Source organism: Hirundo rustica, chromosome 18, assembly GCF_015227805.2.
Source record: "Hirundo rustica isolate bHirRus1 chromosome 18, bHirRus1.pri.v3, whole genome shotgun sequence".
Lineage (NCBI taxonomy): Eukaryota > Metazoa > Chordata > Aves > Passeriformes > Hirundinidae > Hirundo > Hirundo rustica.
This window is the reverse complement of record NC_053467.1, coordinates 4,471,925-4,597,356: the sequence shown is the minus strand read 5'-3', so window position 1 is coordinate 4,597,356 and position 125,432 is coordinate 4,471,925. Positions and strand designations below refer to the sequence as shown.

The 125,432-nt window shown below is 46.2% G+C and overlaps 4 protein-coding genes and 1 long non-coding RNA gene across 12 annotated transcripts; 4 read left to right on the top strand and 1 right to left on the bottom strand.

Annotated features, from left to right (window-relative positions):
- The first annotated feature begins 30,829 nt into the window (after positions 1–30,829).
- On the top strand, positions 30,830–55,505 carry MYO15B (myosin XVB). Its single transcript, XM_058422935.1, has 42 exons — positions 30,830–30,877; positions 32,402–32,459; positions 33,962–34,092; positions 34,196–34,291; positions 35,865–36,100; positions 36,182–36,360; positions 36,999–37,071; positions 37,501–37,707; positions 37,799–37,878; positions 38,050–38,147; positions 38,330–38,417; positions 39,745–39,855; positions 40,034–40,128; positions 40,683–40,904; positions 41,387–41,483; positions 41,829–42,011; positions 42,260–42,449; positions 42,551–42,641; positions 43,180–43,391; positions 44,834–44,936; positions 45,468–45,527; positions 45,758–45,833; positions 46,339–46,457; positions 46,674–46,792; positions 47,197–47,338; positions 47,474–47,585; positions 47,901–48,061; positions 48,322–48,434; positions 48,541–48,604; positions 48,843–48,915; positions 49,260–49,336; positions 49,711–49,787; positions 50,368–50,498; positions 50,745–50,839; positions 51,097–51,174; positions 51,313–51,421; positions 51,745–51,893; positions 52,251–52,378; positions 53,116–53,249; positions 53,737–53,870; positions 54,279–54,419; positions 54,682–55,505. The coding sequence occupies exons 1-42, from the start codon at positions 30,875–30,877 to the stop codon at positions 54,739–54,741; spliced, it is 4,905 nt and encodes a 1,634-aa protein (XP_058278918.1). The 5' UTR covers positions 30,830–30,874; the 3' UTR covers positions 54,742–55,505.
- Positions 55,506–55,875: 370 nt separating this feature from the next.
- RECQL5 (RecQ like helicase 5) lies at positions 55,876–93,661 on the bottom strand. Of its 5 annotated transcripts, none has more exons than XM_040081988.2 (20): positions 93,494–93,661; positions 92,884–93,014; positions 91,609–91,730; positions 89,392–89,910; positions 88,746–88,851; positions 88,022–88,133; positions 85,686–85,848; positions 85,253–85,335; positions 64,325–64,552; positions 62,806–62,905; positions 62,266–62,302; positions 61,400–61,458; positions 61,200–61,276; positions 60,658–60,751; positions 60,079–60,219; positions 59,001–59,656; positions 58,725–58,803; positions 57,633–57,884; positions 57,092–57,164; positions 55,876–56,992 (listed from the first exon to the last, which is right to left on the bottom strand). In XM_040081988.2, the coding sequence occupies exons 2-20, from the start codon at positions 93,002–93,004 to the stop codon at positions 56,892–56,894; spliced, it is 3,123 nt and encodes a 1,040-aa protein (XP_039937922.1). In that variant the 5' UTR covers positions 93,005–93,014; positions 93,494–93,661; the 3' UTR covers positions 55,876–56,891. The 5 variants fall into 5 exon arrangements, with proteins under 5 accessions (XP_039937922.1, XP_039937923.1, XP_039937919.1 ...); XM_040081989.1 differs by lacking the exon at positions 93,494–93,661 and adding an exon at positions 93,407–93,472; XM_040081985.2 differs by having other exon boundaries at positions 55,877–57,013.
- On the top strand, positions 68,152–79,782 carry SMIM5 (small integral membrane protein 5). Of its 3 annotated transcripts, none has more exons than XM_040081993.2 (5): positions 68,152–68,288; positions 74,173–74,297; positions 74,674–74,809; positions 76,459–76,612; positions 77,988–79,782. In XM_040081993.2, the coding sequence occupies exons 4-5, from the start codon at positions 76,486–76,488 to the stop codon at positions 78,107–78,109; spliced, it is 249 nt and encodes an 82-aa protein (XP_039937927.1). In that variant the 5' UTR covers positions 68,152–68,288; positions 74,173–74,297; positions 74,674–74,809; positions 76,459–76,485; the 3' UTR covers positions 78,110–79,782. The 3 variants fall into 3 exon arrangements, with proteins under 3 accessions (XP_039937927.1, XP_039937928.1, XP_058278940.1); XM_040081994.2 differs by having other exon boundaries at positions 74,173–74,308; positions 77,988–79,754; XM_058422957.1 differs by lacking the exon at positions 68,152–68,288 and adding an exon at positions 72,329–72,347 and having other exon boundaries at positions 77,988–79,754.
- On the top strand, positions 81,464–83,612 carry LOC120761103 (uncharacterized). Its single transcript, XR_005703554.1, has 2 exons — positions 81,464–81,814; positions 83,081–83,612. It is a non-coding gene; the product is annotated as an uncharacterized LOC120761103 (long non-coding RNA).
- An 8-nt stretch (positions 93,662–93,669) lies between the features above and the next one.
- On the top strand, positions 93,670–123,445 carry SAP30BP (SAP30 binding protein). Of its 2 annotated transcripts, XM_040081990.2 has the most exons (11): positions 93,670–93,829; positions 93,989–94,098; positions 96,950–96,997; positions 109,864–109,906; positions 116,355–116,443; positions 118,826–118,917; positions 119,370–119,430; positions 119,965–120,016; positions 120,412–120,470; positions 121,646–121,730; positions 122,358–123,445. In XM_040081990.2, the coding sequence occupies exons 1-11, from the start codon at positions 93,715–93,717 to the stop codon at positions 122,537–122,539; spliced, it is 936 nt and encodes a 311-aa protein (XP_039937924.1). In that variant the 5' UTR covers positions 93,670–93,714; the 3' UTR covers positions 122,540–123,445. The 2 variants fall into 2 exon arrangements, with proteins under 2 accessions (XP_039937924.1, XP_039937925.1); XM_040081991.1 differs by lacking the exon at positions 96,950–96,997 and having other exon boundaries at positions 93,672–93,829.
- The last annotated feature ends 1,987 nt before the right edge of the window (positions 123,446–125,432 follow it).

Below are 125,432 nucleotides of genomic sequence, written 5' to 3'. Positions count from 1 at the left end.
GCTGGTTTGTCCTGAAGTAACCTGGGTGATGACACTGAGGGGAGACAGGATTGATCTGGCAGTGCTGCTGTGCTGTCTGCCAGTGGATTTGGAATTGAAGCTGGTGAAACTCTGCAGAGAGCAGTTTGCTCCTCTTTAAAATTTCCTTCCTTTATATCCCTCACCTAACAATACTATTTTTTCCAGCTTAAAAGAAAAAAAAAGAACAAAGTATCCTGAAATTTCTCTACTACTGTAACTTGCTTGTAGCACTGTCACAGCCAGTGAGGAAGAACTAAATCCTCCTGGAATGGTGCTGCATTGCTGTCCTTGGCACGCTTTGGAAACCTCTCCTTGGAAGCCCTTTTGTTTTAGGCTCTGTCTTCATCTTCCCCAGCAAAGCTGAGGGATCCTTTCTTACCCACAGCACTCGGATGGCACATTCTGTTCAGCAGGAAAAATGCTTGTAGAGCTGCTCAGCTGGTGCTTCAGGCATCCTTCCTTCTAAAAGTATTAATACCTCCTTTGACACCTAATTTTTTCCTAGTGAGGTTTTAGAGAGTCTTCTCTTTCAGTTTCCATTTCCAAAGTAGTTTTCCCTTCCTTATTTCTGTTTGCTTCATTATTTCCTTGTCTCTTGCTGCAGGACTGAAGCTGGCAGGGAGGTGTCCTGCTGTTTCCATCTCTTGTGCCAGGCATTGATGCTGCACATTTACAGGAAATTATGGTTTAATCAGCAGCTTCTGAGCTGGTGTGACCCTGAGCGTCATCCTGGTGCACCCAGCTGCTTCTTTCTACTCCACACAGATGGACTGAGTCTAAAGCCTTTTCTATTTATTTAATAATAAAACAATTATTTTTGAACAATTTATTTGTTGGCAGGCTTAGGGGAAGGGATGTGACAGTCCTACTGAGAAAGGGCAGAAGCAATTTATTATCTCCCTGTTTTCACCCACATAACCTGAAAAATCCAGTAGGTCCACTGGAAGAGTGAGAGTCACAAAAATGCTACCATGTTTTGTCAACCCTAAAGTGCATTTAGATTCAAAACCAACAGAAAAAAAAATTAATCCAGGCTTCTTCTTTTCCTCAAAGCACAAGCCAGACTAAAAATGGGATTGAGTAGTTTAGGATATGTGCTGAGATACGGGAGATTTTCTTTTCTAGCAGAGTTTTGGAACTGAAGGATTCACTGGAATGAGACCCTTGGCTTGTGGGCAGAGACATTAAGACCCCTTTTAGAGCTCCTGTGCCTAAAATACAGGAGAAATTGCAAAGGGATGAAGCAGGGCAAGACTGAAACTCATGAACTGTGCTTTCAGTTGTGTTCTGAGTTGAGCAGGAAGGGATGGAAAGGCGTGTGATGGAATTAGGGTGTACTTTTTGTGCTGTCAGAAAACGAGCAGCAAGTAAAATCGGTGATGGGGTGAGATGATCGTGAAGGGTGGAGCCTTCAGTGAATGAATGTAAGTAGCTTTTGAATGTAGTGGGGGGAAAAAAATCCCTCTTCATCTCTCCCTTTCAGGAACTGCCTTCTGAGCCTTGTGGTTACTCTTAGCCTGCCCCTCAGCTGACACTAAAAATAATGGCCTGCTTCTGATCAGAGCATTCAGCTGCTGCCAAACCCCTCGAATTTTGTGCCTACCTCTCCTTTTCACTTGAACTCCTTGTCTGGGATCTGATGGAAGTTCGCTGGCCCTCTCCAAGAGCTAATGCTTTAATGCTTGGAAGCACTCAGAGGGCTCATTGGCCCTTATTAAGGTTATTGCCAGTCAGGCTTTGGCAGTGCTTCCCCTTTCTCCTGCTTTATGCAGCCTCACAGGGCTCTGGCACTGGGAGGTGTCCCTTGGCTGCAGCACCAGAGTTGCTGTTAACACTGTCTTGAAAAAATCCTTCCAGCAATGCTGGCACAATGTTCCCTGACCCCCACAGACCTGCTGCTCTGCAGAGGGGACGGTCTTGGATCACAACTAAAGAACAAATTTTCCACATCTGAGTACACATATTGGGTCCCTAATATGGGATGCTGTTTTATAGTGGCCTGAGTTTTAGGTCAAATGCTTTCTGGTAACATGAGCTCTTTTATAGGGTGGTGTGTTTGCTGCCAAAATTCTCTACTCCTAGAAAAGCTTGGCCTGGAGCTCTTTTTTTTTTTTTTTTTCTCCCACTTTTCAATAGTAATACAAGCTTTCCTCAGATGTTTAACAATCGAATATTTGCAGAATTTGTCTAACAGTTCTATTAGAAGAACATAATGTTGGAAGGAAAAGTACTTTTCATCTTTGTCAGGAAGCCCGAGGCCTGTCTGGTTAGTGAGAGAATGAATTTTTTTTACAGCCTAATTGGTCTTTTTCTTAGAATATGGTTTGTGTCTATGGCAGCTCAAACAATTTCATGCCTGGACTGTGGTCCTGAATTCAGCCTCCAAACCACTGCCTATGTGTTCTCATGGATTGGGCTGTCTAATTGGAGCAGGAATTGGTATGGCTGAAAGATGAGACAGACTTTAGTGGAAATTTGCTTCTAAAACCCAGCAGGTCTTGCTAAGCCAAGTTAGACTTTATCTCTTTCAAGCAAAGACCAAGGTTGTGTTGCAGCTGTAGCTGATACCCTGGGGTAAACCAGGTGGAAAAATTCCTTCAATATCTGCCACAAGCCTTTGGTCACACAGAACTCAATGTCACTTACAGCCACAAACCTCAAGTGCTTGGGTTATTTCCATGCTGCACCTCAACCTCTTTCTCCAATGTGATGATGATGAGGTGTCTGACAAGTTTTTTAGGTTGAGTGCAGCTTCCCAGAGGACCTGCAGATCCCTGTGTGAAAAGGCTGCTGTAGCAGTAGGATGGTTCTTGAGATCATGCTGGTGTTGGTTAATTTGTCCCAGCTGTTGCTCAGGTAGGAATGGCCTCTCCTAAGTGTGATTTGCTTGGAATGGAACTGTTGTATGGCCAAACTCCTCATTTCCTTCTTGCCTCTCGTGCCTTTTATGTATGGTGGCTGCTCCGTGGGGCTGGGAGGGATGAGTTTGCTGGGAACACAAGCAAGACAGGAGAGCTCAAAGGCTCCTTGAACTTGTGGCCTGTTTCAGTAGAGGAAAACAGATGAAAAGGTACTTTGAGGCTCTTCCCTCTGCTCATCTCCCAGCTAAATCAGTAGAAACTGATCTCTCCAGCTCTTTGTGGCACAGCTCTTGTATGCAGAGCTGAGTTATATTTTGAGAGAGCTTTTTGGCAAGGGAGCCCTCTTTAGGATGACAGCATCAGGCAGAGTCACCCGAGGTTGGAAGGACCTGTACCTCCAAGGGCAGAGCCCAGGCTGGCCCTGACTCCTGTCCTTCAAAGGACAAGGATCTCTTCCTCCTGTTTGCTCCTCCCAGATGAGTCTGTGCATTGTGTGCTTATTCCTACAGACTGCATGTTGTTGATTTGTTTAAAGCCAATCTCCTCTGCTTATGCTTAAGGCAGGGACTTCAAAAAATGGAGCTTGGATTCTGCTCACGCTTTCCTTCCTTAAAGGGAACTTACCTGTATCAGAGTGCTGGGCTGAGCTCTTGACAGGCAGACTGAGCTCCTAAAAACCCCCAAATTGGTGACACAAGGACCTCTCTGAGCTGCTGAACATCACCCCAAGAGTCAAATATTGCAACTCAAGCTCTGATGGGGTAAGAGTCCGAGGAAGCAGAGAATATGGCAGGATCAAGAAAAGGCTTGGTGTTATTTCTTAGGCACTATATTGAGGCAAGAGTGGCTTCAGCGATAGCGGGGAGAGCTTTATTCCAAACTGCAAGTTAGCCACAGGAGTGGAATCTGGGAGAGGTGTTTTTCAAGGCTGTGATTGTTCTGCAGACAAACACATCCTCCTGACTTTATTCTGACACAGATAAGAGCAGATGAAATGCAGGCTGTGACCAAAGGAGGTGTCATCACAATCCTAATCAGTTTGATTACCTGTGATCTTGTCAGTGCTGTGACAGTTTGCTCACAGTTCAGACCTGGTGAAATTTGCCTGTACTTTCATTACAGGGAGATGTTTTGAATGTAAATTAAGAATAATGAGGAGGTAAAAAAAAAAAAAATCTGTCTCAAGGAAATTCAGTTCTGTCAAGGTAGGTCCGTGAGGCAGTTTCTGGAAATAATAAAATTTAAGGATTAAGATAGTTACTATGGATTTAACCTTTAAAAAAGACTGGTTTAATTTTATACTTAACTTACTGGAGCTCCAGAGCGGGTGGCAATTCCTCAACCCTAAAGGCTCCTGAAGCCCTTTGCTAAGAGCAGTGTCAGTCCAGGCACTGGGATTTCTCTTGTGCAGCATCCAGGGTCCATCCTTAAAACACCCTGGTTTGAAACTGTGGTAAGTGATACACGGGAATTTCAAAGTGAAATAATATCATGTCATCTCTCTGAAGTGCTTTGCCCTTTTAAAGCCTCAGACCTTGGACTGGATGGAAACCACTCCTGCTCCAATTAGTCTCTGTTAACTGATGTTGCACAGGCAGATTCCTCCTGACAGTTCTCTGTGCCCATTCAGCTGTTCCTTAAGGGGTTCGTTCAAACCATTAAAAAATCCTGTTTGAGGGTAAGATCTTCAACTAGTAATTTTTAGTGCACAAGAAAAATGCTCATTTCTCAGTAACTCAATTCACAGGCATGAATTAATGTATCAGAGCTCCATGTGCCTCATTAATTAATAACATGGGGTGTATAGGTACCATTAACCTGGTAGATTTTCTTTGAGGAGAAGGAATACAAAGCAAGCTGTGATTGCTTCTTGTTTCCTAAGACTGACCAGGCTTGATTCTGGACCTGCTTATGCACAGAAAGAACTTTCCATTTGAATGTATCCGGCATGGAAGTGGCTCAAATTCTATAAACCTTGTCACAGTGATATCTGGTGAGAGAGATTTATGTGAGGATCTCTCCTGTGCACAGGGAGGGGTGAGACCTCTCATAAAACGAAGAGGGATCTATCTACAGAAGATTAAGGGAGTAAAATATCTGCAGCGGAACAGAGCATGAGATACAGGGTAGTTAATATTAAATGAGATAAAATGTTTGTCATCCTATAAAATAAATGTCAAGGTTTGGAAACAATCCCCTTGAGAAAAGTCTTTGAGTGTCTTCAAATGCCTGGCTCAGCAAGCAACTCCCAGTCTGTTTCAGACCTTCAGTAGCAAAGCATAGTAACAGTACCTGTGTGTCAAATCTGTAAAGACAAAACTGTAAAGGCAGCATAAAAAACAGTGAGTGGCCCAATATCTCATGAAAGTTTGTTATTCCACTGTAGGATTATCTGCTTTTGACAGAGTCTTCGTCCAAGGTTCCAAGCCAAACTTCCTTCCAGGTACAGTGACCTTCCTGTAGCCTCCTCCTCATTGCCTCCCAGAGTTCAGGAGCTCCAAAAGTTTCACCTTTGTGGCTAAGGTCTCTTCTGCCCTCCTGTGTTGTTTGTTCCTCCCTTTCTTCTCTTGGTGCACATTTGTGCTTTTTAATGTAATTTTTAGGTAACTAATGCCTTATGACCTGGAATAAGGGAATAACCAGCAAGAGCAGTTCCAGGCAAGCAGGCCACTCATTTCGAAGGAAGCTCAGCATTAGGTCAGCTTACCTGTAAAATCAAATTGCTCTGATGTGACCACCAGCACTGGTGCAGAGGAAACAGCTGGGGAATATAGAAGACCCTGGAAGGAAGGAGTGCCCCCATAAAATCAGTTTGGCTGTAATATGAGCCCTCACCCTTAGCTGCATGATTCCTTCTACCTTTATCTCTACGAGCTTGTTAGAATCTTCTGGGGATTTTCAAGTACCTGGGTGTAATCATTTCAGTCTGCACAATCTGACATTCCACTCTGAGCCTTTGATTTGTGCTTCAGGGGCTGGGCTGCTTTCTGCAGAGCGCTCCTTTTCCACAGAACAGCCCCGGGGGCTGTAGCCCACCCCCCACCATTTAAAAACCTCTTGCTTTCATGTATAATTGGGTTGAAACACGGTTTAAATCCAGGAGATTTCACTGACTCAAAGGAATTCTCTGTCAAACCCATGGTTCCCAGCCATGCAGAAACAGAGAAGGAGAGCAAGGGCAGCTCATTTGAGGCCACCCGGGTTCCTTGGTGTGTGCAGTAAAAACACAGTCCAAACATCCCATCCCAGCACAGGACCCAGCAGCAGCGAGGGAGCAGTGCCATGACCAACCCCTGCCCCTGTTCCTTGCTGCTGGCACCACCAGGGCAGTTTGGACTTTAAAACCCTCTGGTGTTACCGAACTGGTGCTACTAAATCAGGACTGAATTTAGTGGAGGCTCGGCATTGCCTCCTGGGTTTGCTCCTTTTAGACACAGAGGTCGCTCAGGGAACAGAAGGGAGAGGTCTGAGCCGTGTCTGAGTGCAGGGCAGAGTCCTTCAGCTCCCCCAGACCGGGTCCATCCCTGCCCAGAGCCCGGGGCTGTCTCTGACCCCTGGGATGGGAGTACAGGACCCTGCCTTGCAGTGAAACAGGATCATCCAGCCCTGCTGAGCGACACAATTGGGCAACAAAGTGCTCCTGAAATATTTAACGGGGCTGTTTCCAAACCTGTGTAACTTAATTGTTTTGGTTTCTCCTTGCAATTGTGAATATTTTATGTGGCTTTCTCGGGTTATGGCTGGGGAAGAGGCCCTTGGAGACCTTTTGGCTCGTCTTAAAATAGCTGGAAGAAGGCAGCAGAGCCCTTACCAGTTTGAGGTCAGGAATGAGAGGTCAGGAATTCTCCCTCAGTAGCCTGGGGTACAGGCTCAAAGGAGAATATTTTCTGTCAATATGAGGCAGCATATGATATGGAAGCAAGGGTGAAGATATTTTATATTAATGCAGTAGGGGGTGGGGGAAGGAAGGGAGATACATAAAAAAGATATATTTATAAACAGGCTTTACAGGCTTCAGGGTCCTGACTGGATTGTCAATTCTATTTGCTGTGGAGGCAAACCAAGATGAGACCCTACTTATACATTTAGTGAGTTTAATCTTAAAAACAAATGATCCTTAGAATAGCTTTGACCAATCTCTTTACCTGAGCTATTACCAAGCAAACAAGGGAATTTATGTAAAACGTAATTTCTCTAATCAATCACAGGCAGTTTCTACTCTTTTATTTGTGTGATTTAGTAATTTTTAAAAATGGGGTTACCTTTTCATGTCTCTTTTATGCAATAGCATCAAAAGCTTTTATTTTATGTAATTGACTTCAGAATTTGCAGTGAAAAGGTGATTCTCATGCTTTATCGCTCACTAATTACTTTCTAACATCATAGTGGCCGAATTCTGGCTGAAAGGACCTGGTATTTTGCATAAATGAAGAAATCTTTAGGAAACTCCACTATCCAGTTTCCTCAGGAATCTGGAGCTGAAACCTGGGAGGGTTTCATCTTTCCTGTTGCTTATCTCCCCCTCCCTTAACGAGATATGAACCAACTGCCAGCATCTTGCCAGAAGCACTTTAAAAGGCAAACAAATGTGTTCAGTCTGTGCAGAGAATTCAGGTTAGAGGTGCTGGGACAGCCAGGCTGGAGGCTGGGCTGGGGAGGGAGCAGCTGCACAGTTTAGCCTTTCTCATCTCAGGTAGCTCAGAGCAGACAGGAGTCTGAAGGGAGTGCCATCAGTGGCTTCATCTCAGCCATCCCAGGGTGAACCCCAAATATCTGAGGCTTCTGACAAATCACAGAAATCAAAGCAGCAGCTCCGGTGCTGCCCAGGCTATGCAGAGCCTTGAAGAGTCTCCAGCTGAGGCTGATGGAGTTTGTTAGAGCCATTTCGTCCTCAAGAGTTGAATTTTTCGGAGCAACTTCTCCTCCCTGCCACACATGCACATTAGAAGCTTAGAGCTGAGAGCCTCAGGGTTTTTCTCCAAGATTTGTTAAGGAATTAATGATCCAGATGCCATCAGTCATTCTGGGCTTTACAGGAGAGATTTCCCTTTTCTGCAGAGAGGGACAGAGGGTTATTTGTGGCTAGTTAATAAAAGAATGTGATGAAATAATTAATTACACTGTTGCTCTACAGCCTCATTCTTGTGAACTAAGAGAAGTGGAGCATCCAGGGACAGAAAGCTCAGGTAAAATGTTTCTTGAGTTCTCCAGCTCAACCCCCAGTTTTTATCTTTGCTTCTTAATGGAGAAGTCCTCAAGGTACAGAACATAACAGCCAGGAGCTCTTGGAAGGAGATGGACAAATAGATCCCACCCAAACGAATGCTGCAAAGCATCTAAAATCTTATCACATTTTGTGTTTGGGTCACTTGTTCTGTTGGCTGGCCAGACCTGAGTTCATTTATTTTAATCTCCAGCTCCTCTGGAAAGGCTTTTGGGAGGGGCAGGAAACCTTACAGAGCCAGGGACATCCTCAGAACAGGTAAATCCTGCTCTCCCTGCTCTGTCCCTCTTCAGCCTGGGCAGAGCAGGTGGAAGCTACATGGACAGCTCACACTGAGCATTTGTGCCTGCTCTGTTACCTGATTTCTTGAGAACAACCCAAACCCATCCCTGAATTAAACAGAGTTTCATGGACATAAGCACTGGCAGTGAGTAACCTCAGCCTGTCTGCAAGAGGAGAACGATTTTATTTGGAAATCCAAGTTGAAAGGAGATTTAGTAATTCTGCTTGATTTGGACGGAGATTTAGGCATAATGAGGGCAAAAATGGTGCCAGTTTTGCTGTCTTTTCAGTGCTGAGCTGGAAACTGCTTTCCTGTTTCAGCAGAGAGCTTGGTATTGGCAAGGAGAGAGCAGAGGCTGAGCTATCCGTGCTTGGCTCCCTGGAATAAAACTCCAGGGCTGCAGAAGAAAGGGGCCTATGATTTAATTCTTTTCACTAGCCTAAGGGTTTTTTTAGGTAGTTTTCACTGTGCCTTGTCTGGTAGCCTCTAGCATTATAGCAGATGTCTTTTGGTTTTGGAATTGACCCTTTCAGTCTTCCTTTGGGGGTGCACCTAATCATACCACATCTGACCCTGACCTAGGTGAAATCCCACCTCTTCTTTTATCCCAAACTCTGCAAGCCAGCTGCTGATATCGCTGGTTGAAAAGTTCAAAAGGTACCATGAGAAAGCTTGAATTATTGATGCCACTTTCCTTCCATATACGTGTAATTATCTGCTCTTGAGGCAGAGCCCGGCCAGAATCCCTGTTGGACTCCACAGCTGGGCAGGCTTGCAAGAACTCTGGAACAGCCCTGGGCTGCATGGGAACAAGGCATGGGAGAGGGAATCTGTTACCATTGCGTGGATGTGACCTGTGATCCAGGTACGGGGCAGCTTGCTGGGATCAGTGTAGGTGAGTTACAAAAAGTTACCGCGCAGAGTGATAAAAGGAGTGGTCTGAGAAATTTGTACAGTGAATGAAAATAGAAACTAAAGAATTAAGTTCCAGGCAGGGCCCTTTAATATTAACGATTGTACTTTCCCCTGTATGAGTTGGGAGAATCCAGTGTGCTCAGGGAAGACAGATAATTCCCTATGGGTCTTAAAATAGCAGCGTGAGCTTTCTGCTCTTCTTTTTATCTGTAGGTTCACTCTGTGGTTCTTGACAGCACTGAGGATCTCCTTTCTCTGATGTGAGTTATTCTCATTTCTTCTAAAAAGGGAGAATGTCATTGAATTATTCTTTTTCCTGTAGTGATTTAGGTGGAGTTGGTGTGGTGAGGGGAGCTGGAAAACTGATGAGCAGCATCTTTCACCTGCTGCAGCGTGTCCAGCAGGCAGATGGTTCAGGGCAGTTAATCAGAGCAGGTCTGATGTCAAAGGAATTGTTTATATAAGCAGTGATTCATCCTGCTATTCCCAGTAATAACAGTGGTGTTACCAATCAATCTGCTCTAAAACCCTGTCTCTGAAGAATTGTGAACTCCAGTTTTTCACTTCCTAACCCATATTCAGTCTGGGGTCCTGTCTTTACAGTGAGTCAAACCAAACTCCTCCTGTGTTGAAGCTCCCTGCAAATTTGGGCAGTGTTCCTGACCTCCCTCCTCATCCAAGAATTTCAGAATTTTTGTTTTGTGGAAGCATTTAGCTCTGCAGACACATGACTATCTAGCAACAGCACATAAAAGCAGACTTTTATTTATTATTTTCTCCTGCATTTGGCACTGTAGAGAAGCTGAATCAACTTTAAAGCCCCCAGAAGGACAGAATATTAACAAATATTCTGTACTAAGGATTTAGAGTCTAATTCAGCTCCCATTAATCTCGGTAACAAAAGTCTTGTAGCAGGATTTAGAGATCTGGGCCAGGAGTATTGGTGTATTAAGTGGGGAGGGGGGGCTGCAATGAGGTGACCAGACACCTACGTACGACAGTCGTGTTCAGAGAGAGGAAGGGAAGAGGGCTGGTGTTAAGAGATGAACTCTGCGCCCTGCAGAGTGCCCAGGAGGGTTTGAACAGAGTCAACTCTAGACCAGAATGAAAAAAGCAAGTTTGGAGGTAACCCTAAGGACACATTGTTGGGGAACCCTTAATTGTGTGTAACTGCTTTCAGGGCAGCACCTTTCTGCTTCAGTATCAGAGCTGCAGCTGGGGGAAAGGTAGATGTTGCTTTTCTCCATTGCAGTTTGTTCTGTGGTGCAGGACAGCACAAAATAGGTGGTACAGAAAAGGAACTAACATTTGCAATAAATCCCTGTGCTTTATACACACCAAATGTGCTTTTCTTATAGCATCATCCTTCCTGAGCTGAGGAAATCTCAAATGTGATTTTGCTGCCCTCCTTGGAGTGACTGAGGTGAGACAAACTTTTTGATTCACTGAGTGGTTCCTTACAGAGTTACTCCAAGAATACTGGAATGTACTTTTTAATGGCCTTTTTCCAAAATTTATTTTAATGACTTGTAAATACACTTGGATAAGTTTCAGTCTGCAATCAGGTCATAAGATATTATAGAGAGTGGCTGAATTCCCATCTTTCTTGAGGCACTAAGTGCTAAAAACTTTCATTCCTTCTCCGACTTTATAGCAGCTGTAAAAGTTTAAAGCTTTTAAAGCTAGCTGAATTGCAATCTTGACTGTGTGCTTTTCCCCCATCCCCTTCCCTGGGGCAATGCCTGTGGATGGAAGTTCCAGGAAACCTTGGCCAAAACTCTTTTGGGCTTGTAGCCTGTGTACAGACATTGCACCCACAGCCACTGGGGTGCAGGGTGAGAGTGTTAGACAGGTAAATATATTCATCCCATAATAGTCTAACAAGTGACTGGAGGCTTCCAGATGCTGGATTTCAGCCTTTGAATAAGTTAACACTTGGTGGAGTTAGGAGGAATCAGTAACAAAATCTTGACTGCTCCATCCTCTGTTACACACTGAGAGAATTTGTAAACCTGTGATGGCTGGAAGTTTCTCCTCTGCCTATGGAGAAACCACAGAATTGGCTGAAAAACAATGAGGAAAAAAAAGGAGAAAATGGAGAGAAGAATTTAACAGAGAAAGAGATGAGAATACAAAATATACAATGGGATTTCCCTGTCCCATGGGCTGGTTTGTTCCCTGCCAACACTGGGTAATGTAATTCCCAAGATAGTCCCAAATAGCCCCATCAAGAGCCTTTTTATCTTTTTTTTCTTTGGGAAGATGTTGCAGACTGATGGGTTTCCTTGCTGTAAGATTTTTTCCTTAGTCCCATTCTCCTCATCCACTCACCTCCAAGTTTTCCTTTCTCTGATCCATCATTTCCTTTCAGTTGTGCTCGTACTGTTTTGTGGTTTGGAACCTTTCCTTGCAGTGTTTGGTGCTGGGGACCCAAACCCAGGCTCTGCCATCAGCACTTCACTCACTCACAGGGGCCTCAGTGGGATATCTGAAGCAGCAAAATGTTGACTAATAAAATAAAGGGTCTGGATAGCTGGAGAGGATGGAAATGATATTTTGCATCAGCCTGAAAGGTCAGGACCAATCCTTTGGGCGCTTTTACATCCTTTATTCCAAGCATATGATTAGAGGGAAGATAAAGAGAGAAAGAGGTTAACACTTGGGTTACTGAACACTTCCCACACTGCCAGGGAATGACAGTACACTCAGGGGTAGTTGAGTGGAGATGTTAGGGACACACTGGCGTTGTGTTTGCTTCTGATATTTATTTCACGTAGATCATCAGATGTGTTCTTCTCTTCTTCAGCACAAAGAAGGATATTGGAGAAGCAGAAACTGAAATAAAACTATGTTGAACTACATTCTGTCTTGAACTACAGCGTGTCCAAACCTTTGTCAGCTGTAGAAAATCAGGGACACATGATCTAATGATGGGATTGATGGGGTGTCCTGTGCAGGCCCAAGAGTCAGACTTGAATGATCCTGATGGGTCCCTTCTAAATCATCATATTCTATGAGGATATGATTCTAATAAAAGAAGAAAATCAGGATGATCTGTGACAAAATAAGCCAGAGATTAACCTGGAACAGGGCAGTCAGTTTGGCACTGCACAGGCAAGGCTCTGCAAACATTTATTTGGTTCCACAAAAATGAGGCAAATTAGTGCTCAGGAGCATCTGGCTTCCCTTTGTAGCTTATTTCACAGCAAAATACACAATGTTTCCTTTCACAGGTGAGTGGAGATAAGCCCTCACATTACCCTGAACACTGAGGAAATGCCTCCTTCCCGATCCAAGACTGGGCAGAAAAAGGCTGGAAAAGAGAAGGTGTTCAATTGTGAGAAAAGCTCTGCAGGAGACTCAAAGATCCGCTGTGGGAAGCAGAGGGAAGGAAAGAGCAGAGAGCAAGTGAAGGACAGAGAGTCTCTGCTTGGACAGGGTGACAGCCTTGGAGAAGAGCCCTTAAAAATCCAGAGGCTGGGGAGGTCTCAGGAAAGCAAAGAAAATGACCACAAGAAGTTATTCCGAAGAAAAAAAGCCTGTAGGAGAAATGATAAAAGTGAATCTGGTCTGGGGAGAAAACACCGAGTGGCCAGGTTGGAGGAGAAAAAAGGAAAGGCCTGCAAGCAATGGGAAATGACATCAGGGCAGGAGAGTGAGGACAGCAGTGACAAGGAGGGAAAAACCATCACAGACAGAAAGAAATGGAATTTTAGAAAGAGGAGTGCAAAGAGACTTGGTGTTGGTGAAACAGGCACTGAGCTGGGGGCTGTAAAGGCCATCACAGAGCAAGGCGCTGAAGGTTCTTTTCACGAACAGAACTCGGCAGAAAAGGCACAGAACCCCAGGGGAAGGCACAGAGGGAATCAGGATTTCAAGGAGGTTTCTGAGCAGCAATCAGGTTCTCAATCCCAAGGCAGTACAGCACAGAAAAAAGGTGAGAGGACAGGGGGAAAGCACGCTGAAACTCTTACCAGGATTGTCATCACTGAAAGTGGGGATGAAAATATTCTGGAAACCCCAAGTAACTCCTGCTCTGACTCCAGCAGTGAAGGCCATGGAACCCACAAAACGGGTACAAAGGAGGCTGGGGTGGGCAGCACTTCCTGCAGTGAAGACAAGAGCAGCTCTTCTGAAGAGAAGAGCAGCTCTTCGGAGGAAGATGGCAACAGTGAGAAAGCAGTTGTGCTTGAAGATCCTCCTGTGAGCAAAGGAAAAGGCTACAAGGAACTGGCTGATGCAAGCAAGTACACATCTATTGAATCTGAAAAGGAGCAGGTGACCACAGGCAGAAGGATTGAATCTGAGGCTGACGGCGCTGAATTTGCAGGATTGGAAGCAGAGGAGAAGATGAGGAAGCCAGACAAGATGCTGAGACAACCAGAATGTGCTCCTGCTGAGAGCAGTGAGGCAGATGATCAGCCAAGCACTTCAGGACTCCAAGTGAAAAGTGTTAAGAACAGGGAAAATATTGAAGTAGACAAGGAAAATATACTAGAAAATGACAGAGTTGAAGATATGTCAAAAGATGGACGCGTGAATTGTGACAGCAGTGGGGAAAGCAGCACTTCAGAGAACATTGATGAAGCAAAAGAAAACAAACCAGAACCACTCCCAACTGCTGTGAAAGCAAAACTCCATGTTCACCTTAGCAAATATGAACAGGAAGAGAAGGTGAATGATGAAGGCAAAGAGCTAGAAGATGGCTCCTTCCTCTCCAAGCAGCAGAGGACATTGAAGGAGAAACCTGGGAAGTGCGAGATCCCCGAACAAGGTGAAGAAGCTGGACATAGACACAGGGACAGTTCAGACTGCGGCAGGCAGGACCTACCAGCACTGATGCTTACAAAGAGATGTTCTTCTAGATCCCAAATCCCCCTCCGTCTGGAAAATCAGCATAAAAACACTGAGACCAAACTGTCACCAAGCCAGAAACCAAACCCTGCCCAGATGGCTTTGGGAGCCAGCTCAGACCTGAACAATGTTGAAAGCATCTGTTCAAAACCCATGACTCTAGAAACTCCCAGTAAACAAAAAGAACCCAACACAGCTCAGAGTTTTGGAGAGAAAAGAATAAATACTTCAAGCTGCTCCACAATTACAAAAAAATCATCTGATAAGCAGCTCCTTGGAAAGAAGAAGAAAATTGGAAAAGTTATTGGAGAAGTTAAACATAGTTCAGGCCAGTCTACAAAGGCAAAAAAAGAGAAAGCAGAAGAAGCAGTTGCAGAGGCACCTTCTGAAACAGAACCTGTGCACGGTGGGGAAGGATCCAATCACTTGCACACACGTTCTTCTTTTAGAAAAGTCACCAGCTGGCTTGGCCAAAAACCTGCCAAGAAAACAAGGCTGAAAGCTCGACTGCTGAGTGTGGCACGTGCAATTGGTATCTCCAGATGGCTCTTGAAGAAATTTGGGAAGAAGAAGAGGAGCAGCAAACATTTTGGGCTCAGAAGCAGAATGGCAATCCGGATTCTGAGCACTGCTGGGTGGGCTGGTCGGTCTGGCAAAGCCTTCCCTGGAGCAGCTGGACAGCTGGAGAGAGCTGAGCCGAGGGACAAAGACTCTTCTGCTTCATTAGTGGAGGGGAAAGGGGGTCCTCAAATGGCAGAGGAATTGGAACACACTGATTTGCCTCCTGGTGATCCCCCTCTTCATGGAGCAAGTTCCTTTCCATGCTCGGAGGAGAAGAACAGCGCTACTGATGCCAAGTTTGCTGTAGTGTTCCCCAGAGTCCACAGCTTGGTTAAGGCTAAGAACTCCTTGTCCAAGGGCTCTGGCAATGGTTATTCCCTACAGAAACTGAAATCTCCATCAGAGAGAAAATCTGTCACTCTTGTGCAACAGGGTTGCAGATTCAAATGTGACATTCCCAGGTCTCTGATGGATCCAAGCCAGAGAAACAGTGAGCAGGGCTTCCTCCCACATCGAGAAGAGCCAATTTCTACATCAGATTATTGCAGCGAGGTAGATATCAAGGAAGGTCCAGGTGTCCTCCAGCCTGCAGGATCCATGGTCCCTCCTAATGTGCACTGGTCCCGGCAGCAGGGACAGGGATGTGACCCTGCAGCATGGCTGAACTCCGAGCTGCTGCTGCCACGGCCAGCCATGGAGAACCTGAGCAAATGGGTCATCTCCAAGGACCCCCAGCTGTCCAGCAGCCATGTGAGAGTCTGCAAGGACCAGTGGGAGGCAGAAGATGTTGCTGACAATGTGCTGGAGATGGAGTTCTTGCAGAAACAGGTACAGGTGTTGTCCCCAGTACGGGAATGGAACTGAACATCCCTGATCTTCAGTCATGTATCTGTGCTTTTCAGGTGTACCTGTGTGAAGAGCACTGTGCAGAAGTTGAGGAGATTGAAGATCTAGCCAGACTGGAGTAGGTGTCCTCAGTGTCTGCAGCTCATTCAGGTCACAGGGGCTTGTTCATTATCCTGCAAAGGTGGCTCAACAGTAGAAAACACATTATAGATCCATAGCTAGATAGGAGAAAAAAATTTTTTTCCTCTGTGGGAGCAAATAGAATTGACTGGATGCATACTCACAGCTGAGTAACTGATGCTCTGCTGAAAAGCTAAATAAAAGACTGAGTTTTAGTATTTAAGGTATGGACCTAAACTAAACCACTGGGGAGGAGCAGCGGTGCTGAGGGAATTCCTGATTGTAACTTAGAGCGTGTCCCCAGGCTCTGCTGCACGGAGAGGGCATGTTGAACCTCTGCAGTCACACCCCAGAGCCAGCAGCTCAGCCTGGCTAACAGACTTCTGTACAGCTGCATCCCTGGAATTCTGTCTCTCTTGTTAAATGGTTCCCAGTCCTGAAATGGGTTCTAAAAAAAAAAAAAACCCCAAAATACTTAATGGGTAGGGAAAATTAGGTTTAGAGGCTGATGTGACTTCTGTGATGCAGCAGAAGGACAGAAATGTGAATTTAACACACCTTTGTTACTGTAGGAAGTGAAAGGTAAGAAAGGACAAGTTGTTGGATGAAAAGAACATTTCCATGTTCTTTGCCTACTGACATTGGCATGTGTGGCTTTAGTGACTCCTGTTGCCTTCAGCTGTGAAAAATTCAGGTCCTACATCTTTAAGGGCTGTTAAACCCTTGGCTCACTGCTGTTGTTGAAGGATAAGCCCCTGCCACTGCTCCTCACACATCCTCCCCTCCTGTCATCCTGTTGAGATAAACACCTGTAGAGGCTGTGCAAGGAGCTGTGATCACACAGAGGAAGTTCTGAGCTTTGAATGCTCCATCTTCTGATGTGTTTAATCCTGGAGATGTTGGAATCACGTGAAGGCAGTGAAGAGTTTCAGTCCCAGCTCCCCACAAAGTCTTCGATCCCCGTATGGACCATTCACTTAAGAGCTGGACTCCATGATCCTTGTGGAGGATCCCTTCCAACTCTGAATCTTCTGTGATCCTTGGGAGGGCAGAAAGGTTAATATTTAATATTAACTCTTGCAGGTGAAGCTTATGGCTGATGAGTCCTTTCCTCTGTTTGTAGGGAAGTCTGTGAGAGCTCAGTCCTGCTGTGCCTGAAAAGAAGGTTCCATCGCAATCTCATTTATGTATGGTTTGGTTTTCTTCAGTGCTTATTCACTCTGAACAATGAGCTTTAAGAGAAAATAATTTATATTATGCCATCAAGTTTAATAATGCACCAAGTATCTCACTCATTACTGGGAACAATGGTAAAAAGTATACTCACACAGATTTCCCTCAGGAATCAGGTAGAATGAAATATTTGGGGTAAAATCGGAAAGTTCCAGAGTTTCACTTAATTTTGGTATTCATTGCCAACCTGTGAGCATACTTGGGCTCCTCAGCTGTTCCTAGTGGGAATCTCCTATTTTAGCAGAGAAGTTCTGAATTAAAATTTGTGGCTCTTGAGAAGAAACCTCAGAGTTTCTGCAAACGTTTCACAGTGTTGCGGTCCAGATCTGGTTGTGGATGGTTAATTGCTCTCTTTTCCATTTACTGGCTCGAGTGTTTAAACCTGTGCCTGTAATTTCATGTGGAGCTTGGAGAATAGATAGTGGCCAGAGAAGACCACAGACCAGTGAGTGCTCACTTATCCCAAATTATTAATGCCAGAGATTTGAAAATGACCACTGAAAAGCTGTGTTCTCGATAATTTGGCAGGATAGTCAGAATAAATACTACTCCTTTAAAGGGCATTTGTATATTTGTTTTAATATATGCATTAAGCTGCATTCCTCATTCAGAAAATTCTAAGAAGCCACCAGATTTTTTTTTTCCCCCTTTCTTATTTTTGTCCTAGACTTACATTGGGCAAATTTTGATTTCTGTGAATCCTTTCAAAGACCTCAGTATCTACTCCGAAGATGTGGCTACCGAGTACAAGCAAGGGACTCTCTCAAAAAACGCCCCGTATGTTTTTGTTTCTCAAATAACTCTCTAAACCCTGTTCTGTTTGTGCTCCAGAAAGTATTTCATTTTCCTCCAGTTCTCTGGTGGAGCGGGATGAATGTCACAGGAAATGAACGGCCCATTTGGCAAAGCTGTAGTTGCTTGGGCCTAAAATTCTACAGAGCTAAAGTTCATCCCTGGAAGTGTCCAAGGCCAGGCTGGACAGGGCTTGGAAAAATCAGGTCTTAGTGGAAGTTGTCCCTGTCCATGGCAGAGGAATGAGCTGGTCTTTAAGGTCCCTCCAACCCAAATTATTCCATGATTTTTAGGCCAAGTTTCTTTGATCAAGACACTGGCCCACCTTTAATGCAGATCCCTGATGAGGAACCCTTCGGTGCTGCACTTGTGAGGTGGAAACGTGGGGTCAGTTATTACCCTGGTTTTTCTGAGTTTTTTAAGGCCTTTTTGAATTTCATAAAGGGAGTCAGATCTTTCAGTTATTGTACAATATTAAGAGCAGTTCTACCTTTTTCCCACAGATGTAACATAAACAAATCCCTTGGTTTTCATTCTCTGTCCTTTGTTTGCATATTTCTAACCTGAAAACAATTGCAACTGACAATTGGTCTGGCCTCTGAGGCTGAGGGGTGGAAACCCCAAAAAGCCAATCTTCTGCTAGACCCACAAATGTATAAAAAGTAAGAAATAAACAAAGGGGTCTCTTCTCTCTGCTCTCTCAGCTGGGAGCTGGAATCGGAAGGACCTCTGCGAACATCTCTTGTGTGCGTGTGACTGCTCTGTGCGTCTCGGTGACAGTCAGTTAACGAGGTTCCCTTCTGTCCACGCAGACACATCTTTGCCATAGCAGAGATGGCCTACACGCTGTCCCAGTCGTCAGGGCAGCAGCAGTGTGTCATCATCAGGTAGGAGCTGAAGGGCTTTGTTGGAGGCCCTTTAATTACTTTATGTTAAAATCCCACTTTGGTGTTTCACTGCCTTTAAGTTCGATCCTCCTGGCTCTTATGTGAGGGCTGCCTGTGGAGAACCTGAATGAAGTGGATTTTTACTTCACTCTGGGCAAATACAGTTTGAATTTAGTTTCACTTCAGTTCAGAGGAGTGAGAGAGGAGTCTGATATTCCCCAGTGGAATCCTATTTGGGCTCTTTTTGTCAGCTTGTCTCAATGTTTCAAACCATGGGTCTTCAGCTGTAAAGCAGCACAACCCCTCTGATTTCCTGTAGCAGGGCCTCTGGTGTGCCCAGACCAGGTCCCTCTGTTTTGATGCCAACTTCTCCACCTCTTGCTCCTGCAGTGGGCACAGTGGATCAGGTAAAACAGAAGCTGCCAAAGCCATTGTGCAATACCTGACCATGCTGTACCAGGGATCTGACGGCCACAGGATCAGACAGGTAACAGGCAAGTGAGCTTGGCTTGGGCAGGGAAAAGAAGCCAAAGGCAGGGCAGAGAGGCCATGCTGCTGATATTATTCCTTTGGCTGGATTTGGGGGGGGGTTGTGGCCTAAGGTGAAACTCCCATAAAGACTTGAGGACAGCTGGTGTATTTGTAGTCCTGTATTTTAGTACCTGGGAGATGTGATGCTGTGAAAAGTGCTGTGTGTGTTTGAACAGAGAGCTGGTAACTGCCATGGAGAGCTTTTAGCAGAGTCTGGGAGGTGAATCTGAACAAACACAGAGCAGAAGTGAAAGATTATAGCAGTGAGGATAAAGAGCTCACTGAGCAACTCACCACTGGCTAGAGATAAGAATACCAGGGTACATTTAAAAAGACATCTTTTACCCATGTGAGAATTATATCAGTGAAGTTCCCTTGTTTTGTTTTGTTTTAATATTTTTAAACTGACAGGTACGTAAACCCTTTCGAGTTTAAAAACCTGTGATTGCTACTGAAGTGTTCCCTCCCTCTTTTCTTTACAGCCCTGCAATGTCCTACCCATCCTGGAGAGTTTTGGAAATGCAAGAACCATCCTCAATGACAACTCCAGCCGTTTTGGAAAGCTGCTGAACGTCCACCTACGACAGTGAGTTGAAGAATCTCCTCGGGTCCCTCCAGCTGCCAAGGGGTGTTTGGGTGAGACCAGGTGGAGCAGTGCTGACAGTTCACACAATAACCCTCCCTCCCCTTCACTCTCGTTATCATCAGGGTAGGAAGAGGGTGAATTTACACCCCTATTTTGCCTTTTTTGTGTGTGTGTGTTTCCTCCAAAAAAGAACAGATCTTAGTTCTCAAGGTGAGTGTTAAATTACAAACATAAAAATGGCTGAACTGGTTTACACCAAGGACCCATCTGATACCTAGCTGTGTCCTCAGCACTGACCTCAACAACTGCCTGAGGCAAGGACAGCTCAAATATGCAATGCTTTTCCCTAATACCCCTTGAGCTCTTTAACACTGCAGCAGCTCAGGAGTTTTCCTCAGTCTCCAGAGGTTTTGCAGTTCCCTCTTGGACTCATACAAGCTTGATGCCTCTGCAATAGCCTTCAATAAGGGTTCCACAGGTCTAACCAGTTCTGTGAAAAACACCTCTCTGTTTTGAGCCTGCCTCCTTTCTAACTTCTGGGTTTGGTTGGTTTGTTTGGGTTTTTTTTCTGACTGTTGCCAAGCACTGAGCGGATTCTTTCATGGAATTATCTATCAAAACCCTCAGGTTTCAGACCTAAGGAGCAATGGTTAAATTGGAGCCTATCTGTTTATATGTGAAGCTGACTCTGTACCCATCACTTCACATTTATCTACCGTGGGTTTCATGTGCCAGTTTCTTGTTCACTCGCTCTGCACTGTAAGGTCTGTCTGCATTTACTCACAGTTGGTTCTCATCCTCACTATCCTGAATAATTTCATACCGGCAGGAAGCTTTGTCCCATTGCTGTTCAGCTCCTCTTCTAGTCCCTTATCAAACCCTCAGCTGCACTCACAGGTCAGGCACAGACCCTTTGTGGAACTCTGATGGTTGTTTCAGACCTTTATTCCTACCCATGTTAGGACTTTTCTTCTTCTTCTGTGTTTGCTTCATTTCCTCTGAAAGTCCCACAGTTTTGTCAAAATATTTTGGGAATTCATGTAGACTATGTCCCTAAGATCATTCTTATCTGCAGAGACACAAGTCTGCAGAAAACCTGTCCCTAGCTTCTGACAGGATCTCTTGTTTTATGCTCAGTGGCATCGTGGTGGGAACATCCATCTCCCAGTACCTGCTGGAGAAGTCTCGTGTGGTGTTTCAGGTGAGGACCACTGGCCCCTCTCTCCCTTATTGACATTTAATCTTACATTTACTGTTAAATAACAGGGGTGGGAATTAATATGAGAATTGCTTTCCATTTCTTTTACTAGCAAGAACGGTCCCCTCCACGTAGCACAGGGTGATCACTTTATTTGAATAAAATAGATTTTTCTGTCTCCAACAGGTTGAATTAAGCCACTTATTAGGGACTACTGAAAGTTGAATCTCCCCTCAATTAGTTTTTCTTAATGTCTAGAGTGTGGAAATGGTCAAATACTAGAGCTGTGTGAAAAGGACTTCTCTCAGATGGAATGTTCTTAAGGTGTCAGCGGGAAACCCTGGAAACTTTTCAAATTAAGTGGTTCTGACTTTGTCCTGCTGACCCCAGAATCTGTGTCCTGCTCTGTGAGTGTGTTCTGGAGGGATTTGGAGCTGGATAGGGATCAACTCCATGAATGTGTCCCATCAGGCCCAAGGTGAGAGGAACTACCACGTGTTTTACGAGCTGCTGGCAGGGCTGCCCGTGGAGCAGAAAGAGGAGATGTACTTGCAGGAGGCAGAGTCCTACTTTTACCTGAACCAGGTGAGTGAGCTGAGGGTGCTCTCCAGCAGCTGGCAGAGAAATGGCTCAGGCATCTCTTCTGTTTGGTCAGAGAGGCACCAAATCACTTTGCTCCTCTGCAAAGGACTCTCAGGACTGTGCTAAAGTCAGCTCTGCTCCTTCTCACACTGTTCTAAGAATCAACATCTTGGTCTCTTTCGTGATAATTTTCTCAACTTTCAGGCCCCTTCTGCTCTGAAAGGAGGGACTTTAACGAGGAGGCGTTGTGCAGACTCATGGCTCCATCGTGTGGTGTAAAACCCCTCTTCTCACTGCCTTTCCTTGCATTTGCGATTTACTATGGGACTGCAAAAAGCAGAGAGGATTTCTTTCTACCTTTTGCAAAACGCTTTATTGACTAAGTCAATGCGTGCAGGTTTTAAACCACTGAAATATACTGCTGATTTCAATTGTTTAAATTGAATTTGTTTGTCAGACTTACATAAAGTCACAATCTTGGAACGCCTTTTGTTGTTGTTTTGGGTTTTGGTTGTTTGTGTTTGTTTTGTTTTGTGGGTGTGGGCTTTGTTTTGTTTGAGTTTTTTAAAGATTGTTTTCCATAATCAAGGAGGTCACAACAATAGCAAGAGATTTTTCCTATTTCAGCGTGAGTCAGCTTTCCCAGGTGGCAAATTCAAATTCTCCACAGCAGCTGCGGTCCGGAGGAATCCTCGAGAGTGATTGCTATCACCTCGCCTTCAGGCCAGGAATGGACAAGTACCATTAATGACTCAGGCATGGAGAACAATTAAGGGCTCAGCCCTTAATGGGTGATTAATGGTTCCTGGCTGGCAAAGCATTGTAAAGCAAAGTCTTCAAGGTGATAATTAACAGGAATATCCCAGCCTGCTGCAGAGAAGGAAAGGGAGAAAGATCAGATTATACACAAAAGAGTTAGCAGAGACTGAGAAAATCTACCTCGGATCTTGGCAAGAAGGAGCCCAAGGGCTGCCTGGACCCCATCCTTGTCTCACCAAAATCTGCTCAGAGCTGGGAACTATGGTCGGAGAACTCCCTTGAGCACAAGCAGGTTCTGCAGAACCCCCTGACCCAGGATTTCTGCGACCTTTAGGGTCACAGGCACAGCTAGGACTGTCCTCCTGTAGAGAAAGAAAGAAGCAGAGGAGTGATAAGCCCATGCTGTAGTGAAGCTCCGTGGCTGAGATGAGACTGGTTGTAACCCTGGGTGGCTCCCTGGGCGCACAGAACCCCCTCTGGTACCATTGGGGGAGCAACTCTGCCATGATTTACCTGGGAGTCCGTTCAGGCTCCACTTCTCTCAAGTTCTGCCCCAGCAAGGGGGCAGGGGGATCCTGGGGAGCTTGTACTGGAATTCCAACAGAAACTTGGCATGTGTGGGCAAGACAGATCTTAATCTCAAAACTCCAGAGGGTAAAGAGGCTGCCCCCTCACAAATGCTGAGTTTCCACTAGTGGTGTCTTTCACCTCTTCAGATTCCTCCAGTCCTCGAGAAACATGAGAAACATCGAACTGAAGATTCCTGATGGTGGCTTGATCCCTGCCTGAGGCAGAAGGGGCTAATCACAATTATCTGTCCCTTTTCTTGCAGGGCAGAGCATGTGACATCCTGGGGAAAGAGGACAGTCAGGATTTTCTGGTCTTGGTGAAAGCTCTGGAGGGAATCAGCCTCTCAGATGATCAGCTGAGCTCCACCTGGGCTGTTCTGGCTGCCATTCTGCAGCTAGGGAACATCTGCTTTACCTCCTACGAGGTACAGTAACGCCAACAGCTTGGGAACGGGATATTTGCACTGAATGTTGCTGTTGTCCCGTGTGGTGGAACAGAGGATGTGATTCCTGAGTAAGGATGACATCCTTTGAAGACCTTCCTGTCCTTTCAGTTTTGGGCTCAAGACTGATCTAGGCAGGGACAGAAGATGGGAGGCAATCAAAGGTCATTAGAGCTTGGGTGGCTTTTTAAGGAGCCAAAATGAGCCTGATGTTCTGCCCAGGCTGTGACCAGGTCTGTGCAGCTGAGGTGCTATTGAGAGTATTAATACAAGAGGGAGCTTGTAGGCTACCCATTGTTCCTATCTATAATATATATTACTATGTATATATATATAGTAATATATAGAGAGAGTAATATATAATAAAGAACACTCTGTTATTTAGAAAGAATCCCATGAACATGCAGCCATCGCCAGTGACACTGAGATTCAGATTGTGGCCAATCTGTTGTGTGTCTCAGCAGAACTCTTGCAGAGCGCTGTCACTCACCGTGTCACTGTGAGTACCTTTCTGGTGATTTCTCATTCCTCCTGAGGCACAGAATGTCCTGCCCCACTCTCCTAAACTTAGAATGCTCAACATCTGGGAGGTAACAACAGGAATAAAATGGTTGGGATGGCCTGAACCCCTCAAGGCAGCTCCATAAAAATGGCAGAACTCACATCTAGGAGGGCTCCTTTCTGATATGAGTGGCTTCAGGTTAATCACTTTGGCCAGTTGACTGGCAGCAAAATTCTGGGTTTAGTTTTTCTTTTGACATCTGGGTAAATGCTCAGCCAAATTAAAAAAAAAAAAAAAATCCATTTATTTGCTGGGCTGACTTCCTTGTGGATTAAAAAAAAAAAAAAAAAAAGAAAAATGTGTTTTTGTGAGATAATAAGAGTAAATTCTGTCTCTTAATGTCTCTAGGTTACATCTTATGATCGGATCTTCACCCCTCTGTCTGTAGAAGGAGCCATTGATGCCAGGTGACTTCTGCTGATGTCTGGGGGGGTAAGATGCACCCAGAGGTGCAGTCTTTGCAGTAACTGGTTCTTCTCCCCTCTCCCACTCAGGGACTCCATTGCCAAGGCTCTGTACTACTTGCTCTTTGAGTGGCTGCTGCTGAGGATCAATGAGTGGTTGGCTCCCTGGGAGTCTGACAGTGCCGTGGGCATTGTGGACATCCATGGGTTTGAGGTCATTTATCATGTTCTTTTGCTTTGGCCTGGGCAGTGAGGGCATGTGCCCACCAAGGCTTTGGAGTGCTTTACTTAGGGCTTCTGTTAAATCCTGTGTCCCAATGAATGCTGAAAACAATGGAATACAGAGGTGGCGCTGTGCATCCGAGAGCAGATCTTTTCTTCTTTATGCTCCTTCACAGCTTGTCTCACCTCTGGCTGTCCAGTCTAGACAATAAGCCAGGCTGAGAGCTTGCAAACCAGACAGAAGATGGTTTGAACTTTGCTGGGGTTCATTCACACCGGCCAGAACCAGCAGCTCAGCTCAGCTTGTGCGGCATTTACAGGGAGCCACAGCTCCCTGGGCCTTGGAAGGGATGATCCCTTTTTGTCTTTGCAGGATCTGGGGGTGAACAGCTTGGAGCAGCTCTGCATCAACTTTGCCAATGAGCACCTCCAGTGGTTCTTCAGCCAGACTGTCATTGCCCAGGAAGAGGTAAGTGGAACTCAGTGGAATTCACACTTAAGGCAGCACACATGGACTCAGCTGAAGCATCCTCAGAGAATCCCTCAGCAGGGAACAGGAAACTGAATGGTCTTCTTAAGCAATACCCATGGAATCCTAGTCCAAAGAGCTCCCTATTTAATGCCTTTTATTAATTTGACAGTAAATTAAGGGAAGGAGATTTTGTCAGCACCATGCTCCCTTTTCCAGATTTTATACGTGAGTTGGTCGGGGTCAAAGAGCCCAGACCTCAGTGAGTATTTTCAAAGCCTAACTGACTTCTTTGTAGCGTTTTCTGTACCATTTATGTCCTGGGGATGAAAGTATATTTATCAGACTTGTTGCCTTCTACAGTTCACTTTATCACTCAGCTTAGCAGCCTTCCTCTCTCAAATCAGGAAAATCATTAGTGGCTTTAGAAGAAGTTTCATGAGACAAAACCAGACAATCTTAGGCAAGTTCCTAACAGCAGTGAAACGCTAACTTCCTGATAAACAACCCAAATCTCTCTGTTAATTCTGTCCATTTGTCCTTGTTTGCATGGCTGGATTTGGCCTTTAACATGCAGGAGGAATACAGCCAGGAGCAGTTGGCTTGGATTCCTATTTCCAAGATGTACAGCAAGTCGTGCCTGGATTTCCTGACTGTAAAGCCCCATGGCATCCTGTGCATCCTGGATGACCAGACATCCCTGACTCAGGTGAGGAGCTCTCAGCCTCTCATGGGATCCCTTTCGAAGGATGGTTAAGGTGAGGCTGTTTTCCAGAATGATTGCACAAGTATTCAATGATCTTACCTTCAGGTTAACAGTGACTTTTCAGCCTACTGAGTGTGTTGCAGCATCAGGAAATCTCTTTTACAGGCCACAGACCACACTTTCCTCCAGAAGTGTCATTACCACCACGGAAACAGCCCTTGGTACACCAAGCCCAAGCTGCCTTTGCCAGAGTTCACTGTGCAGCACTATGCTGGCCCTGTCACCTACCAGGTGAGCTGGCAGGGGCTCAGAGGGCTGGAGAAATAACCCATCCTGGGGACAAACTGTGGGTGTCCTGATGGACCAGCTCTGTGATCAAAGCTCTCCCCTTGTGACTGCACATCCCTCTAGAGCATCAGTTTATCAGATGAGAGGAGGTTGTTATTAAGACAGCCAACTAAGCTGCCTCTGGGCAGAAGCAAAATAGGGATTGCCCTCAGTGACCCAAGAGCCTCAGAGCCCTGGAAATGCAGGAAAGCTCTTGCTGCTGAAAAAAAAAAAGAAAAGGAAAAAAGGTGAAAGCCTGCTGGGTGATGTGAAGGAGAAAAGGAGCAATCCCTTCTCAAAGCAGATTTCATTGTCTTCTCTACCCTGGTAGCAGCAGGAAGAAGCAGTTTCATTCTCCAGGGCTTTCCCCTTGCTCCACCCCTCCACCTGCCCGTCCCCAGTCCCAGTGTGTGTAACAGGAGCGTTTGCCTGTCTGAGTGGTCTGAATGGTGCTTTAAATCAGACTTTGCCTCTGCAGGTCCACAAGTTTCTCAATAAAAACCGTGACCAGCTGCGGCCTGAGGTGCTGGATATCTTCTCCCAGAGCCGCCTCAAGGTACAGCAGTGGTCAGGAGGAAGATCTCTATTGCAGACACTCAATGATTCACTCATTGTCTTTATGTGAGAAGCAGAAAGCTGCTGATCAGGTGTCAGGAGAACCTGGAGAAGCCATGAGTTTTATTTTACTGAATTTCCTTGGGAACTGAGCAAATTGTCTTTGCTCGCAATTGATGCACTTTTATATATAAAACACCCAGACTGCCTAAGGGTGCAGGTGCATTCCTGACACTGCCAGGGGCAAGGGAAAATGGCCCCCTTAGCTTTCAGGTAGAAGAGATTCTTCTTTCCACATAGCACAGTGAGTTTTGGTAATTTCTTTGTTTTTGCAGGTGGTGTCTCACATTTTCCAGAGGGCTAAAGCTGCCTATGGCCAGCGAAGGGAGCCGGAGGTCAGGAGAAAAGGGCTCAGGCCTCAGGCTTCCACACTGGTGTCCAAATTCCAGCAGTCTTTGCAGGATCTCACAGCCAAGCTGAGAGGGTGAGAGACGCTGTTGGCACACAGAAGTGTGAAGTCTTCCAGCATCAGCACAGAGAGGAGGGTGATCCAAGGTTCTTCCTTCTGTTTTCCAGGAGCCATGCCTTCTTTATCCGGTGCATCACCCCTAATCCCAGGAAGGTAGAGCAGCACCCTGAGCTCCTTGTGGAGTCCCTCAGTTCCTTCATTCTCCAACAGCTCTCCTTTCACAGCGGGAATTTAAACTTTGTTTCATTCGATAGCTTGAGACTTTTCTTCCCCCCTTCTGCGTCCCACCCTGCCCTATGGCCCTGTGAGTCAATCCTGTGCTGCAGGAGCAGAAGCCAGGGTCAGTTGGACACCAAAGTATTCCTTGGGCTTTGTGTTCTATGGCCCACAGGCCACGGCAAGATCCAATCCAAGGACAGTACAAGAGAAGGAGACCCCTCCTAAACTCCCTGCCTTCAGTCTCCCTTCTTTAATTTTTCTTTATTTCTTGTTTTTCATTTTTTTCTTCTGCTTTATCTTCGCAGCTGTCAAATATCTTTGATGTGGAGTATGTCAACTGTCAGCTGCGGCATTCCGGGATACTGGAGGCCATCCACATTCGAAAGGAGGGATACCCAGTCCGTCTGCCATTCCAGGCCTTCCTGGCCAGGTACAGGGGTGTCTTGGCTCGGGATCCCCCAGCCCTGGATGATTTGTTCTCTGAGGGCTCCCCGAGCAGCCCTGGTGTTTGTCACACCCGCTGGCCCTGTCCCAGGTACGGGCTCCTGGCTGGGAGCAGGCCCAGCGGCCTGGAGCAGAGAGAAGGCTGTGCAGCAGTGCTGGCTCACGTAGTGGGGAACCCCTCGGATCTCTATCAGATTGGAGTGACAAAGGTGATGCCTACAGAGAATGCCATCTGGATTGCACTGCCACACCCACATTCCCAGGCTGCCAAAGCAGGGAGAGGAGCTCAGCCTCTGCCCAAAGAGGGAGGGCCTTGCACACCTTTCCCTCTCACCTTTGCCTCTTGTCTCAAGTACTAAGGAGGCATTTTTTGCACTTCAGATTAACAAGAGACTTCAGCTCCAGGCTGTTGTAGCAAGGCGAGGGCTTTCTTTACCCAGCATTCCTGGGCTTCTCCTTTTGCCACCTTCATCACTCCCAGATTCCTTGTCCACTACAAATGCATCTTTGTCATCCGCACCTGTGCCTCCCGCCCTCCCCAGTTTCCTTAGCAAGAGCCCTTAAGGGCTACGAAGGGATAAACCAGCGGTTTTTATTATTGACCACCTCTGTGGGTCAGCAGCTGCTGCCTTTGCCCAGGTGTTTCTGAAGGAGAAGGCCAGGCAGCTGCTGGAGAGACGATGGCTGCAGAGGCAGAGCTGGGCTATTGTGACTCTGCAGAGGAAATTCCGACGCCTCCTTCACCACCGGCGCCTCCGTGTCCTCCAGGAGAAAGCCACGGTCATCCAGGCTCACTTCCGAGGGTACCAGGCAAGGTCAGGGGTGAAAGGCCAGCCAAGGGACAGCCAGGTGGGCATGTCCAGGACCCTCCTCGTGTTGGCTCCTGGCTTGCCCCACGTGTGTCTTTGTGGCTGATGCATCCCTCGTTAGACAATTCTTTTCTCATCCTCTAGGAAGCGTTACAGGAGGCTGAAGAAGACTTTAGTGCAATTTAAAACCATGATTTTAATCTCCAGACCTTTGATTCAAAGGAGGAAGCGCTGCCAGGTAACAATAGTCCTGTCAGAGCAAGGTGTACAGGAGAGGCTGTTTCTGCTCTAAGCGGTGAGCTGGGGACTGGGTGAGGCCAGGGCAGGGATGGCTTTGGAAGGTTTGTTGGGAATGAGCCAGTGAGGTGTCCTTTACCCTCTGTCTGACATAAATATAGTCAAATGAAGGAACCACAGAGGCTGGAGCCTTCTCTCTCTAAATGACATTCAGAATTGGCACAGGTATTGCAAACACAGCTGATTCATGGGTCTGACTGTGTGAACCAGGCTGGGAATGATGCCTTAAGGTTTAGGTTTTCTGTATTTCAGATCCTGTACTGCATTCGTGTATAACTCCATATAGAGTGTTACTAAGCTCTTTTCACATTTTGGTCAGACAAAACAATCCTTCCAGGCCTGAGAACCAGGGTCACATTCACTGCCTCAGGCCCCATGAAGTATAAACAAAAGAGAATTGAGGGAAGCAAACGGGGGAAATGTGACTTCATTACCTGAAGCTGTAATTGGAGAATTAACCCCTGATAAGCAAATAGACCAGACTTATTTCTGTCTGAAAAACTCATGACCATTGTCCATTGTGTAGCCTCTGTGAGGCTTTTGCACTGCCCAAGGTGCATCTATTGAAGGCCTTTAATAAATACCTGCTTTATTCTCTTAACTCTGTCTAGCCTCTGTTCTAGGCAGCCTCTCCAGGCATCACTCCAGGCTGCCCTACATGAGACAAGAGCTAGTTCCATCTGTGGTTTTCAGAGCTGTTGTTCTGCTCAAGCTGTAAGGAGTCATTCATCCTGCTTTTTTGTTGCCCAGTTCAATTTTTGATGGTGACTGAAATGCAAGATTCCTTCAGTCCATGATGATCCTCCCCTGATCCCTTACAGCTGCCTCAGGCAGCCCAAGCCCTTGGCCTCTTGGAAATCATCTGGGTTGAGAACAGGATGGCAGGTTTTGGAGAAGATGGAAAATAGTGTACAGGAGAGAGCCATGGTTCAGTCAAATGGGTTTAATGTATTCTGCACAAAATATTAGAATAAAATTGGAAAGAAGAAATCAGATCACCCATGCTTAGAGTAGCAACAAACATCTCATAGCTGTCAGCTTTACAAGGGAAGGACTCAGCACAGCTCCTGGCATGGCTGAGAGCATGGTGGGGCAGAGGGGTAAGGACAGTGGTGTTGATACAAACCTGCAGAGGTGCCTCCTCTCCTGCCATGTCCAGCACCGTGTGAGTTTCTGTTCTGTTTCTTGCCCTTCCCACTTGGACAGGATCCAGCTTTTCTTTCTTCCAGGTAACCACAACAGTGCAGCTCTTTTGAATCTGTTTCTGTTCCTTCAGTGTTTGTTTGCTGAGGTTCTCTGTACATGCAGTAGCAGCAGCAAAAGTCTCAAAGTTCACCTGCTGCAAAGTTCCTCCTTTCCCCCACCCCACAGCTCTGCCCTTTGGACTTTAGCATGTCATTGTCTTCCTCAGCCCAGCCCTCATAACCTCCCATGTAGTCACACTGCTGTGCACCACTGACAGGCAGGAGAGAGACAGAGACAGAAAGAGAGACAGAAACAGAAAGAGAGACCCTCCTTCCCCATCTGCGAGTAGGAGTCAGGTGAGTGATGAGGCTGGGGAACAATAGAATGGAGGGGAAAGGGCAGAGCTGGGAGGGAGTTTAGCTTTTGGTATCCCTCCCACCTTTCCAAAGGGTTTCCTCTCCGTGGATGAGCTCACCTCTCCGTGTTCAGGCTGTTAGCATGTGCTTGGATGCTGAAGGAGAGGGGTGAATATTCCTGGCAGCTGCTGGGTGTTTTTGTCCTGAGCCACATCAAATGCTCAGCAAGGGAAGGTGTGGCAGGATGCTGGGCAGGTGCTGGAGCTCTTGCTGTTGAGTTGTGTCATGAAGGGCAGGAGGTGTTTCAGCAAAGCTCAGGTCTTTGCCTGGGCAGCCCCTTCTCAATACATCGTGTTGGTGTCCCAAGAAGGCTCTGTAGCTGTTCTGTCATTTTTTTCTATTAGAGCAGGACACCCTCCTGCCCACCCACAGCTTCTGCCCCCAGAATAGCTGGAACTGACTTCATATACATATTTTCCCACCCTCCATCCCCTTTTCATCTCCTAACAGCAGGAGTTAGAGAAAAGGAAACAAAGAAGGAGCTCCCTGGCCTGTGGTGACACAGAGAATAGTCCCAGCCAAGGAATGGTGAGTTGTCAAATGGTCTGGGAGGGTCTGAGATCAAAAAAATCAGGTTCTCCAGGTGTTCTCCCTCCTTTGTGCCTCCTCAGCCCAGGTTTGCTGGGGAACAGCAGAACATCTGGAGGGGGCACACCTCCCTAGTGTGTGGAACTTAGTACAGAATGCAGGTTAGATGGTATAAAGGGCCTTCTAATACAGAAATATCTCATAAGCTCAGTGTTTCCCAAACTCTGGGCAGAGCCAGGCATCGTAAATCAGTCCTGAGTCAGAGCACTGTGTTTGTTCACAGCACTGAACCTGGTCATCAGAGGCGGAGGGAAGGTGATTTTCAGTGATCATCTTCTATTGTGAGGGGTGGGAATTAGACACTTCTGCATAAATACATTAACAGAAGCTGATGTAGAGGAAGGGATGTATTAAAAGCTTCATAACATATTTAGTCTGTACCAACGCTTCTAACTAATGCCATTATTTGTATGTCTAGACTGAACACATATTTGCTGCAGTGTCTGCATTAAGGGAATCTGAATTGATATTATCCCCAATTCTGTATAGTTGTGTCAGTAACAACAAGAATAATTAGCCCTGGGTGCTTCCTCAGGTGTGGATCCAGAACTGTGAAATTTCACAGTCCACTTCCTGAATACAACATTGAAAAGCCAGACTTGAAGTCACATATCTTCTCATGAGCAAAAATCAAACTGATCAAAAATGCTGTGATTATATCTTTAAGTTTTATGTAGAGAGAAATTTCAGAATAATGTGCTGGTGACAGGAGGCTTTACTATGCAGATCTTAAAAAAACAAAACAAAAACAAAACCAAGAAACTAAAAAAACCCCACAAAGCTCCAGTTTTGTGACTTTGGCTTGGTTTTATAGCACCTTAATCTGGGTAGTTCTGTCTGAAATGCCCTGAGCTGAGCCTACATGCAGTGATGCTGACACACTGTGTTGTACTGGCCCATTTGCTTCCTACCCTGCAGCAGTGCAAGGTGCAAACCAGTGAAAAATCAAGACTCATTGGCCAGATCCTCATCTGGATTACCCAGGTAGAGATCTGAGCTTTCTCAGGAACCTCCAACATATATCAAAGATCAGAATCAGGTCTCATTTTATGCTGTAGCACTTTTGGATACTGAAAAAGCAAAAGAAAAATGTCAGGAAGGTGCAGGAGGAAATGACCATTGTCCTTCAGGCTCAATCTCGACAGTGCAATACGCCAGACTTGATAAGAATGAGGGATGAGTCAAAGAAAGCCAACTTCTCTGTCATTCCTCTTGTGGTAGTTGAATTTTTATTTAGGAATTGCTCCCCTTTCCCTCCTCTGCTGACCCATGTCACACAGCTGTGTTCGCACCTCCCTGTTTGCAATGGTTCTGAATGTTGTGGAGGCAGAAGTCATTGCTTTGGCTCAGATGCTCCATCCCTGTCCTGGCAGCTTGTCCAAGGCAGCTTCACCCAGCCTCAGCTCAGGGTTTTCATGTGCTTTCTCTGCTGGCAGGCAGTGACTGATTTGTTTCTCTCTCCAGGATGTGGGGCTGCTGGAGATCCCTGCAGAGCTCGCAGCCCTCCTGCACTTTGCTGAAGGTGAGAAATCCTCCTCCTTCCCTCCCTTTCCTGCACAGTTTCACTGAGTATTTATATCAGAGTATGTGTTTGTTCTCCCTGCTGCTTGTTACTGGGCTGGATTTGATTTATTATCATTGCAGTGTAAATATGATAAACCCAAATGGTACCATGGATGTTGTTTCCTGGCACGGTAGAGAGGAAAAGCAACTCGGGCCAGGGAGCAGAACACCAGCTTGAAAATCAGCATCTTTGTTAACTTTTCAGCTCTTCTTTTGAACTGGACAGGTAGAACTGATGGCACGGGTGGTGGCAAAACTCTTTGGTCAAAGTTATATGACAGCAAAGAGCTGAATGAACCTAGAGATGAGTATCTGGGGTGGAAGATCTTAAACCCATCTTTTATCTACTCTAAAATCTTTAAGGAAAATGAAGGGGGAAGAAAATGACAGTTTTGACAATTTCAAAGAAATAGTTTTAGGTTTTATTAAAATTCACTTCCTCAAAAGGAAGTGTAAAATAGAAGGAAGGAGAAATAGGGTAACGACTTGATTGTGGAACAGTGTAATAACAATTTATCATTCCAAGGATATAACAAAATAATAAGGCTGTAACAATGTAACGAGTTGAGCATGTGTTAATTTATCAATTTAGGGACACAGCAATTGGTTTTCAAATCACCACAATACCACTAACTGCAATAATTTCACAAGCTGTTGATCTGACCTTGAGCGTTATGTGCAGTTGTTTCCTCTGTAGCTCTCTGTACCATGTGAATATTGCAAATAGGTTGAGGCAGGATTTGCCTCTCTCTGTCTGTGTGGTGTCAAAGCCAAAGCCAGCTGTGCCTGTGGCCTTCTCTGGGGACAGTAAGAGAGACGATCAGGAGAAGAGTCTTGGAATTGGAGCAGAGAGTGCTGGATTACCAAATACCTCACATTTCATGGCAGAGCCCTCCAGGGACTATCAGCTGGTCTAGTGAGCAATGTAAGCCAGAGGAGCTCAGGGAACAGTGAAACTGCTGGAGATGAAAGCTGATGGGATGTGAACAGGGAGGATGGGAGAGCATCAGGGAACACGGCTGGGGATACAGGAATGCGCAGGAGCTGTGCTGCATTGAGAAATCCCTTCATTTAGTGATGTTTGCTCCTCTCTTAGCCATGACAAATCCCTCATTACAAAGACCTCTCATTTCCTTGTGGGCTGGGCAGTTGTCAGCAGTATCTCTGTATGGGCTCAGCATTTCCTGCCTGTAAATGCTGCAGAGCAGACTCCTGGTGTGCCCTGGGGAGATGAGTCTGAAAGATCAGAGCTGTAAAATCCCCCTCCTGAAGAGAGTCCTTGTGGTCTCAGGGAGGTGAGGCTGTGCCTGCTGCGGGGTCTGAGGCAGCAGGGCTGGGCTGGGTGTCCCTGCAGCTGGGGGCTGGTTCAGAGGCTCGGGCAGGGTGAGGTGCAGGGCAGCCAGGAGCTGCTGTGTGAATTGTTTGTGTCCTGCCACCACACCACACCTCCTTCCCTTGCAGGTCGACACCGAGCACAGGCCAACCAGATAACTGAGACACAGCCCCCAGAAGTCAAGGTGAAGGATGACCTTTCCCTCCCACCCAACATCAACAGCTATCCTTTCTCCTCCTTCGTCAAATCACACTTCCAGGTGGGAACCCTTTTTATCTCTTCACTGCTTCCCCAGTGGGCAGACACACTGGTTTCAGCAACACCAGGAGCAAATATTTCTATCCTTTTTTGTTTCTGTGTAGAAGCCAGATTTCCCTGCCCCTGGTCAGCCTCTGCAGCACCCCTTAACTCACCTGGATGCTGAACGCCAGGAGAGTGCACTTGAGATAAACAAACTGGTAAGAGACGTCCTTCTTGACCTTGCTGAAGAACAGGTGGGCACAGACAATGTTTTGATGCCTTTATACAACAAGTTTTTGGTGGTGGATACTGTTCTTACAATACATGGAGGGCTGGAAAAGCAGAATAAATTGCTCCTTCTAGGCCCTGGAGCAGCCTGACAGAGATCACACACAGCCCCTTAGAGCTGCTGTGTTTTTGGGGAGGCACAGACCAGCCACAGACTGCTGGGATCAAAGTGAATTGCCTGGTGATAGAATCTCAGAATTTGGCAGGACATAAAGGAATAGGACTGCTAACCTTAATATCCCAATATTCCAAACTCAGTAGCAATGATAAGTCTGTCTTCTCAACCACTTACCCATCTATCAGTCATAAAAAAAGTTTCATTTATCCCAGATCTTTTCCATGACGTTGTTTATAGCAAACATCTCGATTGCACCTCAGGCTCACAGATATGTCAGTACCCAACAGGGGACAGTGAACTGTTGTTTAAAGGCTGGAAAAGGGCAGGGACTTTGTCATCAGGAAAAGTACACCTGGAGCCACACCCTCACTCTGTAGTGTTTGTGTGGAGGGGATAGTGCTATTTCATCTCTGTGGATGGGAAACATATATTTCTTTATATTTCTTTAAAAAGGGTTGAAAATAGAATGAAACTCCAGACACTTTCTAAGTAAATCTTGTAATCTTTTTTGGGAATTACATAGAATTAAAATAAGCCCATTAAGAAAGTTAATGCCTAAAAACAGTCTCTTGTTTTGTCCTCGTGATCCCAATTATAGAAGAGCATATGCTTCAATAAAATCTCGTGAATAGGATTGTGTTTAAGCAGAATACTATTATTTTTCTAAAGATCAAAGGCAGTTTTTCTCCCTTGCTAATGAAGTAGGGATTTTCTACAAAGGATTCCATGAGAACTAAACAACTACCATCCCCTGTTTTTCTCAGTTAATCTCTGACATTCTTGGTACCATTAAGTGTTTTTGAAAGTGTTGTTATTCTTAAATGTTCTTTCCAAAGCTATCCACTTCAGAAAAAAAAAATAATTTGTGACATATTGAATTGTAGAGGATGAAAGAAATCATTTTGTACCTAAGGGTGAGAAATACAAACTAAAGCACTGAAGATGTCAATATGCATAGCCAAGAAGCTGAATAATTTCTTCAGTGAGTGTGTTGTGATATCACATCCCATAGTACTTGGTATAACATTAACTGTACCAAAGGCTTTTAAACAATCAGTGGGCTCAGTAGAAAGAATCCTGTGGTAATTTACTTGTGTGTCTGAGCCCTGCCCAAGGGGAAATATTTTCCCCCAGACCAAATTCTGAGTCATACCTCAGAAGAGACTGAAGTCACTCTGACTTGTAGTCAGGATCCCATCTCTATAAACGTTGCCTCCCAAATTGCCCAGCACTTTGGTGGTGCACAAAAACCGGAGGACAGACCCCAATCTGAGTGTTGGCTGCTCAGGCTCACAAACATCCTGGTGCCTATAACTCCTTACACCACACTTTGAGACAGTGGGTTACAGCTCCAGTTCTCTCTTTCTCGCCGTGGACGCTTCCAGATTTTGCGGTTCATTGGTGACAAGAGCCTCCGTGGCTGGCAGGAGGTCCTGCTGGGCAACTACATTGCTGGGAGAGGTTTGAGTGATGCTGCTCTGCGCAACGAAATCTTCAGCCAGGTGTTTGCCCAGACCTGGAGGAACCCAGACACGGAGCACAGCCAGCGAGGCTGGGTCCTGATGGCGACTCTGCTGAGCTGCTTTGGCCCCTCACCAGCACTGGAGAAGCCGCTGCTGAAGTAAGAGGAGAAAAGACCAAGCCAGGCTTACAGAGGGGTTGAGAGGGATGAGCAGTGCTACATGCAGTTGCCTTCTCCTAGGTTTGTGTCAGACTATGGCATGGAGGGCTACAACGCTGTTTGCCAGCGCAAGATCCTGATGGTAGCTCAGCACACAGAGACAGAGCCTGCACGCTCTCGGGCTTACCCTCCCACCCAGCTGGAGTGGACAGCAAACCAGAGGAGAGGGAAGATGGTGCTGGATGTTCATACCTTTAATGGTAACCCAGTTTTCTGCCCTCCTGCTGTCTTTTGGTCTCTAAGGACTTTTACAGTGCAGAAATCAGCATTTGGGAAGTAATTCCTTCAACTAAGCAGATCAGAACACTGTTTGCTGGTCCAACCATGGGGGAAACAAGCATCTGAATTTAGACCCAAAACTTGCAAAGTCTGGGTTTGGTGGGACCTGCTTCTCAGGCTGAGGGATGAGCTTGTCCTGGGTTTGGGCCCTGCTCAGCAGGCTGTGCATCTCTACAGGGCTGCTATCCATTACAGCACAGCCCATGCAGCAGTATTTTGTTACGGGGACTTTCTGCCCTTCTCCCTTCTCAAAAGTACCTGAAGCTGCCTCTTGAGCAACCAGCAGCTCTGTGAATTGAACACAGAACACCCCTACCTGGGCTCCTTGTGGGTGGAATGATCCCCAAGCAAACCAAATGCCAACCTGTGCCATCAGACAGATATTTTGGATATGAATGTGTCCATGTGGAGCCTTCCATGAGCTTTCAGTCCTCCTATGGCCCTGCTCAGGAGTGTGTGAGACTTTCCAGCTGGGCTCTGCCTGTGTCCCGTGGAATGTGGGTGTTGCTTTGGGTCCTGCCAGGGAGGCTGTGGGTACTGACTTTGCTCTCTGTGCCAGAGGAGAAGTTCTCAGCTGAGGTGGAGTCCTGGATGACTGGGGAGCAGTATGCAGCCTCGATCCTGAGTGCAAGGTACTGTCAGAGGGCAGGAAAAGGTCTGGGGGCATGAGAGGCTGTCACCAGCTCTAAGGTTCAGACTGGTTTGGTCTGCAGGCTGGGATTGATGTGGTCACATGTAGAATACTCCCTTCTTGCCCACTCCAGCCTGTGCTCCCCTCTTCACCCTTAACATAACCCTCAACCATAAACAATGGGCCTCTTTAAGAACAGGAGAACCACTGGTATGATCTGTGAGAGCAGCTTCAGAGAAAAAAAATAAAAATGAAAGGACAAATCTTGAATTATTCTAGTTTTTTTTTCTAATCATGGGCACTTAATAGTTGATTCACAGCCTAAATCTAAAGGACTTAAGCCAGGATAGACAAGGCAAGAAGAAACTTAATGTAATGTTTTCTTTCCTCTCCCTTTCCCTTGCCTGCCTGGACACCTTTCCTCTCCCAGGGGCTGTGACAAGAAGACTCGAGGGTGGTCTGTCTCCATGTTCACTGGCAACACATGGCAGGACCTTCTGGGCTGTGACTTTGTGCTGGACCTCATTGGAGAGATGGAGGAGACCAGCAACTTCAGCAGCTCCTCCCAGGCCCCCACTGAGTACCCCATCGCTCCAGAAAGGGACAGGAGCATCCTCCAGTCCTCTGAACAGGACATGTGAGCCACCTATTCCTCTTGCCCCACCACTTGTGACCCCATCACCCATCTTTCAGCACCCTGGTCCTCATCTCATTTTCTTCTTCAACAGGATCCCTCCTGCTCCAGGTATCCAGGCCCCTGCCTATCCCCCACCCAGCCTGCCTCCAGAATTTCTTGGTCTCCATCCAGGTGAGCTTTAGCCCAGGACTGTGGCCAGATGGGCCCAGCCAGGGCATCAGGGCAGAGGGGGACTCAGGTGATCCTTGCTGTAGAACTCTGCTCTGAAACATGACTAGTAGGGACTGGAGGCAGGGGAATGTTTCTTACCTGCTTCATCACCAGACTTCTCTCTGCTTCCAGATCCAAAGTTTAGAGATGATCTGAGGACCCCTGTAGGCTTGGATCACTATGTGGATGATCTCTTCAGCCCCGTGCTGCATCAGGGCTCCAGAGTATCTGTAAGTCCCCTGATGTTCCTCCTGCCTTCTCTCTGCAGCTCTCCTGTCCCTGTGAGTCCTTCAAGCTTTTTCCTGCCTGTTCACTGCCCCTGCTCAGCTCAGACATGCCTTTGGACGTCTTTCCCTCTGGGAAGTCTGTCCCTCTGAGCTCAGATAGCTGTTTTGGGTTTATTTTGATGCAGGACTTGGAGAACAGGGAGATTCTCACCAGACGCATGAAAGGAGGTGGGAAGATTGGACCCACACAGAGAGGAACCCTTCCTTCTACAGGTCTGTAAGGGCATGGGGACAGCTGGGAACACCTGGGACCACATGACCTTCAGTGAGCACAAGTCAGGGAGCCCCTTAAATGCTCATTATTGCATGTTCAGCTGGTTCATGCAGAGCACTGGACTTTAGCACAAGCTGCACTCCTCACTCCCAGTTGAGACAGATGCTTTGGGGAAGGTGTTAGATAAGGGAATGGCTTTTGCACTTTTAATTTCTCTTTCAAGCTGGTCTTGGGGTCAAGGCAGCAGGTAGCTTGTTTCTGACCCAGGCCACCTCTTCCCTAGACAAATACTTCTAGGTCATGGATTCACCTTCTATTCACCCCGTGCTTTCACAGAGCAGTTGGTGCCTTTATCGGGGGTGGTTTTAACCTATCTTATTACCTCCTTACAGAGCTTCCCATCATCTGTAGCTATTCCTTGGGTTAGTAAGTCTGAACTCTGAAGAGGTTCTGGTTTGTGTGCTTGGTTTCTTTACTTTTCCTCATTTCTGTGGAGCTAAGACTCTGGCATTTGCAGCAGGGTGGAGCCAAACATCAATTTATTAGTGGCACTGACAAATCTGCATGGGTAGGAACACACCCAGCAGTCTCAGAAAGGTGGGGAATGTCCAGTTCAGTCATTCCTGAGATGAGGACTACTTCTGGCTACTGGAGAGGCTTTGAGACATGACAAGCCCTATTACAGATCACTGGCCTGAGGCCAGCTTGTCACTTACATGGCTTTAGATGAGTGAGGTATGTGATGATCTCCCCATGGCATCCCAGGGCCATTCTCACTGGCGAGGAGTCATGATTCAGTAGATTTGTGCTGTGTGCTGACTCCTCCCAGCTGAGTCTGGCCCCCACACCCCTTGCTGTGCTGGCTTCACACTCAGTGGGGTTTGCTTGTGACCCCATATGGGACTTGACTGCTGAGAGCAGAGGAATTCCTTTCACAGCTCCTCCCCATGACACACAATGCTCGTCGTTCATCCAGCCTTGCCACTCACTGCAACGAGACCAGTGTGGATGTGACAGTCCTAGCTCCAGAGATCTTTGCCCAGCCCTCAAGAGAAACCCCCTGTAATCACACACAGCAATTATTTATAAGCTTAATCATGAAGAATGGTGATGTCCTAAGCTAGGCTGCACAAACAGAGTCTGGATACTGCTATTTAAAATCTGGCAGGCCACACATTTTTCTTAGTTTTCCTTTTTCCACCTGAGTTTTGCTGTGTCCTGCTGTGGTTGGTGCACGTGGAGAGCGCAAGAAGTGCTCTCTGGGGTTGCTCAGGATATTCTCATTTGGGATTCTCCGAAGCACTGTGGATTTGGATTTGCCTCTAGGCTTCTCTGGAACGATTCAAACACCAGTTTACCAGCCCATGCCCTCCATGGTGGGGATGCCAGCAGCCATGCCCATGATGCCAGCGGCTGGTGGGGTCGCACCTATGCCAGGTAATAGCAGTGTTTCTGTAACTGCAGAGGGGGAGGAGGTGGAAGGGGGCTGTCAGCGGAGCCTGTGCATTTCAGTGTCAGGTGAAGGGCCCAGTGAACACTCCAGGCTGACGCTCAGGGGCTCTGTGGGGAACATTCACCTGTAGGATTTTGAAGATGTGTATGTTGTCTTCCACAGCCATGGTGATGCCCCAGCCCATGGTTCCAGCTGTAGATCCCAGCCAGCTGGCAGCACAGCAGCAGGCCTTTATCAACCAGCAAGCCATGCTCATGGTGAGTGGAAGGGGCCCAGGAACTGGGGAAGAGTCACACATTGGTGTTTGTGCCTTGGAGGGGGAGCCCAGCTCTTCTCCTCTTTGGACCTGCTCTGTATCACTCTGTGCTCATGTGCTGGTGTAAACTCTATAAAGTGGGCATTATTTAAAACTGTAAAAACTGGAACCCTTTTTTTGCCCCTTTGCCCCTGAAGCACCATCAATGAGTGAGGAGCAGGCCGTGAGAAGATTCAGCTGTAATTCCCATGGGGTTTTAACCTGGGATTTGCTACAGATGCAGGTCTGCAGTGTTCTGCTTTCTGTGCAAAGCCCTGTGAGTGCATGGCAGTCCCAGGCTGGTAGCTGAGCCTTTAGGGGCTGTTAGGAGCTCTGCACCCTTGGCCAGGTGGGAGAAGACTCCCTGGGCATGCCCTGTCCACACACTGGGAAATTTGCCATGCACTATGTGGATGGTTTGGGGTTGATTAACAGTGAAAAAGCAGGACACAGCCTGTGACTGATGGCTAGGTTTGTGTAGCCTAGAGCTCATGGACTTTGCCATTCCTTCCCCAGGCCCAGCAGATGACCCTTCAAGCCATGAGCATTTCCCAGCAGCAGCAGCAGCAGGAGCTGCAGAAGCGGCAAAAGTCTCTTGAGAACTCAAGGCCAAGAGTCTCAAGCCCAGAACAAGCCTCAGCCCCAGCCACTCTCCCAAAACCCAAGATGCCTTCCAGCAACCAGGCTGCTGCGACACCATCGAGGTCTCCAGAGCCACCAGCTAAGGCAAAAGAACCGGTATGAGAAACAAACAGCCGTGGTGGATTTGGGTTGAATTTCGTGTTTGGTGTTTGCTCTGTGTCCATCCGTGTGTTTGATAGAGAGGAGTGCAGAGATTTGTGCCTAATGATGATACTGAGAGCTTTCAAACTCTGCTTGCTGAATCTTTAAGGCTCAAACCTTAGTGGCTTTTGCTCTGTGGAGGTTTGGCTGCAGGGTTGGCCTATTCATTTTCCAGTTAAGCTGAATTTTTCCACAGGAGAATTAATTACTCTGAGTTCTTTAATCTTCCAGCAAGGTGTATTGGGCCTCTAACACAATCCCCCTCCTCTGTGCTTGGATGAGGGTTTTTTGTGTTAGAAACTGACTTATTGGGACATTCCTGGACGTGGAGATGTTCTAGGTCAAAACTTTTTGAGACAAAATCACCCCTGAGCTGAAGCGAACTGCAGAGGAACTGCTGGCTGGTGCCAACTAAACAAGTTGTGCACTGTCTGCAGGATTACAACTACATAGAAGAGGAGTTCTCCAGCAATGAGGATGATGACTTTCCTCGGGAAACCTTCCAGCAGAAGAGAGAGTACTTCCAGAAGATGGGTGAGCATCTGCCACTTTGGGAATTTCACTCATTACAACACCTTGCTCTTCAGCCTTCCTGTCATGCCCCGGTGTTCTCGTCTCCCTGTCTGGAATCCAGCTAATCCCTGCAGGAGCTACTGATGATGTGTGTACAGGAGTTTGGGGTTCCTGCTCAGCTAGCTACAATTCAGACTGTGAGCTGTTGTGGGGCCAGTTTTCTAGAAATCTTTGGCCTTGTGACTGCCACATTCTCCCTCACTCCAGAAAAGAGGTTTTTGCTGACTGAGGAAGAGTGGGAACGTTGCTATCAGTGCCAGGCTTTCGGTGTGGGTTTGACCAGCTCAAGTCCCCCTTTCTGTGCAGGAGAGCAGCCCATCCGAGTAAAGAAAGTCAGACCTAGCAAAACATGGACTCCTCCAGCAAAACCCCAGCCAAAGGAGGAAGAGGAGGAGGAGGAGAAGGAGAAAAGAGAGGAGCTGGAGAAGAGGAAAAAAGAGGAGCTGGAGAAGAGGAAAGAAGTGAAGCCTGTCCCTAAACCAGAGCCAGGTAAGATGTGCAGTGGATACCCAAGCAGGCTGACAAGGAATAACTTTCCAGGAATATTAGGCCAGGATTTAGGCAGAGGACGAAAGGATCTATCTCTTCTGGGAATCTGCATCTTGACAGGAGAGGAAAGAGGAATATCAGGCCATTGCCACTCAGCATCAGAGGGAAAGAAAGGGAAGGTCAAATGACATAAAGGGATTTCTCCTGTGTCTTTGCTGGTCTGTTGATTAAAGCCATCATCCCAATAGCTCCTGCTTCCCCTCTGCCACCTCCTGAGCCAAAGCCAAAAAAGGAGACACCAAAACCAAAGAAGCAGCCACCTGTAGTGAAGCCTTCAGGCCCTGAGTCACGTCCTGCACCCAGCCATGAAATTGGGAACATCATCAAAATGTACCAGAGCAGACCAGCCCCTGAGCCCCAGCCCATCGAGCCCAGCAGGTGAGAGTGTGGGAGAGGGAGATGGGAGTTCTCCATCTCAGCTCTGCCACGTGGCTCCATTGTGCCCAAACCCCACACTGCTGTTCCCTGTTCCCTTGCAGGAGAGTATCCAAACCGTTTATAAAGAAGAAGGACCCCAAAAATGAGGCTCTGGCCAAGCTGGGAATGATGAACCCCTCACCTCAGCCATCAGTGAGTCCTTTGCTCTCTGGTTACTTCAGGAGCTCAGCAGAGAGAGCCTGTCCATCCCATTTCCAGCAGGCTGGGATCTCCCCGGTGCTGCAGAAGCAGCCAGGTGATTTCTGGGGGTTGTGAGATAGCTGGGATCTCACACCATGGTCCTGCCCACCCTAGACTGGGTTCCAGTCTGTAAACTCATCTGAGATCCTGAAGAAAAGGCTCTGGAGCAGCAAGTCCTACTGTGAGATGTTTAAGGCTGATCTGGAAGCAAGCAACTCATGTTCTCCAGATTTGACACCAAGGCTTTGACTTGTTAACATCATTTTTTCCTTTCCAAACTGGAGGCTTTGATCTCAAATACTTGGTCCTCTGGGTTTGGTTGAACACCTCTTTGTAGATTTTGTGTTGATCTAAAGGCAGTGGTGGGCTGTTCACACAGATCTTGCTCCAGGGGTGTGCTGCTGCCCCAGGATGATGTAGAGCAGCAGTGTCAGGACAGAGCCCAGGAATGCAGGGAAAGGCTGACTCAAATGGTTTTGCTGTCTCGCAGCCGACTCCTGTGCCACAGGAGAAGAAAACACCTCCACCTGTCAAGCCCAAGCCAGGCCCAGCTTCCAGCTCTATCAAGGAAAAGCAGTTGCCTCTCTTGTCCATCTTCAGACCAGAGGGTGCCCCACCAGCTTCCCAGACCCCTCCTGCTCCCCCTCTTCCCCCACCAACGCCTGAGGACCAAGGCAGGCAGGAATCCACAGGGAAGGGTGAGTACTGATTTCCCCCATGTGGGATTTAGCAGCAGGGGATGGGGCTGGAATCAGCCCAGGAGAGTCGTGGCCCTGGCATGATCCTTGGTCCTGGCATCAGCCAGGGGCCAGGGACTGAGGGAGCTGTGTGAGACCAGGGAGATGGTGCAACCTGATCTGTGAGCAATCAGAGAGATGTCACAGTTCCAGCCCGGCCCAGCAATCAGCAGGGCTCTCCCCAGCTCTTAACTCTTCCCTTCTGAAAAATGAGGCTAAAAATAGAAAGGTCCTTTGGGCTACACCTTTATCAAGGTCCAGCCCCCGATACTTTTATTGTTTACCTGCAGCATGATTATCAAAGTGACAATTAGTGGGTGGACTTTAGACCAGGGAGGAATGGGAAACCAGGTCTTTCACCTTACAAACCTCTGGATGGATCTTAGATACAGGCTGAGGAATGAGGGAGTGTTTCTCAGAGGGAGCCTGAGCCTGGGAGACCTTGGACACTTAAAGAGTGTTTGGATGTTGCCCACTTAAAAAAAAAGTAGAGCTAATGCTTACTAGCAGTAGTTTGGAAGTGTTATTCAGTCTTAGTTCTGCCTCTGAATTTCAGTGTGAGCCTGAATTAATTTTATACATTGGATACCTGTACCAATGTATTTCAAGCTGTTTAAAATTCTCAGCATCGCATTTCATAACCCAAAAGGAACAGTCAGTCAAACACATTACTGAAGGACTCCATCCTGCAGCAACTTCCCTGGTATAAAAGCATTTCCCTGTTAGCTCCTCCTCCCTTAAAAAAACGATTCATTAGGAAGTCCTGTGAAAGTAAATCAAAGTAACTGGACTAGCCTGAAAAATTCCTTCATGCTTTGGAAAAGGGTTTTAGAAACAGCTGAAGTATGAAAATTACTACATTATTTGTCTATGAACTCTGAACTTTTGAAAGTTTGAAGTGCTTAAATGAAGATATTCCTGCCTCATTAAGTAACAACTTTGAACGGTTGCCTTCAGACTGAGCCTGTCTTTTTAACACACCTGCAGAGAGACAACCCAGTGCAAGTTTTGGGTGCCCTGTACCAGAACCTTGCAGCCTCCAAGCTCAGGGGAGAACTTTTATGTCCCTTTGGAGCCTTTAGCAGCCTGTTTATAATGACACAAAGTAAAACCTGTGTCTTCAACCTTAAGCACTGGGGGTGTATTTTGTGTGCCTGCAGCATTTCTGTTCTTAGCAATGAACGTTGTGGCTAATACAGGCAGTGTAAATGCTACCAGAAATTCTGGGAATGACTGGTTTGTGCTCACATGAGCTGGTCACTGACCTTCAGGAAATTCTCTGACAGGAACATTCCACCAGAAACTGTCCCCTTTCTCCTTTGGGAGATCTTGGTGGGTAGAAAGGACCTTGTAACCCTCACAGCACATCTTCACTGCTTCATCTCCCCACACAGACTCTGCTGTGAGCGTGGCAGGTGACGATGGGATCAAGACCCAGCTGTACAAGCTCACCGCCAGTGTCAGCTTTTCCTATGTCGACCCTGCTTGGAAAATTTTTCTGCGCAAAGAGGTTCAGTTCCTGAGCTGAGGACTGGCTGTGGGGGGTTATCTTTGGTTAAAATGGGTTATTTTGGTCATAGGCACTCAATGGAAAATAAGAGGACAAAGGTAATTCTGGGATCACAGACACAGGTGTTGGAGGCAGGGGATCATGTCATGGGGAATCTGGGTCTTGCTCTGCCTTACTGACACTTGTGTCTCAGTTTCTCTACCTATCTTTTCCTTCCTCTGTAGACCACTGAGAAATTTAAAACTGAATTTGTTGTTGCCTGGTGCTTTCCTGCTAAAATAGTACAAATATGTTTAAATCAAGCATTGGAGAATGTGCTAAACTCACCAGGGTTCATCCCTTGGTCTGATCTCTCAGGTTTTGCTCCTTCCCCCCTGGTCCTTTTTCTTACATTCACAGTACATTCTCCTCCCTGCCTGTCCCTGGAGATGAACTCACTCCTCCCTGGCAGCAGGGCATATGGATTGCAAAACATCCCTGGGGAGCTACTTCTGCAATATCTGTAACGCCACTATTACCCTCCTCTTGCAGGTGTTTTACCCCAAAGAAAATTTCAGCCACCCTTATTGTCTGAACTTGCTGTGTGAACAGGTAAGCACTGGAGTGTGGCTCAAGGCAAGTTGTCTCTTTGGGGACAAAATATTCCATATTTGCATTGCAGAAGTTACCTTCACTTCTCCATCCCGAGCAGTGCAAGTCTCTTCTCCAGATCCATCCAGTCCAGTCCCTGTTCTCTCCTCTCTGAGACTCAGTTTAACAGCCTCAGATGCTCCAACACAGCCAGGTGTGGCCTTTGGAGTCACTCCCTGTTCCCTCTGCAGATCATCCGTGACACCTTCTCTGAGTCCAGCTTTCGGATCTCCAGGGAGGAGAAGCGCAAGATGAAAGACCTGCTGAGTAATTAACAGCCCCATCACCCCTTCCCCTCCATGCCCATCCCAGCTTCTGGTCTGGAATGAGAAACTGGCCTCCAAGCCTTTCAGTCAGTACTTAGGGCAGAGGAGAAATGTTTGGCACTGCAGCAGGAAAGCACATTAGTAGAGTGCAGTGTAGCAATGTTCGTTTATTCCAAATGGCCCTGAAATTTCTGTGAGCCAGAAAATTTTAGTTCTGGAATGTTTATTGTGGGGAGAGGAAACTGAAGCCCAAGGACAGGATTTTGATTTGTTTCAAATTCCAACTGTCATCCCTGACATGAACTTCCTATCACCTCTGACATGTTCTTCATGTAGAAAGGGATGGAAACCAGTAGTAGACTGGTATGTGCCGGTGTCCTCTTCCCTCTGCACGGGGTTTGCTGTGCTGTGAACACAGAGGGACTGCTGGGAATGAGTCCCTGGGAAGAGGGAGACTTGGCCACCTTTGTCTTTCTGAGCAAGGAACTGTTTTGTAACCCTGCTAGTGGAGTTCCAAGTTGGAAACAATGCCCAGTCCATTCAGGAGGATGGGATTAAGAAGAGGATTGTAGTGGCTGCTCGGGACAACTGGGCCAACTATTTCTCTCGCCTTTTCCCAGTTCAAGTGAGTCTTCATTCTCTCACCAGACCCTGGGCTTGCTTGCTTTAGCTGTGGCTCCAGTTCACTCTTTCTGCCCCCCTGCCTGGCCGCACTGCAGTGATTCTGCACCTTTCATACCTTGCAGGGTCTCACACCTCTTGTGTGGCATCTCCTTTCCCTGGTGCCACCTGCACAGATGGGATGGAGCCTCAGATTCTCTGTGCTGCACTTCCCTTACAGGGTGAAAAGGGAAGTGATGTGCAGATCCTGGGTGTTTCTCACCGGGGCATGAGGCTGCTGAAGGTGGAGAAAGCAGCTGGATACCATCCTGAGCACCTCAAGATCCTGCGCAGCTACTGGTGAGCAAAAGGGCCCTGGCTGCTGCAGGAGGACAGTTTGTGTCTGGCAGGGTGTTAGAGACAAACTGAATAGGGGAGCTGAAAATTCCCGGTTGTGCTGTGCTCTCTAGGATTGTCCTAGGCCAGCTGTGACTCGCTGACTCTCCTTTTAATGAGTCTGGCTTCTCCTTTTCCTTCCTACCTTGAGCTTTGCTTACAAGAAGTGAGTGCTGGGGGTGAATCAGCTCAGTGTGTCATCACAGGGAGCTCCTCTGGGTGAAAGCCATGAGCAGCTGGTGGAAGGCTAACATGGAGAATGTTGAGGCATGTCTCCATTCCCAGTCCTTGGAACGGGCTCCCATCCCCATGTTCTGCACCCCAAGCCCTGGCAGAAGGAGCCTGAGCACGCTGGCTTGTGTTCCCAGCTTTGCAGATGTGCTGTCAGTGGAGATGAAAGGCAGCAATTCCCTGGAGTTCTCCCTGAAGACAGAGCAGCTCATCCTGCACTCTCCAAAGGCTCCGTGCATCAAGACCATGGTGGAACTCTTCATACAGGAGCTGAGGCAGGTGAGGCAGCAGCTGGAGTGCAGTAGGGAATGAAGGTGGTTTCCAGATGAACCTGAGAGCGTCCATGGGATGACATGATCTGAGCCCTTCACATCCTTGGGACGAGCGCTGACCTGGCCATGGCCTTTTCCCCAGGACACCAACTATGTCGTGGCTCTGCGCAGCTACATCGTGGATGACAAGAGCCTGCTCAGCTTCAAAAAGGGCGACCTCATCGAGCTGCTGCCCATGCAGGGCGTGGAGCCAGGTGAGGGGGTGTGTTGGGATTGGCAGGACCAGGATCAAGGGCCTGCTGGATCCATGGTGCCCAGAAGCAGAGGAATACAGGGCGGGCTGGCATCGTCAGCCTCCAGCTCTGCCAGACAAGCCTTGTCCCAGATTGCTCACTGACAGCAATATTTGTTATATATATACACTTCCTTAGGATGCAGGAAAACCCGGTGAGTCTGATGCTCTCCTTTGCCTCAGTTTGTCCCAGTTGCCCCCTCTCAGCAGAAAGCTTCAGTGCCCACTCTCTTGGCAGCTGCCCTGGCTCCTGACCCTTTCTCTGTTGCTTTTCCAGGGTGGCAGTTCGGCTCCACCGGCGGCCGCTGTGGTCTCTTCCCCACCAGCCTGGTGCAGCTGGCTCCTGCCCCTGACTACCTCAGCACCAGCATGGACAGACGGGGGGAGCAGCGGAGGGGCGCCAAAGCTCCCCCTGAGAGCAGGAACACCAGCAGGGAGGTGAGCAGCCCGTGGGGAGGAACACCAACGGGACACGGCTGGGCTCTGGGGGAGCTGCCAGGGTGGGCCCACGGCTCTGGTAGTGTCTGAGCTCCGAGGGCACAGGGACGATGACGAGTGCTAAGTCTTTGCAGATGAGACACTCAAATCCATCAGTGTTGGAGGGGAGGCACCACACGCAGAGGAGGCCTGGCAGCTGAGAATACACACTGCAGTTCCTCAGCTGATGTTTTAGGGCAGGTTTGGTGGTGTTCCTGCAGAGTTCTGTCCTCAGCCTGACACCAGAAGCCACGAGCACCATGTTAGTCCCCGCTGGTGACCATTACACCATGATTGACTTTGCCACCACCTACTTCCGAGAGGCTCAGTCCATGTGAGTAGGCCGTGCTCCTTCCCAAACAGGACCTGGCTAGCCTGACCCACACCAGGCCATTTCTGGGGGTGTTTCTTGGACTGCATGTTCCCTCTCCTCTCTCTAGGCAGGGCATGAAGGGAACATCTGCTGAGAAGAGGAGCGTCGCTGACCTGGTGCGGCACACCAAGGTGAGCTCAGCCTCTCCCCCTGGCCACAGCCAGAATCCCAGCTCCAGCACTGCCTCTGGCTTTGTCCCCAAATGACCAAAGAACAGACCCTTGGCTGCAGTCTCTGGACAAGTGTAGGTGTCCCCTACTCTTTGTTCTGCCTGTGGGATCCTGGGAGCTCAAGTCTCTGGTGAAGCCTGCAGAGCACAGCTCCGTGTGATCCACAGCCGTGGTTTATCCCTGTGTTCTGGCCCTGTAGGTCCCAATCCAGGCATCTCTGCTCTGGTACTCTGACAGCGAGCTGAATGAGGCGGCTACAAAGAACTTCCAGAGTAAGGACCTCCCTGGGACACAGCACTGCAGAGGGGGGAGTGAGGTGGTCAGGGTGGGTACACACAGACATTGTGTGCTCAGTGGGACTGGAAACTGGGTGAGGAGGGCCCCTTCCAAGACAACTCTGCAGTTTCTGAGTGCTTGCTGAGAGCTTCCAGCAAAAGGGACTTTGCCTTGAGTGCAAAGTATCCCAGAACACTCTGCCTGGGCTTTGAGCTGACTCCACATGTCCAGTGCAAGCCTTGTAACAAGCAGAGAAGTTTTCAGGACATTCCCTTGTCCACTGCCAGCCCCATGGCAGAGCCACCCCTGCTCAGACTAAAGGTCAGGCTTTGCCTTGCAGCGCTGATGCGGTTCATGGGAGATCAGCCGAAACACAAGCACCAGACTGAGGTCCAGTGCATCTATGAAATCCTTCAGGTTTGTCAGCTTCCACTGGGAAAAGTGCTGAAGCACCAACGGGATTGGAGGGCCAAGACCTTTCTGGGGAGGAAAAGAGCAGGGAGAGCCATAATGGCACCTCCTACATGAGGAAGAGAGCTGAAACAGACTGTGGGGAGTGGTTGCATGTAAACGGTTTCCCTGGATATCAGTCTGGATGGGAGCACAACCTGCCTCTCCTCTCCCCTTCTTTAAGCCTAAATAGCACTAGAGACCAGAGGCTGCAAAGCCCAAACTTTAAGCCAAACAGGCAGAGCTCTGAAGCTGGGAGAGGAAGGGCACAGAGATGACCTGGGAATGTCTCTGATGCTCTCATCCCCTCTCTGATGCTGTTTTCTTCTCTCTGGATGCAGCTGTGCAAGGAGAAGGAGAATTTGCACGATGAGATCTACTGCCAGGTCATCAAACAGGTCACCCACAACCCTCAGCAGTGAGTACCAGCACTGCCAGCTCCTGTGTGTGCAGAGCTGGAGAGGAACCATCTTCTGCAGGGACACCAGGGCCAGGGGAGGGGGTGTCCCCTCATGATGGGTTATCCCCAGCTGCTCCAGTGCTGAAGCTCCTGCTGAGCACTCAGGACATTTTGCCAGCCACTGGGTCTGGCATTTTCACTTTAGTGGATATTTTTCCTTGTATTTTTGGTGGCTGACCTATCTGGGCACCAGTAAAAATTCCTGGTGGCTCCTGGTCGTGGTGCTGCTCAGAGCCCTGATCTGCTCCTCCCAGCCTTGGGGAACTGATAAACACCAGTCAAGGACCGGCTTGGCCTCACGCTGCCCTGTGAGGTGGCAGCAGTGGCATGGGAGTGGATTTGATTCTTCCCTTTCTTTGCTTGCTGTTGAAATAACTGAATCAATCTCTTGCTCAGCACAAGAAACCTCTGACCAAGGGCTGACACCTCCTTTTCTGCCAGCTGCCAGAGGTGTTCAGAAGGGCACAAGCTCACTTTGAGCTGCTCAGAACAGGAGTAGTCTTGTCCCAAGGTGCCCACGGTCCTTTCTGATCCACAGGGAGAGCGAGCTGCGGGGCTGGCTGCTCCTCAACTTGCTCACTGGGTACTTCCTGCCTTCCAAAATCCTGATGCCCTATGCCACCAAGTTCCTGCAGCTGGCCAGCAGTGATCCATCCAGCACCCACCACGGTAAGACTGTGTCCTGTAAAGCAAATACTCCAGATCTATTCCCCCCATCCTGTCATTCCTCTGTCCTGGACACTGTCATGGTTTGGATGTGTCCCGGCAGGGTGGGAGGTGAGGTCGAGTCCTTTGCTCTCCTAGCAAAGTGACCAGGGGTTAAATTCAACCCAGGCAGCATGACCCAACACCGCAGGACACGATGTTTAGCTCTCTGTTTGCCTCAGCACATGGAGCTTCTTCCTTTTCCTGCAGATATAGCCAAGATCTGCCAGAGCAACCTGCGCAAAAACTTCCTGTACGGGGGCCGTCGGCACCTCCCCTTCCCCGTGGAGATGGAGGCACTGCTGGTACGGAGAGTAGGGATGTGGGAGAGGAGAGGGCTTTGTTGGAGGTGCCACATGCAGTGTGACAGGGGTAGTTCAGGAGAGGAGATGGAGCGTGTGGATGGAAGGAGCTTGGGAGGTGCAGCGCTGTGGAGTGGGCAGGGAAGGGGCAGGTGCTGTGGGCAAGCAGTGGAAGGCAGGGATGAGGAAGGAGAGGGAGGAACACGAGTGGGGCTGATGGGACCCTGCATGTCCTGCTGCCTGCACGTTGTCCTTTGCAGAAGGGACACGGTGCCCGCAGGCTGGTGGTGCTGATGTCTGGAGGCAAGGAGTACCTCACCAGGATCAGGACTTTCACTGTGAGTTTCCAGCTGTGAATTCCGTCATTGGTCTGGACTCTGAGCCACAGCAGTGAAATCTCTTATCTGACAAGGAATAATGTGTCTACCTTGGGCTTGCCTGGTCATGGTATTAATTTGCTTCTCTCCTTGCTTCAGGTGGCCAAGGAGCTCTTGCAGGAGATCTGTGAGCAGATGGGAATCGGGGAACAGCAAGAGATACAGGACTTTGTTCTCTTTGCTGTCAGGAATGACAACAAAAATCTTGGCAAGTAGAGACCAGTATGGAGCTTCTCTCTTCCAGCAGCCTCTGCAACAGGGAGCATCACAGCTCCTGCTTGGAATAGTTCCTCCACCCTTGCTGGTTCCTGGGAGGGTCCTCTTAAGCAGTTTCCCTCTGTATCAAGGTGAAGGATTGATCCTTCTCAGGGGCTGTGTTGCTTGTTCCTGAAAGCAGTGTGTGTCTCCTTGTCCCTTTGGAATGGCTGACGGCTGGAGTCTCAGGGCAGGGTGGAACTGAGCTGTGCAGAAGGCTCCTGTGCCAGCCTCTCCACCAAGAGGGATGGATGACCCTCCTTCTGTGTCATGTAGGTAAAATGGTGAGGCCAATAAAACTGGAGGAGTATCTCCATGATTACCTGCTGGAGGACAATCTGGTCACCCTGACCTTACGCAGGCTCATCTGGAGGACACCTCTGCACTTTGACAACCAAATTTACACAGATGTCCATTATGGACAGGTAAGCAAGAGCAGGACCCCCCTAGCAGGGACAGATGTAGTGTCCTGGTCAACAGGAACTTCCCAAGGGGGCTGAAGAAGCAGGAGGGCTTTGGCTGATAGACTTTGTGTGCTGTTTCTGGGAGTGACTAAACCCTGAAGCTGTGGGTGCCAGGAAGGCTCTGTGCTCGTGACCTTAGCCTGGAGCAGTGCTGTTCCACACATTGTGCAGCTCCCCAGGCTCTTCCTGAGCTCAGAGAGCCTTTGTTTGGCATTATCAGCAAGGCAGGATGTGTGTCTGTGCAGCCTGGCACTGCCCAGACTTGCCTGTACCCTCTGGCAGGTTTAACAAAGGCCTTTTTGTTGTGCTGTCCCTCAGGTGCTGTGGGATTACCTGAATGGGAGGATCCTGCTGAGTCAAAGTGAAGAAATGGAGATGCAGGTGGGCCTTTTGGCAGTGCTCCAGCACTGGGCCAAAGTGGAGCCGCAGAACTCTATTCCCTCCAGGTATGTCTGTGGTAGAGGGGCTCTCTGTGATGGCCATGGGCACCACAGGGGTTAGGGGCAGGTACCTGGAAGTCCCCTCTGAATAATTAAGAAATGTCCAGTTCTGGAGAACAGAGAGGGCCACGAGGGTGCCATGGTCATTTCATTTGTTTGCCATGGATTTGTAACACCAAGAAGGAAGGGCACGAGCTCATGGTTTAGGTGAATCCTCTTGTTCTCTCTCACAAGTGCCAGAGGTTTCAACCCTGGACATCTGAAACCTGTAGAGAGATGCTCAATGGGAACAAAATTGTTCCTGGATATTGGAAACCTTCAGTCCTGCAGTTCCAGGCTGTACTTTGCCACTCCTTCCTTGCCTTATGCACTTTGACTTGATGTTGAGATAATGCCTCCCCCAGATCCCCTTAAAGCACCAGCTGCAAGAAAATGGCATTGCCCTGCTGGTCACTGAAGAGCTCCTGGTGTCTCCAGAAAGGAGGGATTTCTCTCCATGCACTGGGCAGTGAATTCAGCTGAATTCTCTGTGGACAAGGGTGCTCTCACTGCCTCTGATGGTTCCTTCCACCTCACCCAATGCAGGCATCACCTGTTGTGCTCTTCCTCTCCCCCTTCACCCTTGTTCCCAGATGTGCAATGGAAAATTGTTGCCCCATCCCCTCCTTCCTCTTAATCCCCTGGCTGATGTTTGATTTCAGCTGGGCGAGGTGGGGTGAATTAGAATCTGTTTTTTGGCACAGGGAAGAGCTGAAGGAATACATTCCAAAGACCCTGCAGCCCTCCATCAGCCCCAAGGCTCTGCACAACCACGTGGCCACACTGCTGAGAACAAGGCAGCCCCTCCAGCCATCGGATGCAAAAATCCAGTTCATAGGTGAGGAAACATCCAGAACTCCTTCAGTTTCTGTGCTGTCTCAGTTTCTGGAAACTGCTCTGAATGCACTTTTGGGGCAATTCATGAGGTTGTTGATGATTCTTGAAGCCTGGAATGGGCCATGAGAATGGAATTCCCTGACAGCTCCTCACTGTGGATTAGATCTTGTTCCCAAGCATGGTGATCATAGTGGAAGTTCCATCTCTTGTAGGAAGGAGTCTGCAATGGATTTTCAGAGCTCTGTACAAGCTGTGTTTTAATTGATAGTCTGGCTGCATATCTGTTTTCAGGTCAGAAAAGGACAGGACATCCACTCAGGCTGCTGAGAATTGAGTCTTAGAAGCCAGGGAGGGAGGCAGGAATTGTCAATATTACTTTTTAATGTAGGAAATCTTGGGAACACTGGCAGCTTTGACCATCCCAGGCTGGTGCAGTAAATTGCTGGCTGAAAGCTGCTGCCCTCAGGCCACTTTTTGCTCTCTTCCAGAGCACGTGATGAAATTGCCTTTCTTTGGCTACATCATCTTCGTCGTGGAGAGAATCAGCGATGACATGGTCCCTGTGCCCTGTTTCTTTGGTGTGAACAAGGAGGAGATCATTGTGGTGGATGGCACCACCCAGGTATGCCAGACAATTCCCCCTGATGTCTGTCAGATACTGACTGTGACTTTAGAAGAACTTGTGCAGGAAGAGGTTGGACTTCCCTGCATCACAGCCACTCTGGCAACAGCACTGGCCCAAAGCAAGAGTGTAGAACAGGCATGCCATGGGCTCTTCTGTAAGAGCTGTGTTCATGCTCACAAGCACAGTCCACAGTAAAACTCAATGCAGAACACATTCCTGTTTGTCCCAGTCCTGTGGGAGTTCCAGGGCTGTGCTGGGCAGCCGGAGCCTTCCCTGCATCCTGCACACCCCACCCTGTGCCCCAAACCTACCCTCAGCTTTCAACAGGCTCTGGAGGTGACCTGTGGTGGGAATCAGATGGTTTCCCTTGGAGGGGCTTCTCCTGGTGGCTTCTCCCTTTCGCAGGTGGTGTCCCGGGTCATTCCCCTGAAGGAGCTGCAGAAGATGCGCACCCTGAGGCCCATCTCCGACGGGGGCCTTCCCGGCCTGGAGCTCAGCTATGGCTCCCCCAGCAACCCCAGGGCCATGTGGGTGGAACTGTCACAGGTGAGATCAGCCTGGACCTGCAGCTTCCTCCTGGCACCTCCCAAATTGCCCTTCCTTGCCCAGCTGAGCCTCTGCCAAGGGATGGTGCTGCTGCTTCTCTCTCCTGTCCCAAAGGAGGAGGAGCATTTCCAGGCTCCAAAGTGCAGCTTGGTCCCAGCACGTGGCTGATATTTAATGATGGGAAGTGATTTATGGGGATATTTAATTAGGGGAAGCAGCTCTTGCAGGGGCAAAGAGTGATTGATGCTGTTTGTTTTGACAGGCCAAAGAACTGTACCACACGATTGTTGTCATCCTGGATAAAACAGAGCTGCACTCCTAGAGCCTAAAAGGAGGAGAATGGCCAAGGAAAACAGCACTATTTCCCTTTCTCTGAACTTGATCAGTGCTCCCTGACCTGTCTTTGGGAGAGAACTCTTCCAGAACACACCCGTGACCTCAGCCAGCTGCTTTCTAAGAATGCCACCGCAGTGTTTGTCGATGGAGTGACCATAACCCTCGTGACCTGCCATTCAATCCCCCAAGCACTTCCTTGAAACAATCCAGGCTGTGGCTAAACAAACCCCAAGGGCCTCTCCACACCACAGCCCGTTCCAACAAAGAGCAGCTGACCCAAAGCAAGCACTTGCCTTCGAGCTTTGCACCGTGCAACTCCTCCTTTCTGTTTTGAATTAATTACCATGAGCAAAGCCTGGTGCTTGCTAGAGATTTGTGTATCCCAGTGCCCAGCTGAGGCAGTGCAGTGCCTGCATGGGCTGCTCCTGGTTTCCAGGAGCCAGACTGGTCTCTGAATTGATATGCAGAGGTCCTGTAACAGGATTGGTGAAGCATGAGTTTGTAGAAAGCATCCTAATTGAAAAGCAGATGTGTTAATCATACAATTAACACATATGCTGCGGCACAGATTGAGCTGCAATGGTAAGGAAGTTTATTGTTAATTAATTTCTCACAGACATAATTATATGCATATGCTTTCCTCTACTATAAAGAAGTCAGTCATGGCCATGCAGCTGTCAGACTTCAATGATGGCTCCATGCCCATGGAGGAAGCATCTTCAAACAGAACTTGTATTATACTGAAGTGTGTTGGGTTGTACAAAAATATTTATTTTTTATTGCCACAGGTCTCCTAATGACCCGAGGAATAACTGCCCCTTAGGAAATTGCAATAAAATAATCGGTATGATTTGACAGTGTGATATGCTAGATCTTACATAGAACCTGGGAAAACTTAACTGCATGTAATGGGCAAAGCTTGAGGAAAATGTTGTCGGTGTTAGCAGGAAAGAGGGCTAGATCTGAGCGTGCCCTGATGCACAGTTAGACTTTTGCTGGTGAGCTGATGCAAGTGGGAACTATCTTCCCTGTCAGGTGCTTCCCTTTGAGTGCTGCTTAACGTACCTCTGACCAGTCTCTGTGACTGAGTGGTAAGAAAAAGCTTCCAGGAACAATCCACAGCAGTTGTAACATTGCTTTATTGTTAGTTCTGCATATACCCTTCAGAACATCTAAAAAAATACGTCTGTGGAATACAGTGATCCAAACCCCTGGGCAGCCTCTGAGGCCACCAGCCCCTGTAGGTATGGAATAGAGGCAGAACTCAATAAAAATCCAACAGGAAGGACTTGTGCCAGGGAATCAGGTTCAGGTTCCATATAAACATAGCAGCAGAGGTACCACAGTGTCGATTTGAGGGTCACAGCAGAGCCCTGCCCAGCTATAACAGCAGCAGTGCCCCCTGTACTGCAGATTTTCTGTGAGGCACAGGGAGCAAATATGGCTTTAGGGATTACAAGCAAAGGCTGGAGGTGTTGCAGAGGTTAATACTGAAAGAGTATCACCACTTAAATTAAAGGGCAGACAGAACTGGACAAAGTTAAAGAAGTTCACGTTAAAAAAAAAAGAATCTGAGTTTCTCCTCCTTTAGAAAGCAAGCACTGCCTCCATGGCAATTACAAAACGCTCTTCCCCTGCCCTTCAAACGAAAATATTCCATCCAGGAACTGTGTTTGTTACTGGCAGCCCTGAGCAAAGCATGAGAACTTGTAGCATAAGGCTTCTACTGGTGACACTGAAATAAGAGAGGGGGAGGAAGGGGAGGAGCCATTTAGAAAGCAAGGTGCCACATCAAAGCAGAGTCTCAGCTGGAAAGTTTGAGCCCTGCCCAGATTGCTGCAGGTAGTAGAGATTGGAGACAGTGCAGAACATCCAAGGCAGCAGCCCTGAACAAACACAGCAGGTTCATCTTCACCCCTCTTGGTCCTTGAGGGTTTCAGCACCCACTTACTGGGAAAATTCACCACGAGTTCACAAAAACTGGTTCCCTGGGAATGTCTGTCACTAAGGACAGAAGTGAGCAAAAACAAAAAGAAAAATCTCATTTCTGCAGTCTCACAAACACTCCATGGCTGAGTTCTTCCACATCCCCTGGTGGTGCTGCTGCAGGAAGGAAGAGGCAACAAGCAGCAGGGATCAGCTCTCCGAGCTCTGCAGCTCCTCCCAGTCCATCTCACTCTCACACCTGAGCCTTGTTTTGAAAAACTCCTTGATGAGTCTCTGTGCTTCCTCTTTCACTGCAAGAGAAGAAACACCATCTTTTGAGTTGATACTTAAGACATCTGCCCCCTCTGAAGCCACGAACCCATCTGGCATTGAAATAACCCCAGACACACCTGTCCTGCGGGCAGGGCTCTGCTCCTGGGTCAGTAAGTGAGACAGGTGCCTGGCAAAGCCCTTGAAGAGATCCTGCAGCATCGAGGAAGACAAAGAGCAGAAAGCAGGCAGCAGTTACCTCACCAGTCTGTTTCCATGTTTGTCTTGCCCTTAGCACAAACCACTCCTACACTGAACACACAGAGCCGGCCCTGCAGTGCTGGAGAAGCCCAGGCACACACACCCTGCCTTGCAGGGCACAGCAAGGAAACTACACCAGCACTCAACCTGAGCTGCTGCTACTCCACAGGTGGGAGTTAAAAACGTGCCAGGGTTTAAGGTGAAAATATGAACAATCAGAAGGAAGTGTGGAACCAACACGCACCAACCCTTTTGTGGGAGAGGGGAGTTACTGCGCCTGGAGTCACTAAAACAGCACATACCAAAACATAATATGGAAATAAAAAGCAGGATCCAGATCATCTCCCCCTTCTCAGAGCCCCAGATCCTTAGAGAGATGAATTCTCCTTCTGCTAAAGAGGGCCTTGAGCTATACCCTACCTTGGAAGCAAATTTTCCCCCCTTGTAGAACGGGGTCAAATACTTGACAACGATGTCTGCAGTCTCTTTGAGGGACATGCCTTTGGTCACTGGCTGTATGGTCTTGCTGCTTCCTTCTTTATCACACTGTGCTAAGTTTGAGTCAAAAGTCACCTTCTTCTTTGTTGGACCAACACTTTTGCCCTCTGGCTGGGTCAGAATTGAAGATTTTGCCACTGTCCGGGGCCGCTTTTTCGCAGGACTTTCCATATCCTGGAGAGGGGGGACAGAAGAAAATCAAAACTCCCAATTCCTGTGGCAGCATTGCCCTTCCAAGCAGCCACCACCTTCCAAGAAGACAAATCTTTGCAGCATCCAGCAGCATCTCCCTCCAGTGAATACCAAATAGGAATCTCTATAACTCCTTTTAGTGCAGACACCATTTACCATACAATGGGACTTAGAAAAAAAACCTTTAAAGAACACCACATTTAGAACTTCCCTGTGCTCCTACTGGGGCAGCTAATTGCTAGACCCTGTCCCACAGAGGAAAACTGACTGGAAAGGATCTCTCAGGATATCTGCTGAGAATACAGCCCTCAGGAAGGATCAGCCCCATCAGGAGAGCCACACTCCTGCTCAGCGTGAAAGAGAAAAGAGACTGCAGTGCTGCAGACAGCTGCCAGGCAGTCTCAGCTGCCAAATGCAGAAGCAGAGACTGAATGGCAAGGCAGGGCTCACTTCCCAATGGTCCCATAAGTCTGTGGTTGTGCCCTTGCCTTGAGAAAGCAGCTCCCTAATTATAGTCAGTGACAGATCTCAGGGGGTGCAGACACTCATTCCAGGCAAGTCACCAGCAAGGACACAGTCACATGAGTTGCACAGAGGAGGGCCAAAGCTCCCCACTGCAGCCCAAGGTGCTGGCACAGCCCAGAGGGCAGCAGTGAAACACCAGGAATGCAACACAACTGGGGTTCTCCTTTCTGCTGCAACTGCAGCTGTGCCCTCCCCTAATAAATGACACTCTTAGATCAGGAGTGTCACTCCCAGAGAGAAATCTGGCACAAGATGAGCAGAAGAAATAGAGGAAATCAGCATTCATTGAAGTCTTACCTCATCTGATCCTGGCCGCTTCCCGCTGTCACCTTCCCCAACAACAGGTAGCTCAGTTTCTGCAAGATTTTCAGCAACACTGGTGGAGAAAGTGGAGAGAAGGCCAATTGTAATCATTCCACAGTGAAAACGTTTCTGCATTCACCTGTCAGTGGCCATGAGACTGCATGGTAAAGCAAGAGTCCCCCTCACTCACCCAGAGATCTCATACAGATTTCCAGGACAAGGCTGGTGGGGCTCTGGACAACACAGGGAGCAAAGAACTAGGGATTTTACCTGTACTTCACATTCATTTCTTCCTCAGGGAATTCAGGTTCAGCAGCCTGCTGGGTCTTAGAATTCTCCCCTCTCTCAGTCAGTGTTACTTCTGTTTCTCTCAGTTCTTTGTTCTCTGCCTGGAACTGCCCAGTCAGATCTCCAGAGCCATCTTTGTTTTCCTGAGGTGTTGGTTTCTCTTGACACATGTTTTGTGGAGAAACCTGAGGTAGTGTGCTTGCAGAACAGCCATCTCCCTTTGCTATGCTGCAGCTTTGGGCTTTAGAGGCAGCTTTGGGGAGGGAGAAGAATTTGGAAATATCCTGTGATTCCTTTTTAGCTGCTTCCGCGAGCATTTGCTGCTTCTTGCTACGTTTGGACTTCTTAGCAGGGCTCTCCCCAAGGGCAGTTTTTGTGTCTGGACTGGGTTGCTTCTTTTCTGGGTGTAGTTCTACCCCTGCACTCTCACCCACTGCTTTGGTTGCAGTTTCTTCCCTCTGGAGAGCAGGGTTTCTGGTGTCCAGGTCCAGGCTGTAGCTGCTGTTGTCTTGCCCCCTTGGACAGTCGTCTTTGACAGGCTTTGCATCACTCTCCTCCTGGATCTTCAGCAGTTCTGAAGCTGTCTGGAACAAGCTGGACTTCTTTGGAAATCCTGCTCCCACACGCTTTGGTTTGAACTGGGGACACAGGAAGAAGAAGAAATTTCGGATATGAGACCTCTGTGTGCAGCACCATGAAAGCAGCTAAGTTTTCACATATAATACACCAGTCAGGGCAGCTGTCAGCTGGGGGAGGCTCTAAATCTCACTGATCATCACACCCAGCAACAGAGACATGAGGGAAATGGATCAGGTGGAAGTCCTGGGTCAGCAATAAGAAAACAAGGCAGCATGCTTGGATAGAGCAAGATGAGAAAGGACTTATTGAAGCTGTGGCCTGCACACAGATTATACACACCAATAACAACGTGACAGACAGGAAAAAGCAATTACAATAGAAATAATGCAGTTGTGGTCACAGAAAGAATGCAAAACAAATTTATAAAAAGGCAGACAGACAAAACACACCATTCCCTCCTGTCTATCCCACCAGTACCCACCGAGGGAACCTGGGATGCAGGGACAAAGTCCTCTTCTGCTGGAGACACAGATTTTGTCTCCAAACTGCTGTTACCACCCGTTCCAGACCTGATGACTGAGAACAATTCTCCTTGTTTGGAGGCTTTATTGATTTCTGCCACCTGAAAAGAGAACAGAAATATCCTCTAATGGCCAAAAATCTTTATGTATTCCTGCCCTTGTATACACTAAAAGTCATAGTAACAAAACAAATATCTGCCCTGGAGAGGCAGCTGCCTCAAGAACAGAAACATCTCCAGAGAGAATGATGGCAGGCAGATAACCTAAACCAGCCTGAGGAATTCCCAAATCCCTGTATTGTTAGAACATAACTGGATAAGCTTGCACTGCTATGTAGGTTTTCAGAGCCTGTAAAGCCAACAAAGATGTGAACCCGAGGTGATTCTGAGCCCTCCTGGAAACAAAATCAAGAAGAAAGATTTGTAAGACACCCAAGGCAAAACAGAGCTTGTCCTTCGCCTTTCCCACACAAACTCTGCTCTATTTGCCCTGGAGCTCTCAGGTGCCAGGGAGCAGCAGATGTAGATGTTTGTCCCTACCTTCTTTAGCACAGCTGCCTTGTAGGAATTTGCCATTTTGCTGGTCCGGAAAGCTTCATATTCCATTTCCACTGCACAGGTACCAGGGTCTGACCTGAAACACAGGCTGGGGTGATTCCTGGCAAGACACACTTCTGCATCTGCAAAGGGAACACTAATGCTTAAGTATCTCCCAGAAAGCACAAAATCCACTCCCTTGGGTGCAAGAATAAGCGATAACTTCCACTTAAATCCCAAGGGACGTAGTGGTGAGTTGATGGAGATGAAAACGGTTTTAAATCAAGACTCTTGCCCCCTGCTCCGTTTCAGAAGTACACTATCCCCATCTTGTGGGACAGGGAAGAACTGCAGCTCCTGGAAGCTGATAACAGCGATCAGCCACAGGAATCCTCAGGTCTGACCTTCAACATCACTGCCAGAAGTGAAACTACCTCCTTGAACAAAATAACTTAAAAAAAGCATTCCCTGAGAATGGTAACTGTGCTCTGGGAGGAGCAGGCCTTGTGTTAAGGGACACAGTATGCACCCCTTTTTCCTCATACCATTTTCCTTCTGCTGCTGGAGTCTTTTGGTTGTTGCTCAAAGCTTCTTCCAGCATCTTCAAGCAGTGTTCCCGGCCCTAGGAAACATGGGATACTCAGACATGCTCTGCAGAAGTCTCAGTGCCCCTTGGACTTCCAGCCCTGAAAGAGTAAAGGACAGGCCAGGCGGAAGCTTTGCTGTTCTTTGCAACATCACTTACCTTCACAGTGAGCTTGGAGATCCTCCTGCTGGCAGCATCCTTCAGGGGACAGTCTGCACCTGCAACAGGAGAGGAATTTGGGAAAGGAGCCATGGCAGGGCTAAGCTGATGGAGAACATCTCAGCTGTCACGGGGAGGTGCAGCTCCAGAACTGCCCGGCTTTCTCCTCCCTGCATTGTCACCCCAAGGAACACTGTGGTCACCCTTTCTACCTGGAGAAGCCACACACTCCAAAAGAGTAGGCAGAAACCAAAGTGAGAATGTTTTCTCTGACTGAGAACATCTACTTTGGATTTTAGGACTAACAGCTTCCCAAAATCTTCCCACCTCAGAAAATGTTTCTTTAAGGCTCTTAGGACTAAAACTCAAATCTTTTCTCTTCCCCACAACATCAACCAAAAAAATCAAGCTGGATAGAGTAACTTGACCTGTCAAGTGCTCTTTTGCAATAGGGCCAGACAATCACACACTTACAAACAGCAAAGGTGTTCAGCAGTTTCCTATTATTATTATTATTATTATTATTATTATTATTATTATTATTATTATTACTGCTGCTGCTGCTGCATAACCACTGCAGAAATAGCCAACACTACAAAGTCAGGTTAGACAGAGTTTTCCTTCTCTCTTGCTTATTTGGAAATGTTTTTCAGAAAGATGCATTCCATATCTTCACCCCAACCAAAGCTAAACTGTGCTCCATCTCCTCCAGCCAAGTTTTCACAGCCAGAAGTTTTCACACTTTGACCTCTGCGCCTAGGGATTGATACCTCCAGTGGTGATGCTGTACAAATTGCATGCAGCTGCAAAATACAAGACTTTCTTCTCCCAAAGAAAACCCATTATAAATCAAAGAAGATATTTACTTGGAGGAACAAAATCTTCCTTTTCTGGTTCTTTGCCCTGGAAGAAAACAAAGATCAGTCAAACATTTCCATTCCTACTACACACATGGAGATCTAGAAGCACAAAAGACATGTTTTATATCCCTGCTCCAGGGAAAATTAAAGCTGAAGTTATAAAGGCATTGAATAAGCGCCAAAACAGGGCCAAGAAAACAAAGAACGAGAATCAAAGCCAAAAGTTCACCTCTGCTATAGGAATATTTAAGAGAAGCTGAATTGTAAAATGTGTTTTTACTAATACCATGGGCATTAAAACCAACAGGCTCCTCTTGCTTAGCACTGCAGAGAAACCAGCACAAGAATAAGCTGCATTTCTTCCTATTATGGGACTGGCCCAGAATATGGAGAACACAGCAAAAGCAGAGGTACAAGAAGTGAAAGATAACAAGCAACACCAAGATGAAATAACTTAGCGTCATCAGTACCAGGAAGCCTTTATGGCTATCAGACAAGCTCACAGCAAACCCTCTGTGCATCCCTTAAAACCTGACCCCAACTCACTTTGCGCAGACTCATCTGTTTCTTGTAGAAATTGTCCCACTCCCGTTTCCGACGCTCCTCGTTGTCTTCATCCCAATTCCCACTGCCCTCTTCATCATACCTGGACAAGGCAGGAAAGCAAGAGGAACAAACATTTCTGTAGCTGCAGCATTAACTGGGGGACAAGTTTGAGAAGCCACGCCAGTGATGCATCCCACATCCTTTCTGAACACGTCTTCACTTTGAGTTTCTCCACCATTTCCAAACCAGGACAGCAGTGAGTGTCCTCCAAAAATTCATAGCATTTGTTAATCCCATAAACTGGTAGGCAGTGGCATGAACTAAAAGCATGTACTTAGTGCCCTGAGAATGGAGGGCTCCATTTCAGAAGCTCTGCCAGATCCATGTCATGTACCCCATCTGTCAGTCCCTCCTGCCCTAGGAGCAGAGATGGCAGAAAGGGCACAACATCCCTTCCTCAGCCTCACTTGTTCACAAGCTGCTGCAATAAATGAAATCCCCATCTCTAACACACTGAAATGCAGCAGCTGATCCTCACCAGATGTAGCCCAGTTCACTGCCTCCCATAGCTGCCAAATCACAACAGGTATCACAACTCTGAGCTTTAGAGCTGCTGACTATTGAAACTTCCAAGGCAAAACTACAATCAGATTATGGAAAGGCTCAATAAATCAAGTGGAAAACACTGTTCTGTACAACAGCATTGGCTGTGGCTTCCCAGGTACTGAGACCAAACACAGGCTTAGGTCACAAGTCCTGGCTTCACTCAGCTGGACTTGGCCAAAGAACAAAGGCATCAATCTCAAGCTTTTTAAGGTAAAGCAGAGGGCCAGGCCAGCCTACAGCACTGTGTATCCTGGCACAGCTTCATGGGCAGTGCCAGCAGCGAAACTTCATCCTGACACAGCTGCACAGTCACTGCAACTCTGCCAGGGAACAAGGGGAAAGACAAGTTGTCATCTACACACTGCCAAGCATTTTACAGAATTCATCATGTTTCCCACTGCACATCTTCCTTTTGCTGTCAGCCTGATAGGAAAACGCAGCAACCTGCAGAAGAATCTGACACTGGCACTTCATAACATCCTCTGTGGCGACTAAGTGCTGTCAGTGGCCCCTGGCTGACAGGCCCACAGACAGTTGTGTTAAATCAGGAATGAACTCTGGACCGTGTCATCTTGGTCTCAATTTTAAACATTTTTGATCCTTGTAACTATGAACAGGCTGAGCCCACTTGCTGCTTCCAAAAATTTCGGGCTAGTTTCTTGAGCCAGTTACATTGTGCAGGGCAATTCTTAGCTTTGTCAAAACAGCTTTTGGTTCTCTGGGATATGAATGCGAACGAGGCTGCCAAAGCGTGTGGAAAATGAAATTCCAGCTGCTGCTGCCAGAAAGTTACAGGAAAATACCATCCACACAGAAACATGTGCTGAAAATAGGAGTGTCTGGGCCTGCAGCTGGTGGATGCTCTTTTCTCTGATGGCTCCTATGAGATGAGTGTAACCTCTCTGGTACAGACCTGCTGAAGCCTCTGCAGCCTCTTCTCCCGCCTTCGTACAGCTCTGGGTCGTATTTATCCCAGGAGGATCCCGTGGGCCCGATGCAGGTTTTGCTCCAGCTGTTGCTGCAGCATTCCAGTGCCTCCAGCTGCCTTTTCACTGCCCCTGGGTTCTTGCAGAAGTCACAGCATTTATTGCAAGGTGGGGTGACATCACCGAAGTACTTCGCTATGGCAGCGTGGCGACAGCTTGAAAACACAAGGCAAAATCATCTGGTCATTGCTTCTGTCCACAAAAACTGCACCCTCCAAATGCAGGGTGTCTTTAGATAAAGATTTGAGTCTTGTCTTTTCACAAAGAATGTCTATTCCAGCAGGAATCACTGGGTTTAATCCATGGAGAAGAATTCGGGCTCTGTTCCTGGCACTTTGCTTAAAGTCCCTCTGCCTCCACTTCCCCATATGTAAAAAAACATCAATGCTAATCTCTTCTGCTAAACCCTTTCAGATCTTTCAAATCTTTGAGATCTGCAAAAGGAGCCATTGAAATATACAGTTATTAATTCTGTATCATTGGCTAAATATATTCCATACCCTATCAGGATGGCTGTAGGTAAAGGGGCCCCATTGATCACTACACCTCTGAGTATACCTATATATCTCACAGTGAAGAGCTTCTAGGTTTATTATTTGTGATTTGAAGGTGAAGAAATATATATCTGAAGACACAGGAATGTAAAGCAAGTCCCAGAAATAGAGTCCAGAGTGAGGTCACAAGGGAGCCACATTCAGATAACACAGCCTGGATCTTGGTGGGCTCACGCATGCCCCACATCAGCACCCAAAGTTTGGGTAGAGTCCTACATGCATGAAAACCAGTCCATTCGCTCACACAGGATTGCACAACCAGTTTACCAGGATTAGCAAACCAGCCATGTGAAGATGATTAGACTCTTCCAGAAATTTTCAAAGTATTTTTGGCAGTCATCAGTGTTTTGGGGTACAAAAAAAAGAATTTGGTGACAATATGCTCACCAGCAATACAGGCAGGAAGTAATTTGTTTTCTAAAACACTCCCTAACTTAAACTGATTTTGCCAAGGAATGATCAGGCAGTTACTTTCCCCCCTTCTTTTAAGAAAGCAGAATTTAGAGGAGCTTTTTAAAACTAAAGTTTCACAGCAGAGGTGGCTGGTTGTGTGTTAATCAAAATGCTGATAATAAATATATGAAAACATTCACTTCATTGGGCATTTAGAGATCAAATCCTGCAGCCAAGTGGGAACAAAAGTTATTTTAGAGAATATTTTACTACAAGGAAGAACAAGGTGGAAATTTTTCTCCTCTACCAAGGTGTGCCCTAGCGGGCTTACCAACTTCATCTACAAAAAGGGACTCACAGAGGAGAAAACTAAGAGAGTGAGCACCTCATTTACTCTTTATTCTAAACCCTTTAAGGCACGTCAGAACTTGCCAGAGATCTAACAAACACAGTTTGATGTTCTTGAGTCTGTGTGTGTCTGGGGGAACACAAACTGCATGCTACCAAAGCATCACAAACAAACCCCTCGAGGAGCTGCAGTGGCTCACTCCTTCCCACGGCCTGGGAGGTGGATCTGGAAGGCAGCACAGCAGCAGGGCACGGGTTCCTGTCCCCCAGCAGTGACCTGACTGTGCTGAAGTGCCAGGGAGCTGGCAGCGCTCAGGTAAGGGGCTGCAGCAGGGCACCAAAGGCGGGAGAGGGCTCCGACAAAGCTGCCTTTATATCCCCCTGCAGAGCCACACTGACTCGCTCTGCTCCTGCACTCAAAGAGCTCCTTTCACACGGAGGGGAAGGGTGGGGGGACTGGGATGGGGGCAACACATTCGGTCCCCTTGTCCTGCCTTTCCAAAAGAGCTACTGGTGCTGCCTGGCTTGCCAATGCAACGTGACTATAGAAATGTCAGCGAGCTGCAAGTCAGCTTTTTGTTTCCCCAAAAGAAAACAGGCAGGCATTCTCATTAGTCCGTGTCTCTTCCCCTGGCACGCACTGATCTGTATTAGAGTTAACCGAGGCATTCAGAGAGGGACAAGCCCTCTCCCCACTCCCAGGCTTATGCTGGGGGGGGACAGCCACACACACACCTCTGTCCTTTAGATGCCCCAGGGGAGGGCTTTGGTGGAAGCAGAGATCAGCTGTGAGCTCACTGGAATTTAGAGATCCAGTTTCTAACCCATCAGGCTTGTAAAGCCAAGCCCTTCCCACCCAGCCTCCTGTAACGGCCTTTTTCTTCCTGAAGAATCACCCAGATTGGGGCCACAGCCCCACTTTAGCCAAGGGTGTTCAGGAGTTGGGCCATAACGGAAATTCTGTTGCACAACTAAAACTGCAAGCCCATCATTAAGGTCAAAAGTAAAAAACCAAAATTACCAACAGAGATGCTGGGGTTAATCACTGGATTAATGCTTAACACAAAAGTTCCTGAAAAATAGTTGGTTATGCATTAACATGTGAGGGGAAAGCTTCCCCAGTCACAGCAGTACCTGACTAATACCCACGAGATGGAGATGATTTACATAAATTAATGGTAGTTTGTATTATTACACATGTCCTAAAATGATTTCATCTTTTAAATATGCAACTGTATTATCTGTCTCTGCTCACCCTTCAAAAAGAGTATGTATGAGCTGACCATTGGTCTCTAAAATGTCTAAACAAAATCATTACGTCATTTCGGACATGCCCCCCTCCCCCCATTTGACATTATGGAATGGGATGAATAACAATGAGGTTTATTAACACATTTTTGTCTATGGCAATACATTTCAGGAAAGCGCTAAACTGACCACAAAGCTGCCTGCACCTGCGTCGTTTTGGTAGTCCTTGTTTTTATACACCACATAAAACAGGAGCCCTATTCCTGCAATTAGGAGAAGCAGATGGACAGCCAGAGAAGAAGCAAAGTCACATATCCCAAAAGAAGCTCTGCCTCTCCCAAAAACACCGGAAGAAAAGCATTCCTTTGTATAAGCCAAAGGGTAGAGATCCTCATCAGAAATGCTCCCTGAAATAAACAACTCAGCAAGTCTTGGAATAATGTGAAGTGAAAGGGTTAAAAAGATACAAGTCATATGAGGCAAATTAGTTATGCAATTGTCAAGCGAAAGCCACTTAATGAGCTTTATCAAATAGAAGAGCAAGTCATAAGGTTGATTAGAACTTCTAATTTTGCACCTCTCTGAAGGACCGTGTCCTCTCAGCATCACCTGAGCTTCACCCTCTGAGACAAGCCAGTGACAGTCAGCTGTCCCCAGAACACAAGAAGCGAAAAGCTCAGCATCAAGAGAGTAAATTACTTGGCCAAGGGCACGGAGCAAATTCACCATCCCAGCATCAGATTCACGGCCCCAGCATTGTCCCTGCTGCCCTGTCCGTGGCAGGTCTCCCTTACAGTGCTGCACTGTCCTTGTGAGTACTAGCTGTACCCCTTCAATGAACACAAGAGAAAAGCTCCTTCCCCTGGGAGCCGGAAGGAAACCGGGCAGCATAAAGGAAAGTTATTTGCTTTAACATTGCCCCAACTATCGCAGGCAGTGAATCGATTCAAGTCTCACGCCAGAAAAAGCCGTCATTACAAGGTAAAGAAGAAACTCCTCTCTCGGAGGAGATGCACAGTGGAAGCCAGCAACAAGTGCCGGCCCTTGGGCGCCCCGGGGAGCTGGCACCGGCTCGGGCTCAGCCCGCGGCGGCTCCTCTCCCTCCCTCTTTGGCACACATGTAACACGAAACTTCGCATCTCCAGGACAACCAGCAACAAAAAAAAAAAAAAAAAAAAAAAAAAAAAAAAAAAAAAAAAAAAAAAGGCAGAGACAACAGCTGGCTGTCAGCAGCGGAGCAGAGAGGAGCCGAGCGAGCAGCGAGCCGCAAGCCAGGATGAAGGGAGAGATGACGTGAAAGTTTCAGAAGACGGAAAGAAAAACAAGAGGAGAAGAGCTCGCGGTCGGGGTAAGGCTGAGCTATCGCTGCCGTTCGGTCAAGCGCGGCTTAGCGAGGGGCTGGAGCCTGGGGAGCTCCCCCTGCTCGGTCAGCCATGGACAGAGCTTGGGAGGCTGAATTTGCTTGCCGGGGACACCGAGGAGCGAAGGTGGCAGGAGAAAAGCTTTTAATGGGATTGCGGAGAGCTGCGCCGCAGCCGCCCTGTAACAAAAGAGCTCCGAGCCCGAGCGGGACTCTGCAACTGCTCTGCCGGTGACAAAGGCCGGCTGCTCGCGTTTCTGTGCTCTTACGGAATGTATGTCCTGATAAGCTGGTGACCTGATACAGAAATAGTCGGTGTGGACAAGGCAGCTGGGTCCGGGGCTGTGCGTGCCTTTAGCGAGGAGCTGGCAGCACAGGCAGGCGTGTATGAAACCCGACGGGTGCCAGCCACAGCTTTTCCCCGGAGCTCCTCCCAGCTGCAGCTAAGTTTTATCCCCCAAATCCTGAAGCAGAGAGCTTAGAAAACAAACCCTGGTCGGGGAACTAGCACACTGTGCACGTTAAGCATCTGTGTCCAACAGAAATAAACGGAAAGATTTTACACAGTTGCTAATGAGAACATTTCAAAAAGAAGAATTCAGCCAGTGTATTAGGCACAGATGCTGGTGTAGTGTTCAGAGCAGCGTGAGAACCCACTGCTCTGAGAGGCACGTTCATGGCTCATGGTTTACAGTAACCAGACCGTCAAGTTTGAATGCAGTGAGAAGGGAAGGGAGAGGAAAAGGATCACCTAAATACATGAAATTATACAACATAGAATCATTTAGGTTGAAAAAGACATTTTAGGCCATTGTGTCCAAGCTTAGGTTTTACAGAGGTGTCCCACCACCTGTGCTCCCATCTCTGTTTTGCTGTTGGGTATGGGAAGAGGGGCTGGTAATAGAAATTAAATAATTTATTATTTATATAAACAAACAAACAAATAAATAATTACTATAAATTCCCATTTTCTGCCATCTGAAGCTGACTTCTCTGTTTGGGAGCTGCTGCAGCTCCCAGCACTGAGCTGGGACCCCTCTGCCTCTGCCAGGAGGCGCATGGGCAGTCAGCTGTTTACAGACAGGAGCAGAAAGCAAATTCTCACAGAAAGAGGTTTTCCCAATCCTACATGTGCCTGTAGGGAGGAATGTTAAGGATCAGGTATTTCCACTCCTCTCCATTTCCATTAACTAGGAATGGAGGGCAGGTCTTTCTGACCTATGTGTTGTACAAACATGGAATTGGAACTGCTGGAGTGAGATGTAGTAGTTCAGACCCACACGCCTCCAGCCTAGCCCTAAGGCTCAAGGGGATGCAGGGAAGTTTCCACCCAGCTAATGGAGTGTCTCTGTAGGTTGGTTGTTGCAGTTAAGATAGTTTCTTAAATAAAGCATGTGAAAAGACCAAAGTTTAGGGAAACAACAAGGAAAAAAAAAAAAAAAAAAAAAGAGGGAGGAGTGAGGAGAGAAGGGCAGGGGAGGGAAGGAGATAGAAAAACAGGCCAAGTTTTCCTGGCCAAAAGAAAATCTTAATGGGTTTGGCTGGGGGCTCGTTCAGCTGCAGCCATGCTGTTCATGTGTGGGGGGAGAGGCACAGCAACGTGAAACATATGTCTGGATAAAAGCAGCAGGACATGGGTTGTGTTACAGCTGTCACAGTGCACGGGCCTCAGCCTGACTGCAACCAACAGTGGTTGTGGGAATGAAGGTACAAAATAACCCAAGTTAGACAGAGCAGTTCCTCTCTATAAGACAACCCCTGATCACAGAGGCACCCACTGGACAGCAGGGAGTGTGAGGGGCTGGGAGACAGCTGGGGGCAGGGAGCAGCACCCACCCCACACCTCCATGCAGGCTCTCCCACTACCCCATGCAGCCACAGCTGATGAGGTTCCAAACAATTCCTTCTGAAGCAGCAGCTGCTGCAGATTTTGGGTTTGAGTTCCTACACCCCAGTGGTACCTGTACTGTGATTAGTCCAGGATAAAAAAACTCAAAAATGCATGTAATTTATGAGACTTGGTAGATGTGAGATCAAGGACAGGGCAGAGAGGTAGCTGCTAAAAGGTGGAGGAGTTCCCAGTGCTCTCAGGACCTCCAGATGCTGGATATCAAACATCAACTAGTGATAGATCCCATTATGTTTGTGAAGTCACTAAAAGGCTTTCACAGGGACACAGCTACCTCTCAGTCAGCTTCCTGGGAAATGGACATTTTGCTAATATTAGAAGAGACTTTCAGGCTAGATTCAAGCATCACCAACCCTAAAAAAAGGTCCCTTGTAGACGAGCTGCAGGTTTATTTTTAAAACTGACCTTTTCCTTTCATTGGATGGCTCAGTGTTTTGGTTTCCCCACTTCAAAAATTTCTAGTAGTGAGGAATTATCTCACAGGGTTTGTGGACGTGTTTGTGGGATGGACTGGAGAAAACCAAGGTGCTCTGCAGAGGTGTAAAGGCTCCCAGCTCGGTGCCCCAGTGCATACCTCTACTACTGAAACTTATAATTCAGTGTCTTTTTACATTAATGTAATATTAGGTTGTAGGGAAGAGAAGGCACATTTACAGTGCTGCCTCAAAACCCATCTCCAAACAGTGAGTGGTGGAGATGACAGGGTATTCCAGCCAAAGGGTGACCCAGGCAGGGCAGCTTTAAAATCTCAGGAATGTGTGGCCTTCTGTTCCAAACCAACCAACCAAGTCCCAGCTTTTCTCCCATGGCATTGAGCTACAATTTACCAATTTGGGTGTGTGCTGTTAAAGGGCTGAATTCTCTTGATACTGGAAACTATTTTCATCTGCTTGGGAATGAATTATAGGTCTGTCTGGCTCTGTGCACTCCTGTTTTAGGAAAAATGGGCTTGTCTGAACTATAGTTAAGGTTCTCATGGCTGGTCAACTACAGTCATGGCAGCAAACTGCACTAACAATGATGAGGGAAAACCATGCACTGGTAATGCAACTGCATTTCTATGGCCCTTTTCATTTCAGCAGTACACTAAAAGCTTAGAACAATAAACAATCATGCAGGAATTGTGACATGTTATGCCAAAATGCATCCACACTGTAGGCACACCTAGCAACCCAGCATTGTTTGAGAACAGGAAGTACTGCAGCCCTTATCCATATAAAATCAGAAGGATATTTCAGGGACCAAGAACAAAGCTGGTACGTTTTGAAACTGGCCAAGCCTTCATGTTCTTTAGAATGTGGCCAAGTACAGTCAGAGCTTATTTTAGAGTTTTAGACCAGAATAAAAAGCATCCCCTCCCCTTTGGCTGCTCAGCACCCTCCTTCCATGAGGTTGGGCTTGTCCTGTAAGATTTCCTACCAGATAAGCCCCCACAACCCATACAGGCTTTCCATCCCTGTACAGGTCCAATTTCCACCAACTTATTAGACTTGTCTGAGTAAGAACAACACAACATTTGCGTCTTGAGAGCCACAGTCTTAAGGAAGAGCCAAGGTTGTAATGAGAATATTGCCGTGGTATTCTACTTGATGGGAACATCAGGAAGGTTCTACTTTGTAAGGTCTCTGGAGCACTCTTGCTGTGGGCAGTGGAGGAGAGCCAACTCATCACCACTGGGATTTGCTGCATTACGACTAGAGCCATTGGCAGCTTCTTGTTCCCCCCCAAATTCCCCCCTCCAAAGCTTTATCTCCACTTTTAGGTTACTAAAGCAACAAACCCATGCAAGCACAGTAAAATCAATGGATCAGGATCATGGTAAGAACAGCATGAGGAGCAAACAAGAGTGGAAACCACTTTTTCATCTACATCCATCCTAAACAGGCTCAGTGAACAAAGTGTAAAGAAATACCGAGCAAAACAATGACCAGTTCAGTTTGTAACTGCAGCAAAACCAGAGACCTGTTGCCTTTCTATCTAAAGATTCCCAAGCATGCTGGAAACTTGGACACACAACAATTAACAAACAGAGCTCTGATGTGGTTCCATGATGTGGCTGTCTTGCAGAGATGAAGTCACTCGACAGTGGGATGTGATGACCTACCCAATGTCACACAACCAGGGAGCATCACTGGCAGGTTTATTTACTAACTTTATTTACTCAGTTTCAATCCTGGGGCTAAACCACAAACTTAAATTTGTGCCTTTTGCACTAAAAAAGGCTGCTCAAATACCTCCAAGGCTATGCATAAACAAGTGTCTCATTCTCAGCAGTAAATTTCAGCTCACCCACTCCCTACAGTTCACCTTTGGATGCTGTGTTCACACAGAGATCAGGACGGACCAAAAAACCCTGATCAATGTACAGCAATTCCAAAAGGCTCACAAGCAGACATAGGGATGTCAGACCCCACTGTACATGGTCACTCCAAAGCTCTTTTTCTTGGAAAAAGAAGCTTCCATATGCAGCTAAGTTCACAGCAAAAAGGAACCTTGATGGAGGCTTTTCTCTTGAATGTCTAGATTGAGGCTCTTTAATGGCTTTATTCTCCAAAGGACTGAGCAGCCAACTTCTTTGAGTGCATCAGCATGGCACGAGTCCATTAAAACAACTCAGAAAGATAATTTCAGTGCTATTATGGCAATTTTCACAGCTTTCTTCAGTGAGCACAGCAAGATGAATCTGCATTAGTGCTTTCTGGGAATCTAAATCTATGTAAGTCCTAAATACAGGACATGTACTTTGGTTTTACAGGGTCACGTAATCCTTGCAGCTGAGCAGCACACCTGCAGCTGTTTGCCATTCCCCTGCATCATTTCTGTGCTCTGTCCTTTCAACCAAGGCTAATAACTCATGGCACACGGCAGAATGGGCCTTTTCTCATCAAAACCAAATAAACCCAAATTAAACGATTTGTTTTATTCCCTCCCCCCTGCTGGGCCTTGCAACATTAGAGGAGTGCAGAAAGGTTTGATGATCTCATTCCACTGGCATCACTGATTAGATGAGTTATTTCTTAAGTCAAAACCATGAATTTCAGGCTGCCACCCCATCCCACCAGGATGTCACAAACTGCCTGTCAAAAAACGTGTTACTTTCTTTTCTATGTGAGATTCTCATCTTGCCTCTCCTTGTCTGATTTTCACTTCATGTGAGCTCTAACTACAGCCAAGGAGCAGAATTTACTGACATCAGTCTGACAATGTGTTATGAAGACCACATTGCACTGTGGTCATTCAGGATTTTTTCCATAACATGGATGAGTTCCATCAGCTCTGCTGCCCTATAGCCACGTCTCTTCTGCTCTGGAGGGTTCTCATCTTCAGTGGGTGAAGTTTTGAGGAAGGATGATGAGCAAGAAGAAATTCCCAATTGAGAAAAACGCTGGCAGACCGTTATGTTTGCTCCAAATCCCTGAGAATCTCTGAGGTACTAACTTGAGTGGCTCTTCGAGGCTCTAAAACAGCACTCCAGGTCTAGAAAGTAAACTGTCAGTTAAGGCCTACAACCTTAAGTTTCAAACCTCTTAAGACTTCCCTGTTTTAATAATAATCATCACAGTTACTGCTTCACTTGAATATCCTGCCCCACCTGGCCTTTACTACTTTTGGTGACTGGAAGCTTATTTGAACACAATATAATAAAAGGAATTAATTCTCACAGCTCCGCTCTGTTATTCTAATTAATGTCATCACCTTTGTGTTTTAAATGAGGCAGATGCATAAGACAACTGGGTTAAATCGCATTATCCATACCCTTGTGCTAATCTCAAGGGTAAAATCTTGGATTCCACTGAAATCAATTAAAAAAGGTCACATCAAAACTAGTCCCAAACAAAGATTTTACATCGCAAGTAGAATGGAACATACAAAAGTCCATTAATGTAACTGGCTTTCTTGGGGGAATTTTACATTTTTTCTTTAAGAATTATTTTATTCTTCACCCTTTTGCCTTGCTTGCAGAAACAGAAATCCCAAAGCAGAGAGCAGAAAAGTGCAGTCAAGCAGAAAAACATTTGCTTCCTCACGGGTAGGCTGGAGACTGCACCACCACCAGCATCAAACTTTGTCCCTGATGTAATTCCAAGGTAAGACCAAGGTAAACAAGCAACATTCCTTGCAAGTTCTAGATTAAAAACCCCTTCACTTAGCTTCAGATCAGGTACCATGGGTAGAGAGGAATGTCCATTACAGAGACAGGCTTTATAATTTTCAATTAAGCACTTTGCTAATCAACATGGAGTTTTACAATACTTATCAGTAATTTTACCCTGTATATCCAAACTTCACAAGCCCGGCTCTTATACCTGTTGCTTTTGGTGCAACTCAAAGCATGGCATGGAAGTTTACAGCAAATTCCCTATGAGGAGAGCTTCTGGACAGGCAGAAACACCTCCAAAAGGAACAAACATTTTCACAATGTTAGAGCCAGAAATTTTAATTTTGTGAATTTTTTTCTTCTAGAGCCAAGAACAGAAAACACAAATCACCTCTGCCTCCTCCACCATCTCTTGGAATGGAAACAAAATTGAAAACCTGCTGACACAGAATCCTGCAGCACTAAGGATAAAGCAGCCATTTCTGGACCACCTCACTTGGGGTATGCAATCATCTGGAAAGAAGTATTTAAACCTAGTCTCAAAAAAGTGACCTTTTCAGGTCAAAAGACCACAGCTCTGCCTCCTTCCTAAGCTGCACAGCGATATTTCTGTGGATGTAGATTTTTCCATCCACCCCCATTTCTAAGAAACCAGCTGGTTCCGATTTTTATTCCTTAGCTTGGATTTAAAAGAACAAAGAAAACCCTTTTTGAATTGCATAAACATACAAAACTAATTTAACTTGGCACTGTAGTACTTAAGCCCAGCATGCAAAGAAACAGCCAAGGTCTCTCTGTCCTCAGTGTGTTTAGAAAAACTGAACTCCGAGCATCCATTTGTTTGAGAACCAAGCCAGATGTGCAATAAGGAATTAGCTGGTTTGTTCTGGAAGTGCTGTCTTGGTCACTTGGCTTTGTGTTATCACCAAGATCAAGATATTAAATTGCAATGTTCGAGTCCCAAAACCCAGTGTTGACTGTTACAACACACACAAATCAGTACATTTTGATATAGTAATGAAATGAGTTATAATCCATCCAAGTGTTGACCTGTCCAAACACTTGTTTTAGGTGGAACTGTGGATATTTCTCAAAAATATGCAATTCCATTTCCTGACTGAAGCAAAATCTGAAGATCCATAGGTCTCATGCCAGCTAGTTTGTTGCAATGCCTCCCAAAACCTTGCTCATGGGGTAAAAGAACAGCAAGTATTGGTGACAAAACTGAGGCACTTAACTGTAGCTAGACTAATAATATTTTCAGTAACACGAGCTCCTGATGATCACTCTGAGAATAAAGAAGGCCTAAGATTATTGAGCAGGGCAGGAGGGATTAGCTCCACAAGGGAGATATCTCCCTGAGAGATCCAGGGGTTTTTGCTTTGCTCATCATCAGCAGCGCTGGGTCGAATCCACTGTTCAATTTATACATTGCTCTGTGGCTTAAAAGAAAAAAAAAAACCACCCTAAATTTAGCTTTCTTTATAAAACTGCATTCATCTGTAAGAATTTGCAAAGCATCCAGCTGTCCCTAGTGAATGCAGACTTGAACTTTTAGTATCACATACAGTAAAACTGGTTAATAAAACATTTTCAATGCTATTGTACTGAGGTGCTGAGGTAAATGCCTTTGTTTTTGAAGGGAGGGTCTGTAGCTCAAAGTGCAAGAAGCTTTCAAGGGACAGCAGCCACAAGTCTACTTTGTGTTACACAGTAAGAAAGAACTGAAGACTATGTACAGTGGAGTTCAGCATTCAGAATTCAGGTTGGGTTAGAATTTCATTTGTTTCTGGAAGGACAAGTTAGCACAACAAAAAAAAAAAAAAAAGTACTTTGATTGGGTGAGAGCCAAGGGCAGGCACTGTCCAGTCTAACTCAGTGCCTGCTAGAAAAAGTGTCCTTGTAGAAGAAACACCGTTTGGACTTTGCTTAACAGTGCAGTTGACAAAAACACCCTTGAAGCTGGATTTTGAAACAAAAACAGTGCCAGAACACGTAGACAATTAATAGTCCTCCACCTTAGCTACTGGGAACAAGGACTGAGACCAGATAAACTTGTTTTCCTTGTGATCACCAGCTGTATAAGAAGGCTGGCAGCTCCCTAGCATTAGTCAGTGAAAAGGTTTATTCTCTGTTTGGTTCTCCCGCAGCATAAAGCCTGGAGAGGTTGTGACAGAATGTCTTCTGAAGGCTTTCTGAAGGAAGTTCAAGACATTGGTGAGAAGTTTCTCCTTAAGCTCCAGAAACTGCCCAAGGCTGAGCCAGTGGAGATTGTCAGCTTTTCTGTGGTTCTTCTGTTTATTGGTGAGTTTATGGGTGGAGGCAAAGGGGTGTCAGAATTTCTCTCCTCTCCTCTGGGGGCAACTTGCTCCACAGGCTGTGTAGGTGGGTTGGTGGTGTTGGCTGTTGTTTTCTACGCTGTGCTCTAAAGCCCAGGTTCATTCCTGGGTAATTTATAACACTCAACATGTACCCCTACATGATTGCAGGGCATGACAGGCAACAGTACCACCTTCCCCAAAGCTCCCATTTTAAACATTAGTTAAATCAGCAATGTTTTAACCAACCCAGAGCCGCTGTAATGTTTTGATGCATAGGAGATAGTTTATGATAAACGGTATTAGAGCATCTCCCTGCGACAGAAGACACTTATGAGAGACTCTGAGTGTCGTTCCTGTATTGGGTCAGTGGAAGCCAATATGCTTCAGATGAGCCTATTTATTCTCCTCTGGTAATGGCAAGATCCCTCCTGCTGCTCTGTGTGAGGATGACAAGGAAGGAATAACAGAACTGCTGGATCAAGGGGGATGAAGCTTGTTTACACAATGGGAAAACAAGCAGGAAGGAAGACAGGCCCTGCTCCTCAAAGACAGGGCTTGCTCCCGGCCAAAAGGAAGGGTGTGTATCCAGCTGGACACTCCTCCCTGGGCTGGAATTCATAAAGTCACACCTGCTGCTTTATTTAGTTCATCCCTACATCTGGTTCCCTACAGGTCTGGTTACCTGGCAGCCCAGGTCCAGGCTTTAAAGGAACACATGCACACAAAGAGGCATGCTCACACTCTTACAAGTTCTGCAGGATGGAACATGTCATCCTTTTCTACTCCAGATAAACGAATACATTCCTGCCAACACCAACCATCCTGGCTAGAGTAGAGGACAGTAAGTTCACTGTTCTGTGAAACAAACCCCTGCATTTGAAGTATCTTATTTTTTCAAGTTAAATATAGAAGAGTAAAGCCAACCAGTCATGAGTCTCTATGCTTAAAGAGTGTGCTGAACTCACTCTTCAGAAATACTCCTCAAACTCCTTCGAGTTTGGTTACTCAAAAATCCAAAGCTGGATTTTCATCCTTTCCAGGCACACAGCTGTGCTTAGGTACTGCATGTCAGCTCCCAAACAACAGCCCATTAAGTGGGTAAAGAAACCCTCACAGGGTTTGGAATGTAGCTCTTAAGGTCTTGAAATGCCCAGTAACGACTGTCCAGATTAAATGGAAAACCAATAAAAAGGAGCAGGGACTTAGGACAAGGAAGATGGGGATATAGGGCAAAAAAAATTCTCAAGAAACCAGGCTTTGCTCACTTTACTGCTCACCAAACAACTTGGAGAAGACAGGATTACTCTGCAGGGATTATTCCTATGCTATGAAGCAATATCCTTTGTTTCTCTTCCCAGTTACTGTGCTGGTGCTCACGATCATTGCCTGCAGTTGCTGCTGCTACAGCTGCTGTAGCTGTGATGGACGCCCTGACCCCAGACACAGGAAGAGCCAAGTCGGCCCAGCTGCCCATTCATGAGGTGACACAACCTGCTATCGAGGACATGCATGGACATCATGATTCAGTGCTATGGGAATGACTTTCCACACTAGCCCACTGAAAATGGCAATAACAATATTAATTAACATGACTCAAAGGACCAGAAATCACAGCGTGGAATTCCTTCTCTCTGTGACTGCCACTGCTGTGACCAGAAGGGTAAAGCTCCTTTACCATCACTGTCTCCCTCTTCTGGGCTGGGATGGGGTGGGAGGGCATGGACACACATGGCTGAGAAAAGAGACAGCTTTCCTAAAGACAGCCCTGCAGCTGGGCCAGCTGAGGATCCCCTGTGGGACATGGAGCCACAGGGCAAAGCAGAGGCCACGCACACAGCCACACGTGAAGCACTGCCTGTTCTCCTCACCAGAAGGAACCTGGTACTGGGCATTAGCAAAACACACCGACACCACTGGGACGTACAATTGCTCAGGTCATCGTGGATCACGGCCAAACCTGCTGCAGGAGACGTGTTTAGCTGAGATATCTGCTGAAAACAACAAATGGTGGACCTTCTGATCCAGATGTGCCAGCTGAGGCTCTGGGTACAGCTGGTAACAAGTGCCCTCAGTGTCATTTCATTGGTGATACAATGATGGGAAATTGCCAAAGAAAAAAACAGATCATGTGGAAACAGAATCTTTGTAAACAGAAAGATGAAGGCAAAAAGGAAAACCTCACCAATCCTAAGGCTTATTTTAATCATTCTCTGCTCAACCTGCTCCCTCTCCATCCCCTGTGGTTCTACTCTTCTGCATATTGCAGATGAATGGTTCTTGCAGAGCATGGGAGCTCCAAGAGATGAACAAAGCCCATTCCTTACTTGAGGGATCTGTGTGCCTGACTCCCTGCACTGTGTGCAGTTTATTTCAGTAGACATGAACATGATGCCAGGGTTGTGTTTATGAGCATGCACAGAGGCATTTCAGAGGACTGACACGTGATGGGAGCCACCACTTCAGGGTATGCGTGCAGCAGCGGGCACAGTGACAGAGCAGAGCCAAGAACGGGCTGCTGGGCTGGAGTTAACAAGTGCAAATAAATCCCTTTTCCATGCTGCAGCCACTGTGTATGTTTGGTTTACACTCCAGTGAACTTCCGAAAGGGATTTATGGACGTACAAGGCTGCGGCACAGGCCACGACTTCCACAACTGGCACAGCACAAGGAGGCCACAATTGTGCACTAAACTCTGAACCAGTGGCGTTTCCCAGATGGGAGAGCAACCACCTTTGTGAGAAGGTATAAAAAATTACATGCATATAGAGAAGTCATCTTCTGTCTGTGTCCCAACTAAGTGTATGTACCAAAGTCAGCATCTAGCTAGGGACAACAGAATCATCAAGTTTTTAACAGTGGGCTTTAAAATACTCTTTACACTTCAGAAGGTACAGAAAATAAAGAAAACTCTGTAAAGAAATGTATTTTCTCTGTTGCCTGCACCCATATTAGTAAAAGGCTTCTTATGTATTTAATGCACTTTATTTTTTGCCAACAAACCAGATCTAGGTATTTGGTATTTTTGTACTGCTGCACATTGGAATATATCTGCAGCCAGAGACATAGTGAATAGTCTACGAATGATAAGAAAAATAAAATTCCTGAAACTACCAGTGTTACTTTTAAATTAATAAAAAGAAAAACTTTCCAGTAGAAAATGAGGATGTTCTTTACAAATAAATATTTGAGACACAACAACTGCCACAATCAGACTGCACTAGCATGAGCTACTGCATGCAAAGTTACACTGAGACTAACAAAGTGTAAAAAAAAAAAATAAAGAAAATATTAGGCTGTCCCAAAGCTTTCACTGCCAACCAACATGTTAGGGGTAAACAATCTCAAGCCCAGCATCAATTTAAACATTCAGAGGTGCATCACACCAGCCTCCTGTCACATAAGTCTTTGCTCACATCACTCACAAACGAGTGGTGATCAATGTGACATCAGGAGCTTCAGAACCTCCTTTGCACAGACGGACTCAACAGATGTTTTTGTATCTAGATTAAGTCACGAGACCCAGGGAAGAACAGAGCTCACTTTCTTTCCAGGCTTGTGCTAGACAGTGCCAGCTGCAGACATTAACAGCATCCCATTGAGGGCTGTTGCAGCAGCACGGAGCCAGTCTGTGCTAAGACAGGGGGAAGCTTGGCAGGCTGGACATACACCAAGGGCTGACAGGTTGCTGTCACTGGGAACAAGCTGCCAGGCCTTATCTCAACAGGAAAAGCCACAAATGCATGTTTCCCAGTGATGGTACAAGTTAAACCACTGACAGATACCAGGCAGAGGAACAAGAGAAATGGCTCCTGTCTTATCTCAGCCACTGCGAGTTCCTGAATTAGAAACAGATAAACACAGCACTGTCAAAGAAAGAGAAGGAAAGAAAAATAGGCAATCCTTTAAAGGATTCAGGTGGCTTTCTGGAGCAGAGGATCAGCCACCATGTAGAGGGGGCCAATTTCTACGCACTTGTCTGGACCTCACGGGCCTAACGTTCTGCTTTGGACTATATTGTACTATTGCACTCAGCTGGACTATTCCTACAGCTGGGATTCAGACATGCCAGTAGTTTTGCCTGATCTGCTGCTTCCTTGCATACATTCAGGATAGCCTGAAAGATGCCAGCAAGTGCCCAGTGTCCTGCAGCTCTTCAACTTCTGCTGACTACAAACCTGCTAGTCCCTGGGTCCCTACTCAGCATTCACACAAGCTTTTGTGTCTTGGCTTCAGTCAGTACTCAAATACAGGCACCTATAGAGAGCAGCAGTGAGGGTGGATCCTCTAGTTTCAGCTTGCAGAGGGAGGTTCAGAAAAGCACAGAATAACGTAAGCCTGCTTCTAACACAGCTACTGCCATTCATATTGTGAGAGCCTAGGAGGAACTGCACTGTTACTTCAGTCGTGATGATAAAAGTGTTGAAATAGTTTCTTTCCCTGAGGAAATTCAAAGAGCCAGCCCCTCCAGCAGAAGTGGTTGAAGTTCTACTGATGACTTAATGGAATAGCTTATGTTCTGTAACATTATCCCTCTGGTTTGCTTGACTTGTGAAAAGTATGTTTCCTTTTCCATACAGGCAGTCTCACACACCACACTCATCCTTCTCCTCTCCCTCCTCTTTCCAGCACCATCCCTCTGGTCTTCTCCAGACAGGAAAGTGATAGAGAGTTTTATTGCAGCTCATAGCAGTGAGAGGCTCTGGAATGGGTTTATTCACCTAAACTGTCAGGATGAATTTTGGACTACAGGGCAGCCCTGTTGACAGTCTCACTCCAGTCTCCTACTGGAGCTTGCAACACAGATCCAGTCAGGATGCAGCAAACACAGCCCTCTTCTCTCCACCACATCCTGCAGCTTGCCCCAGACAGAGGCCACAGTGGGCCTTTACAAGCACTGCAACAGCTGTAGGAGTGGATAAAGCCATGAAGAGGAAGAAATGTCTGAGGAACAATTGAATTAAGACTTTTTAGTTGGGTTCAAGGGCTTTGATTTGATTAGATTAGCCACACCTTTGCAGAAAAATCAGCTGTTAATCATTTACTGCAGCCCAAAGAGGCAACTTCCAGGCTACCTCTACAAGTCTCCAGGTCCAGCAAGGGGACCCTCACCACAGGCCAAGATCTCTTGGAGGGGTGAAGAGGAGACAACAGAGGAAGAACCTACTGCAAACCACAACAGCTTCAGGTATTTATAAAATGTCATAGAGCTCTCCTATTCTGGGAGGTGAACTGCAGTTAACAAAAGAGACAGGATCTTCCTGGGGTGTGCAGTCCTACAGGATTTCTGCCTTTGGGTCTGTGAAACTTATATCTAGGCTGCCTCCTTTTTGAAGACAAAGGAATCCAGAACAGCTTCAATGTCCCATGTGCTGGCTGGTTAAAGACTGTGCACAGTGATCTACCACCTATCCAGAAAACAAATAATGAACTGAATAAATCTGGCTGTTGAGAAAGAAACAAAAACTTCAGCAAGTGTGAGCTTGTGCTTCCAGTAAAATCCAGCTTGCTGAGAATGAAGCAAACTGGAGTTACAGGAGTAATTCTTTTTCTTTGAGTATTCAGGATACAGACATAAGAGGCAGCAAGTCAAGCAAATTTTCAAAAATAATCAATATCTCTTCCTGTATTACATCTGCATAGTCACATTTGCAAGAAAGTGTGAGAAATGTTCCATTCTTTCCCTTGAGAATCAAGGAAGCTTTAGTAAAACCACAAGATGCTCACGAAGAGATGCTGAATGTTCTTTAGAAAGCTGACAGCCAAGTCATTATTTAAAGTATCAGTGAAAGAGCAAGTGTGTAGAACTCACTGAGGTCCCAGTTTAAATTACTACTGGACCTCCTTGTGGGAGGAAAATTTATGCTTCTATTGCAGAGTAACAGAAACCATTACTAAAGCAAACTCCATTAGCAGGACACCCTTTTTAAGGTAATTGGACTATTCTAAGCCCCATGGGAGAAACAAGTTGTACATGATCTTCACTTATTATTGGTGGGGTTTTTTGCTTGTTTGTCTTTAAGTAAGTGTTAATTTAATCTCCATTGTGTCCTCAGAGTTTAAGCCCCCAACTCTCCCTTTCAGAGACCTTTCCAATGGTATCAAGGAATTTCTCCCACTGAATACTTGTCTTTCATGGATAGGCTGTACAGCTGACAAAGGGCTCATATTGAACACGCTGGAGAGACACTGCATTATTTAAAATATTGATAAGCTGTGATTAAAATAAATCTCAAGTGCCAAAATGCTATAGAGCAAGCCGCTTTTCCTCTTTACATCTCCATAGGTCTGACTGTTAAACCAGTCTCAGCTGTATTTCCTCTGGTTTATGCTCCCATTTCTGTGAAGAGTGACCCTCCTTTTGGAGGGGGATGCATACCTGCACTGGTTTTGGGGGTATGGCTGAGGGCACGGAGAGAATACAACACCTGACCCTGTTGTTGTCTGGCCCCAGCAGGGTGGAAGCCAGCATGTCACTAGAGCAAGAGGCACCCTCAGTTCTGGAAGACCTAACGAAACTCATTTCAACAAGTGACTGGGCTCTTGGAGGACTGGTGGTGATTGGCATCTTCTGTCTTGTTTTTATTGCTCTCATTTTATTTGCTGCAATCTTTGGGTGCTGCACATCTCCAAGGTACAAACGGGGCGGCTCATAAACCGCAAAGCAGGGACACAAGAGTTGGTACAGCTGAGCAAGAACCAGCCTGGGTACAGCTTGATGGTGTTGTTCACAGAAAACTTTCATCTCGCTCCCTGGCTGGTTATTTCTCTCCTGCATCAAGAGCAATGTCCCAATGCCAGCAAGTTGTTCTGCAGGCTACAGCAAGCTCAATAAATGAAGCTGTCTGGATTCAAGAACTGCAACATTCACCAAATACCAACGTAAACTCGTCTCTGATTTTCATCTTTCAAGCAAAACCACCAGCTAGAGGTGGCAAATGGTCAGCCACCACCTAAAGCTGATAAAGATATGTTCTACTTCTGCAGCTATGTGGGTTGGGTTTTTTCTCACCTTGCAAAAGAGGAACAGAAAACTCTGGCCATTGAAAGCTTTGTCTGAACCCACTCTCTAAAAGCAGTTTAGACCATTGTTCCCCTGTCACACTCGAGCCCAAATACACTATGCAAAAACTCGCTTGCCAGTACACAGTCTGTCTTTATTTGTTCTTATTTATAACCTTGCAAGGTCAGACTTTGAGGTTTGCCTTCACTGTTTGGATAGTGAGTAGAACTGTATTCATTCAGTATGTAAAAAATAAATGCAACGTGGCTTTGCTTTGCTTTCCACAGCACCTCAGTTTCCTGTAGAGTTATGAGCAGGGAAGCCAGGCAGGGGTGCTGCAATCCCATGATATACAGCTGGAAGAATGGATCAAGCTGAGTAAGGGAAGAAAAAGTCTGGGAGGGGTGATTTCAAATTAGGTCAGTGATTTCTAATTAGGTCAGTGATATTCCCTTACTCAGATTCTTACTTTGAGGGTGGTGAGATACTGGCAGAGGTTGCCCAGAGAAGTTATGGATGCCTCATCCCTTGGAAGGGATGGGTTGGATGGGGCTTGGAGTAACCTGGCCTAGGGGGAAGTGTCCCTTGGCAGGGATTGAACTAGGTAAACTTTAAGGTCTCTTCCAACCCAAACCATTCCATGATTATATAAAACCCAGCCACAACAGCCATCTGTGAGCTGGGAACACACCCTAGAAGGAGCAGAGCTCCTCAGACAAGTGGATCAAATTCTTAGAAGAAGCCTCCCAGCAGCTACCTCCCAACATCACCTTGACTTTGGGTAAAAAAGCGCCCCTTCAAGTGCCCCAGGGCTTGGTGTTGTGCCACACTTCAGTACGAGCAAGACTATCCCATAAACCCAGGATCTGTTTGCCAAACAAACGTTTGACAAGGAGAGAACACTCTCACCAAGGCACCAGAAAAGCAGCACGGGTTACATTCATGCTGAAAAAGCTGTCCTAGACCCACATGTGAAAAATGAAACAAAATGAAGAACTTGTAAGCATGACACACAATTCCATTTTCAGTTAGTGAACATACAGTGCTCTCTTCCTGGCAAAATTAGAGCTTTGATGTTTTAACCAGCATAGAACAGCAATTAGTACAATTACAGCATACAAGGCATGAACTAAACCTGAACAAGGCATGTTGTGGTTGCTAGTCTGCATTTAGATTGGGCACATCCATAATTTGAGCCTGTTTCTGAAACATTCTAAGCACCATCAGGTCCTTCTAAGGTCAGTGAGAATCACAGACACTTTGCAGAGTGGAGACACTGAGATTTAGAGAAACATTAAATCTAAATGCTTCCATCCCATATCTTTCTGTTTACCCCCTTAAGGAGAGGGGTGTTTTAATGAAGGAGAAGAGTCAAAACAAAAGCAAATGCAACTAAATCAACACATCATCGAAGATAGACTATTGTAAAATGCATCACCAGAGAAGTTAAACATCCCCCTGAGTTGGTCAGACTCCAAGACCAACATCTCAGTTAACTCAGAGGTGGGAGTGACGAGAGATTTCTCAGGGACACATGCAGGATCTCAGCCATAACAGTTTCTTGGAAGAACAGGGGATATTTTCCCCAGATTTAACAGTGGTGTTTGAAAGAAATGCACTCACCCCAGCTCCTCGCAGAAGTTCACAATGGCATCAAAAGCTGTCATCACAGCTTTGTCAGATTCTTTTAAGGTGCCTTTTTTTTCCTGAAAGTTGATGGGACAAAGAACTGTAGTCTTCAATTTAAATATACACAAATAGAGTAACTCTGGCAATGATCAAATCCAAGCCTTCTGAGCTACATGGCAAACAGCTACAAACACCTCCCTGTCTCAGGTCCAGCTTCTGCTCACCCATTCCTCTCAAACAGAGCTGGCTCTGGCAGCCTTTTCCTTCCCTGCTTCCCTTCCTTCTGTTGTCCCTTGAAATGGGGCTCCACACAGTTCCACACTCAGAAAACTTAATTTCATCTTTTCATATTCAGAGGTTACTGCAGGCAAACCAGACCAGAGCCAAGGTGTATCCAGGCAGGTGGGTGCTGTTCTGCAGCTCTCACCTGGATGTTAGAGAGCTCCTTCTTGATCAGGAAGCTGACTTGATCCCGGTCATTCCTGGAGTAATAGAGGCGGCAGCAGGATGGTTTTCCATCTCTCCCAGCTCTGCCAGACTCCTGGTAATATCCAGCCATTGACTTGGCAATATTCCAGTGGGCAACAAATCTGCATGTGGTAAAATAGGGAGCATGAGACTGCAGATTTCTCAGAGCACTGCACACACCAGTGTGGTGTCTGTTGACATCAACAACAGCAAAAAACCAGGGCAGCAAAACATAAAAGAGGATGGAGCACAGCAAGAGAATTTGCACACTGAAGTTTTAGTCCTGTTAACACACAAGACATGGAAAGCAACAGAGCTGTATGAAAACAAATGCACCTGGACAGCATGTGAGCAGGATGCCACTCCAAATGGATGGAAAAGAATGAGCACGTGAGTATCCCAAACATGCATACAACTGTGCAGCAATGAAGACTGAGAATAAAGACACTGAATTAAGGAGTTTGGGAGGTTTTACCATAAAATACAGCACTAATAAAAAAGTTGTATTTATTTTGTGGGACACAACTGCAGCATTACAAAACACATTTTTAAATACTTTACTTTAAAAAGACACGTAACCAAAATCTCCATGGGAAATTCAACCTCACCGTGCTTCTCAAATGAAGGCAACATTCCTAACCAGCAAATATGACTATAGAATCATTACTAAATTTTATGTAATCTCTGCAGGAAGGTTTTCAACACAGCACTGCAAGACTGCTTTAAACCTGCTTGTACCTGACTATTCAGCAATTCCACTTATACCTGTTTTGAGAATTGGACAGCACAGTAATGCTGCCAATGTTTTCAAATCTTCCTCAAAGCCAGCAAGACCCAAGGGCAGGTATGATGCATATGGGTGTAGCTAAAGATTAAATGAGAATAACAAGCAAATGTGTTTCTTCAAACACAAACAGACCAGGAACAGGCCAAGCAGGAAGCATCAGAGCCCTGCTGGTTTAAACCCCATCAGGAAGTTTGCTGAAGAAATTGATAAATTATTTTAAGCAGAACTGAATTAACAATGAAGAGAGAGGAGCAGATTCCATCAGAAAAAAAGTGTGACAGTACGTCTGTTTTCCCTTTTGTCCACTTCCAGAGTCACCTCCAGAAGTTGTCAGACCTGATCTTATTTGATAACATATGCATGAATACTCAGAAATCTACCAAAACAGAGCGAAGGCTAAGCAGTAGTGCCTCATTAACTAGCCTTGGGTATAATGTTCTTTAAGTTATTTTTTAAAAAATCCTGTAAAGAGTAATTCTAACTCCATTCATTGTAAACTAACCAGATTACAAGCATATTTCAGCTATATTTCACTTTCAGTCAGCCCTATGCATTTCAGTTACTCTTTGCCTTTTTTAATGGCCACTGGACAGGGCAGAGTGGCTTCAGCAGATCATTAATTCATGCCCTAGGAGACTCCTCACTTCTCCGTTTGGAAAGATGCATCAAGGAGTAAAATTGTCACTGCTATGGGATCCTGTTTCCTGGCAGCACAGTGACACAGGCAGAGGGATGGCACAGCTGTGAACTGATGGGATTGGCTCAGTGATATCCTGCCCTTCTCTCACAGTATTCAGAGCAACTTCTGTACGTGGATTTTAAGGATCAGGTCTGTTGTGGGTGTTGTCTGAGCTGTACCTGAATCATCCCTCTCGTAAGTGATCACAATAATAACTCAGCACAGCCATATAGCAGGGCAGGAATTCTAACACACAGCGCTTATGGGAACAGCAGTCTCAGAGGAGCAGGAATGGAAACCATGTGCAAAGTTCCTGTCCTTGGACTGGAGCTATATTTTTATATGGTTATTGCCATTTGTGAAGGGCTATTTTTTCTCCATTGCATTGCAAGAGATCTCCAAAAACAGCTGGCTCTGACTATTTTAATAGAGGGTGGATGAATTATTTTAGGTACAGATTTTCTTTCCACTGCTTTTAAACAACAGCTATTGCACTAAGAGGAGTGAAAGAGACAGCTGTGATTGCACTGAGGTGGATTTCTGAAACCCTGGAGGGTGTGGCAGAAAAGCATTCCTCCAATTTTCTTGATTTTGAGGATGACTGGCAAAGAGAAGCTCTGCTGCCTTGTGTTTAACGTTTTTACAAAGCCCTCCGAGGTTTGGTTTTGCTGTTTCTCAGAAAAAAATCTTCCAGCACTGGTTTTGTTGGTTTAAGCAAGTGTTTATCAGGCAGTGGAGTCAGGTGTATTAGGTAACAGAGCGGGAGACTTTTCCCTCCCCCTGCTCAGGTTTCAGTCTCTGATGGTGCACAATACCCAGCCTCACACACCTGACGTTTGCTTTGTCTACTCCCATTCCAAAACTGATGGTTGCAACAATGACAGGGATCTTCTCCTCCATCCATTCATTCTGGACAGAAGTCCTGTCAGCTGCCTTGAGCCCTGGGAAAGAAAAGAAAGTAAACAACACCACAAAAACACAAAACAAACAAACCCCAACCCCCACCCAAAAAAAAGAAAAAAAAGCACAGCCAGAAAAATCTCACAAACAAACAAAAAACCCCAACCAACCAAAAAAACCCAAACAACCCCAAAACCAACCAAACAAACCAAACAAAAACACAACCATGAAACCACAAACAAAAAAAAACCCCAAAAAAGCAAGAAGGAAAGAAACAAGAGGGTTTTCTTTCTCATCCATTCCCCCGTGGCAGGCCAATTCCCTCACTAAAACTGACTGATGTACACACGCCTCTCTTCCCAGTGTTTAAACAAGCAGAAGTCAGCAACATCTGTTTTTATTCCAAAGGAAAAGATCTAGCTCCCCACCTGGGATAAAAGCAGTTGTTATATTCAGGCCATGAAAGATCCTACAAAACCAACATTTCTGGAGGGAATGCCATTGCGGTGAAGGGCCTGCACTTACCTCACAGACCCGATGTGTGAGCATCACACAGAGTGCAGAGCATGCCTAGAAAGCTCTTTTCTAGGTAGCCCCAACCCAGGTGGCAGAGTTCAGTTCTCCCAGCTAGTGAGAGATGCAGACTCCAGTACCTGCATGGTAGGCCTTGGCTTTCAGCCCTCGGTAGCTCAGCTCAATGGCCAGCTGGTCACACACATCCCTCATCCTGCAGTACACAATGCCACAGCCGGAGTACACCTGGGAGCCAGGAGACAAAGGCCAGGACACTGCCTGAAGTCAAACAAAGCTGCAAACACAGCCCCTCATCCTCCTGGTAGACACAGGGCAAGAAGCATCTCACAAACACAGCCGGGTGCAGAGGTTATAGCCGAGATGCAGAGAGTTTTGAGAATTAGCGTTAGAGCAGGAAATTCAACACTTCAAATGCTTCTGCTCACCCTCACCACACTAGAAGAGCAGAACACAAACACACAGTGGTCACGGAGGATGTGACAAACCAAGTGGAAATGCTTGCTCTGTATTCCTAATCAATTTTTTAGACTAACCCCCTTCTGAGGACACCTCTGACAGGAACACAGCCTTTACATTCTACCTGCTTTGGAGGAACTAAAAAAAATATGTGTGCACTTTTAGAGGACTTAGAAAATACACACGAGCACTTTCCTTCCTGGGACCTCCTCCTTTCCTGCCACAGACCCCACTAAGCCCTAGAAGGTTAGGGACCATTAAGGAAGATTTTTTTCCAATTTACTTTTCTTCCCTAAAGGTAAAACCTACCCCAGTGGCGCCCTTCACTTCAAGTGCCTTCAGACAGAAATCCTTCAAGTTGGCGTACGGATCGGTCAGGAGCTCTTTGAACTGCACATCATAGAACAAGTTAGATCTGAAACAAGGAGTCTTAAAGGTGGAAAGCGGCTGCTTGAGCTTCAGCGCTGCCACCACGTCCTCCTGGACCTGCTTGGTGGCAGTGGCAGTCAGGGCAACGCAGGGGGTGTGGGGGATGCGGGCGCGCAGCGAGCCCAGGCGCAGGTAGTCGGGGCGGAAGTCGTGTCCCCACTGGGACACGCAGTGAGCTTCATCAATGACCAGGTAGGACAGGAGGTTTCTGGACACCAGGGAGTTCAGTGTTGGCTGGAAGGAAGAGGCAGCTGCCATCTCCGGGGTGATGTACAGGAGCTTTACTTGAGGCTTCTCACTTGCCAAGTCAGCCAGGATGGTTTTCTTCTCCTGGGCAGTCAGTTTGGAGTTCAGAGAGCAGGCTTTGATCTTCAAAGCCAGGAGGTGATCCACTTGATCCTAAAGTAAATACAAAACAGAAATGAAAATCAAATGGGAATAAAGAAAGTCACCAGCACCAAGAAAGATTACTACAGAGACTCAGGCCCCAGCTTCCACCTCCTGGATCAAATTCCAGGACAACACATAGATACAGTCCTGTTAATTACAACCTCAGTTCTAGATGTCTTTTTCTTCACCTGTGAGCTCCATCCAGCTCTTACATTCAACTGCATTTTTGTGCATCCATTCACTTTAAGACAGTCTTTTTGCTTCTAGGGAACACTAGCAGGGATCTGTGCAAAACAACTCATCACAGGCACTGTGACCTGAACATGCCGAGTATTTACACTATGGAGTTGTCACAGATGGAAAATGAACACTCCTACCCTGCAAGAACAGGGAGCAGTTCACGCCAAAATAACTGAAGGATGTCCTAACACAACTGAGACAGGACAAAGTACAAGGATCAAGCAAATCACCACTGCATGGATGAGAATTGTGTCATGAAAACCAAGCAGAAAACGTGGCATCAAATCCAGATGAACACTGGCCATACAAATTCATTTCCGGTCCCCTGCTCACTTGCATTTGACTAGCACCTGGCATTTCAGGAAATGAAGAGTCCTGAAAAACAGGTATCTCATTATTTTACTCAATATCTGGTTTCAGTCATTGATTTAATGTCTGTTTCTGTTTATGGTTCACAGTCACCCCTCAGCCTTCCCTACAATGAACTGCACAAGCTGAACTCTTGAAATTTGGCAACACTAAAATACATCATTATCATTTCAGGCACAGCAACCCCTTCTCAGGGCTTGGTGGGAAGATTCTGGATCTTTACTCCAGCTCTTTCCCCTAAGACTCATCGGGCCCATCTCAACCTATTTGTGACTCTCTTATCAATGCTGTATCTTAACCTCCATTTCACTAATGCTGCCCATGCTGGAGTTAAATCAGTAATCCTCACACTTGGAACAAATTCACTCTTTATAGTATCTTTCTGAGAAGTATCACCGAGCCTGCTATGATTCTTAACATGTATTACAGTGAGACTGTAAAGGAGTTAAAATAATCCCACAAATAACAAATCCCAAACCAGCAGCTTGCAGCACCAGATGTCGCTCAGTGCTAATGGTCTACACAAGTCTAGGCAATGCTACAGCTGCTTTTACAGGGAATTGTTGCTCCCAACACATGATGAAACAGTAGAAAAGGCAAACTAGAGGAAAAAAAGTCTCACGTATGAAAGTGCTCATGGAGCAGCTCTGCTAAACCAGCTTCTTCCCATCATAGATTGACTGCAACAAAAAGACATTTTGATGCCTTCAGAGGCAACTTCATAATTCCTGGAGTTATTACTTTATAGGTAAAGTGTAAGGGTTTTTTCTGGGGAAAGACGTGTCTTTTGGTGCATTTGAGTTACTCTGCTTTGATGCTTATGTCTAGAGAAAATGGAGAAGGGCCCAGTTATAAAAACCACATTATTATTAAAGGCAAAACCATCCTTTTAGAGAAATGCGAACTATCATACCAGAGATACTCTGCTGTCTTCACCTATCCCAGGGTAAGGAAAGCACACTGAGACATCAAGAGAATCCAGAGGCAGGTCAGCAGCAGAGATTCATGGGCAGAAAGACAAGAGGGCAGCTGCTGTGCCTCCAGAGTCTCCCAACCCATTCCCTGACTGCTACTCCCCAGCTAACAGGAGACAGTTACCTGAATCAATGCAATCAGAGGTGAAATGACAATGGTGATGCCCACTGCCAGAACTGCAGGAAGCTGGTAGCACAAGGATTTCCCTGCCCCTGTGGGCATGCACACAAAGACATCCTTCTCTCCTGCAAAAACAACAGAAGAAATCTCAAGGCCTCTGAGTGGTGTTGAGTTCCTGGGGCTCGGGCTGGAGGGGTGGGCAGACACAGCACATGTGTGCATGTACCAGGTGGTGTAGCAACAAAACACTCCAGTTTAGTTCTAAAAGCACAGCAATGCTTTGCATGCCAGCAGTGGTTTCCTCCAAAGAACCTCAGATTGCTTTGTAAACATTTAGAGGCAGCTGTACAAAAGTACCAGAAGATACACAGAAACCAAGATAAAGAGAAGTTATTCATGCTGAATCTCCTCCAGAAAAGCTGCTTTCACTCATTTTACAGACCTCCACTTACCACATTACCAGACCCATGACAGAACTTCACCACATCCTCTTAAAGTTTATCCCAGAAAGGCCCCTCACATGAAACAGGAGCTGGAAATCTCAACCACAGTGGTAATACCCTACAGTGAGTGACTGCTCCTGCACTAACCAGGATTCAGTTCAAGCCAGGAAGGTGCCAGTGACACCAGGTTAATAGGTTGCACACAGAATCCCACTTCTGACAGGTCTGTTGTCAACCGTGAATGGTGATAGATGGAAACTGAACTGGGCACTGTTCTGATTCACACTGAGAGAGCTGCTGGGGGAGCTGGCAGCTTGTTTGTGGGAGCTGCCTATTCACCCCCAGCTGGCTGTTGGGGCATGTGTCAACACCAGCACAGAAATGTTTCTGATAATGGCCCCATGATTCTGAGGATCTCAGCTATGCCAAGGAATCAAGTCCTCTACTGGTATTGTCTTTAACATAAGGACAGTTTTACTCTGAAAATGTTAACAGGTTTGATGTCATCTGACCGTGAACACGCTGGCAGGTTGAGGAGGCAACTAGAAAAGACACCAACAATTCCACACTTTCCCATTTCCCATTTCTGTGGATGATGCAAAAATGGTGTTACAAAACAAATGACAGGAGAAGATGCAGAGCTCGTGTGCAGCATGTGCTCCTGGGCCTGGGCCACCAAAACCATCTCAGAGCAGAGGAGGGTGTGGAGGGCTGGGCACTCACAGAGCAGGTGAGGTCTGCTCACAGCAGACACAACAGCAGCTCCTGCGGTATCACCCCCACACGGGGATGGACACCCAGCCGTGTTCCACACGTCTCCCACGCCGAGCCTCACCTCTCGCCACAGCCATGGTCGCACTTTCCTGCAGGGAAGTCTTGAAGGACTCGAACCCGAAGACCTTCTGCAGTGTTTTCTGGACCCTGCCCTCCAGGCCCGGGGGAGCCTTCCCGCTCATCCTAAGGATGCTGCGAACGGCACGGGAACCGGAGCTAGACACAGACGCTGCCACCCTCCTCTGCCCGAGGCCTGCCCCGACCCCTGCCACCTGCACCACCTCCTCCAGGGCTTCCCCGCCACAACCCTCCTTTCTTCGGGTCTCTCAGGGATGCTCATCCAGACCCCCTCACTGGAGAGGGCCACAACGTGTTAACTCTGGGTTAGCCCCCTCCCCACGGGGCACAGCAGAGAGAGCTCGTAGCGGGGGGGGGCTCAGTGCCCACCAAACCCCCCGCACCCCACATGGACGGGGGATGTGGGGGCAGGCGGCTCCTTCTCACCCACCCCCTTCCTTCCCAAGAGCCCGTGTCCTTGCACCCCCCGTGTCCCCTGTCCAACCCCCGCCTGTCCCGGCCCCCACCCTCCGCGCTCGCTCCAGACCCGGCAGGTGCTGTCGCGGCGCCACAAAATGACGTCAAAAGTTCAATTAAAGGGCCAGCCCGCGCACTTTTCATCCCCTCTCCTCCTCCGAGACGCTCCGCTCCGCCTCGCTGAGGGTTTTCCCCTCCGGCCGTAAGCTCCCCGAGCAGTTTCTCCCCTGGCTGTGAGGGCGGGATTCCCCCGGAGCGTCGTTGGCCCGCTGAGGGCGGAAGAAGGGCGGCGTTGCCATGGTGACAGCGCCGGCGCGTCATCCCCGCGCGCCGGAAGTGCGCCTGGCGGAGGCGGAAGATGGCGGCGGCGAAGCGCAGCGTTCTCTCCTCGCTGGCGGTTTATGCCGAAGACTCGGACCCGGAGTCGGACAGCGAGGCCGGCACGGCGGGGAGCGATGGGGGAGCGCCCACGGGTGAGGGCGGGCAGGGGGCCGGGACAGGCGGCGGGCTGGGTCGCCAGGGTTCCCCTGCGCTGCCCGCGCCGGCCTGGCGCTTTCCCCTATGTGAAGGGAAGGCCCCGCACGCTGCCACCCCGACTTTCCTCATCGTTTTCCTTTTCTCTTCCTCTTTAGGAGAGAAAGGAGGCCTGGTCTCAGTTGGGTACGGAGAAGATGACTTTACCCGGCTGGATGGGGACGAGGAAGGGTACGAAGAGGAGGACGATGAGAACAGCAGGCAGTCAGTAAGTACCTCCCTGCTCCGGGAGCTTGTCTTGACCCCTTGCACAGATTGTAGAGGCTTTTCTCTTTCAAATAAAAACCCCGTGATGGAACCCGGAATATCTGACTCTTGGTGTGGGTTTCAGCACTTTCCACCTACTCGTTTCCACTTTGTTTTCAAGTAGAAAGCATTTGCCCTGAAACCCATCAGCAGCTTGGCGCAGCTCGTGTTGCTCGTTACTGTGTTGGTGTCGTTGGGCTCTTTTATGGGAAAAAGGCTGTTACAGCTGCTCCAAATAAAAGCTATTCTTTAAACAGAATTGACATATAAGAACCTTGTTAGAGTACCACACCGTCAGCTGGTGGATTAAAAAGAATAAAATTCTGTCCTGTCTTAAATTATTCTTTTGTGTGTAGCTCAATCCACTCGCTGCATCAGGTCACCTTGATGTAACAGTGTCCTGTCTACATGTGGGTGGCTTTTGTCTGTCAGGTCCATGGCACACGTCTGATGTCACCTGAATTCTGAGATAACAGCAGTGTGGGGGGACAGGGCACGGAGCTCACAGTGTGTGAATGCAGGTGCATCACACAGAAGGATGTGTTGATCTGCCCTGGGTCTGAGGTAGTGAAATAATAAGTTTGGAGGGGAAAAGGGAAAGTTCTCATCTTCTTTCTTACCATTACTCTTTTTCTTACCACTGTCTTATCTTCTCCCTGTTCCAGTCCTTTCTTCTACAACATAGCCAAAAAACCAGGGGTACTCGTGTAACTTTTCCTCACTGAAATCTGCTTTGTGTGTTAAGTCAGTCTCTTAGGAGACACTGTTTTCTGCCATCTGTCTGCCCAAGTAGCAGCCAAGAAATTTCTCAGTCTCTTGTTTTTGCTTTAAGTTCTGTTCTGTTGCCCCTGGTGTCTCCCTTAGCAAAGCAGCGAAGCTTTTTTACTGCTTCAGTGATTCTTCTTTTTATATCCAGCTCTTCTAGACTCTGTTTCAGTGAGGTCTCTCTAGTTCAAAGGAAGCCCTGTGTGTGATCCAGGTGCTTGCCAAGGTCACCTGTGTTTAGTTAGCATTGTAAGGGGGTTGTAAATCAAGTGGCTTTGTTGCATACACAGCTTTTGGTGCAGCTGTCCATCATCAGCTGCTGTTCAGGAAATGACAATCAGTCAATCACTCTGGTGTCAGCCAGTGGATCTTGCACAGGTTTGTGGTTACAGTGCACGTTGCACAAGTTACTTCTTTTTTTTTTTTTAATTTTCCCATTAAATATAGTCTGAGCAGACTTGAAAACTTCCTTGGCATTGCTTGTGCTGGTAGCTCATGGGGGTTATGAGTTGTTTTGAGAAAGCAGGATGAGGTGGGCTCAGGCTATCCTGTGCTTTGCTCTGTACAACCCAGTGGGTGTTTTAACTACTGTTAACAGTGACTGAAAAGCCTCTGTCTTTATTCAAAGCCAGTTCTCAGTAATGCTGCTTTGCTAATGTTGTTACTCCCTGCTAGGTCAAAAGTTTTTGAGAGCTGTTTTAGTTATTGTCTGCGACATGGATAATTCAACTCACTATTGCTTTGATGAAAATCACTTTTACCTATATAATAAATAGAAGGGAGAGCAATCTCATTTGTGGTAAATACTAAGTTAGTTGGTTCTTTTCTAGTTACAAACTCACTGTAATTAACTTTTGACAGTCTGGACTGAATTACTGTCATATGTGCATCTTTCAGAAAGGGAAGCTGGAAGTGAAGGAGTTTTTGTCTCACATCTGTAAGAGAGGCATCTTAATTCAGTCAATTAAAACTTAATGACATTACTGTGTGGTCAGTCTCTAGCTTGCCTTGTCAGAACTGGCTCATGTGCCAATACTTTGAGGTGGGCAATTCTTTGTAAACTCTTCCTCTCAGTTGCACCTTTCATTTTGCTTTTTCTTTTGTTTCCCTTTTTGAAGTTGAAACACCAAGTTCATGTTTTGGGGCCGACATTGAAAATTGTGGGAAAGTTTGGAAGAAAAACCATTTTGCAGAGTTATGTGAGCATGAAAAACACTTTCTGCTCCTCAAACTTGTTTTAAGCCCAGAGTATGTGTTTATGTCTACAAACATGGGTACCTGAAGGATACCCAGTGAGGGGACAGCAGGTTGGCTGCCAGTGGGGACCAAACCAGAGCTTCCAGCTCACCTGGTGTGGATTTTCACACAATGCTGTGCTCAGTATTTTGAGTTCTCACAGGGCAGAAGTTCCCCCAGTTCTTTGGTTTATTTCTGGTTCATAAAATACATTTTTAAAAAATGGAGACTGTTACCTGAAATTTGTCAGTGTTCCCTTTTGTGGAGGTTCACAGCACCTGCGAGGAAGTTGTGTCTGCTGGATCCCTGGAACTTGGTGCTAGGCCAGACCCTGTCCAAGCCTGCATGTTTGGTTTGGTGCCAGGCCAGCTGTGTGTCCTGTGTATGTTGCTGATGCTTGGGACTCTCACAGGTCTTGCAAAGGCTGCTTTTTCTGTGGGTACTGTTGAACAGAGGCTCTTCAATCACCACCTGCCAACTGGAGGGGACAGAATTATCAAAGGACAAATGCTTTTTTTCTCCCCAGTTCTGCTGCTTCTTGTTGTCTAATTCTGAGTATTCCAGAGCTGCATGAGTTTTGTAGGGACAGCTGCTACTGAGTGATGCTTTTGCCTACAAAAACCCCAGAACTAAACAAACACTTCTTCCCCTGACTGTAGGATTTGTTTTCTGGTTGAGTGGGTGGGGCAAAACTACCCTCCATGGAAAGTGTTTTGGACTACTGCTGGGCTGCTGAATGCCCTTTGCTGTTAAGTTCAGTTACTTGCCAGGCCTGCTCTTTAAGCTTAATCCTGTAAATTCTTGTCTTGTAGGAAGATGACGATTCAGAGACTGAAAAACCTGAGGCTGGTGACCTAAAGGTATTTGAAAGTGTGGTCTGGTGGTGGTGGGGGAGCTCAGTACAAGAGGAGTAAGTCTTAACAGCATGGCTTGGTGTTCATTTGTGATCTGTAGTTAGTTCCACACCTTGTGTAGCTTTAACCTGTGTTTCTGACTTTAGTTCTGGCTTCTGCCAAAGGTGGTTAACAGATCACAGGCTGAGTCACAGTGAGGGTCAGCCTTCATGAATTTGGTCACGTTGTGCATTAGATGTGAAGTTTGCTGACAGCATCTCACCTGTTTTGCAGTGATGTGGGAGGGGCAGCATCCAGTACAGAATTCTGTATGACCGGTGTTAGTTGGAATAATTTCTTTATTTAGAGCAACTTAATGAATAAATTATCCTGTGCTCTTAGAAACCATGGAAGACCAAAATCAATTCAGTTCTCTCCAGCTCTGTTCTTCTGAATGAAGTAGTTTTGTAAAGGTCATAGATAAATTTTAAAAGTGAAATAAGATGCCCAGATAATAGCTATTATCATAAGTAGTTGAAATAATCTTTATCTTGGGATTTCACCTTGTTTCTGCTGAACAGCAGGTGTTCAACAGCACACAAGACATGGATCAGGCTAAAAGCTGGAGGACAAAAGACCAAATCCATTTGAAACTCTAGACAGCTGTGTTTAAATTTTTTACGTTAGGTTCAGTAGAAGCAGTCCTGTTTGTCGGGGTGCCAAGTGATGAACAATTGCAAGGGCATTTATTTTATCCAGCAGTTTAATGGTTTCACATTCACCAAAATTCTGTTTGCCAAATTTAGTGTTCCTCTTCAACTAAAAACCAAACTGTGTTAACCCATGAAAAGCAGCTTCCTAAAGGATGGAGACAGTCCTTAAACTCTGCTATGAAAACCAGAGGACTGTGCTGCAGAGCAAAATTCCGTAGAGAATTCGATTTACCACCGGGCTTTGATAGGCTAAGATGAAGGCAAATGGATGTGTTTAGCTATTTTATTCTATTTGAATTAGTTTTATAGCAGCACCTTCTTCTAGGTCCCACAGTATTCTTATATTATACACAGCTGGAAATCTTGGCAGCTGCACTGCAGCTGGTAAAATCTTAGTGTGTGAAATGGCTCCCAGGCACTTGGAAATGGAATGTATTGTCTCCTTTCCTTGTTGCAAGAAAGAAGTTGGGTTGTTGTTTTTTTTTTTTTGTTTTTTTTTTTTTTTTTTTTTTTTTTAAAGGAAGGAAAAAAGGAAAAGGGAGTATTTCACTTTTATTCTTTTTCTCCTTCTGCATTTTTGCCCTGGTAAACATGCTAGCAAGATATTTCTGTAAAAACTGCTGGATTCAAAAGTGTACTATGAAATAAAAATATGGGATTTCCTTAGAAGATAAATGTGGTGTAAATCAAGTTTTTGAAGTTGTGTAGTAAGGTCCTGTTGCATTTCTCTCTTCTCTGAAAGGGGGTTCTAGGACTTCAGGGCAGTGGAGAATAGATCTGGCAGTGAGAACAGAATTAGACTGTAGTTGCTCTTATCTGAGTAATCATATGTGACAGAAATCTCACCACTGAATTGTGTGGGTGCTGCTGTAATATGTCACTGACATTTCATGTTGGCTTGGTTAAAAAGCCTCTTGCTTTCAGTGAGTTTTGTGTGCTGCTGTCCAGGTGCATTTTGCACTTCTGAAGAAGAGCCACACGTGGCCACAGAGCGGCATTTCAGCTTTGGTGAGGAAGCAAAGAAATAATGAATGTATTAAAGATGAAAAGCATTTTGTATCTTGGTGGACTGTGCAATAGTAACTCTGCAAGAGCTGAAAATGTGAATTAAAGGAAATATATAAAAGAAAGGTAAAATGTAGTTCCTGCCATCCCAGTGTGCCATGAAGGATTTGAGAGGAGTAGGAGGGAGGCAAAGCTGAACTGAGTCTGAAACTCAGCTGTTTCAGACTTCCATGTTATCCTTAATAGATGTCTTCAAACACAGGTGAAAAAAGGAATTGTCTCCTTTGGCCTTTTGAGGTTTTTTTTGAATATTAAGTCGTAGCTGTGGAGCCAGCTGGCACTGGGCAAGGTGGAGCTGTGGAGGCAGCCCAGTGCCCTGCTGGGCTGTGGGGGCACTGGAGCAGCTGCACCAGCCATGCTGTTAAGAAATTCACTTGGGCTGGGGAGAGATGAAACATCCCTGTGCAAGTATTTGTACGTGGAGCAGTTGCAAATGTTTCCTATCCCTTTTTTCCACCAAGTGGCAGTGTTCTTCTCCATCCTCACTGTTTGGAGCTTGCAGTATCTGTGGCAGCTAAGAGGTGTTGCAGTTACTGTAAATCCAAAGTGCAGCAAAAAGTGAGGCCCTTGATTATAACTTGCTAACACTTTTGGGTAACTGAATTTTGTTTTGAACCTTCAGAGTGCTGTAGTTGTGCCTGCTCAGTTTCACTGAGACATCAGAGACCTGGAAATATGTTTAAATAGATTCCCCATGCTCTTTATGTATGGCTAGGGCTTTCGAAGGTCTGAATCTGACCATAGGCAGAAAGTAAATAATTTAAAATGAATGAATGAGGAAAAAGAAATGCAATTCATCAGTCAATTATAGTTATTTCAAGTGCTGAAGATATATATATATATATATATTTTCTGGTGTTTTGCCTCTTTGTACATATTGTGAACAAACTACCTAGAGTTTATACCTTGAATAATGGAGCCAGGTTGTGTGGAGCAGTTCCCTTGTTGCTGGTGCATCCTGTGATTTTGCCTTGTGCACTTGGATAGTGCCAGACACAAAACCTCCAGAAGGGTCAGCTGGTGTCAGTTATGGGTGGAGTCAGAGGAGACAGAAAGTGGGGAATGATGTAAAAATTCTGTGGTAAAGTGATGATGGGGAGAGTGGAATTTGGAGCCTGCCTCAAATAGCCCCACTGGGAAGATAGTTATATTTTTCTCTTGATTCCAGGGGATCTGCCTGTGTTGGTTTGGATGAAGGGGCTCCTCTCTGGCTGTTCAGCCCTAGTTCCTTACTGGAGGGGAAGCCAATACAAAGTGGGTTGGGACTGCAGCTTTCCTGTGAGGTTTTTTTTTGCCAAAGAGCAAGTCACAATAAGCTTTCCAAGTTCTAACACTGTGATGTCAAACTTCTGTTTTCTCTCTACTCTTGGCAAGATAGAGAAGCTTTTATACACCTGTTTGGAAGAAGAGGTGTGCCAGGAGCAGGAGAATATTTAAGCCTCATCAGTCACTTGGAAGCATTTTTTCAGAGCAGATTTCTGGCCCATGGAATTCATGTTAGTGAGAATTTGTGAGTTGTTGCTTGCAGCAAAAAGCAGAACTTTCTCTTTAAGCAACAGACTCAGATATAGTCAGTTGCATCCTGTAACTGCATTTTGAATTGCTTCTTCAGGCACTCATGGGAGACTGGAGATTCAAATCTGGGTAGAACTAGCTGCTTTTCCAGAAATCAAATCTGGATGGATGTGCCCAGGCTCTGGAACAGGACAGGTTTGTGAATGGTCGCAGTCGCTTTTACCTGAGCAGTCACCAATTGTAAACAAGCATCTGCCTTAAAAGCACCTTAGAAACAAAACCTTCTGCTTTGAAGGGAAAAGAAGTAGGCAACAAAATGTGCAGTTTAACAGTGATGTTAAAACAGTGAGATCCACAGCCTGGATGAGTTCTTTGTGCCCTTTCCTCAGCTGATAGAGCCGTGGGTACAAACTGAGGGAGGTTTGGGGTTGGGTGTGAGGTGTGGCATTGTGCTGGTTTGAAGGGACAGGGTTGCAGAGGGTGCAGGTTGCTGGGGCTCTGACCAGCAGCTGGCTCTGGTTACAGCCTTGATGCAATAACAAGATAGAAGCTTTCAGAGCTCAGTAAATGGACCAACCCTGCTGGAAAATGAAAAATGAACCTTAAAATATTGACCTTGTGCTCCAAGCTTCACCTGAGGGGTTCTGTGCTTCATGTTGGAGGGCTGGATGAATAAAAGGTTTCAAGTGTTGATCAAGTACAGAGCCCAGCCCTGCAGTTTGGGTCCTGGACCTTTCCCAGAGGGAAATCATTAACTCTTGAGCCTTGATTGTTGTGTCAGGACCAGCCAGTGCAGGAAAGCTAGAGAAATCTGCCACTCCCTTGGCAGGTGAATGCCTGACACATGGTAGCAGTTTTTCAGAACAGGTGGCTACTTTGATGTTTTTCTTTCCTGGTTTTGTTTTAAGGGTCCCCTCTGTATCCTCCAGATGTTATATGAGAGGCAGCCAAACTGGGATCTAGCAGAAGGCTGTCACATTTTACGAGGAATACCATGCCTCTGAGTATATCTAAGTACCTCCTCTTGATAATCATCAGCTCTTTATTATGTTTAGCTTTTATTGATCCAGCATACCTATAAAGTAATTCTACTGTGTTATGGTGTGTAGGTGTGTACTAATACTTAGAGGCTTTTGACTGCAGTGGGTTTTTTAATCTGCCTTAACCTGTTTGTTTAAATACCAAAATTATCTTGATTTAAAGGAAAAGTGGTAAGTACTGAGAGCCAGTAAATGGGTGTGTGTGCAGTAACGTAATCCCTGAAATTAACTCTTCCTTTGATAAGGCATATTAATTTCTCTGAATTCAGCATGCATTCAGCAAGCCAGGTTCTCAAAAATGCTTGAACTTACTTACTAACTTTCATCTCTGGTCTAATTATTTTGCTCCGAAGAAGGGGAAAAATATGTTTGGGAAAATTGTATCCTTAACATGGCCTTGCATTATGCCTGGCTGTGAGCATACCTCTGTAAACACTTTCAAACCATGAACTGCACAGTTCCCAGGGTCGGGGTCAAGGTTAGAACTCCACTGGTTTGTTTCCTCACTCATTCCTTTGCCTGGAAGCACAGCCTGAAGGTTCCAGTGATAAGCACTGCAGTTCCAGATTCTTTTTCTGTGTTTTAGTTTCCTTTTAATGTAATTGTGTAAAATGCTGTCTGTGCTTCCAACTCTGTGTAGTTTTCCCTTGTTTTAGGTTTGAAGACACTTTTTCAGAGCTCTTTAGGGAGAACCAGATAGTTTAGAGGGGAGTAGAGTTAACTCAGCTGTAAATGCTGGTCTCTGCACTGCTGCAGTGAGTACCCAGACATGAAACCAGCTGATACCTGCTTCCCATTTTATCTGGGTGAACCTTGGTTATTGCCAGAGAATATCCCAGGCAGTCAAAGCTGTTTTGCATGCAGGAAGCAAAACAACATTTGGCATCTGGGGTTATTTTGCCCCTTGCCACACGTACTCCTGTCTCCAAGCTCTGTCTGAAGGGAGACAGATCACAGCCTTGTTGGGCTCTGAAACTGAAATACCTCCTGGAGAGCTCCTGGCTTCCATCCAGCTCTGGAGCTGTTTGGAAGATGAGACATGTCCGTGGACATGCTTGTTCCTTCCTCCCCGCCGGGCATACATGTTGCAGCAGACTCTTCACTCCCTGCAGTACTAAATACCAGGGATTATTGACACAGGTGTGGCTTGCCTTCCTCCAAAGAAGAGCCAGGCTTGTTCTGTTTGTCTTTAAACTTGAAGAAAAGTCCTTTCTGGAGCTGCTTCCCTTTGCATATTTCACCTGATAAAGGTCTGAGTTCTTCAAGTCCAGCTCTGTAGCTGCGATTATTTCTGGCTGCTGTTCTCAAATAGGCTGTTCTGATGTGCAGGTCCGTGCATGTCAGAGTGAGAGGCTGAGCAGTCAGCACAGATGGAGCATGGCCTCAAATACCAGCAAATAGCTGAAAATAGCTCCTTCCAGCTGCCTTGTTCTGGGTACAGAAGAAGCAAAATCTGGATAAATTCTGTCGGACCCATTCGTGGAGGAGTGAATGTCTCACTGAGGGCACTTGCTCTTATACCTTGCTTCTACTCCAAACCATGAAGAATTTTTAGTACTATGTGTTAGGGGAGAAAGCCTGTGCAAGAAGTTAATTTTGTCAGCTCTTGTGAGCCTTTCCTTTGCTGCCGTGACGCTTCAGAATTTTCACAGCCCACCTTCACCTTCTACTTGATTCTGCACTGCTACAAGCTGTAAAAAATGAAATCATCAAAGTAGCTTGACACTTCCAGCCTTGTCATGTCTTGCTGGTACTTTACCAGTGAATTTCTATTTCACTGCAGGAAGCAAAAGTGACTTGAAAGCAGAATTTTTGGGCTGTGCAGATCAGGGACAGGCTGCTGGGAGCTGTTGTGCTCCTGGAGCTGTGAAGCGAAGCAGGTAGCTTCGGGACCAGGCTCCACTGGGAAGCAGGTGTTATTAACTGTAGCTCCACATGGAAAGCAAAAGTCCTGGCACACATTTCCTTGACTGGAAATTACTCCTGACAAATAATCTTTGTCAAATATTGAGATAGCATATGTCAGGTGAATGGAGTCGAGTTTCAAAGAAGCTATTTAAAGGCTTTTTGCTATGAATGCTTCCTTTCTAAAGCACTTTCTCACTGAAATGTTTTGCCAGATCTTGGTTGGGATTTTTTCAGTGGGTTGGTTTATTACATTTCATTAATGAATGTGGATTTTTAGATGTAATTTAGCTGGAAAAGTGAAAGGCAGTGTCAGCTACACACATTTTAGTAGGGGATGTCTCAGGAGTTGACTCTGATTTGTTCTTCCTTCCCTTTCTGTCTGTGACTGTATCTCCAAACAGATTTGTAAAGCCTGTGCATCAGTATCACTGAAGGCTGGATATATCGGGGATTATTTTCCTATGGTGGCTTCTTTCTGAGCTGCTGGACTTCTCTAGGTATCTAGATCATGGTCCCTGCAGGTTTTTCTGAGTTAAATTTCTTATGCCGAACTGGGCACTTTGCCTGGAGCTATGTAGCAGAGCTGGCAAACAGGATGTGGCTGAAGGAAATGTGCTTGTTTCAAGCTTTCTCTTGGGATTCTCGTCTCTCACAATACAAGAAAAAAAAAAAAAAAAAAGAAGGGGTAGTGGGGGAGGAGGAATAAAAGCATTGTACTCCTGTTGCCTGGCTTTCCCTTCCCCAGACTCTAAATGCACTTGACATGCACTCTGCTGCCTTCAGCCTGGGTGCACACCTACCTCAGGCAGATCTGGGGAGCAAGAAATGAAATCGTTGTTGTCATGTACTTTTAATATTAAATGAGACTTTTCTGGTGTTCTGTTCGCATGAGCGCTTCTGATCTTTGTAGTGGAAAAGCAAGAACGTAATTGCTACCATGTTCCTTTAAAACAAGAAAAGAAAAGGGAGGAAAAAAAAAAGCATGATGCAGGGTTTGGGGTTCTTTTTCCTGCTGCCTGCATGATGTGGACATTTCACCTGTTTGCTCTGGCATGGCCATCATCACTATTGGCTTAGACAACTCTGCTAACACTTTCTGCTAAGTTATAGTTTCTTTCCATCATACTCAGCCAAGTGAGGCTGTTTTTGTGTTGGGACTACAGGAGAGTAGAGAATTTTAGTGGGAATTGTAGAGAGGAGGGAAAATTACAAAAGCTTGTTGCTGGCACTTGCTCAGATTCAAGAAATACACTGTAACAGCTATTACAGCAGCAGATCCCCTGGATACTGGAGGAAGGACTACTGAAAAATTCTCTGCAGTATCTTCAAATGAAACACTGCTTGACAATGATGTGACTGGTCTGTACATTTTGTGGCTGACAGTTTAAATTGGCATTAAATATATGTGCAAATGATCAAGTGAAGTAGTTGGGAGAGAGAAGAAATTCTGCAACACGAGAGCATTTGCTGGGGAAAAAAAAAATGGTGAGGGGGAGGTACTGTCTGAGCTAGTTGTTTTTAATATTACCTGAAAGTCAGTGGAAAAATCAAACTGTGGGGTACAGTTGGCTGCAAACCTGCCATCAACTTCACCATTCCTTGAAATTTCCTTAGTTAAAGCCATCAGGGTCTGGTTTTGTATCTTCTGCCTCCCTCTTGAACCATTTCTCCTGGCAGTTTGAAGTGCACCTGCACTGACATGTGCACCTGCTTCTGCAAGAATTGCTTGGATTTGTGTCTTGTGGCGACAGTTAATGCCAACAGTTACGTTGGATGTGAGCATTGTGCTGGATTTATGGATCTTGTTTCAGCAAGGATTTCGTGAGCACTGCTTTAAGTCAGTCCATTCTTTCCATTAAATAAAGCTGCTCTGGGCAAGCCTGTCCAAACTGGAATTCATCAGTCTCAGATTCATATTGTTTTGCTTCCTTCCTTTAATCTCTGTTCCATGCTGTGAGGATTGTGTTTGATTGTTTTTATTTTCCATGCAGCCTGAGCAGACACTGTTTTTTATGTAACTGGATGGAGACACTGTAGGACTGCAAAGATGGTCTGTATTTCACCCCAGTGAGGTGAAAGCTTCAAGCAAAATGCAGCACTTTCCTTATGTGTGTGTACACACGCTCCCTTCATCTTGCTCCTCTTTAACTGATGCTGATATATGAAAACTGAACCAGCACTCTGGGTGCTCGTGAGCCAGGCTCTTGCAGGCAGAATCATCTTGACCAGGGCTTGGAAAAAAACATTTGTCTTGGGAAAGTGGAAAAAATAAAAAACCTTTTCCTATACTCAAACAGGATTAGTAACAGCAGAATTGTTGTCTGCTGTCGGTGAGCTGATGTGCACAATTGTTCTTGGAAGCACAGAAATCTATGAAAAATATGCACTTTGGGGTTTTTTTTAATTCTTTGTTCATAGCAGCTTGTGCTCTTCAGAGTTTGCTCTTTATTGCTTTCCAGATCAGGGGAAAGGAGTCTCCCTCCTGCTTGTTTTTGTGTTTCCAGTCTTCTTCCAACTTGGCTCTGGAGCACTATGGCATCCCTTGACTCCTTTCAGTGGCTCTGTTGGAGTGAGGTTGTCTGGCTTTGGGCCCTTAAACTGTTGATCTTGTGAGATCAAGGCTGCAGAGTAGGTGGCAGCCAGAAAATCAACTTGCTGAGTGTATGATAAAGCACAGTTCTGCCTTTTTTTTTTTTTTTTTTTTTTTTTTTTTTTTTTTTTAATTTAAACTCAAGCTATAAGTGAATTTAAAGTTGCTTCTGTACTGATTTGAAGGGGTTTGGTTTGTGAAAACTGTGGTACAGGTGCCACTAGCAAGGTCTTAACCTTGCTATTTTTGAAATAGCAGAATTCAAATGGAAATGAGCCCTTTAAGTGATGCTTTTAGCTCTGGGATGCTTTACATCTCTAATAACTTCATATATTGACTCTGATAGGGAGATTTGACGTGAAATCCCTCCTGCTGGAACCACTCATCATTGATTTTATGCTCCATGTGAGATACTGATACATAACAAAGCGGGTATTGGGGATGTAATCTACAGAGAGATCACCTTTGCCTAAGTGGATTTAGGTAACTTCCCTATATAAAATACAGTCGCCTTCAAATTTTCCATTGTTTAAATGCTTTGGAATTCCTTTAGAAACCTCTCATCCAAGCATAAATATTTCTTCTCTTTCATAACCAAAAGGTAGCAGTTTTTCAGTATTTATTTTACCTTATTTTTCCACTTGGTGATTCTCCATTTCATTCCACTTAATGTATTAGATTGGTTCTGCAGATCTGTGGTTTTTATGCTGTCCTTCCTAATCAGTTCATTGTACTCATCGTGTGTCTCAAACTTAAATTAACCTAAGGGGGTGTAGAACAGCTCTTGTTGTGTGATTGCTCCACTGAAGATTTTTAGACTCCTTAAACCTTTCATCTGCCAAACTTTGGTTGAGTTGTTGATGCTTGCCTTGTAGTTTCCAACCATCAAACTGAGCAAATATGAACAAGCACTGTAGGAGAAGTTGGTCATCCATTTGTTTTTTTGAAGGCGTTTAAGAGGTTTGAAAGCAGCCCAAGTTAATGAAAAGCTGTGTTGATGTCTCCAGCTCGTTCAGGATGGAGCAGTGGGTGGAGGTATGAAGGAACTCATCACTAAGCAAAATTCTTATCCCCTGGGCAGTGAGGTGTGGCTGCAATCCAGTGCTGAACGTGTTTGCTTTTGCTTGGTGTAGCTCTGGGCTCTCTGATGTCTTGGCTGAGGCCTGAGGATGTGGGGACTGGACTTGCTGGAGCAGCTGTGGTGGGAAAGTGTGGGCAAAACAGTGGAGCCTGATAGGACTGGCTTTATTTAGCCTGTTATAAATGGGACAGACTCAAAGGATGCAAATTAAAGAAGAAAAATCTGGTGAAAGCAAACTTACTGATGATTCTGGAAGTTTATAGAGCATAGTGTTTAACACAGCTGACATTTCAGAGATCTTTGTCTAATATAAGGTACATGACAGGAAAGAGTTTGGCCATCAGATTCTCTCTGAGCATCTTAGTTCATGTTTCCTGAGAGCTGTGTACTTATGCTTGGTACTAACTCCAGGCACACAGGAGACTCGAAAATGGGCCTCTGGAAAAGTCAGAAATGCAGCACAGCCCCTTGCGAGTCTGTTAGTGGCCCTAATAAGTGGGCAGCCTTTTTGGGGTCATGTGGCCCATGTCTAATGCACCTGAATTTGGCTGTGCCTCTGGGTTGCTTAAATACCTGCCTGGCAGTATTGCTGTTTTGGGGGATTATTTCTCTTGCTCTTGAGGGCAAGTGGGCAGAAGGAGATGGGGAGCATAATGGAACAATAAATGCAGTGCTGGGTATGAGGAAGGATCGAGAGCTGATCAGGGACATATCCTGTCTCTTCTACTTCCCTCTCAGTTCCACTTAAGACTTTCCAGAGATAAGAGTGCAGGATATAGTTTAATCAAGGTTGGAGCTAAAGCAGTTCCCTCCTTTCACCTCAACAAACATTTGTTTATTATCTCAACCCAAGGTGAAAAATTTGTTTATTATCTCAACCCAAGGTGAAAAATCGTTTGAATTGCCCATCTAGCCAAGCTACCCTCCTGAAAGGGAATGAGCACCCTCCTGAGCACATGCATTTACTGCTGGTGAGTCACTGTATGTGCCTGGACAGATGTTACCTTGTGTCTGCAGCTCTGTGAGCTTCTCCAGCCTCCATGTTCATCTGGATTTGTCCTCACAGCCCATCAGTTACCACAGAATTGCTCCCACTTCTCCAGTGCTGACCTGAAGCTCAGTCTGTGAACTCCCCATCTATGTAGGTTTGTGGAGAACACAGTCTGGATTCCCTGGATTCCTGTCCAGTGCTCTCACCAAAGGGAGCTACTGCTTTGGCATACGTTTTTTGCTTTGAAATGTCATGTTCCTGTGTAAATTTTTCTCTGTCTGTGTTGATGGAGGCCCAGGGAGAAGAGCTGTTAATGCACACACCAGAGGCATTGTCTCAAAGGGGTTGGAGCTGTGACACTTCAGCCCATCTCAGAGAGGCCTGGGGCCAGCTGGCCAGGGAGAAGATGCGTGTTCCTCTGTGTACTTCTTTCTTTTTCTAAAATAGCTTTAGCCTTGTATTTTTGTGATCCAAGTGTACTAATGCAGAAATAGTGCTTTCCTTTTTTTTTTTTTTTTTTTTTGTGTCTTCCATGAATGGCTATAAAAAATGCCCTGTAGCAGTTAGTGCCACACAAAGAATTTGTTTTTTCTGCTTCCAGAGGGCTTTGGCTTCTCTGAAAATGGGTCATTTTCCAAGTGAGTTTGGCACAGGCTGTTCCCACATCTGGCTTGGTGACCTCAGTGCTCTCTCCTCACCTGATGCACCTCTCACCTGACTGGAAATGGAGGAAAGGAGAGGGTCAGGGAGCGGTTACCAAGCAGCAAGGAGGCAGCATTCTGTCAGTGTCAGGTTCAATGAATGGCTTCAGTGTTTGGAGGCACTGAGGAATTTTGGACAAACAGTCCAGTGAGTCACAAAAGGTCTTTGGGAGGGAGGCAGGGGGAGGGGGCATTGTTGGGATACAGCTGGTACTGTTTCAGAAACTTTATTTGTGCTGAACTTGATATCGCTTGTGACTCTCCTGGGATCTCCCAGAAGCACCAAAATATTTGGGTGTTGGTCTTAGTATGGTGAAACCACATTTAAGCGTGTCTTATCCTACAGAGTGCCTCCTGCTCAGCACACTGTGCTGCAAACATCTGCAAATGAAGTGTCCTTAGTTCCTATAACCAGGCAAGGATTAGCTGCGTGGAGATCTCCAGAGCACTGCAAGCCAGTGGATGTTGCCCTTGAGTCTCTGGTAGAGCAGGTTGGGTGTATCACTCCTGGGAAGCAGCAGCAAGAGAACTGACAGTGAAGTGGGGTCATCCTTCTAAAATAGGAGCGGAGGATCTGCATCACCTCCACACTCCCTGTCAGTTTGGTTTGGAGTGGATTTGTCATCCAAACCCTGCATGGCACAGTGGCAGAGAAGAACTTGCCATCACACACACACATCTGGCAAACCTCTGCAGCCTGGAACCCTGCAGAGCTCTGGGAGGCTGGAGAGGCTGATCAGGAGCTGCCCTGAAGTCGCTGAGCTCTGGGAGCACCTGGGCTGGTGTCACATTCCTCTGGGGAGTGCGCCAGGCTGGTCCTGCTCCGAGCACTGGGAGTTGCACAGCCTTGTGGTCGGCATTCCCAGGACTAAAGGAGTCTCCTGTGGGCTGGACCCAGCCTGTGTTTACCTAACTCGAAAACACTGGCTCCTGGTTGGTGCCCAGGAACAGTCACCAAAAATGAAGAATCTATGGTTTTATCTGTCGTGAGGAAAGGCTTTGAGTATAGCAGTTTCTGTGGAATTCCAAAGGAGTTCAATGTCCAAGGCCTGTTGAAACAAAGCCTTAATTCATTAAATTTAGCTTTGCAAAGAAGTGGAGTATCCTATTAGACTTTGACTTTCCATAGTCCAGACATTGTCCTCTTATCTAATAAATGGAATTTCATTCTTAATTTTTATTCTCTTGTCTCAGAATACAGTTGTAAATCTGTAAACAAATAAACAGCTTAGCTTTTTTGGTTAGAGGCATAACTTGACTAAAATCTGTTTCTTCCTCCTTTTTTGCAGGAATTCTCAGAAGTGGAGAAAAGAGATCCTCAGGAGCTAGTTGGTAAGTTCACTCTGAAGTATTTATTCATAGGTTTTTTTCCAAGCTAGACCTTTTAAGTCCCACCTTGTAAAAAGCATCTTCTCTCTCCCTGGCAATGGTGTGGTCTCAATTACTGCCTGAATATTTTCAGTGAACTTTTCTTCTGGGAGAAAGGTTTCATGCCTAAAAATATGAAAATAATTTCATGTTTAAATGTATGTAAAGGGCAGTGTCGGTGTTTTCCTAGATGAGCTTAAAACCAATAGTGTAGCTCTGTCTAGACAGAGCCAGTGGAACCAGGAGTGATGACTTTGTTCTGTGGCTTCCAAAACTCAACAAAAGTATCCCCATTTAAATGTGAGCCACTTGGAGATTCACAGCTGTGCTGACATAGTATCGTGTGTTTTCTAATGGTTACTAAAACTTACTTGATTTTCGTGACATCTCATTTATTCATTGCACCATTATCAGATTTGGAAAGTCCTGGATTGTCAGCTTGAAATACAATCCTCTGCTTGCTCTCTTTGGAGCTGCACAGAAACTGGGTTTTATATTGCATTTCTGACTGTCTTGAGCTGATGCTCTGTTCCTGAGGTTACTCCTGCAGTTGTGTGGTATCATGTAATAATATTGTTAAGAACTAATGAGTTTGGAAGTTGCTTCTCCTCTCCAATCAGTTTACTATTTCACCCATAAAATGTGACAAGTGTAAATTAAGATGGTAAATACTCAGCTGCTCAGCTGTGACTCCTACAGCAACCATCACTGAATTCTGGAATTTATAAGTCCTTTTTAGTTGGCCTGCCCTGACTTTGCAACTGCTCTATTGGATTTTTTGTCTTTAGAGGGCAAAACTGCTTCAACCAATCTCATTATCAAATGCAACAGAAATCTTTCTCCAGCCTACTCATCTGCCTCAAAATGCCCCCTGGAAACATGGATGACACAAGAGCATTTGGGGTAAAAAGTTCAGCAAAATCTCTGGAAGCCAACTGCTCTTTTCCTCTGTATTTTACAAACGGGTGAAACTGCGCTTGTGAAGCAATGTAGCGGGAAGTCCTTAATGAAGGTGTAAGGCTCAGGTTACAATTCTGTTAGTCCCCTTTTCCCCCAGTCACTGCCCAGACTGGATTTCTTTCCCTCCTGATGGTCCAGACTTGCACATGGGTTTAAAAGCAGCGCAGGAAACACTTGGCAGTGTCACAACTCACGGGTGAACAGTGTTGGAGAGTCTGAGACCTGGATTGAGGTCTCTGGAATCTTATCTTTAAGATCCTTTCCCAACAGCAGTGTGCAGGTTGGCTTTGTGCCAGGCTGTTAGAGGCCAGCATACTTGCCATGCTGGATTCTGTAGGTCTGTTCCATTAGACCATATCTTATCTAGTTGAAAATGAACTGTTGCAAGAGACTTACGGTTGGAGTAATGTAAGAACCACTCCCTTTCTTGTGAAAGTCCATGAAACTTGGACTTTCACAGTTAAAATTCTTTAATGGAAAAAAGTACAAGATTTTCTGACATAAAGCAAGTAAGTGCTCCAATTGGGACACCTCAAGTTTTGTCTGTCAGTCTGTGGAAGTCAAGGTCCTCCTTGGACAGTTTTCCACAACTGCTTTTTGGATTAAAAGCATACAGGCCTGCCCTTCTCAGAAGATAACCCTACATTTTTCAGCATCACCTTTATTAACATCTGTGATTGTGCAGTTGCTTAAGTATTAAATAAATGTAGGCTCATGCCAAAAGCACTGTTTGTGTTTTACCTCCCCCGGATGCACGATAACGTTGGAGCAGCTCTGGGAGTGGGAGCCAGCTGGGATCCATCTTCACTACTTTTTTTTTTATTGTTTTGTTTGGGGGGTTTTTTTGTTGGTTTTTTTTACCCTGTGAGGCTCCCAGCTGGATCCATTCCCTGATGTGCTTAGTGCATGCTAGGTGAGCACTGGAGTTGGCACAAAGAAAACAGTAGGGTGAGCTGCTGGAAAAGGGCATGGTTGTCCTGACTTATGCCAAAGTAGTAATCACATAATCAATGACTGACAGAATGAGAGGGAAGGTTTCAGCCCCATGGTTGAGAAGGAAATACGTGTGAAACTTATTTTCATAGATTTCTACATCATCATTGTCCTTTGGGGCTTTTTGTACTGTTCTGAAGAGTTCATGATGTTGCCACAACATGGCATTTGCTGTTTCCTGCAGCCTTACAAAATAATACTCTTAGGATGCAGAGGTTTTTTTTCCTGAAGTTCTTTGCAGCGTAGTTATTTCCCTTTTGCATCGTAAGAAATATTCTCTCCAGCCCTTGGGATATCTCAGCACAAAGTCAGTGTTCATAAGAGCAGAAAGTAAGGCTGAGTTGCAGGTCTCCCTCTGCATTTCTCAGCCCACGGAGCAGAAAGGGACCTGGTGTCCTTCCATGGATGGGTGACTCACTGGCATGTTGTTATCTCCAGTTCTTCCCTCTGATTTGGGTGCTCTGGTGCCAGGAAATCACAACCCCCCCCCACCCTGGGTTATGCCAAGCAGCCTTGACTAGAGTGCCAGGGAATGCAGTTTTAGAGATCAGGCACCACCGGTTTGCAAGTCTCCAGGGGAAACCCTTGGGTTTTTTTGTATAGCGTGACCTTTAGAAACAAACTGGCACCTGAACTGTCTCTAATCCCTTGTAGCTGCTTCGAACACAGCATAACAGTGACCCCTGAAAGGGACAGGAGTTCTTCATCCTACCTGGGAGCAGTGTTAATCCAAGAGCCATGATCCAACCATGTCTGTCCTGTACTGCCAGCTCCTGTGCTCTGTTATTTTGGCTTTCTCTGCACTAGGAAAGGGTTCCTACCCATCTGTAGGAAACAGAATTCCTGTGTGCTCTCTGGCAATGTCTCCAGCACAGCCTTTGGACTGAGAGCAGTCATTTCCTTCTGGAAGTGGAGCTCACAGTTTGCACTGTGCCACTTCCTCTCCTGCTTTGCAGATTGTGTCCTGCTATTTGATATAGGTCACATTATCTATCTCAAATTGAAGCACATTAATTGTAGCATTTCCATTTAATTTTGTGACTCACCAAGATCTGGTGAGCAAATGTCCTTCACTGACTGCTGAGGTGCTCAGTCTTTGCAAGGTACCCCCTAATATTTGCCTGTGCTTTGGCCTGCTGTGCATGGCTTTCCTTTTCCATATTGCATGTGCTGACTGCACAAAAAGCTACAAATACCTGTTGCTTGTGCTGATGAAGCACATTTTTAGGTCAGATTGTGGAAGGAGACTAAGCACCAGCAGCAGGATGCTTTCAGGGGGAGTGGTCCCTGCTTTCTTGAACCCCCATCTGACTCATGGGATCTGCTTCAGAACCTTAGTTCTTTGTCTAAGAATCTGATTGGGGAAGATATTTACTTACTGTGAGCCAGAATCTGGGTGTGCCTGGAGTGATTAATTGTGCCAACAGCCACTTCCTGAGGTCCACACTTGGAGATCCTCTAGGCTGTGAGCCTGCAAATTACAGGCAAACTAGGGGCTGAAGCCAGTGTCACTACCTGTGACTCATGTCAATGTAAAACTTTGATCTTGGCAGGAATAACAGGATGCACAGAGCAGTTGGATGTATCCTGTGAGGACACACCTCGTTGTGAGCTGTTCATCTCCAGTTATTGCTGTAGAGATGGTGGAAAGCTGCCCTTGGGACTTGTAAAACACAAAATGCTTTATACAGGAGCGTATGGCCATACATGCAAGTGCCAGGATTATAATCCCAACTGCCCTTTCCTCTAGGGGAAAAGATGCTGTGGATTCAGCCGTTCTCTCTGTTTGGGGAGCGAGTTTGAGGACTGCTGGAGGGCATGGATAATTTGTACTTTCTTACTCTAAACAAGCCCAATGGGGTTAAACTCACCCTTGAACTCATCCTTTTCTTCCTAATGATGTGGCAACTCAGTCTGGCTGCAAAATGATGAGATAGCTGAGTAATGCTGCAAGTTTGTGCTCAGTTTGTGAAGTGCATGTCCTGCCTTGCTGCTGGCAGTGTTCAGTTGCTGCCAGCTCTGGTGGGATTGTAGGAGGCAAAGATTCCTTAGTTCCAGTTCCTTGTAAACCATTAAAAGATGCTTCCCCCCATAATGTTGATAAAGGATTGTTTTCACAAGGCTTTTCACAAAAGAGGAAATGAGCACCAAACCTGGAAAGTCATGCATCATAATATATTGTCTCATTGGGAGCTCTTGTTCTGCCTCCAAAGTTTTCCTTTTCAAGGGGGCTTTGAATAGATTTCTGAAGATATTCACATGACTTTGACTTTTTTTGCTGGTAAAACAGAGGTCGTGTCCAGAGTTGCTGGGTTTATACGAGCACATAGTTCCCCTTCCCATAAGTGTTTCGTTTCTCTGTGGCTCTCTGCAAAGATAAGGTAGCCTGTGGGAAGTCTAATGTGGAGCTAGGCTTGATGTTTTTTAAGTGCTTTCTGTTACCCTGGTTTTTCTGAGCCTTTTGATTTTCTTAAATGGGGTCAGATCTTTTTAGTTACTGTACAATATTAGAGCAGTTTTCTACCTTTTCCCACAGATGTAACATAAACAAATCCCTTGTTTTTCATTCTCTGTCCTTTGTTTGCATATTTCTAACCTGAAAACAATTGTAACTGACAATTGGTCTGGCCACTGAGACTGAGGGGTGGAAACCCCAAAAAGCCAATCTTCTGCTAGATTGTATAAAATCTAGCCGATTTTATACAATGTATAAAATGTAAGAAATTTTATTTCTTACAATGTATAAAAAGTAAGAAATGTATAAATGTACAAATTTACAAATGTATAAAAAGTAAGAAATAAACAAAGGGGTCTCTCTCTGCCCTGTCTCAGCTTTGAGGTGGAAGGAGAAACCTCTGCTCTGCAAAACCTCTTGTCTGCATGTGGCTGCTTTGTGTGTCTCGGTGACAGCTTTCTTTGCCTTATAAAGTCTGGATTTAATGGTTTTGTTTTGTTTTGTTTTAATGTTTCTGCTGATGCTGTGAAAGGAGAGAGAGCAGTCCCTTAACCTCTTAAGCCATTAATCAGTTTTTACCTTTCCCAGCAAGCCTTTCATGCTGTGTGTTGGCCACACTTCTGTGCCTTTGCCACTGTCTTTCTGGGTTTCCTGAAGCTCTAATTATCCCAGAGGCTTCCCCATCCCACCAGCAGCTGTAACCTGTAACAAATGTGTGCCTTGTTGTCAGGGAGCTCCCTTTGCCTGCCTTTCTTCGGGGGCTCTGGCAAGCTTTCCTCCTTCCATAAAGGCTCCCACTTGGTAAATGCCAAAGGACACTTTTTGTTCGTTACTGGCAACTGCTGAAGAATTTAACCCTCAGCAGCATCTTGTTCAAACAGAATGAGTGGTTGCCTGCCAGCTCTGCCTCTCCAAAGGATATTGTCCTTCGTGCTTCTCATTTTTACAAAGGGCATGGAAACTGTGGCAGCACTGATCATGTGTGGTGTTGTTTATCTGTAGCCTCAGCTCTCCAGAGTTCCAACAGCCCTGTCTGGCCTTTGGGTCCTCCTGGCCTTTATTCAGAGGAGCTGAACTCTGGGTGCTGGAGCTGCAGCTCAGGCAGTTTTACTGAGGAATGTGTAACTGGGGAGCTGCACATGTGAAAAACTTGGTCGATGTGACTTCTCTGTTGCTCCCAGGTCTCCTGTCTGTTATAGAATAACCCTGGGATGTATTCCCTGGACAAATTATGCTTGAAAACAATCCCAGTTGCTTAAATGGGGCACAAATCTCTGCTCCAAGGCTTGGCCAGAAATCTGCCTGGGTTTCCCATAATAGTGGGAAAGTAGCAAGCAATGGGGGGAAATGTTGCCATTTCTTTTGCTGATAACTCTGTAAACTAATCTTTACAGGGCAATCAGGTACTTTATTAGTATATCCCAGTACAAACAGCTGTGGAAATTTGGCAATCTGGACTGGGCTGTTCCCAGTCCTGCAGGACGAGTTGTTCTTTCTAGTAATAGTCTGTCTCTGTAAGCAAAGATCAAAGTGCCTGTTAAGGAAGTGTTAACTTAAGGATGAAATGTAATTTCTTGTGGTTAACTCTTGACAGCCTTGGGGAGCATTGTTCCCTCCTTGAACCATTTTGGTTCATCCAGGTATGTCCTGAGCTAAATAGTCACCAGGTGATTATCTCCCCCAAAATGGGAAAGAGCCAAACTGCATAAACTTGATCCTGTGCTCCTCCACGTGCATGGTCCAATTCTCTCTCCAAGAGCGCAGGTGTCAATAAAACAAGCATCACATCCCTCTTCTAATGACCCAACCTTTAGATTCTGTAGTTGCTTCTTGCTCAGCACCTTAAAAACACCACAAGTGCCAGTTGTCAGCATTCTCATCACCTTTGTCCTGGGTTCCCAATGAGGGAGTGGTGCTGACAAAGACTCAAAACAAATTTGATGACTTGTATGGCTGAAATTCACGTCAGTAGTGCCAGAACTCATCCCAGTTTGCTCTCTGCAGCTTCTTTTTCAGAGAGAGTGCGGAACATGTCTCCAGATGAGATCAAAATCCCTCCTGAGCCTCCTGGCAGATGTTCGAACCAATTGCAGGTTGGTATAAGTCCACTTCATTATCTTTTTTTTTTATTTTAGAAGACTTGTAGTTCAGGGCATCATTTGGGAACCCTTCTCAGTAATTTTGCACAAGGCAAAGCTCCATCATTAAAGATGGGTTTTACCACACTGAGTTTATGAATGCACCGTGTTAAGGCTTTACAGCAGTCCTAGTTTAGGAATCTCAAAAGTAGCTTTAAGCTGTTTTCCAGCTTCTGTGGGTTATTTATGCTTTAAAACAGCTCTTGATCCCAGCAGTGTCACAGAAACAATGTTTACTGTCAGGGCTGCTTCCCTCTTACCTCAGCAAATTCAGCTCCCTTGCAAAGAACAAATTGTTTTTCTACACAGGCCCGAAATCCCCTAAACTGGAATAGTTGAGGCAGCAATGCCTGGATTCCTTTTCCACCTACATGTCTGTGGATGGTAAACACTTAGAGGGAAGGCTGGTAGCTTAGAGGCAACAAAAGAACACAAATGCATGTTTTCTCTGGTGCACACCCAAATAACAGCAGTGACCAAGTTTGCAGTAACCTTCTGTGTTCTCCTCACGGTGTGCAAATGAAAGAGCAGGGACTGCTGTCTCTTAATGCACACTTGAGTTTTAACTCTGGTTTTCTGTCCAGCAGAAATACAAGTAAAGAATCATTCCTGGACTGCTCTAAAAAGTAGCCCCTAACATGCAGTGGTGATTCAGAGTGACTCACCATCCAGATGATGCTTTCTTCTCCACACACCGTACCTGGGCACACCCAAACCTCCTCTAGTGCTGTAGGAGGATTTTACTGTTCTGACATCAGCGAACAGGAGTGTGTTAGACCTGAGGAATGCACAGAGCTTGACAGAGCAGACAGGATAAAGCAGAATTTTCCCCCTTTGACAGCAGTTTAGTGTGTTACATCAAAGGGGGGCTTGTCCTCTGTTGGCAGGTCAAACCACATCTTAGAGCACTCTGAGAAAGTAGATGGGATTGTTCCTTAGTTTGCTCTTTTGTCGAATTCTTCCTCTGATAAACTATTTTGAACTCTGCCAAAGGGAGGATCTCTTATTATAAAGTTGACTGAGTAGTTGCCCATCTGTGGACTTGGGGAACCTGATTGCTACTCCATGGGGAGGGGATAAAAGGGAATACCTATTCAATCATTCCTACTCCTAGATTCGCCTTTTTGCATTTTGTTCCTTCAGACCTCACAATGTGTGTGCTGGTCGTGCAGGTTGTGTCATTTCCTCTTGCTGATTTTGTGACAACCTGATGAAAATTTATCTTACAAAAGTTTTTTTAAGGTCGTTGAGTTTCATATCAGTTCTTAACAATCCTCCTTTATTCAGGCTGCAGCAAGCCCTCAGACAATAGTCAGCTCTGTTTGACTGTCCAGGGAGGGAGACATGAAGTGACTTATCCAGAAGCAACAAAGGAAAATTGACTCAGCTTCTCCCATCCTGAAAGACTGAAGGCCCAGCCTCTGGTCTTGTTTTATGTGCCTTGTACATGAGAAATTTCTGTCAAAAAGAAAAGATGGTGGAAATTACAGAGGATATTTTATCAGTACCACTTAACTCTCTGATCTGTCTGAAAGCTCCTTCCTCTGCTGTCCCTTCACCATTGCCAGAGTAGGAATACTTTTGCATACTTTCATCCTTGCTGAGGAAGGAAAAAAACATGTTTGATTTGAAATCTTACAGCCTTTTTGGAGAGTAGATTGACATCTGCAACCTGAGTCAGTTAAGTTGCCTTTGGCATGAGCTTGTGCCTTGTGGTTGATGTGCAGATAGAAGCTGATTGCAAAGAGAAGCTGATTCCATCTGACTGTACCAAAGCAGGGATTTATGAGCACATTGTTCCTAAGAGCATTTGGCTGCCAGCAGGGACCCCCAACAATACCTGATGGTCACACTGGGTTTAGTTGTCCAGCAGAACTTGGCTCTGGCTCTGTCTGGGTAACAGATGAGCAGGAACTTTGCCCTGTGGGCAGTGTAGCCCAGCTGCTGTTTCTCAGGTGCTCACCTGAGGCTGCAGGTGGGTGTTGATTGTTGCTGTGAGTTGTGGGAGAACCTCTGAATTTCAGAATTTGCTTCCCTGTGTTGTGGCTGTAAAGGGAAACAGCAGACTGAGAAGGAGGAGTCTGTGCCTTATATGCAAATCTTTAATCACTAAAGCCTTCAGTAAGTGCAAAGATAATTCCTTTACCAATCAGACACTCATGAAGGTACTTCAGACATTCAAAGAAAAAGTGTTTCTTAAGCAGCCTAGCCCTGGTGTAAAGGTGAAATCCCAGATCCATTCAAGGAGGTCACTGGTTCAGTTGGCCTCTTGTACACTAATCAGCTGGTGTGCTGCTGTTTGTCACCCTGGCTCACCCTGTAATCTTTCTCCTTTAGGATAAAATTCAAAAGCTGTATGAGAGGAAAGTGAAAGAGGGCATGGATATGAACTACATCATCCAGAGGAAAAAGGAATTTCGCAATCCCAGGTGAGCCACCATCTTTTCACGTGACCACAGCACCACAGTGAATTTGAGGAATTTTCTTCTGTGTTAGAGTAGTAGCAGAAGGATCCTGAGCAGGAAGAACTACTGCTTCCAAACTGTCTCAATTTTGTGACTGAAACAGTAAAACTCTTCTTTATGTTTGGTAAAGCGGTGGCTGGAGTTTGCGTGTTGGTTAAACTTTAAATGTGGAGGCTTGGGCTGAAGTACTTTAGAAGATGAGACTGTTCTGGGAGCTCGGAGATGTTTTGGGGAATAGGAAATACTGTGGATAATGGGGTGTCAGATCCATCATAGCAGGTCAGGTGTAGCTTCTCAGGTTCTCATTTCGCTTTGTAGTGTGAAGAGGTGGCAAACTCTCTGTTGACACATCTGAAACACTTCTGTTCCCTTCAACCTCCCTGGTTCTGTTCTGACCTCTTGCTTTTCCTTTGCAGCATCTATGAAAAGCTGATCCAGTTTTGTTCCATTGATGAACTCGGTACAAATTATCCAAAGGTGAGGGGCAGTGCCTTTGACTGGAAAAGGAGTGGGTAAAGGTAACACGGAGGTGTGGAGTCTCACCTCAGGCTTTCTTGAGCCTGCTTGCTTTTAGAGGTCCTGTAAGGCAACCTCAGTCTGAGCCTCTGCAGTGAGGTGAACGTTTTTGTGTGGCACTGAGCCTCAGTGCCTCAACCTTTGCTACAATGATTCTGCACAAAAACTGCTGGAGTGTGGAGGTCTGAATGGAACTCCTTGAGGGGGTAAAGAAGCTGAGTAGCAGAAAAATGCATGACTTACCCCAGCATCCTTTTTGCTTCAAAGCTGTTTCTCCATACACAACAGAACACAGTCCCACAAAAGAAAGTCTGATGGGATCTTTGTGTCACTGGGATACAGGAAGAAATCAGTGATGATTCTCATTGTCACCTCTGATTATCATCAGAGAACAGAAATAGATAAAACATTTTTGCACTGGGTTTTGTGTTTCTGTGGGAATAGCCCTAATCTGATTTCTTTTTTTTTTTTTTTTTTTTTTTTTTTTTTTTTCAGGACATGTTTGATCCTCATGGCTGGTCAGAGGATTCATATTATGAGGCATTAGGTAATTCCAGGAAGTCTCTTTTTTTGTCCTAGCTTAGGTCTTTGTGTTTTGTACTTAATTAACTGCACTGGAGTCTTCACTTTCTGTATAAATGAGAAGTCATCACATGCTGCTCTTTAATGACTCCATTCTGGTTGGATGTGCCTGAATGTTATTGATGCTTCATCAGTTTGGAAAGACTTTTAATTTAAATTGGTTCTGCGATGTTTTCATCTCTCAAATCATTAAATTAGTGCTGCAATGCTTTGATTAAAAAGCAGCAGTTGCATTCGTGGCAGTTTAATTTTTCTATATAGAATTTGAATCTATTTTTTTTTTTTATTATGGGAAATGTGTGAATGAGAACTAGGGAATTTTACTGTTCTTAGTGCTTCACATCTTCTGCTCTTTCTCAGCTAAAGCCCAGAAGATTGAGATGGACAAATTGGAGAAGGCCAAGAAGGAACGCACAAAGGTACCTACTCAAAACCTAAAGAGATGCAGGTGCAGGGCTTTTGTTTCTTTCCCTGCTGAATTTCATTCTATTGCTTTGCTATTTCTACGCTAAAACTGCTTGTTTTATCCCAGATCTCTCCTTTCTTCTTGCATGTCTTAACCTGATCTGTGCAGTTTGGGAAATTTGCCCTTCCTTATAGGTCCATTTATAGGTTGTTTATTCCACTGGGTTTCCTGCTGTTTTGCCAGTATTTTTAAACCAGAGCTCTAAAAATGGCATTCAGTAAGTCAGATACAGGCTAGATAATGAATAAAGAACAGCTTTTTCCTTAATTTATGACATTTTGCCTGGTGCCTAGCTTAGTTAAAGTTTAATTTCCTCATCATGTCTCAGTGTGAGACAATACCTGCATTCTGTTCTCCGTGATATTGCCTTGTTGTGCCCAATTTCCAGAAAAGCTGGGCCTGTTTTAACTTTGTTCGTTTTGTGACAAGCCCAGTTATTCTTAGATACGCCCCAAAAAGAACACAGACAGGCTTTGGAAGAGATTTCATTCTTGTCCTGTGTTTTCCTTAAGCCAGTGACTGGCATTAGAACAAATCTAATGTTAGAGATTTGCCACCTAAGCTGCAGAATGCTCCTTCCATCTCCAGTACATGGAGGGTTTTTCGTGCAGTGCATGCTGTGTCTTGCTGCTTCTTTTGGTTTTTTGCACAGTAACCCAGGTATCTGATCATGCCCTTGCCCAGATCTGCAGTTCTGAGGCTGCAGTGCTGTTGGAGCTCTTGTTGCCAGGTTTCCTGCTGTGATGCAGTCACAATAAATTGTGCAAGCAGGGGCTTGCCTTGCATGTTCCTTAAGGGAAAATGAGTAAGTGCTTCTAACTGCATAAATACAGTGTTTGATGAACAGGATCTATCCTGAGCTGTATCAAATCTTGTGCTTGTTGACAAACACATTTTTATTGTATCAGACTTAGGAGGTGGGTTGCAGCTTAATTAATCCTTAATTCTCATGGCCTGAGGTCTGTGTCTTCCTGCATGATGGGCAGCTGAGAGGCCAGTCCAATGTCTTACATCACATTAAAGCTGTTTTTAAAAAACATAGTGAGGTGCTGTGGGTTATAAAAAAGGCTGTGTATCTTCATTTTTTTTATTTTCTCCCCTTTCTCCTGTGTGTCTCTCCCTTCCCAGATTGAATTTGTGACTGGCACTAAAAAGGGTACAACAACAAGTGCTGCTTCCACAACCACCACAACATCCAGCACCACTGTGGGAGGTAAAGAATAGCTTTCCTTAAGCTGCAGTAATGCTGGGATTAGTGCTTCCTGAAGCCTCCTTATTGATGCTGTAGATAATGCAAGGGAGTGTTTCTTCTAAGGAGTGTTGGACTAGCTTTCCTCTAGTCCCTGCTGTCCTTCTGGAATGAAAGACTGGGGCCAGGTGGGATAGTGAAGACACTTTCTAGTGAGGCAAGAAACCTGCTGCTGTCTGTAGTTGTAGAGTGTTCCTGTAACCAGTAGATTTTGAAATTTGGAGACACTGGAAATCATTCTCCTGCCTTGGAAACTGAGGGGAAGGGAGAAAAACCATTGGAGGCTGATGAATGTGTCCCATGGCTGTAGCTGGACGAGTGGGATACATGGGCTCTGTTGAAATTAAATCTGCTGTCTCCCCTTTGGCTGGAGTTCAGGTCTAGAGTTGTACTCTGACTCCTGGTACCCCAAAAGTTGCCTTTCCTCCTCACCATTTACTGCCAGTGTATCCTGAAATTAATGTGCGGGCAATCTGTCTAGTCAAGCAGTGGGATATTAAGGGTTGACAGGACAGGGTGTTAAGAAGGGATTGATGACTTCTAATGTAATGCTAATTAATCCTTGTGTGCTTGGTTTAATCAAATTCACAGATGCCCAGAAGAGGAAGAGCAAGTGGGACTCTGCCATCCCCGTAACAACGATAGCTCAGCCCACCATCCTCACCACCACTGCAACACTGCCAGGTGTTGTCACGGTGACAACCAGTGCCAGTGGCTCCAAAACCACGGTGATCTCAGCTGTGGGCACCATTGTGAAAAAGGCCAAACAGTGACTGCTGTGCTGGGCCTGGAGCCTTGGACTTGTCGCTGAAGCCATTGTCCTTGGAAGTGAGGGGTGGCTTTCTCCTTTGGTAAAAGATGATGAGATTCTTTGAAGCAGCCCACAGTTCAGCTTTGGAAGGCTGGGGGCAGGAGCAGGATGCCAGCTGTGTGCCCACAGGAATGGACCTCTGCCTTTGCTTGCTGGGGGAAGAACCAGGCTGCCTGTGTTGTGCTGAAGGAAGGTGATATCTGAAGTCAGCTTGTAAAAGTTTGCTTACTAATTACTGCATTGGGGTCTTACCTACTTGAGAGTTTGCTTTAGGGGGAAAAAAAGAAAAATTAAAAGGGCAAGCAGGGAAGAACTGTCAGTGTTAACCCCTGTGTGTTCCAGGTGGTGCTCCAGGGCTGCCTGCAGCCTGTGTAGGTGCCTCCCTCCGGAGTCAGCTCAGTTGTGAGGGAGTTAAAGCAGAGACAACCACTCAGTGTCTACATCCACATGTGTAGCAGAGACTTGAGGCAAACTACATCAGTGTGTGTAGGCTCACTCTTTGTTCTAGCACTGACACCTGTACCCTGTGCTCTCTGTGTAGTGACCACGTGTGAAACTGTGGAACTCTTGAGGAAACTGTGCTGGAACATCCTGTTACTGTCTCACAGGGATGGAGATTTCTATGCAGAACCCTCAAGCTGTAGAGGTTTGATTTGTGAGCTTGCTTGTGGACTCACAAAGACCTGTGCAGAAAACACTTCCATTGCCACAGAATGAGGTTGGAGAGCAGATGAGCAGAGGATCCTGTTTGTGATGTTGTCCATCTTTGTTTTAGCTCGTGATGTTCTGTGAATGCACACATGGCAGTTACTGCTTGCTCCACTGTTGTGAAAAAGTATTTTCAGTTGAAAATTTTGTTGTATAAAAATTGAAAAGTCTTTAAAAAAAAAAACCCTGGTGTCATTGATGTATCTGCATTTCTTTAAATTTCTATCCAGAGCCTCTTTGTCCTAGCATATAAGCAGTGATAGAAGAGATGGTTGACAGATCAGCAAAAGTGTAAGTTTCTTAAAATTCAGTGGTTTGGGGTTGCTTTTTCTTTCTTTTTTTTCCTTCCAGTTTTTTTATGTAGCTTGTGTCCCTCCTGATCAAGACTTTGTATTTATGGAGACTTAAGAAATAACAGGTTGATATCCTGCTTGTTGATAATCCTGTTTTTAGACAGGCTAGATTTTTTTAGATTTTAAAATACATTAAGCACTTTGTCTTGGTGGTCATTTAAGCTTAAAAAAAAAAAAAAAAGAAAAAAAGCATCTGTGTATCCAGGGATGTTCATGGGAGATAAACCAGAGGGCTGATGTGACTGTAGCATGGGAAGTTGGGGAGATGGTGGAATTGCTCTTTTTAAAGCAATAAAATATTGAAAGTCATGACAATAGTTAGATGGAAACACCTCCGTTAATTTGCTTTGCATTGGGCTGCTGGCTTGGGTCCTGCAAGCTTATAAAGGTGCCTTAACTCCATCCTCATCCTGTGGAGTAACAACTGTGCCCTGACACTGTCACTGGGGGTAAGCACAAACTGGGAGAGCCTGACGAGACCACCTTAATTAACCATTCTTACTAGTTAATCCCCTGTCAGCTCTTGGTGTTGAATCCCACTACAGAAGGTACTGAACATTGTGTAAATGTATCTTACTCATGTCACACATCCTGGCACCCCACTCCTTCCCCTCTCCATGTGCCCCATAGTCATTCCAAACCTCTGTGTCTCTGTGGATTTTAGGATGAGCACTGAGAAGTGGTGGTTCAGCTCCTGGTTTGCTCTGGCAGGCAGGGTGTGGCACTGACTGACACTGTCCAGCATCTGGAGCAAGGGGAAAATGCTGATCATGGGGGGTTGATGCTGCTGCCTGAGGGATGAGGAGAAATCTTCCTGGGCTCTGCTGAGCAGAGTTGCCACGAGACCCCTGGAGCAGCAGTTTCCAGACTCCTGCAGTAACAGCTCCTGCAAGAGACCTGCAGGACTGGGCTGTGCTCTGGCAGTTCCCTCCTGAGCTCCCAGGAGTCAGTGTTTACTGTCCGCAGTGGAGAAAGCAGCTTGGAACAGGTGTGGTTTGGGGTTTTTTCCCCAAAAAGCTGGAGAGAGGATGCCCAACCCCTGCATAACAAACTTGCAGGCAATAGCTCACTGCTTATTTTTGTCTTGCATGTTGTATTGGAGGTAATAGATGGATACTCAGGTTGGAAATTGCAGTTCTGAGGGAAAAGCCTTTTTTCCAGCTCTGAAAATGGGATTGGACAGGTTGGTGACTTGCACTGGGCTGTGGTCAATCAGTGCCCCAGAGAAGCTGGATGGAGCATCAGGTACACAAGGGTGATGGTCCTGAGGGAAGAGGATCCTTCCTGGCCTGGGAACTGTGGCTTGAAGCCCTCAGAGAGGAGTTTGGACTGGTTTGCTTTGGAGCTCTGGCTGTGTGAGCCCTGCTGAGGGCTGGGGGGGACCTGCTGAGTGTGTCAGTGCCTGTGTGCTAAACAGCCCTCAAGGACTGCAGCTGTGCCCCAGCTGCCCCAGTGTGCCCTGAGGCAAACTCAGAGCTGGCACAGAGAAAAAGTTCCTTATGCTGTGTAACAGTGACTGCTCAGGCTGCACTTGTGACTCTAAAAGCTAGATACTTGTTCTTACCTCTCCTTCCAAAGCAATGCTAACCATACCCAGGAGAGTAAAACCAGTCCCATTTTCATCATTCCTTAGGCCAATAATTACATCCTCTGCTCCTTGAACACCACAGGGCTTCTCTGCCTATCTCTTTCCTAAGCAGGGATGTCTTGTAGCTCGAGGAGCTTTGTCTCAGCTGAAACTCCACGTTCAAGTCTGTGTCTCTGCCTCAGCAGAGGCAGGAGAGCTGCAGTAAT

Excerpts from the sequence above, each read along its gene's own strand:
- MYO15B (XM_058422935.1), top strand. Across the intron at positions 38,418-39,744 it reads AGGAACCCTTCCTTCTACAG|GCTTCTCTGGAACGATTCAA; the intron begins GTCTGTAAGGGC and ends ATTTGCCTCTAG. Across the intron at positions 47,339-47,473 it reads TCATACAGGAGCTGAGGCAG|GACACCAACTATGTCGTGGC; the intron begins GTGAGGCAGCAG and ends CCTTTTCCCCAG.
- SMIM5 (XM_040081993.2), top strand. The coding sequence starts at position 76,486 with ATGTCTTCTGAAGGCTTTCTGAAGGAAGTTCAAGACATTGGTGAGAAG. Across the intron at positions 76,613-77,987 it reads TGTGGTTCTTCTGTTTATTG|TTACTGTGCTGGTGCTCACG; the intron begins GTGAGTTTATGG and ends TTCTCTTCCCAG.
- RECQL5 (XM_040081985.2), bottom strand. The coding sequence starts at position 93,004 with ATGAGCGGGAAGGCTCCCCCGGGCCTGGAGGGCAGGGTCCAGAAAACA. Across the intron at positions 62,303-62,805 it reads AACAGATGAGTCTGCGCAAA|GGCAAAGAACCAGAAAAGGA; the intron begins GTGAGTTGGGGT and ends GTTTTCTTCCAG. Across the intron at positions 57,165-57,632 it reads GGGGAAAATTTGCTTCCAAG|GATCTCTTCAAGGGCTTTGC; the intron begins GTAGGGTATAGC and ends TCGATGCTGCAG.
- SAP30BP (XM_040081990.2), top strand. The coding sequence starts at position 93,715 with ATGGCGGCGGCGAAGCGCAGCGTTCTCTCCTCGCTGGCGGTTTATGCC. Across the intron at positions 94,099-96,949 it reads ATGAGAACAGCAGGCAGTCA|GAAGATGACGATTCAGAGAC; the intron begins GTAAGTACCTCC and ends CTTGTCTTGTAG. Across the intron at positions 120,471-121,645 it reads CCAAGAAGGAACGCACAAAG|ATTGAATTTGTGACTGGCAC; the intron begins GTACCTACTCAA and ends CTCCCTTCCCAG.